A 144179-nucleotide genomic window follows, 5' to 3' on the forward strand; every position below is an offset into this window, starting at 1 on the left:
AATGCTAAATAAAGAGAAACAAATGATCCCTGTTGTCTTTGCTTGATGATTGGTTTGAGTCTTGACAATCCACATTGCTGGCGTTGCATCTTTCAATGGCAGCAATGGCAGGTATCAGTGCTCAAACCTTTTGTGTTTGTTTCCAACAAGTTGCCCACCTCGGGAAACAAAAATGTGTTCTTTTACTTGTCAGATGAACATATGAGACACTTTGACTCTTCAGTGCAGTGTGGAGCCTAACAAAGATCTGTTTTGTGTCCCAGCTGATCAGCAGGAGGAGGAGAGTCTGACGGAGCAGCAGAGGAACATTTTCAGCTACTTGGACTCAGCTCAGCCACTACAGAGGAAACAATGAGCTCAACACAGAAGGTGACAGACAGAGCAGGACCATATGACCAAAGATATTTATCACCATATACATCCGAACATTTGCCATAACGATGTAGCTGACGATAGAATTGACACCAGACAAAATACTTTACAGCTGCACAACTTTATTAAAAACCCATCAATGTATTTTCACTGAAACAAGCAGCTGTTGTTTATGTGCATTAAAGTTATATAAAAATGTAACAGTGCAAATGCAAATTCCTCGCTGACAGTTTAACCAAAAGGCGTTTCCAGTGGAAACTGGCCGACACATCCTGAGCATAACCATGTATAATATCCACTAAACTTCAGAAGAGGTTACACAGTCGTGGCCAAAAGGTTTGAGAATTGCATAAATATTGGAACCTGGAGAAGTTGCTGCTTAAGTTTTTATAATAGCATTTTGCCTGCACTCCAGAATGTTATGAGGAGTGATCAGATGAACTGCATCGTCCTTCTTTGCCATGAAAACGAACTTAATCCCCAAAAAGCCTTACCACTGCATTTCATTGCTGTCATCAAAGGACCTGCTGAGACCATTTCAGTGATCGTCTTCTTAACTCAGGTGAGAATGTTGGCGAGCACGAGGCTGGAGATCATCATGGCTGTATCCCGATTCAGGTTCTGCAGCTTTAAAGTCCTCAAGGGCCGCGTACTCAAAGACCGCTAAGGCCGAAGTGCGAGGCTCGTAGGCTCGTGAAATGGGACGTCTAGCCTCCGTCGCGCTGCCCAGGTTGCCTAGCAACCATGATACTAACAGCTGGAAACGTTTCATACAGCTTTGTTTGACAGAAATGATGGAGAACATATTTAGTTCATTTGTTTCTACATGAGCTCTGTGTGATTTGATGAGTATCTGAGGCTGAGACCACAGGACTGTGAAACATGATTGTTGGGCTTCATTTCTGTGCTGCTGGCTCTTCCTCCTCCTCTTCCTCACACACTGCTGAGTTTGTCCTGGTGGATCATCAGGGCTGCAAAGCCTCACAGATGATGTGCAGCAGTGGCTCCCTCAGTCTGTCCTCACTCTGGACACTTGCAGTCGTCACACATGGAAATCAAATGTGTGATAAGCTGCAGGATTCAAACACAAGTGTAACTTATAAACACATGTTCATACTTTTATTCCACAATCAGAGAGAAAGAAACAGAGAGAGAATGCAGGACAGACAGACAGGTGACAGTCTCAGGTGTACACACTGCTACACAACAGCACCAGAGAAGCAGGATTTAGTGTTTGTGTTATTACGAGTGTAAACAAGAAGAGTTCCAGATGGTGCAGTGGACACATGTGTGACTGCTGTGATTAAAGCATCTTTCTTTCAGCTTAACGAGTGAACCGTCAGCTCGTTCAAACACACGTTAAAGTGCGTTTGGCTCGACACCACCGAACAGAGGCAGCAATATAACACAGCTAACATTAACAGTGCAGTGGATCCTGCTTGTGCCGTGATGTTCAGGACTGCAAACCGAGCAGCATCACTGACTTTCAGCTTGTTGTGTTTGTGGATATATGACTGACTTTAATTATCCACAAAATTATCACATTCTCTGTCAGATGAAGGTCGACTATTGAACGGCGTATATTTTAAAGGCTTTAAAACCAAGTTAACGCTGAAAGTACAAACATCACTAATGTCACATAACTCTGCCGACAAGGCATAGCTATGGCTATGAAATGCTCTTTGTGTATCACTTCTTCATTATGAAAGATGTCATTAATGCACTAGTAATGTCTCATCTGGAGTATTGTTCAATCATTTGGTCAGCAGCTAATAAGACAGATCTTAACAGACTTCAGTTAGTCCAGAATAAGGCGTCCAGATTAGTGTGAAGATGTTCATACTATACTAATATTGATAAAATGCATAATAACCTTTCTTGGCTTCCTGTACAGGCTAAAATATTCTATGGCTTACTTGTAGTTCTAAAGAAAGCAATTCTGTTAAACACACCACATTTATTCTGCTCAGCTGCAGTATCCAGATGAAATACATCATCATATTACACAGTTTTCAACAAGCTGCAATTTAGTAAATGCTCGAGTTAAAAGTAACGTTTTGTAAAACTGTTACATTTAGAGCAACTTTTAAGTGGAATAAGTTGCCTTAAAAAATTAGAGAATTATTCAAAACTTCAATGAACACTTAAAAGCCGATTTACAGAGCTTTTAGTTGTTGTAAATATTGTACGACATGATTTGTTTTTGAAATTTGTGTAATGTGCCTCAATGTTATTGATATTTATCATCAACATTATGAACTTTATTTATAAAGCACTTTAAAACAACCACAGCTGACACAAAGTGCTGTACATTGGAACTGTAAAATAAAATTACATGAGATATAAATGAAACACAAATAAAAGAAGAGTGAAATCATTAAATAACTACTTCAATTAATAAAGAAACTAAGTCTCACTGAGGTTAAAAGCCAAGGAATAAAAGTGGGTTTTAAGACGTGATTTAAAAGTGGACAGTGAAGGGGCCTCTCTAACGTGCATGGGCAAATCATTCCATAACTTTGGAGCCACAATAGAGAAGGCCCCGCCCCCTCTGAGCTTCCTCCTGGATCTCGGTACCTCCAGGAGCAGCTGGTCAGCTGACCTGAGAGACCGACAGGGTGTGTGGAGATGAAGAAGCTCAGAGAGGTAAGGCGGGGCAAGACTGTGAAGGCATTTAAAAACAAACATAAGAATTTTAAAATTAACTCTAAAAGACACAGGCAGCCAGTGCAGAGAGGCTAGCACGGGGGTTATATGCTCTCTTTTTTGAGTCCCTGTTAGGAGTCGTGCAGCCGCATTTTGAACCAGCTGCAGACGTGAGAGCAACGACTCACTGACCCCCACATAAAGTGAGTTACAGTAGTCCAGGCGGGAAGAAATAAAAGCATGGATCACTGTTTCAAGGTGCTGCCTCGAAAGAAAAGATTTTACTCTTGCCAATCGCCTTAAATGATAAAAACCGGACTTCACCACTGCTCTGATTTGGTTGTCCAATTTAAAATCACTATCCAACTTAAAACCAAGGTCAGTAACCACAGATTTAAAATAGACTTCCAGGGATCCTAAAACAACAGGGGAGGACTCACAGGGACCACTGGGTCCAAACACCAACAGCTCTGTTTTCTTTTCATTAAAATTTAAAAAGTTTAGAGCCAACCAAGCTTTAATGTCATCTAGACAAGTCAAGAGAGGTTTTATGGAGATGCCATCCTTGTGTTTTAGTGGCAAATAAAGTTGGCAGTCATCGGCATAACAATGAAATGAGATCCCATGCCTTCTAAGTATAGAACCCAGTGGCCCTAAACTTGAGCCCTGTGGGACGCCGCATGACAGAGGAGCAGAAGACGATTCGTAACCGAGAAGGCTGACAGAGAAATATTATTATTATTATTATTATTGATTGCTTATATTTGAACAATTGTGAAACCTCACTGTGGATGTAAGAGTGAAATTATGTGGATATCTTGAATCCACTTCATTGTGTAATATTTTATGTGAGTATTTGACGGAAGACGAGCAACATCTGTTGTGGAAGCTAACGGGGTTCCTTTAGAATAAACAAACATAGGATTTATTATCACTGAATAATTCTGTATAAATCTATACAAATTATAGAAATATGTAATAGGAAACAACAAAATAATCTAAATTATAAAATAGTGTGTGTGTGTGTGTGTGTGTGTGTGTGTGTGTGTGTGTGTGCATGATTTTAGTGTTTGAACAGTCATGAATTATCTTTAACAGCAGGTTGGATGTAATGTGTTAGAACTACCAGCAGGTGGGGATAAGAGACCTTTAAGGTGTTTGGTGCCACGCTCCACCTTCAGGTTTAAAACTAGTGTTAATGGAGTTTGAAGGTTGAGTTTGTTCCACGACTGCATTTCACTCACTGCCTCTGTTTGTATCTCTGTCACTGCAGGACCAACATGGAGCCAGAAGTCAGCGCTCTCAGGAGGCCGACAAACCTCACAGAAGAAAGGGAGAGAAAAAACACACCTGTGACGAGTGTGGGAAGGGTTTTACTGTGAGGGCTAAACTAAAACGGCATCAGGTCATCCACACTGGAGAGAGACCGTTCAGCTGTGACTTGTGTGGGAAGGGTTTTACTGTGAGGGCTTCACTAAAACAGCATCAGGTCATCCACACTGGAGAGAGACCGTTCAGCTGTGACTTGTGTGGAAAGTCTTTTTCCTTGAAGGGTTACCTAAAACAACACCAACTCATCCACAGTGGAGTTAAAGCGTACAGCTGTGATCAGTGTGGCAGAGCTTTTACTCAAAGTAGCCACTTACAGAAGCATCTGGTTACCCACTCTGGAATTAAGCCATACAGCTGTGACTTGTGTGGGAAGGGTTTTACTGTGAGGGCTTCACTAAAACAGCATCAGGTCATCCACACTGGAGAGAGACCGTTGAGCTGTGACTTGTGTGGAAAGTCTTTTTCCTTGAAGGGTTCCCTAATAAAACACCAGCTCATCCACAGTGGAGTTAAAGCGTACAGCTGTGATCAGTGTGGCAGAGCTTTTACTCACAGTAGCCACTTACAGAGTCATCTAGTTACCCACTCTGGAATTAAGGCATACAGCTGTGACATCTGTGGAAAAACTTTCAGCCAGAGAGGGTACCGAAATGAACACCTACGCATTCACACCAGACATGATGTGTACTGCTGTGAACAGTGTGGCAAACAGTTTACAACAGACGCACAGTTACAACAACACATGTTTACCCACACTGAGGAGAGACCTTATCAATGTGACCTGTGTGAGAAGACTTTTAAAGCTCCACATCACCTGAGAGAACACAAACAGATCCACACCAGAAAGAGACTCTACAAGTGCAGCTACTGTGAGGTATGTATTTATATTGTTATCTTGTCATTTTAGCCTGACTGTTTGGAACAACTCTGCTCATTAAACTGTGTTAACATGTTAGCAATTCTACTGCATGGAAAAGCAGCTCTGAGTGATTATTCAGATTTTCCTTTCAGTTATGATTTTAGTATTACTGTAGTATTATGGTGGTAGTATTGTAGTTATTGCAGCCCAGTAAACTGAGTGTGTTAACTGAAACAGTCAAATGTAGTTGGACGTCTGCAGAGATGCTCTTTATTTCAGGCGACGTTCAGGATACAAATGTTGAAGGACTGACTTACACTGTCTTTGTGTCTTTGTTTAGAAGCAGAGCGACACAGATGGATCCAGTTCTCAACCCTGTCATCACTGTGGTGGTGGGAAAGACTTTCATTGTGACCTCTGTGGAAAAACTTTCAGTCAGCAAAAGACCCTAAAAGTACATCAACGTAGACACACTGGAGACAAACTGAAATACTGCAAAGAATGTGGGAGAAGCTTCACCACACCAAGTGAGTTAAAACGACATGAACTGATTCACAGTGGGGTTAAAAAGCACCTCTGTGATCAGTGTGGGTCATCCTTCACCACTGAAGGTGAGCTTAAATCACACAAACGAGTCCACACAGGAGAGAAACCACACAAGTGCAGACACTGTGACAGAAGCTTCTCACATTCAAGTACTTGTAACAGGCATGAACGTGCACACATGGAAGGAAACTACAGCTGTGACCAGTGTGACAAGAGCTTCAGGAATCTCAGATCATACTCTGCACACAAACGATCCCACGTTACTAATAAACTGTTTCACTGTTACCAATGTGCCCAAACATTCACCTCATTGTCTGCTCTGTGCAAACATCAGCGCGATCACTCAGGGCTGAAATCACTCCCATCACTGGATCACAGTGAATCTGAAGACACAGAAAGATCCTCTGGTTTCTGTGTCAGACTCAAAAAGCTTGAGATCAGGCTCCACAGAGTTCAGATAGAATCATTTAAACTTGTGTTGAACTGAACTGGTTGCTGGGCTGAACTTCTACATAATACAGATCTACATGGGATCTTCTTTTCTGTTGTTTTACTGAGTCAGTTTTGTCCTTTTTTCTCTGTCCTGGTTTTGCTCGTCTGTAAATGATTGAAACTCAGTCAAATAGTTCATTGTTCTCCAGCAAAACGTTTTGGAAACTCATGTTTAACCTTTAAAACTCTGACATGTTTTAGCACACAAGGCGTCATCAGGGAGTTCACTCATGATTGGACCATGAGAACAAAGGTTTTTAGTTCTTTCAAAGAGAGTCTTGGAGATGTTTGATGTTTCTGTTTTTCTGAAACCACCTGAAAGAAAAACTATTTTTCTTGCTTTATGTAGTGTGGAAGTTTTTAATGTTTCTTCATCTGTGATGTTCTTGAATGTGTTCACGTGAAGATGGTACAAATAAACTGTCCTTTCAGCTTTAGCTCCTAATTTATTCATTATTTATGGATGTAGCACAGCAGCCGTCTCTTGATTAACACATGGAGGGCTCGGGATCTGATGGTGTCGTCTCCCTAATTTGCCCACTCAGTAAATCTCACTCATGGCCAAGAAATTGAAATAAACCTTGTTTCCCTGCTGGATAGTGATCCACTGTAACTCTGCTCCTCCTTCCTGTTTAGGATTTCTGTGGCTGAAGTAAAATTCCCTCCATCCATCACTTATCCCAGCTAACCCAAAGTGAAATAAAGTTTTGCTCGTCTTAAAAAAGCATTACAATAATGGGCATTACCAATGCAAACTGAATGATACAGAAGATGAAAGAAGAGACTTTGATCAGTTAATAAAGCTCATGATCTGGATTCATTGTGGCTGCTACACAGATACTTCTGGGTCACTTCTCTCAGTTAGGAACCTTCCTCACCAAACTGACTGTTGGACCACACCCCTGGTTTCATGAGAAAATGTTTCAGCCATGATTTCTCTTCCTGTATTTCAGAGTAAAGACTGAAGTGACAAATGAAAGCATGTTTAAAAAACACAATGTGAGAGAGACGTTGAGGTCCTTAGAAGTTACCCTGGGTTTTTCTGTCACCCTGCTAGATGTTACACTCCTTGTTATTGGACTGATTTCTACTGCTGGACTACTCCTGCGGAGAGTAACAATACTCTTACTAATTAGCTCCCTTTCACACCTTTGGGGATATTTATTTTTGTGTTTGCAGCGCTGTGAGCCAGAACAGTGAGAGAAAAATCTGCAACAGCGACGAGCCAAATGCTTACGTTAGAGGTCTGCATTCCCGCGGCTGTCCCGCAGGAGCCGCGGGACCCGACCAGATTTCTTGCGGCGCGGGAATAAATTTCCAAATAAAATGCGGTAGCGGTCGGTAACTCTGGTGTAATTTGAACGGGAGCGGGCGGTCTGAAAATATAGCGTGCCCGACATTTTTTTGGAACAGCATATCTGTGATTTCCTCATTCTAATTGAGCACTGGTACAGCCAGTGCTCACGCCTGTTACACGCACTGAGCGCATGGATCAGTGCTTTTTGCACGTGCATTTTACTTGCACAGTCTGTGACTCTGTGCGCGCATCACCTGCATCAGAGCGCGCTTTACCAACATGGCAGAGCAAACTGAAGATGCAATTTCCTTGAAGGACGTTCAGCTGGGATTAGACAACGGTCAGTTTACTTTAAGGAAACCCACATCAGGCAAGTCTGATGTATGGGAGTCTTTTTCATGCGTCATAGATGCAAATGGAAAAAAATTACCCTTTGTACAATGCGATAAATGCCTCAAAGTTTTACCCGTTTGCAGTCACAAGACTGGAACCTCAGGTTTAAGGCGGCACTCATGTCCCATCACAAAGGGGCAAACAAAACTGGCATTTACTAAATCTTTGCTGGTGCCAGAGAAGTTTAAAAAAGAAACCAGAGACAAATGTGTTCAGTTTGTTTGCCAAGACATTCGACCGTATGATACCATCTCTGGAAAAGGCTTCACACAGCTGGCCCAACATTTGGTCGACACAGCAGCAAGAATAGGAAAATTCGATGTCTGTGAGATACTACCACACCCCACAACGGTGTCAAGAAATGTTGAAATGAGGGCTCAGAGTCTACGTAAACATGTTGTGGAGGAAATCACTGCAACAATATCGAAGTTTGGATGCGCTGTTACAGCAGACATATGGACAGAAACATATCGAAAAACGTCCTTTTTGTCTGCAACCATCCATTACGTTAATGAGCAATCTGAGCTACATTCAAGAGTGCTTTTTGCTGCCCCTTTTGACCCAAGCACCTCAAAGACAGGTGAAAACATTCGAAGGCACCTGCTGCAGAATCTCAGAGTGTTTGGCATTGATGCGACAGACATGGGCAAAAAGATCATTTTTGTCACAGATCGTGGAGCCAACATGATCAGTGCCTTACGAGAATACACGAGGCTAAACTGCACAGCGCACATACTAAACGTGACTCTCTCCAGTGCGTTTGGTACTGCCATAATCGAAAAGTCTCCAGAGATCGCTAGCCTTCTGACTGATGTTAAAAAGTTGGTTACATATTTCAAACACTCAGGACAGCAGGGCAAGCTTAAAAAGTCACTGAAACAATCCATAGAGACACGATGGAACTCTAACTTTGACATGTTAAATTCTGTCTTGGAACAGTACGAAGACATTGCATCTGTGCTGACTGAGAGCAATAATTATGACAAGATCGGACGCATTAGCATCAGTACTCTTAAGTTACTAGTATCATTCCTAAAACCCTTCAAAGAGGCAACTGACGACTTGGAAACTGATAACACAGCTCCCAGTGCCTCACTTGTTCTTCTGTGGTCTGTGCGATTAATTGAGCACTGTACATCAGCCACAAAAGACCCTCTGCTCTCTGAAATTGCAACCGTCTGTGTAACACGGCTGAAAGAATTACTGTCAGCAGACAGCACTTCATCCCATTCTGTTCACATGCTTTATAAAATAGCAACCTTTCTGACACCAAATCTGCGAGGTCTGAGAATGTTAGATGAAAGAGGGCGACAGAATGTGATACAGGGAGTCAAGGAGATGATCGATGATTTAAAGTTTGATCATGCACATGATGAGGATGTTGAACCAACACCTGCCAAAAGGCCTACTGTTCTTCATAAATTTTCAGATTGGGAGGAAGAGGAAGAATCATGTGGATCAAAATCACTAGATGTTCAGATTCAGGAGTACAGGACCATGAAACTTGAATTATCAAGTCAACAAAACATTTTGCAGTGGTGGAATTCCAACAGTTCCCAGTTCCCTGCCCTGAGCAACCTTGCAAGATTTGTCCTCTGCATCCCGGCAACGAGTGCACCTTCCGAGAGAGCGTTCAGCCTTTGTGGTCGGATTTTGGAGGAGAGACGTTCAGTACTGAAACCCTCATCAGTCAGTGACATTCTTTTCCTGCATGGAAATTTAAAATAATTTGGATTTTTTAAGTAAGTTTCGTTCATTTGATTAATAGTTTATAATTTTGAGATGTCGTTTATTGTTGTATTTATATATGCATATTTTCTTTTGTAGGAGAGACCTTGAATTCGACATTGGGACATTTTTTCGTTAAACTGATAGTTTAAACAACCATTTAATTTCGCAGTGGCCAACTATTTTGTTCTTTTGTTTACAATTTTAAGTGACTTTTTTTTTTTTCGCGACACTTTCCCTACTGTGTTGACAGAAAAATGTTACGTTTGTATTTTACATAAAAATAACAAGTAGGCCACAATGCTGTATTCGTTTTTATTTATTTTATTTTTGCAACACGTTTTCCATGTTAAAAGATAAATGTTGCATGTTGACAGATAAATGCATCTTGTTTAAGAAAAATAAATACAATCATTGCACAACCTGCAGTTTTATCTGTTATCTCTATTTTTTGGTGGTACCCCATTTAAATGTGAGATTTTGGAAACCAGATCTAAATTTAGCGGGAACGGTCGGGTCGGGTAGAAAATTATTCTAAGCGGGCAGCGGGTGAACAAAGACTGAATATACAGCGGGAGCGGTCGGGTGCGGTACAAAACCTTGCGGGAGCGGGCGGGAGCGGGACTAAAAAAACATTCCCGCGCAGACCTCTAGCTTACGTGAATCGCAGCAGCTGCACATGTGCTACGCTGAATTAGAGGATATCTTTGCTCTGGATTTCTATTTCTACTTTTTCATTTCTATATGATTCTTCTTGCATCTAAACAAAGATGATTCAATTTGCTAAATGTTGATGGCTCTTCGTGCTCAGGTGTAAATGAGACGTAATATTTGCTCTTGGTTTGGTTCTCCTGTACAGAACCTTGCAGTACAACAGAAACCTAAAAACATTATTTGTAGTTGTTATTCTTAGTTGTTCTGCTGCCTAAATACCACAGGGTCTGATTATGAAGTTATTGAGCTGCACATACTTTACGACCTGCTTAAGTTCGAGGTCACAGCGTCTGTAGAGCAGCTGGAACATAATGAAGTCTACAAGGTTAAAGTTTTCTCTTCAGTTATTGTTCTTTCTGCTGCTTGGTTTGATGGATCTGAGAGCTTTTGTTTTTATTATTGTTATTATAATTATCATTAATATTTTACTCTCTAGAAGCTTTAAAATAGTGTTTGTGTTTGAAAAAATTGATTTAAGAATTGAACAGAAACATCTGTCCTTCTGAAAATCGCCCAAAGGCACGGAGACAAAGTCAAAGGATGCAACCTGTAACTTTCTCTTCCTTCATGTCAGGACCATCATCCATGATTTATATAAAATGCATATAGCAACAGTAGCACTTTAGTTTGGACTTTATGATTTCTGTAACTGGAAAATATTATTTTGTTTAAAGACAGAAGTGACCGCATAGTTGCAACATCAAAGGGAAATATTAATTAATTAGCATCAAGTATATTTGTTGCTTAAGCGTTTGCACTATAACTTAAGTAGGATTATAACTTTTAAGGAAGGAAAGATTTCAGATATTTAGTTCACTGCTTCAGTTATTTTATATGAAATTAAAACATTTACGTTGGTCAAATATGATGCTCTAAATTAAATAAAAGTTTGAAAATAAATGATGTATTTTTAAATGCTGCAACAAATGTTCACAAAAAGTAACTATAATTAAAACCAGTTAAACAAAATCAAATGTTTGAATCATGCTTAACCAAATGCCAGGCTGGAGAGCTGAACCTAAAGTATACGTAGAAAGATTTCAACATCTGAGCAGTTTTTAATGTTTTTATCACATATAAATGTCACAGCAGTGGGTCCTGGCCCAATGCTTTGTGTTTTTGGTTTTCTTTGACTCTTGTTTTTCTTGCTTTTTGTTCTTCTTATTTATCAGGCGCTCAGTAATCTTAGTTCTCCCTCCCTCAGTGTTCATTTCAGCCTGTGTTTAGTTTCTGTTCCCGTGTCCCACGTTTCATCGTTTCATGTCGAGTCAGCCCTGTCTCTCTGTTTCCTGTGTCTCCCCAGTCAGCCCCGCCTCCCTCGGGCACTCATGTGTGATACAGAGTAATAAACCTGACTACATTTGCTGCACTCTCTTTATTACCTGTTACTTTAAAATTCATACACTAATTATGTCTGCCCATCTCTCTAATGTGAAGGTCAAAGGTCAACATCCCAGTGACATAAGAATAATCCCAAAGGGGCAAAGGCAGCGGTTAATTTAGCACATTTAGCATTAAGGGTACAGCAAGGATATACTTTTACTTATTGTGGCAGGGGTGTGGTCTCTGGCCTGCTGCAGTGGAGGCTGGTGGCGGGACGTTGGACGGCACAGGTGAGGGTGATGGAGCTCATGACTCTCCCCTTTATAGTGACGGAGGAGACTGGCGTGGGGGAAGCGTGTAGTGGAGGAAGCCGAGGAGAGAGCTGGTTTCTGGCTACAAAGACGGCGTCAAACCAGAAAAGATTGCTCGTGGTCAAATAATGTGTAATAATAATGAAATAAATAGGCCATTGGGAAAAACTTGATTTTGAAATAAAGACTGACTTTGAAAAAAAGGACATTTGGATTAAAAACGGCTGGGAATAAATAAAATGCCTCAGGAATAAACTCTGTTATTGTGAAAAATAATGATCATGAAATAATATTTCACAATAATAAGTAAATTTATATAGCAGAATGCAATATATTTCACAATAATGAGCTTCTTTTCAAAATGTGTTCAATTATTTCACAATATCATTCTCACATTACATATCTGTGTCTTATTTATTCACATAGTTATTTATTTCATCATGACTTATTTATTTATTTAATTTTGAACACTTTGGAGTTTCATATGGTTGTAGTGGGCTTGTAATGTAAATGTGGTCTGATTAAATGTGACATTAATGCTGACGCTGCTTAAACCTGATAAAACAGTTCTATTAGTGGGTCTGTGTGATCAGCATCAGTGGGTGAAGCTGAGGCCTTGACTAGTGTTTAACAACACATGAGCCAACATCAGACTCCGAGCGCTACGATGCTAAAGATCAGAAGATCCAGTGTGACATCATCGTTACCTGGCAACAGCAGCCCTCATCTGACTTTATTGGAGGATATTTACACCAGCAACACGGTTTAGTTTGATATGACGGATTAACAACATGCTGTGATATCCAGTTCATCTGTAATAGATACTGGATCTAATCAGTCAGCAGATATTTGATCAGCTTATTTATAATTATACTAGAAACAAATACAACTGTGTTGGTGATTCATGCAAACTTGCATATCAGCCTTTGAAGGTTTTGTAGTATTGAGAACAAAGAGGTTGTGTTAGGGCTGAAAAGCCCGACTTGTTCTCCTCTGCAGGTCATCAAATGCACCACAGAAGTTTGTATTTGCACAGCCTGTGTATGTTTGATGGCTTTATTATTCTCTGTTCAAAGACAGTAAATATGGAAAATGTCTCCTGTAGTATCAGCTTCATTTAAAATGACTGCAGCAGACATTTAGAGAAAATGTGCTGCTGTTTGTCCAACATTTCAACACTGAATGAACCCTGAAAACATGATGGCAGCTGGCAGGTTGGAGTTCACATGAAATATCGGCTGTATGAAGACTGGAAATATAGATGATAAAAACATGCAGCCAAACATTTGTGGACATGGATAAACTATCTGATCCAAAAAGCAGGAAGTGACACAGCTAGAAAGTGTGTAACAGCTGAAGTCAAATGTGATGCAGAGTTGAATCTGCACTTGGATCCATCTATGAAAGGTGTCCACATGTAGGGATCACATGAGTCCTGATATTTGTCAGTCAGCTTGATAACTCCATCTACTGTGGCTACATATACTGGGCTGGTAGCTCCACAGTGTTGGAAAGAAACTATTAAATGTGCAAAGTTTAAAATCAGAGGCTCTTCTAACACAGGAGCCATGTTGAGTTTAGATCACAGCCGACCACCGGCAGTCTGAAATGGAATGAAGCCCATTGACAGCCAGCAGGTCTAAACAGGAACGCACCCATTTGTATGTGTGGCAATGATGTGGCTGCGGCTGACACAGGATTGGTTCAAACTAAACATCAGACACATTTCACAGAGTTCACAAATAAACTCACGTTTTTATTTTTGAAGATGATCATAAAGTAGAATTTATGGTCCAGTAGAAACAGCAGGAGGTTTGAGCCCTTCTGATGGCAAGGCAAGGCAAGTTTATTTGTATAGCACAATTCAACAACAAGGTGATTCAAAGTGCTTTACAGAGACATTAGAAACAAAAACAAATAAAAAGCATGATTTAAAATTGATTAAAACAAGCAAACAAACTAACTAATTAACAAACAAACAAACAAAACAGTATATAAAATCAAAACAGATCAGAACAGTAGATAAAATCAGTAGTTAAATGTAAGTTTTGAAATTTAAGCTTAAAAGTGTGGATTTGGTGCTTTATTCAAATGCAGCTGAGAACAGGTGAGTCTTCAACCTGGATTTAAATAAACTGTGTTTCAGCTGATCTGAGGCTTTCTGGGAGTTTGTTCCAGATATAAGGAGCATAAAAGCTGAATGCAGCTTCTCCGTGTCTGGTTCTGACTCTGGGAACTGATAAAAGACCTGATCCAGATGACCTGAGGGATCTGGAAGGTTCATACTGGGTCAGGAGGTCACTGATGTATTTTGGTCCTAAACCATTCAGAGCTTTATAGACCAGCATCAGAACTTTAAAGTCTATCCTCTGACGGACAGGCAGCCAGTGTAAAGACCTCAGAGCTGGACGGATGTGGTCCACTTTTTTGGTCTTAGTGAGGACTCGAGCAGCAGAGTTCTGAATGAGCTGTAGTTGTCTGACTGATTTTTTTAGGTAGACCTGTAAAGATGCTGTTACAGTAATCAAGCCTACTAAAGATGAATGCATGGACTAGTTTTTCCAGGTCCTGTTGAGACATCAGATCTTTTATCCTTGAAATATTCTTGAGGTGATAGTAAGCTGACTTTGTTATTGTCTTAATGTGTTTTTCTAAGTTTAGGTCTGCATCCATCACTACACCCACATTTCTCGCCTGGTTTGTGGTTTTTAGATGTATAGATTGAAGTTCTCTGGTGACCTGTAATCGTTTTTCTTTGGCGCCAAAGACTATTACCTCAGTTTTGTTTTTGTTTAGCTGGAGAAAATTGTACGGGGCCTTGGTCTCCTGGTGACATTGTGATATATATTTGTGTGTCATCTGCATAGCTATGACAGTTTATTTTGTTGTTGTTTATAATCTGTGCCAGTGGGAGCATGTAAATGTTAAACAGAAAGGGTCCCAAGATGGAACCTTGGGGAACTCCACATGTGATACTTGTCTGCTCAGATGTGAAGTTACCTATTGATACAAAGTATTTCCTGTTTTCTACGTATGTTTTGAACCAGTTTAGTACAGTTCCTGAAAGACCTGTCCAGTTCTCCAGTCGTTTGAGTAATATGTTGTGGTCAACTGTATCAAATGCTGCACTGAGATCCAGTAAAACTAAAACTGACATTTTTCCACTGTCTGTATTCAGACATATGTCATTAAACAGCAGAAACAGGATTTGGAGGAAGATGTTAATAGATTAGAAAGAATTGTACACTGTGAATCAATGCAAGTCTTTCTATATAGACAGATCTGTAATAATCCCTCAGGTAGGTTCCTCTGGGACAGTCACAGATAGAGACACCAATTCTGACATCCTTTGAAAGCCTGACTTTGAATTTTCATCACTCGTCATGCACACAGATGTTAATTCTACATATTCCTGGTACTGAACTCTAAATCAATATGAAGAAAATGCTCCTGCTAATCTGCATCTATGTTGATATCAAATCCTTTTCCAGCACATGGATAAATCTCTATAAATCTTTCAGTCTGATCAGAATGGGCACAGTGTTGTTATTGCAGCTCCCTGATGTTTGAAAAGCTAAATGTCCATTTTAAAGTGCTCGTGTGTAGGATTGTGTTTCCTTCCTTTGTGCAGTTCTTACAGTAAACATGTTTGAATGTTTCCTGTTCCCCTGATGCTTCTTCCTGTTGGATAAAATTGGTTTGAATAACATGTTCTTATAGGTTTTAATGAACTTCAGACTGTGATCCACTTACAAAACTGTCTCATTTTATTGGAACGATCCACATTTGCATCCATTCACGGTACATTTGACATCTGAACACGTTTGTACACATGATGAAAGGACAGATGGTGTTTGTGTGTCCTTCTTAAACTTAGTGTGGATGTTTCATCATGTAGAACTACTTAGAACAAAGTCTTTGGAACATTTGGAGAACACGTTTAGGAAAGTAACATCCTGGTAGAACATTTTCTTAAAGCAAAGCAGAGCTGCAACATGACTGTGAGGATTCAGAAGAATAAAGTCAGAATACTTTATTATTATGAAGATTAAAGTGCACCTTGATGCTGCCGATGAACACACATGTTCTTTGTGAAAGCATGTGTGAGCACAGCTGACATGCACCACACTGACCCCACTCGCCCCATTTCTTCATCCACTTCTTGCTCTTGTGCTTGAAATGAGACGCAGCAAAAGTCAGAGGCTCTAAAATCCACAAAAAGGGGGCTCGTTAGATCAGGATACTGGATGTGATCCATAGAAAACATGGATAATACACCACTTTATTTGAAGCATCTGTAGCACTGCCTCAGTTCTGGATGTTTCCACAGACTCCTCTGTGCACCTAAAGGAAAGGTCAAAGGTCAGCAGCACATGTAGTTGGGACAAGTCTTCAGTCGCACAAACTACACAATCATTTTCCTCCAATGACGACTTTTCACTTGCAGAAATGGTCCTGTGTGATTTCCAGGCTGTGATATAAAAACTAGTTCCTAATGGCAGCGACTCACTCAGTAAACATGTGTTTCCTTCACCAACCTCACACACAGATCCAATAAGATCAGGAAGTGGGCAGTATAGTACAATATGTGTTATTCTGTGCTGCACTGCCCAAACTAAAGATCTGCTGAAGTGTTGGAAATGATCCAGATGTTTATTTTGGACGATACAGCAGAAGATCAGACATGAAAGTGGAGATAACACAGAAGACCTGCAGCAAAGGGTCAGAGGTCAGACTGGGCCCCTGGATTCAACAATGAGCCAATGATCATCAAGCAGTGACTAAAGCAGAGCCCTGACGTTCTGACATTCATCACACAGTCAGAACAAATGTCTGCTGATGACTTCATCTCATGAAACGACTGATAGATGTCAGTTCATTGATCAGCTGAGCTGCTGATCTTCATCGTCACAGAAACATTCAGCTTGTTTCAATCAGTAAATAACTCCCACTACTCCCAGTTTGAACTGTTCCCACTCAAAATGCTGTGAGAACAATGATCATTGTAGAACTTCACAAACATCACGTGTTGTTTTCCACATGTAAGATCAGCAAACACACAGAAACTTCCTGTTGCCACACACGGCCTCTAAAATCTCTTCCACGCTTTCTGTCTGAAGTCCACTCTCTGTGTCGGATCCACAGGAAACAACAAGATCTTATTAACATGGTTTTCAATGTGTCTCCTTCCAAAAAGTCCAACCAATGAACAAATGTGTGTATTTGTGGAGGCCGAACAAAAGCATGACACATTTCTCTGTTTCTATAAACTGGAGTCAAACACAAACATGAAGAGTTTCACTGACAGACTCCAAAATGCCCCCACAGTGGATCAAAGGGAAATCCTACAGTGTGGCCAGAGACTCTTAATGGCTCCAACATCAACACATCCACAATGTTGGATCCAGTTCTGCCTCACAGAGTTACTAAGACACACCCTCTGCCAGCATCACAACAGCTCCACCTGCTCCACCTGCCTCCTCAGCATCTGTACACCTGAAGAGAAAAGAAAGGCTCCAACAGCTCAAATCTACAAAGGATTCATGAAGTTTCATCCAACAATAACATGTTTGCCTTCCACAGTGTGCTGTTAGACACCACTGTACCTCTGCCATTTCAAAAAGAGCAGCTTGGGAACATTTTGGCTCCAAACACTTTGTGTTTAAGTTCTTTGTTTTCTTTGTGAAGCCGACAACATCTGGAGCTTTGTGACTCATAGAAACATCATTTTGTTCTTTAGATGACAGCAGATTGGGACTGAATAATCAATCACTATCAAACCAATAAAGACAAACATGCTGATTTTACAGGAACTTTGTTGGAGAAGCTGCAAAGACATGAAACTGGTGGAGATCCCAAACCAGTTGATAGTGCTGGTTATTCCAAATAAAGCTGTTTCCCTTTGAGATGAAATGACTTTGTGTCCTGATATATAATAAAGATGTTGTTGTTTTTGAGCCCCTGTATTAAAAGTAGTTTAAAGTCAGCTTGAGTTTGATGTCTTTATGTCAAAGCTGCTCATGATGTTGAGCTGCTGATGGAATAAAAACAATATAAAAGCATGTAGTCCAGACTTAAATGCAGCCTGTTGTTAGCTGAGGTCCACACACAGTGTTTGACAGTGTAAAGTGTGTGAAAGGGCTGCTGGTGGAGCTCACTAGGATGAGCAGGTGACCACGAGGTGGAGAGCAGCTGGCCTGGCTTTGACCCGGGCCACGCCCCCTTTCTCTCTGCTTTGCTGTCACTTATCTTCACTGCTCTGTCCAATAAAGCTGAAAAAGGCCCCGAATCAAAGAAATCTGCTGCAGCCTCTGAAATGTCTTCTGTTTCCTTCCCGACGGCTTTTTCACCGTCAGCCCATCAGACAGTCCAGCAGCATTTATGATGATGTCATGATGTTGAAGAGGCTGCTACGGTGGCCTCCCATGACCCCCAGCCTCATCACAGCTGAGATGCAGACATTTGAAAACATTCAGCAGACAACTGAATAACAGTCCAACACAACAGTCTGTGTGCAGACACACACTGACCTTTCATATAGTCAAACACAGCTGGTTGAGTCATTTCTCTGTGAGTCTAAAGTGAATCTAGTATTTGAAAGTCCACTTCCTGTATTTGTTGTTGAAGACTTCTTCAGCTTCTTCTCAAGGACATCAGCTGCTTGTTTGGCAGCAGAGGCAGTTAAGAAGCTTCCTGAAAAACACTGAACAGTGAGTTCACTGTGGCATATGACAGATTCAGCTTTCTGTGTGCAAATGTGTCTGTGTCGACCTTTCAAATGCTGTTGAATCCAAAACAGCAGCGGCTCCTCGGCTGCTCACTTCATGCACTTCTGTCTGTGTGACAGTCCAATGACATCACAGCTGTTTCCAGCCCCAGTGTCTCAGGACTGGACACCTTTAAACATGTCGAGGATCAAACAGCGTCCAGCTAAACACACATGAAACTATCAGAGCTGACAATCATTCCAATAACATCTAATGGTTCATGTATGTAGACACAGGACTACAAGGAAATGGCTCTCAGCATCTGGCTGTGGGAACACATGAGTCCCTGTTTGTGTTCAGATTGTGTGCATGTTTTAGACGTGTGTCACATGTAGAAACACAACAATCCCACAATGACACACAGATGTGTTTGACACAGCTGTGCAGCTGTAAGTTGTTTCTAATGATTCATTGAAGCTCTTCTAACATTCTGGAGACGATCAGTACATGAATCTGTTCAACACGACAACAATTTGACTTCAGTGTGAACGTTTGCATTAAATAACCTTCTTCATCCAGCTGACAGCATCTTCATCCTATGATGTGAACAGTTCCTCCTGTTGATGACAAACCTCTGACAGGATCTGCTTGAGGAGCTTTTTCATGTGCAGCTCTCTGAGCTCAGGGCTGAGCTGCTGTTTCATCTTTAAGAGCTGCTGCCTCCTCGCCGGACTTGTTCTCCTCTTCTTCTCCTAATGACACCATTTCTGCTTCATATTAAATTCAATAAAGATGCTGACATGTATCTGTAGCAGCAACATCATTGAATCTAGAACAACTGGAGCCAAACCAGTGGCTCTGCTGGGATCACTGGTGAGCCAACACTTCCTTGTTGATGCAGATTTCAGGGCTTCCTTTTGCTCCTCCGTTATAACTGTTCTCTCTGCTCAACACATGATGACACAAAGGAATCAGCAGTGACAAAGATGATGCTGAAGAGAAGCACACACTTCACACATATAACAGAGCAGTGCAGTTACACACACCTCTGCTCGACATCAGGCCTCAAACAAAGACACAAAACACTAACTTGACTCTAAACAGAAGAAACGAGCAGCTGTTTCTGTTCTGTGCTTATTTATATTTGACACACATGCTTCTCTTTGTGCAAACACACATCGCACTATAAGGGTAACCTCGCACACAATGATTGGACAGCACAGTGATGATGCTGGGAGATCCTATACGCAGCAACACAGAAACACTGAGAACTTTAAACAATGATGGAAAGTGTTATAAATGACTTGTTGGCCTCTGATCTGTCACAAACAGCTGAAACGTGTCTCTCATGAGTCACATGAAGGTTTTTGACAGAAAGGACAAAAAGTAGCTGCAGTCAGTTTGTGTCATTTTTATATTTATTCATCTGGGAGAAAAATCTGAGGGACATTAAAATGTGTTTTCAACAGAGACAAGAACATGAATATAACAGAACAGGTAAATGAACATGTTTCAAGTAAACAGCTGGACTGATCAGGTCCAAACACAGAGTGATAAACTTGTCAAACAGCTGTCATATCTTTATATAGAAGCTCTTTATAAATGCTGCTCACTGCAGTCTGTTTACTAATAATGTCAAAGTGTTAGAAACACAGAAACATCAGAATGGTCTTTGTTCACAGAAACCTGTCTGGGATCCTTTGTTGTTCTTTTGATGCAGAGTTACATTATAAATATAAAGAGTTATTTCAGAGTCTCATCAGTTTTCCTGCATGTCTTTATTTAACACATCAGCAGGGCTGAAGCTCTCATGTTAAACACACACTGATCTATGGACACGTTCATGTGTTTCTAACAGAACCAGGCTGTTATCAGCCTGCACTAACATTATGTCACACACACTGAATGTAACAGTGACAGTTTACATCATCACACAATCAGCTGTGATTGTTTCACTGTCATCAAACGAGTCAACAGGAAGTAGAATCAATAGAAACCAATCATTTCCTGACAGCATGTCTGATGGAAATAAGTGCAGATTATGTATGAAGTCTAACTGCACACAGTAACTGTGTTACAATAAGGACTTAACAGCGCCCTCTGCTGGAGTGTTTCAGTACTGTGTTAACTACAATACACCACCTCCTCCTCACACCACCTGCTACAGCTCTACTCTTCTATGACTACAGTCATCCACAGCACTGATGTGAGGTCACATGGTTCATATGTAAGGAGCACAGCTGACCTCAGGTCAGTTTAATGACTGTGAGCAGCAGCTGTGTTATTGTCACTGTGACAGGGAGACACTCTCAGACACAGCGCTCATGTCAGCTTGTTCTCATGCAGGAGGATCAGGAGCTCCATGTTTGTCTTTCTGTTTGAATCATGATGTGTTTGTGCCATCAGAGTCTGTCATGAGTACTCAGGGTTTCACAGCAGCTCTTCTGGATGCTGACGAGGACTCCAACCTCATGTTTCACCTCTCTGAGCTTCTGATGTCTGTGAACACTCGTGTTTCTTCTCTGGGCTCATCTGGACAAAAACACCTTTCTGTGTTTGGCTGCAGCCTCATTCTGACTGACAGGAAGTGTGTTATCCATGAGCTGCACTTCTGTGAGGAAGTTTCCTGCTGTGTTTCCTGTCTGTGGACAAACACGAGTGTTCCAGCTGAGGACTTGGTTCCTTCCACCTGTCCATACAGGACATCACGCTGTCTGCAGCTCTGTAAATGCAGCTCCAGGTCCTTCCACGTGCTGCTCTGTATTTGTGCAGTTTGTAGTGTGTCCTGGGAAACGTAGCACACATGGTGTTCTTCTGCTGTTTCCTCCTTTCACTGAGTGTGAAACACTGACGCTGTGCTGTTGTTCACAGAGGGGAGCTGATTCTAGCTGCAGCTGGACTCTGTCATCTAACTGAATGTGTTGGTGCTGATCACGGGGCTCTGAGGGGGGAGCAGCAGGAGGACTCTGGATGCTGACGTCAGTGTATCTGTGGAAGCTCCCACAGCGTGTCTGTCATTCAATATTGTGCTGTATATTGTATCTATGCAAAGATGAACAGACTGTGTGTTCACTGGTCTCTGTGCTGCAGCTCTGATGTCATCATCACTCCCTCCTCCACCCTCAGCAGTCCCAGCATGCTGCTGTGGTGCACCCCACCCTCACTCTACACCTGAGCCACAGACCACACCCTCCACCTCAATATACACCACAGTTTTCTCTGCTGTGGAAATGAGATCAGGAGGAAATCATCATTATTATTATTTAATAAACGCTCACATTAATGTGGGCTTATTTGTTTCATATTAGAAACATTAGTTGAGTGTTTTTAGTATAAAATGGTCAAAGTCCCTCTTTTTGCTCCTCCCCTCACCTGTGGATGGGCGGTGCTGTTACCGTGGTGACAGCTTGGATGTGTTTCAGTCCTGCCTGGTTATCACTGCAGGAATCTTTCACATTTATTACAGGTAATAACTCTGATTTTTCTGTGTATTATGAACCAAATGTATCCTGATACACACAGAGATGGATGAGCAGAGGTTTTTTTTGCAGTTTATGTAGTTACTATGGACTTAATGCATACATATTATTAAAATTAGGGCTATAACAGTTGTATTGATGTATAGCAACTTGAAATGCTCCCACAAATGGCTCCACAGCATGTAAAAATATAACAAAAGCTCTGGCGGACTTGGTTCTGTGGTCAGTCTTAAAGGGTGAAGTTAAACTCTGTAATCTTCACTGTGTCACAGAGTTCAGTGAGTCCCGTTATTCACAGTATCAATCAGATCATCAGAGAACAGCTGATCAGCAATCAGTGGTGCCAACAGCGCCTCCTGTGGTGAGAGGATGCAATAATGCAATGTAGCATTTTTCCACTCAACACTTGCAGTCATGGAAACTGTCTGTTGGATCTGTGTGACGTTGCTTTCTTGGTTAGAGTTCCTCACAAATGTCCAGATGATTCTTCTAATGAGGCGTCGACCATGTTTGCAGCTCTTTGGAAGAAAACGTCGCCCTTTGCCATCCTTACTTTTCTTTGACTTCTTCAAATGCAGCTGAACTCCAGCTGGTATTTTCTTGGACTTTGCAGCTGTTTCTGGTCATCAGTTCATTCCTGCAAACCTCTGAAGCTGAACAACAATGATGCTGCATTGCTGGCTGATCCCAAAAGGTTGATTCTGTTCATCTGGACGTTTTCAGAAACGTTTGCTCACTGATCAGGTGACTTCTTCAGTCTCAGCTGACTGCAGCTTTACAAGCTTACAAACAGCACATTTGCACAATGACTGAAAGCAGCAGCACCTGATATATATGATACTAATATAATACATATACATATATAATCCATACTAATGATGAAGGAACTGAGCTCACAGTCCATTGTTCATTCAGTGAACTACTCAGTTTATTTTGGGCCTCAGAAATGCTCACTCTGTTTGTACATCACTGTCAGCAATAGACTCATTCTGCTGTGTGGACAGGAACACATGTGACATCACTTCCTGTTTGTTTGTGACTGAAGAGGAAGAAGTTTACAAGGAATCATTTAGAAGAGTTTCAAACATCAACTGATTGAATCCATGAATCTGAAAACGTGTTTGTGAGTGAAAGAGACAGACATGTACAGACTGAACTATCTGTTCAACAGTCAGAGTGTTTCTGTAACAGGAGACACTCTTTACACTCCACTCAGCACAGGGACACTGAGCCACCAAGAGACCAGACTGTAAACCCAGGATAAAGAGTTTGAGTGAATGTGGTGTTGAAGGTGTGGAGGTGGATCAGAGTGTCAGAGGAGACTCTGTAGAAGGACAGAGTGCCAGCAGGACAGTCCACATACACTGCTGCTCTGTTAGAGACAGAAGAGGAGGAGGAGGAGGAGGAGGAGGAGATGGATGTTTGTCTGTTATTGTGCCAGACATAACAAGGACCATCATCATAGCAGTACAAACTCCAGGACTGATCATTTCCTCCAAACAAACAGTCACTGCCTCCTTTCCTTCTGATGCTTCTGTAACTCACTGATATACAAACGTCTCCTCTCCACTCGACCTCCCAGTAACAGCGACCAGTCAGACCATTTCTACACAGCAGCTGATAAACATCAAATCTGTCTGGATGATCAGGATATGACTGAACCTCCTCCACATGTGTCACCTTCCTGTTGTTGTCAGACAGTTGGAGCTTTGTGTTCACTGTGTTTGTGTCGATTGTGAGTTGACAGGAATCTGATGGAGAGAACAAACACAATCCAGCTGCAGTTATTGATCCATCATCTGTTCATTGATTGACACTTTGATGATGACTCCTGACATGATGAAGATGGTTGAATGTGTGCTGCTTTGTTTTAATGAATCCCATTAAAAACACACTTACACTTCCTCAGACCTGGTCTCAACCATCGGACTCCAGCAGGCTCCACCCTGAAAGGAGGAGGGGGGTCAGAGCAGCACAGTCAGCATGCACACATGGACATTACATGGCTCTCACACACACACTGTTACACACTGAGCTCAAAGCTCGGCTCCACTGTTTTATTCAAAGAAATCTACATTTATTTATCAGCACATTTAAAAACAGCTTGAGCCAAAGTGCTGCACAGAGTAGAGAGAAAATAGGAAACATACACAGTAATGACTATAAAGACTGGTCAGGATTGAAAGCTACAGAGTACAAATGTGTTTCCAACCGGCTTTTAAAAATGTCCAGTGTTGGTGACGACCTGATGTGAAGGGCGACTGTTCCAGAGTTTGGCTGCAGCCATCGATAAAGCTCACCTCTGTTTTTACGTCTAGTTCTGGTCAGAAGCTGCTTATCTGCAGACCTGAGGGCTCCACTTGGATTCTTTTGTTAAAGAGAGATAAGATGGAGCCAATCCATTCACAGATTTAAAGACAACCAGATCTGGAAGTGGATTCTACCACGTACTGGTAACCAGTGGAAAAAGCTGGTGATGGGTCGTCTAGCACAGACCCACCGCTGGAACCAGACAATTGATGAGGGAGAGAACTGTGACAGCGCCGTTCCTTCACTTGACCTCAGTCGCTCTCGTCTGCTCCCTCGTAACACTGCTCTTTATTGAGCTTACATGAATATGCACAAGTTCATTATGACGTCTTACACAGGTATGAACAAAGAGTACCAGTCTGTGCATAGTGTAGGTTTGTGTTCCAGATGTGACCCTGTGACCCCAAAGCTGGTGCTAAGAGTCCAGCGGTCCCCCTAACAAAGGGCTCTTATACTTAACCAGACACAGAGTAGGTGTCCTCCTACACCAGGGGTCTCAAACTCGCGGCCCGCGGGCCAATTGCGGCCCCTCAGGACGATAGTTTTTGGCCCCACCTTAATATGAGAATGTAATGTTAGTTTGATAATGTATGACACTTTACAGTGTTGTGGGCGGAGCTGAATTAACCCACCAATCAGGGTGGGATATGGATCTCAGGGGACACCAGCCGGGCTTGATGCAAGCAGGGAAACATTTCTCAATGAGTCAAAGTTCCAGCAGCGTTGCCCTGGAGTGTTTCTTTCTTTCCTGTGCCTGGCTGGCTTCCTCCTTTCTATTGGGCAAACGCCGACATTCGCCCCAGCGCGCTGCGTTCACAACACTTCAAAAAAAGTTGTTTTTTTAAGTTGCTGCCCAGCGGGACATTATACGTATATAGATTTATACACACGTCAGTGGGATTTAAAGTTATTTTTCCACAGAGAGAGATCTCATATTAACTCTCACAGTGATGCGTAGGCGGCGGGATAAAAGAAAAGTCATGAACTCAATGCAGCCCAATTTAGTCTGCAGTCACATAGCGACACCTGTTCATCGGCAACAACAGTCCCCGGTAACCCGGACTAATTATAGGGTCGCACCGTAATTTGTGGCTCGATGTTTTTATTTGCATCACTGCGTTTGCATTGCAGCAAACATGAACATTACATATATTTCAATATAATGTAAAAGCAGTCAAAACAACTAACATCAGAAACAGCTGATGTTATTTGTTATATGTCACGGTGTCATTTCCGCTTCTTTCTCCTGTAACAACAGCCCGGCGCCGTGAGCAGTCGCCTTTTTTGCGCTCGCTATCCCTGCACTTTCTACCATCTGCAAACGCCACGGTGTTCGTGTCGTCATGAAAGACATGAACATCGAGCGTAGAAACAAAGGAGACTGCTACCGGCTTTTTATCTGCCGATCGCCGTGCTACGGTTGCAAGAAAAAGAAGCAGAAATGATGTTCTCTACGCGTTGAGACGTTCCCCGTCCGTCGGCTAAACGCTTGATTGAACCTTCAATGCGACAGTGACACCAAGTAGAATTATAAATGTCACATAGCCCCAAACATGTCTTTTTCAAAGCCTGCGGTGATGAGAAAGGTTGGTGATGAGCACCGACAATTTCAGGAAAAGTGGGAAATGCAATATTTCTTTGTTGAGCACAGGGGCACCCCGACCTGTCTTATTTGCACAGAGAAAGTTGCGCTGCACAAGGAATACAATTTGAAACGTCATTACACAACTAGACATGCTGAGCTGGATGCAAAATACCAGGGAGACGAGAGAGCGAACCGGGTTGCCAGTCTTAAAACAGATCTACTGAGGCAGCAAGATTTCTCCAAGAAAGCAACCAAAGAGAATAATGCAGCAGTCGGAGCCACGTGGTTAGTGAGATGATTGCTAAAGCAGGGAAGCCATTCACAGAAGGTGCATTTGTCTAAAAGTGCATATTGCAGGCTGCAAATATAGTCTGTCCGGGAAAGAAAGGTCAGTTTAGCAACATCAGCCTTTCTGCCAACACCGCAGCAGATCGCATTTCTGACCTGTCAAGTGACATTTATGACCAACTGTGTGAGAAAGCCAAATGTTTCAGTGTATACTTAGTCGCTCTTGATGAGACCACAGACATCACCGACACTGCCCAGCTCCCAATGTATGTCCGTGGTGTTGATGACAGTTTTGAAGTGATGGAGGAGCTGCTCACAGTAATTCCAATGCATGGCCAGACCACCGCTCAGCAGATATTTACAAGCTGTGTGATGCCATTGAGAATGTTGGTTTGCCATGGAAGAGGTTTGTTGGAATAACAACAGATGGAGCGCCATCAATGACAGGGAGGAAACATGGACTGGTGGCACAAAACAAACTGGAAGAGGAAGGCGTGGAGGAGGCCATTGCTCTGCACTGCATCATCCATCAGCAGGTCCTTTGCAGCAAATGCCTGAAGTTTGACAATGTGATGTCTATTGTTGTGAAATGCATCAACCAAATCAGATCCAGGGGCTTAAAGCACCGAAGGTTCTGTGCTTTTTTAGAGGAAATGGAGTCAGAATATGGGGATGTGCTCGACTTCACTGAGGTACGTTGGCTCAGCAGGGGAAATGTATTAAAGAGACTTTTTGAGTTGAGAGCAGAAGTGAAGCCTTCATGGAGAAGGATGGAGTTAGTGTTCCTGTGCTAACTGATCCCAAATGGCTCATGGACTCAGCTTTTCTTGTTGATATGACACATGAGCTTAATGTACTGAACAAGACGTTACAAGGCCAGGGGCAACTTGTCAGTGCTGCCTATGACAACGTGAGAGCATTCTTCACAAAACTGGCGCTCTGGAAAGCTCAGCTCTCTCAGACAAACCTTTGCCATTTCCCAGCATGCAAGGCACTCGTGGATGCAGGCACACCATTCAGTGCTGACGAGTATGTTGATGTCATTTTGAGGCTACAGGAGGAATTTGATCACAGATTTGCTGACTTCAAGACACACAGAGCCACCTTTCACATTTTTGCGGACCCCTTCTCCTTTGATGTGCAAGATGCCCCTTCTGTGCTTCAAATGGAGCTCATTGAGCTGCAGTGCAACTCTGAACTCAAAGCAAAGTTCAGGGAGGTGAGTGGAAAAGCAGACAAGCTTGGACAATTTTTGAGAGAATTGAGCCCTAGTGTCCCTCGGCTTTCCCGAATGTTCAAGCGGACCATGTGCCTTTTTGGTAGCACATACTTGTGCCAAAAGCTCTTCTCCACTTTGAACTTCAATAAGTCCAAGTACAGGTCCAGACTTACGGATGATCATCTTCAAGACATACTGAGGGTCGCAACTGCTTCCTCCCTCAGGCCAAATCTGGCTCGGCTATGCGAGAGGAAACGCTGCCAGGTCTCTAGCAGCAAGGAGTAGGCAAGAGAAGCCATGTTCAGAAGAACAGTTCATTTTCTACAGTGTTCCATTCATGTTCAGAAGAAGGTTATAGAACTGTTAATACAGACATTTCAATCTAAATACAGCAGATATAGAAGCCTGAAAGAAAAACACAAGTTCACTGACTAAAAATATCTTATTATTATTTTATTTATGTATTACAGATTGATTTATTTTCTTATTAATTCTTAATTTGTTTATTTATTCTTCATATTTTGTGTTAAAAAAATAAAAATAAAGAGATTTGAGAAGATTGGAAATTTTTAACCATGCCTTTCTTGTGGAAAACCTAATGCGGCCCAGCCTCACCCAGACTCTGCCTGCAGCGGCCCCCAGCTAAATTGAGTTTGAGACCTCTGTCCTACACCATAAATCAGTAAGAGAGGGTACGACCTCTCTCATGGCCCCAAGTGGTGTGTGCATGCCAGAGCACTCTGGAAGGCACACAAAGTCTTTACAGACTACTAAGGATCAAACCTCTATCATTATGCAATCGATTATACAACTCTAAGCATATATGAGTAAATATTTCTAAGCATAAATGACAATCAACAATATAAACCTTACAGCTGGTTTTAATAACAGAATTCATTTGTTTCTCAAATGAGAAAGAGCTATCGAGAAACACTCCTAAATCTTTAGTTCTGAACTTTTCCAGTGGGCCAAGGTCAACATTATTAGATAATGCTAATTCTTTTCCCTTACATTATAACAATGTGAGGAGTTAATGCTAAGTATACTGCCATTAGCGGCTAATTCTAATTAGGGGTGAATAATTATTAGTAGCTAATGCTAATTTGACGTGAATTAGCATTATATTAGTGAGGAGTTAATGCTAAGTAGGCTGCCATTAGTGGCTAATGCTAATTTTAGATGAAAAAGCATTAGCAGCTAATGCTCATATTGTTTTCCTTTGCTTTGTAAGAATGACAGCAGCTAATGATACGAAGTCTACTATTATTAACTATTGTTAATTTAATGTAAATTAGCATTATCCGATAATGGTAACCCTTTTGCCCTGCATTATAACGATGTCAGGAGTTAATGCTAACTAGGCTGCCATTAGGGGCTAACTCTAATTAGGTGAATAATTATTAGCAGCTAATGCTAATATTGTTTTCCCTTCCCTTTTAACAATGTGAGCAGCTAATGCTAATTTGATGTGAATTAGCATTATATTAGTGAAAAGATAATGCTAAGTAAGCTGCCATTTTTAACTAATGCTACTTTGACGTGAATTAGCATTATGTGCTAATACTAATACTGTTTTCCCTTACTTTTTAACAATGTGAGCGGCTAATTCTAAGTATGCTCTTGTAAATAGCTAATTCAAATTTAGTGTGAATTAGCATCATTCAATAATGCTAACACTGTTTTCTCTTACTTATTAAAAATGATAGTAGCTAATACTAATACTCTTTTCCATTGGGTAACAACGATGTGAGGAGTTAATGCTAAGTAGGCTGCTTTTAGAGGTTTATTCTAATTAGGGCTGAATAATTATTAGTAGCTAATGCTAATACCGTTTTCTCTTTCCTTATAACAATATAAGCAGCTAATGCTAATTTGATGTAAATTAGCATTATATTAGTGAGGAGTTAATGCTAAGTAGGCTACCATTAGCAGATAAATCTAATTTGAGGTGAATAAGCATTAGTAGCTTATGCTAATACCCTTTTCTCTTGTGTTATAATGATGTGAGACGTTAATGCTAAACAGGCTTCCATGGGCTACTCCTTTCCCTTGCATTATAAAGATGTGAAGAGTTTATGCTAAGTAAGCTGCCATTAGCAGCTAATGCTAATACTGTTTTCACTTTCTTTATACAACTTGAGCAGCTATTGCTAAGTAGGCCACTTTTCTCTGCTAAGGATTTGTGTGACCATGATGGAAACTCTGATAAGCTAATGCTGCTAAGCTAATGCTGTTTCTGGGCCCTGTTAGAATCAATATTTCATTCTCATTCTGTTGTTTGACAACAATAACAGAAAAATGTGCACTTCAGAACAAATTTATTGTGAATTCAGCTGTGAATGTACAGTTTGTCATTATTTAAGCTTCCATTTCCAAATGTTAGCTGACACTTTATTAGGTACACTGGTATCTATATCAGGTACACCTGTGACCTAAATGTTCCTGCAAACAGACTCCTTGGAGACCCCTACATAAATATCTATGAACTATCCAGCTAGACTAGTGTGTCTGTCCCTGAAAATATTCCTGCATGTGTGATTGTTCATGTGTCATCTGCAGGAAACAAACAGGAAGTGAGTGAAAGACACAGGAAATGTTTCCAGCTCTTCCTCCTCTATCAGATTTTCTCTCCATACCTGAGAGTGTCCAGTCTCCAGCCTGGATCCTTCAGTCCAGCCGACAGCAGCTTCATTCCTGAGGGACCTGGATGATTGTAGCTCAGGTCCAGCTCTCTCAGATGGGAGGGGTTGGAGCTCAGAGCTGAGGCCAGAGAAGTACAGCCTTCCTCTGTGATCAGACAGCCTGACAGACTGCAGACACACAAAACAACAATCTATCTGTCAACAGTTGTTTTCTCTTTGTCACAATAACATCTATCCATCCATTGTAACTTTATTTATAAGTGACAATACCCAACAGACAACAACAGTCATCTGAAGCTGTTTAACAGTGTAAGGTAACCGCCTCCACTGTGAGCAGCACTTGGTGATGGTGGGAAGAAGAACTCCCTTTGACACAAAGATCCTCCCAGTGAAAACAGGCTCCAGGAGGAGCATCTACCATGACTGGTTGCAGGGTGAGGGGAAAGAGAAGAGATGAGCTCAGAGAGACAAGAACAAAACAGAGAGACAAAAGTTAAGGACATGCAGTAGTGACATATAAAAGCATCAGGAGTGAAAAGAGGGGAGAAGAAAGCAGAGCATCATGGGAAGTCCACCAACAGCCTGAGCCTATAGCAGCATAACTCAGGGATGGTTCAGGGTCACCTGATCCAGCTCGAACTATAAGTTTTATCAAAAAGGAAAGTTTGAAGCTGATCTTCAAAGTAGAGAGGGTGTCTGTCTCCTGAACTCAAACTGGGAGCTGCTGCCACACCCAGTCCAACATAGCCAGGCTTTCTTTGCTGCTTTGACAAAACCTCAAATCCCAGTCAGAGATGGTGAGCATCATCACAGTGATGATCATTTCTCTGTAACCCAGGCTTTCTGCTTCAGGATCTGTGCACGCTCACAGAACAAGGAGACCTTTAAACATCATTTCACTAAATGGATGGACTGAGCTCAGCCTACAGATGAACTGGTGCCAGAGATCATAAAGAACATCAAACAGTCAAATTCAACACTTTAATGGAAATATGAGATTAATGCTGCAGACAATCATGAAGCTGCTGAATTCATGAACATCAAGAATGCAGCGAGTGGTAAAATAAAGATTTGACCTCAGTGTGCTCAGTGTTCCTGTCTATTCCTAACATATTCCTAACATGATAGCTGCACTTTAGAGCTCTAAAACTGGAACTGACACATGTTTAAACTCTACATGTTACTCAGTACATTCAGTTCTGACACTCGCCCACAGTCCAACAAAGGAAACATGGAGATCACATCAGTTTGTCACCAAAGTCTAATTTTTAGGGCAACTTAACCTGTTATTATCTCGTTAACTCATTAACTGATTAACGTCAGCAATTATTTTAATCACAGTTTTTAAAATCATGATTATTGTGAAAGTGCTCGCATATAAAAGCCATGGGTCACAGGAGGGATGTTGATCAGTGCTGGCTTGAAATGGGCGTCATTATGCGTCTCAGCCAATGGGAGCATTGAGGGTGGGCCTAATACTACTGCAGCGCTCACATGACCCAGGACAGAAAGAAAGGGGCGGGGACAGAAACATGGAGACAGGTGCAGATCTTTGACATGTTCATTTTAAACTGTTCCAGGAGGCAGTGTTGATACAACTAAAGTTATCTGTTGTTGAAGAAGTCGGTCTGAGGAACGTTCTTAGGATCAACAAATGACGGCATGTATGAGCCTCAAGACGCATCACAAGAAGAACACATGAGCTGTAGAAAAAGGAGAGACTACGAAAGCCACGGCGTTACAACATGAACCAGCTGTTGGTCTCTCTGGACACTACTGGACGTAGCTGTGTAACCATGGTTACCTGGGAGTTACAGAAACGTGCAGAACATGCGATTCATGTTGCACAGCAGTGGGACATTTGAAATAAAGTCAGCACACTCAGTACAGATAGTGCATCAAATATGATGCTGCTGCCAGACGTCTGCCTTTGAACACGTCCCTGCATCGCCCACAACACCAAGGTTGCCATGGCAATCACAGCTGACAGGGACAAAGTGCACAGCTGGAAGCCTGCAGGTATATTTAACATGATGTATTTCTCAGTGTCCTGTCGGTGTGTGAGAGACAAACAGCCTCTGTATGTGTGTGTAAATACAGCATGAATATGTAGAGGACATGTTTGTGGATATAAGTAAATGAAAGCTCTGCGTCATTTGAATCTTCTTGTTTCTGTTGCAGGTCTGTGACTGAACTTCTGGGAGGAGAAACGTTGGTTTCATGCTCTGTGATTCTGTGTTTTGTCATCTCTCTCAGGTGATGGAGAGCTCAGATGATGACCCCGCCTACATGGTCAAATTCAAGTCTACATTCAGAACAGACCTGGAGACACGCAAGAAAAATGCCAACATTGTATATGTGAAAACTGCTGCTGGAGCCAGATTCAAGGAGCTCAAGTGTTTACCCAGATCTTACTGAACTCACTGCAGGAACAGAGGGTTGTTGGAGGGAAACCTGTGGAAGCAACAACATCCGAGCCACCAGAGAAGAAGTTGGCCCTGTTGGTGCTTCATCAGAGTGTGAACAGGAGGAAGACTCAGCTGAGAACAGTGTGGTGGATACAGAGCAGAGCCCACCATCAGTACAGAGGCCTGTCCATTAGAGTGCTGCTCCAACATGCAGCACATGTACTTGGCCACAGCTGCAACATCTGTACCTGTGAAAGCTTCTTCTCTGTTGCTGCTCATATTGTGCAGAAGAAGAGAGTTTCTTTATCATCAGAAAATGTCAATGAGCTTGTGAGTCCTAGCAGCTGGCTCGGTGCAGAGGAGGAAGAACATGTCAAGTCAGAGGAAGATAAATGCAGTTCATGTTGTCAACTCAACCTGGACTGTTGAAAGAGTTTTTCTTTGTCTGGTTTCTGACTGAGATTCTCCAAAGGAAATCCAGCACAAACACACACTTCACACACTCAAAGTCCTGCACAGTAAATGAGCTGATGAGCGTTTGTGCTGCTGCCTGATAACAGAACAATAGTTCTGCTGCTTCCTGTTCTGCAAACACACATTTATAAATGTTCACTTGCTGTTGATCAAAGGTATGTTGGTGGCTCTGGACGCTGAGGGAACTTTGTAAAAAACTAGATCAAATGTTAACGTCCTGGCAGAGGCAAAGAACTTTGATTTGATATTTGATTAGATTCATGTTTCAGCTCAGACTGACAGAAATATTTGAACTGCTGCTGTGTTAAAGGGAACACTGCTGTTAGAAAGCACCTGATCTGTTTCTGCACACTGAATGTTGCACTTCTCATACTGCAGGACTATTAAAATAAGTACACGATGCACTACTTTTGAACTCATGATTGAATGTTGCTGTAACAAAGCCATTAATGTGATTCAAAGTGTTCATGGTTTCCCAGCACAACAAATGATTGCACAAGTGTGACTGATCCACTTTCTAATGTGTGTGTAGCCCACACTGTGTGTCACTGTGTCACAGGTGAGTCTGTGTGTCCAGGTTCTATGAGGACAACAGGATATAGTGACTGAGTCCAGCAGCTTAAAGTCTGACTCCATCCTCCATTTAAATAACTCACAGCAACAACTGAATAGCTTTGCCTTTGTGTAGCTGACACTTCATTTTAATGTCCTTCTATTCTGGTTCATCTGGTCTCAGTTTCTATAAGCACACAGGTTTCATCAGGACTCTATGACCTCAGTGATCTTTGCTGGGCCTTAATGCTCTGAACAAAGCTGCACATCACAAGACTAAATAGAAATGAATCAGTCTTTCATTCTCACTGCTGTTTGACTTCAGCTCTCAATGTCCCACCATAACCCATGGAAAGAATTACTGTCCATCCAGGCTGCTGAACATGAAGCTGAAGAAGGTGGAGTATTGTGAGGGCTGATGGAGATGATGATGAGGAATCCAGGAGCAGTGGGTGGATGGCAGCATCAGCATGAAGGATCAGTGTGAGAACACATCATCATCCACAAAGGAAACCAGTCTGAGTGTCTGACGCTCTTGTTAGAAAGACGCAGTCCCAGCAGTTAGCTTGTCTGCTAGTTAGCTGAGAGCTAACTCACTTGTACATTGAATACCAAACTGTGTAAACCAGGGGTGTCAAACATATGGCCCGTGGGCCAAATCCAGCCCTTGAGATAATTTCATATGTCAAATATTGATGAATTTTCAGGCTTGCTGATAATCAATGTGAGCACGGCTGAGATGTTATTCTGATGAGCAAACCATGTGGCCAAACACTTTAAGAGACAGACTGGGATCATACCATTATGTGAAAGAGGACGGAAATGTCCCATAGACAGCAAGGGTAGTGGTAGAGACCAGTACACAGAGAAATGGGAGCTGTATTGAAATGCAAGCGTGTCAGGAAAGAGTGAAAAGGCAAAATGAGGAGCATCTGGCTGCATTTCAGTGATATTGGAGACCACAAAGCTGAGTGCAACATTTATACAGGAGATATACAGGAGACGCTGAGAGCAGAACTGATAAAATTAGGAGCTGGCTAAAGTGAGACCCATTTTTATTTCCACCCATTTTCCATTGTGGAGGACAAAAGGTTTCAAACTGGTCCAGGTCTTAAACCTCACGTGTTCTTCCTAATAGCAGTAAATGGATAAAAATAAGGCTTTTATGAAAACACTGAATAAAACTTGCTGCCTTCAAAAAGACTAAATGTACAGTTCAGTATTGAATACTACATAAAATAAACTATATATAAAGTGTGTCTGAATGGCAGAGATGCAGAAATATGTGCATGTAGCACAGAGCCACGGCTCAGTGTCTGAATGAGTCTCACAGACCTGAATGTGCTGTTGAAGCCATTTATAATTATAACGTAATTCTTTACTCGTTTGATCTGCTCCTTACCACAAGCGACCAGACGTGGAAGGTTTTGGACTTTTAACTATATTTTCTCAAGTTTTACAACTTTTCTTACTGTTAAAAACCTCGTTATGGCCATTCATGCTGTACAAAGTAATTAGACATGTGTGGTATCTACAGAAACGTCAGAATCTCAGCTAAAAGTTCACAAAACCATCTCAACAACCACCAAACAGCTGAAACAGCAGGTGAACAGATCACACAAAAAAGATGTAAACACAAATCCCCCTGATCATCTGTTTTTTAAACATGAAGCGTCGTTTTGGACGTTCATTTACTGCTGGTTCAGTGAATTTTGGTTGGACAGTGATGAAACCTGCAGCCTCAGAATCTGTGAGAAGTCTGCTTTCAGCACGCAACAGCATTGTTGTGTTGTGTGCTGTGGATCCACCTCTGCAAACTCATCACTGTTTCACCATCATGTTTCTACTTAGAAAATAACAAAGGAAGCAGTTCCCAGGAACTACTTCCTGTCTTGTTAACATAAGAGTACGTTGCCCTTCAAAACACCTCCACTTCTCCTCTTATTAGAGGACTGCCTTATTATTAATCTGCTAATTCTGTCAGTTGATGAAAGAAAAATGCTTGATCTCACCTGAGAGTTTCCAGTGTACAGTGTGGACTCTTCAGTCCTTCAGACAGAAGCTTCACGCCTGAATCCTTCAGGTTGATGTTACTCAGGTCCAGCTGTCTCAGATTAGAGGTCTGAGAGCTGAGACCTGAGGCCAGAGCTTCACAGCTTCTCTCTGACAGGTCACAGTCACTCAGTCTGAAAAATAACAGATAAACAATTACAAAAATAAAACACGTATGTTGAAGTGTAATGAGATACTATTATATTTAGCAATATTTAATCTTGTTTTGTCAGGAAACTGAGCACTGATGCAGAGCAACATGTGGAGAGAATCAGAGGAGAAGAAGTGAAGAGAGAACAGCAGTAAAACAACACTGAATTGTTCAGTGTGCTTTTGATATCAACAGAATGTGTCAAACTTCTTTATTTTGTATTTGTTTTAGTAGAATTGATGATTATCACTTAGATAACAACCACAGGCCAGGTCTAAATTGCACTTTGGTGACAGTTACACCCAGAAATATTTCAGAAACGTGGACAATTTGTGCTCCATTGTATTCAGTATTGAACAAACTGAGTACCGATGACCACTTAATATTTTTGATATTTCATTGGAGTTGTTCCACCTGATCTGTGTTAACTAGAATAAACATTTAAAAGCTAAAGCTATGATCACATATGTACTTACAGAGCTTTGTTGGAGGCTTTGACCACTGACAGCAGCCTCAGAAGAGCCTTTTTAAAGGCTCATGTTCTCACTTAGATCATTTATTTCTACTTACATTTCATTCTGGGAAAAATGGGGATTACTTTGAAAATGGGAACTATTTTCCCCAAAAATCAGCCCTGGATTAGTAAATCACTCCAACATGTTCTCAGGCAGAAGAAGCTGTCTTGTTATGAGGGAGAGAAGAAAAGCAGCTAAAATCAGGTGTAAAAGTAAAGCAGAGGATGAGCTGAATAAAGGACACTCAAGGCTGGCTTGGAAAGGAATGAAGTCCATGGTGGGGATGCAGAACAAGGAGCAAAGATGAATGTGATGCTGAATCAGCAGAAGACTTGGACTCATTGGATTCCAGCTTTTTTTTTTATTGACATTTTAGAATCACTATACAATACCATCAACTTCAGCTATCTTTCAGTACATATATTTTTTTCTTTTTTTCTATATTTAAACAACTAAAATATCCATACAATAAGAATGAAAGAAGAAGAAAAGAAAAAGAAGCAAAACAGGAAACAACAAACAACATAAATAAAAAATACATAAGGAAAAAGAAAAAGGAAAGAAAAATAAATAAATAAATATAGGGAGTGTGTTTTTGTTTCCATTAATGTAACTAATTTTTCCTCTAGTCTTCTAGTAGTTAACAAAGTCAAAATCTAACGCAAAAGCAAAAACTGGCCTGCGTTTTCTAATGTAGTCCATCCATTTCTTCCATCGTGATACAAACAGGTCCCTCTTGTAGTTCACATCTGCTGTCATTTTCTCCATTCTGTAAATGTCCAGTGTGATGTTCATCCACGTGTTCATAGCTGGGCTCTCTGAAGAAAGCCATTTGTTTGTGATGGCTTTTTTGCCTGCTGCCAGTAAAATATTAAACAAGTATTTATCGTTCTTTGTCCATCCTTCTGGCATAAGTCCAAAACGTAGAGTTTTACTTTCCAAAGGTAAATATCTTCCAAATGTCTCTTGTATTGCTGCATGTATTCCCTTCCAATAAGTTTTAATAACATGACAGTCCCAGAAAATATGATAGTGATTTGCATTCGTATTTCCACAATTTCTCCAGCAAGCGGGAGGGTTACCTTCATAGTGAGATTTTTGGTGAGGTGTAATAAAATATCTTCCATCCATCCATCCATTCGCTTATCCTTTTCAGGGTCGCGGGGGGCGCTGGAGCCTATCCCAGCTGTCATAGGGCGAGAGGCGGGGTACACCCTGGACAGTTCGCCAGTCTGTCGCAGGGCTAACACAGGGACAGACAACCATTCACACTCATTCACACATTCACACCTAGTGGCAATTTGGATTATCCAATTAACCTATCCCCACAAGCTGCATGTCTTTGGACGGTGGGAGGAAGCCGGAGTACCCGGAGGGAACCCACGCAAACACGGGGAGAACATGCAAACTCTACACAGAAAGACCCCGGCCTGATGGTGGAATTGAACTCAGGACCTTCTTGCTGTGCAGCAACAGTGCTAACCACTGTGCCACCGTGCTGCATCAGGCATTTCCACCCAAATTCCCGCCAGCTCTGTGAGCTGCTACATTTCCATTGATATGCCCATATTGTTGTCCATTCTTCCTCCTTTATCTCTATTCCTCCCTCCATTTCCCATTTTGTTTTGATATACAAGGTTGAGTGTAATTTCATATTTGTTAATCCTTTATAGAGGTCACCTATAATACCTCTATTTTTATTTGAACTGCCCTTTTAAATACGTCTATCAGCTGTTTACTCAGTTCAGCCTTAGCTTTTATCGTTTTATTGACAAAATGCCTCATCTGTAGACATCTATAAAAATCCTGTGTTTCTAATGAATATTTATCTTTCATTTTATCAAAACTAATTAGTCTGCCTTCCTCCATTACCATACATAAAGCTGTTAATCCTTTATATGTCCAATCTTTGAATCTGGTGTCCAATTTATTTGGAGCAAAATGTGTGTCATGTGCACACCACTTAAGAACTGCTATATCCTCTTCTAGTTTATATTCTTTTATTACTGTTTCCCAAATTTTAAAAGTCAACTTGATCCATGGATTTTCAATAGTTTTTATTAAATTTTGCAAGCTTCTGTCTGCTATAATAGCTTATATGGGGATGGAGGTCAGACTCTCCTCAATAACTTTCCATTGAGCGTCATATGAAGGATTACATCAGCATATCATAGGCCTTAATTGTGCTGCCCAATAATATTCCCTAAGAGAAGGTAAGCCCCACCCCCCTTTTCCTTTGTTAAGTTGTAGGGTTTTAAATCTAATTCGGGGCCTTTTTCCTTGTCATATGTATCTTGACAAAATTTTATCCCATTCATTAAACTGTTTCTGGTTAATTTCTATTGGTAATGTTTGAAATAAATATAATAATTTAGGAAGAATATTAATTTTAATTGAGTCTATTCTCGAATATAAACTTAAATATGGAATTAGATTCCATCTCGCTATATGTTCCTTAATTTTTTTCTGTATTGGTAAATAATTTCGTTCTAATAGTTCTGTAAGATCCTTCGGTATTATGACTCCTAGATATTTAAAGTACTCTGTTTGCCATGCTAATTGATACTTATTTTTAATTTCTTCTGGTGGAATATAGTTGTACTTAAGCAATTGTGTTTTACTCATATTAACCCTATATCCAGATAGTCGACCAAAGTATTCAAATGATTGCATTAATTTAGGTAAAGAGTTTGATGGTTGAACCAAAAATATTAAAATATCATCTGCATAGCAGGCTAATTTATGCTCCTTTTCATGGATATTAATACCTTCTACTTCTTTATTTTGTCTTATATATTGAGCCAATGGTTCCAGATATAACGCAAATGAGCACGCACAGCCCTGCCTTGTTCCTCTTTGCAGCTTAATTGTTCTGTCACCATGTAACCGGGTTCTGTTTAAATAGATTTTCCCTGTGAAAGTTACTCTTTAGTGCCCTCTTCTGGCACGACCTGGTGTAACATGCGCGACTCTGTCTCTGTTCGATGATGTCATAAGAAAGTGCATGTTATTGTTTGGGGAAAAGACTTCTCCTGTTCTCCGGTCCTCTGCTGTAGTGGCAATCGCCTCCCTTAAGATGGTCTTTAAGGGCATTGTCGGTATGTAATTCTGTTCTACCCTTACTAATGAACAAATCTACTTGAAGTAATGTGATTGCAGTGTTTACTTAATAGAAACGTTTGTAAAGAGAGGATTCGCTAACGCTTTTGGCTAAACAAGCAATTTGTGCTGTTATTGTGTATTTGTCCTCATCTGTGATTTCTAAGAGCATTTCATGTTGTTCCTCAGTTTTACCCTACTTCAACTGGCCTAAGTAAAGGGAGTGAAGTCAAACCCTCTTGTCTGCGTGGTCATTTTGAAGAGGAGTTTAGTCTGAATGTCGACTCTAGCAAGGCGTTAGAGGCAGAGGACATTACATTAATACTATTTGATAGGTAGCCATTAATTTTAATCCTTGCCGTAGGGTTATCATAAAGTGCCTGTATTGTCTTAATTATATTTTCGTGAAAGCCAAATGTATACAAGACTCGGTAAAGAAAGTTCCAATTAACTGAATCGAATGATTTTTCTGCATCGATACTGATTACCATTGCTTCTATTTTATTCTTTTGAATATGATTAATAACGTACATTATCTTGTATTTGGCGCTCTCGAATAAAACCTGTTTGATCATTATGAATTAGATTAGGTAAGAACTTTTCTAATCGTCGAGCCATGATAGATGTAAACAGCTTGTAATCTGTATTAAGAACACATATTGGTCTATATGACGCACATTCTAATTTATCCTTGTTTTCTTTTGGGATGGCAGAGATAATTGCTTCTTTCCAGCTAGAAGGTACTTGAGCCTTCTTTAGGATCCAATTCATTGTTAGAAGCATCACTGGTATTAATTCTTCTTTTAGCTCCTTGTACCATTCTGCCGTATATCCATCTGATCCTGGAGATTTATTTATTTTAACTTTACTTATTGCTATTCTTAGTTCCTTTTCTGTTATATCTTCAATCAAAGTTTTATTCTGTTCTTCATTCAGTACTGGTAAATCAAGAGAATCTAAAAAACTGTTAATTTCAACTATATTACTCTCTGTGTTATTAGCATACAGAGTCTTATAAAATGTTTCAAATGCACTCTGAACTTCTATTAGTTTATTTTTTTTATTAGTTTTGTCACTGGATGTTGTTAAATTATAATATTATTTTATGCCATGTTAGACCCCTAATTAAAGATTGTGAATTATTATGTAGTCTTAGTTGGCATTATTCTCCTGAATTAGAAGAAGCTGATAACTATTGCATTAGTTAAACTGATTTGCATTACATTAGACTGCTGATTTATTGTGGATGAATGATATTGTTTTATGATGTTATAAGAAATACTGTTTGCAGAAAGTCATCGCCTTAATTGTCTGATTAGAAGAGAACGGAACATGCTGGAGTTTTCTGGCCCATCTCAGCAGGAGCAGATAAACGGGGGGCCAAGGTCGTAGTTTAGGCGCCGTGTGAGAGAAAAGCATGTGAGAGCACCAGAGGCTATAAGAATTTGATCAATACTCCACCATTTTGAGATCTGATGCTGTCTGCGTACGGTGTCCATCTCCCACGTGTGTGACCATTAAAATTATCGTTTGACTCAACCCGGCCGGACCAGTGTTGTTATTGTGGTTTTTCCTCTTGTCTCCATCCCCAATTTTGAACTCGTAACAATGTTTAATTTTGTGAACTGTATTATCTGCTATTTTCTTTTTTAGTTTCCAGGCTAATACATTCTTTGCTTTTGATCCTCCATCATAATACCTTTGTTTAAGAAACATTAATTTTTTTTTAATTTCATATGTGGTCAAATCATTTATTTCATTTCTTGTTTTCCTAATTTCCTCCAATATATCCTGAGATGTTTTTCTTTCATGCCTTTTCTCTAATTCTTATTTTGTAGCTCTTCAAATTTCTTATTTCTCATCTTTTTCTTATTATTGGATATTGCTATAATTTCCCCTCTCAGGACAGCTTTTAAGGCATCCCACAGTATAGGAGGAGACACCTCACCATTGTCATTAGTTTCCATATAGAAGTGAATCTCTTTTTTAATTTGTCTTTTAAAGTGAGGATCATTCAGTAAGCTTGAATTTAATTTCCAATTATTGAGTTTTGGTTGCACGTTTAAATCAACAGACAGGTATACTGGTGCATGATCGCTTAACTCTATTGCTCCAATTGCACAAGTGCTTATTTTATCTTTATTTTTCCCAAAAGTTATGAAATAATCTATTCTTGTGTATAACGAGTGCGGTGAGGAAAAATAAGTATAATCCCTTTGGTAGGGATGCAAGTCTCTCCATATATCAATTAGTCCCACCTCCTTCATCAATGTATTTATATTCTTAATTAATGTTTTAGTATTCTGTGCTTTTCTATTGGAAATATCTAGCTTTGGTTGTAGATGTATATTTAAATCTCCTCCGCAAATTAGGAAACCTACTGTCTCTGTTACCATCACATCTATAATTTTCTTAAAGAAATAAATATCGCTTCCAGGGGGTGCATATATATTTAACACCGTGACTGGGTTCCCCTCAATGTTTCCCCTTACCAAAATATAACGTCCCTCTTTGTCACTTATCTCGGATATTTTTTCAAAGAGTAATTTGCTTGATAACAGGATAGCCACTCCTCTCCTTCGTCCAGTTTTATAGGAAGAGGAGAAAACTGTTGTATAACCCATTCTTTTCAGTTTTTCATGCTCCTTACAGTCTAGATGGGTTTCCTGTAGATACACTATTTGTACTTGTTCTTTCTTCATTTTAGTTAAATTTTTATTACGTTTAATTGGATTCGACAGGCCATTTACAATATATGATATGATTTTTACCTTATCTTTAAGCATACCCTTACTATTTGAATATTATTAATGTAACAACAACATGTACCATCAGACCACTCCCTAAACATACATAAGCAAACATTAATATTAACATTAAAGCTGTATAAAACAACAGCTACAGAAATAAGCTTTATTTGGTCAAAGAAAAAAAAAAGAAAAAAAAAAAAAGACTTCCAACTGTGGGGTCCCCGATATGACCCTAAGTAAGCCCCGATAAAAGAGGGGGCTTCGAGGGGGGCCTGTCTCACCTCTATGTGAGACAGGGCCTTCCTTAGCCAGCAGGCCAATGTCCATTCTACTAATAGCATAGGTAGCACGTCCGCCTATTTTCAATTTCTGCATTGCCACTTAAGCATATTATTTCGAGATAAGAAGTCTTTACCAGTGTATATGGCTATAGCTTGATTCAAGGTTTGATATCATTGATTTCAATGAAGAGCTTTGTGATTGTAGCAAAGGGCTGGTAGCTCTGAGAGTCCCACTGATGAGGCGTTTGTGAAGGTTCGCAGTTATCTAAAGAGCTTAGAAAAAAAGGCATCTGGACTTCTTTAAGTTTCTTGAAGTCGTTTCGCCTTTCACCTCTCATCCAAGAAGCTTCTTTATTTCTAGGGTCAAATGGTGGAGAGTCCCAGATTAGCCTGTGTACAAACAGACTTCAGCCATATGAGAGTGAGTGTGAGTGAATGAGAGCACACACAGGACACTCTGATCTCTGAATGTGTGTGATGCAGTGAAAAAGAGGATTGTACTGGATATACTGTGACTGACAAACAGAGTTTAAAGACAAAGGTGTTTGGATTAAAATGGATTATGCTAAAGTGAACGTGCTAATGAAATCTGAACTGACTGAAATGTGAAGTGAAGATAATTCAGATGTAAAAGAGAGAAACTGATAATAAGGTGGGGCTGGAGATCAGTGAAGGGCATGTAAACACCTGATTGGTTGACTAGATATCAGATCGACAGTTTCACAGTTTTCCCTGTGGATTATAACTTTAAGAAGATGTAACATTCATCAAGGAATCCTGCTCTCCGGATTATTTCCATGAACACTGAGCTGGAACACATCTACAGTGCTGGAAGTGCCCGTCTCACCACCAACCTCTCTGTGCACATTCACTTTTCAACCCTTTGTGAGACACTAAAGGTGTAAATCTTAGTATTTATCTATGTTAGTGTGAACACCTCTAATAGGTTGGTTTAGTCTTTCCAAGTCATATCTTCCCTTAGATCTGCGGTCCAGGCTCCTAAAATCATCCTAGTTTAACAAGCACTACAATCTAGAGGAGAGCTGCACTAACAGGTGTGACTGATGAGATCTGACCTGCAAGGATACTCATGTTTATGTATATCAGGACAAGCAGGGAAGACCTGGACATCAACTCTGTCAGGCTGCCTGAGTCCTCTCACCCACATCAGCTCAGAACTCTGCATTATCTACTGAGTCAGACTCAGAGGATCAGGGATCAGAAATTCTACAAAGAGTAGAACCAGACTTCCTGTATAGAGGTGTGTGGGCCTACTGATCCACAGTGTCAGCACAACTTTCACATCATAGTCATCTCAGCACAACTAAAACATGTGACTGACCTCAGAGTTTCAAATCGACATCGTGGATTCTCCAGAAGAACACACAGCTGCTTCACTCCTGAATCCTGCAGGTTGTTGTAGGTTCCACTCAGGTCCAGCACTCTGGGATACGAGGGGTTGGACTTCAGCGCTGCTGCCAGATAATCACAGCTGATCTCTGACAAATCACAGTCTTTCAATCTGTAAAAAGAATGAAAGATGTAAGTTTATTAGACAAAGTGTGAGCTTGAAATCATTCAGTGTTTCATCATCTGTTCAGAGCTGAAGAAGGTTCAGAATGTAGAAGTTTAGAAAATGGAAACTCCAAACAGCTGAAGCCAACAGGAAGCAGCTTCAACCAAACAAGAGAAAAAAATGAATTTTTCACATTGAAGTCGTACATTTATCATAAAGTTGTCAAGTTTTGCCGTGTGAAATAACAAAACTGAACAGGAATCCTCAGAGTTGAACCCTCTGCACAGAGGTTCAGGTTCCTCTTCAGGTCCCAAAGTGCAGAACAACAAGGTTTCAAACAGCTTCGTTCCAGCAGCATCAGCCACAGAAATGCAGAGATGATTCTTTGGATCTCTTGGTTGTGTTGTATGATGCTGTGTTTGCATATCTGGTGTCTGTGTTGCTTTGTGAGGACGGATCATTTACTGCAGTTCCAGATAAACAGAGCTGGACCTGAACCTGGTAGCTTCACTTAGAAGACACTTGTGATGGGAACGTCAGGTCAAAAAAGTGCCCCTCCGACAGCCAAACCCATCTGTTCTCTGATTGGATAGTTACATTTGTGATTGGCATGACATTGACCAATCAGATGAAAGGAAGAAAAATAGGGTCAAAATTCGTACTTGTAACTTGCAGGGTTTTTTTGGCTAAGTCCACACACAAATCTTTTTTTACACACACACACAAATCTTTTTTTACACACACACAAATCTTTTTTTACACACACAAACAAATTTTTTTCACGCACACACAAATTCTTTTTTACACATACAAATCCTGATTTACAAGTACAAAATATTTATGACCACATTTTGAGCCCATACAAATGTTCTGCAGACGAGTCCATGCGCTCACAACAAAGCTCAGTGTGGACGACGCTGTGCACGCTCCAATGCTGATTGGTTAGAAAGTGGGCGGGAACAGGGAAGAGAGCGACAGCAGTGTTCAGCACAAACAGGAAGGATCAAAGAAGAAGAACATGACAAGCTCAGATGGAGGCTGCAGTGGACACTTTTCATTGTTTTAACATTCGCTTTCACTTCAGCTTCACCAACATTAGCACAAGCAGAGCAGCCCACTGACTGCGTGGCTGTGACGGCGCCCCCTGGTGACTGTAAACTACTACAACATGTAGACAGCCGTCTGCTGCTCATTTCTTTGCCACCATCACAGGAGCTCTTTATCATGTTCTACACTCTCATTGGTTCTTTGTGTGCTTGTTTTTTAGAACAGTAGTCATTGTGATTGTTCAAAGAAGACAGTCAGCTGTGACTAAATGTAGCTCCTACAGCAGTGATTGGAATAACTACTGAAGCTAATCCAGTATCAAAGCTCAGGAATCAGCAGCTCCCACCTCGTTTTCTTTGAACAACTATTTTTAGCTGCTGTGTTTTTGTGTTTTTGTGGACTTCAGACATCCTGCTGCTCTGGAGAACTGAAGCTCTAAAGGCTTCAGCCTTTATCTCCAAGAAACAAAGCTGATCATGGAGACCCAGCAGGTCAGCTGATCTGTGGACAGCACCAGCATCTTTAAGTAAGTCTGAGAGGTGAGCAGTCTTTGGAAGCCTTTACTGTCTGATAGTCTCAGAGCAGGATTTGGATCATTATTTGGCTTTTCTTCTATTATTATATTTAGTTTCTGCTTCACAGATATTCTCTGAGATGTTCTCTGAAATGTTTCCCACTGTTGGACAAACTTTCACAGTTTCTTCATAAAGGAGATCTCCTGTGCAGTCCATCTGTGATAATATGTTAAACACTGAATTATGATTCATATCTGAATGTACTGACTGTTAATTATTGATGAGAACATAATCAGTAAATATAAATATGTTTGAGTTTGGCTTTGATGAATCAGAATAAAAGTAATAAAATAATGATTTTAGAGACAGGCCGAACTCAGGCCAGCTGACAGCCTGTGTACAAACAGACTTCAGCCATATGAGAGTGAGTGTGAGTGAATGAGAGCACACACAGGACACTCTGATCTCTGAATGTGTGTGACGCAGTGAAAAAGAGGATTGTACTGGATATACTGTGACTGACAAACAGAGTTTAAAGAGAAAGGTGTTTGGATTAAAATGGATTATGCTAAAGTGAACGTGCTAATGAAATCTGAACTGACTGAAATGTGAAGTGAAGGTAATTCAGATGTAAAAGAGAGAAACTGATAATAAGGTTGGGCTGGAGATCAGTGAAGGGCATGTAAACACCTGATTGGTTGACTAGATATCAGATCGACAGTTTCACAGTTTTCCCTGTGGATTATAACTTTAAGAAGATGTAACATTCATCAAGGAATCCTGCTCTCCGGATTATTTCCATGAACACTGAGCTGGAACACATCTACAGTGCTGGAAGTGCCCGTCTCACCACCAACCTCTCTGTGCACATTCACTTTTCAACCCTTTGTGAGACACTAAAGGTGTAAATCTTAGTATTTATCTATGTTAGTTTGAACACCTCTAATAGGTTGGTTTAGTCTTTCCAAGTCATATCTTCCCTTAGATCTGCGGTCCAGGCTCATAAAATCATCCTAGTTTAACAAGCACTACAATCTAGAGGACAGCTGCACTAACAGGTGTGACTGATGAGATCTGACCTGCAAGGATACTCATGTTTATGTGTATCAGGACAAGCAGGGAAGACCTGGGGCCTGTTCTTCGTACGTCGCTTACTACATCCAAGATCAAATGACACATCCAAGACCAAACCATCGCGCTAACCGTGAGCTCGCTAATCCGGTTCCCCGAACACACCTGCTGTTGACGATTAGTACAGCTGGACGCAGTAATGTGACATCACTGGGTGTCGTAAAAGGGGCTACGCATCGATAGTAGAAACATTGATCGGCAACCCGCTGATTGGTCGGCGAAAATGTCGAAGGGGCGTGCTCGGTATTTTCCGGCAGCAGAGCAAGAACTCACGAGTGAGGGATTTCAGGAGTTTCAGAGTTTAATTAAAACGCAAGAGAACACTGCAAAGGCTGCAAAAGCAAGGAGAGAGGGCTGGCAGAAAGTTGCTGACAAATCAAACTCGTAGGTAATTTAATAATAATAATGGATTGGGTTCATATAGCGCTTTCCAAGGCACCCAAAGCGCTTTACGATACCACTATTCATTCACTCCCACATTCACACACTGGTGGAGGCAGCTACGGTTGTAGCCAGGCTGCCATATCGCGCCATCGGCCCCTCTGGCCAACACCAGTAGGCGGTAGGGTAGATCTATCATATGACACTATATTGTCCAATATCATATGGCATTATATTATATTATAATATGTTATATTATATCCCCTTTCACATTAGAGCCACAACAGGACCCACAAGAACATGGGAACAAGTAAAAGTGGAATACAGGAGTATTCTACAGAATGGTAATATTTATCTCTTAGATTGCTTTGCGTCTCTTGGCAAGGTAATACTGGCCTGTAATACTCTGTTAGTTTGTTCATAACAGCAACCAAGAAAAGGGCAGAGGAAAAAAAGACAGGTGGTGGTCCTGCACCCCCTCGTCAACAAGTTGGTTAAGTAAATAATACCCTCACGGGATTATCGATATCTCTCAATGAGCACACTGTCGCGCTGAGCTAAAGGATCCTGTCTATCCCGCAATATACGCTGAATTCTGACAACTCTCCTTATCAATCCTGCACCTTCCACAATGGGTTGGTCGCGTATACGGACAGGACATGGCTGCGACAGGCTTCCCAAATCCACCTTCGCTTTTATAGCCGTGGTCTCTCATCTTGATTACACGAAGTAATTTACAATTACTACTCTGAAATATGAATTACATCTGTAATAATCACATACATGTAAGAGAATGTTAATAGTTCATTTCCCTTTTTTAGGAAATGACCTGTATGTATCTGTGTGACATCAATAAAAGGATCAAGTGCTGCATTATCTTTAGTTACATTGATGTTATTTATTTATGGTGAAACAGTGGTGGAATATCGCTGTTGCTTTCGTATACATGAAGCGGACATACCTGCGTGGCCGCGATCTAATCCTGTTTACATAAAGTAAACCTGCTCCCGAGCAGGTTTACGCTTACGGCTCTGTTGCTATGACAGCAAGTCCCGGATGAGCTTCGGGGAACCGAACGATCCGGGATCACGCGAATTCGTCAACAATCTAATCCAGCTAACTTACTTAGCGAGGTACGAAGAACAGGCCCCTGGACATCAACTCTGTCAGGCTGCCTGAGTCCTCTCACCCACATCAGCTCAGAACTCTGCATTATCTACTGAGTCAGACTCAGAGGATCAGGGATCAGAAGTTCTACAAAGAGTAGAACCAGACTTCCTGTATAGAGGTGTGTGGGCCTACTGATCCACAGTGTCAGCACAACTTTCACATCATATTCATCTCAGCACAACTAAAACATGTGACTGACCTCAGAGTTTCAAATCGACATCGTGGATTCTCCAGAAGAACACACAGCTGCTTCACTCCTGAATCCTGCAGGTTGTTGTAGGTTCCACTCAGGTCCAGCACTCTGGGATACGAGGGGTTGGACTTCAGCGCTGCTGCCAGATAATCACAGCTGATCTCTGACAAATCACAGTCCTTCAATCTGAATAAAAGATGAAAGATGTAAGTTTATTAGACAAAGTGTGAGCTTGAAATCATTCAGTGTTTCATCATCTGTTCAGAGCTGAAGAAGGTTCAGAATGTAGAAGTTTAGAAAATGGAAACTCCAAACAGCTGAAGCCAACAGGAAGCAGCTTCAAACAAACAAGAGAAAAAAATGAATTTTTCACATTGAAGTCGTACATTTATCATAAAGTTGTCAAGTTTTGCCGTGTGAAATAACAAAACTGAACAGGAATCCTCAGAGTTGAACCCTCTGCACAGAGGTTCAGGTTCCTCTTCAGGTCCCAAAGTGCAGAACAACAAGGTTTCAAACAGCTTCGTTCCAGCAGCATCAGCCACAGAAATGCAGAGATGATTCTTTGGATCTCTTGGTTGTGTTGTATGATGCTGTGTTTGCATATCTGGTGTCTGTGTTGCTTTGTGAGGACGGATCATTTACTGCAGCTCCAGATAAACAGAGCTGGACCTGAACCTGGTAGCTTCACTTAGAAGACACTTGTGATGGGAACGTCAGGTCAAAAAAGTGCCCCTCCGACAGCCAAACCCATCTGTTCTCTGATTGGATAGTTACATTTGTGATTGACATGACATTGACCAATCAGATGAAAGGAAGAAAAATAGGGTCAAAATTCGTACTTGTAACTTGCAGGGTTTTTTTTTGCTAAGTCCACACACAAATCTTTTTTACACACACAAATTTTTTTCACGCACACACAAATTCTTTTTACACACACAAATCCTGATTTACAAGTACAAAATATTTATGACCACATTTTGGAGCCCATACAAATGTTCTGCAGACGAGTCCATGCGCTCACAACAAAGCTCAGTGTGGACGACGCTGTGCACGCTCCAATGCTGATTGGTTAGAAAGTGGGCGGGAACAGGGAAGAGAGCGACAGCAGTGTTCAGCACAAACACGAAGGATCAAAGAAGAAGAACATGACAAGCTCAGATGGAGGCTGCAGTGGACACTTTTCATTGTTTTAACATTCGCTTTCACTTCAGCTTCACCAACAACAGCACAAGCAGAGCAGCCCACTGACTGCGTGGCCGTGACGGCGCCCCCTGGTGACTGTAAACCACTACAACATGTAGACGGCCGTCTGCTGCTCATTTCTTTGCCACCATCACAGGAGCTCTTTATCATGTTCTACACTCTCATTGGTTCTTTGTGTGCTTGTTTTTTAGAACAGTAGTCATTGTGATTGTTCAAAGAAGACAGTCAGCTGTGACTAAATGTAGCTCCTACAGCAGTGATTGGAATAACTACTGAAGCTAATCCAGTATCAAAGCTCAGGAATCAGCAGCTCCCACCTCGTTTTCTTTGAACAACTATTTTTAGCTGCTGTGTTTTTGTGTTTTTGTGGACTTCAGACATCCTGCTGCTCTGGAGAACTGAAGCTCTAAAGGCTTCAGCCTTTATCTCCAAGAAACAAAGCTGATCATGGAGACCCAGCAGGTCAGCTGATCTGTGGACAGCACCAGCATCTTTAAGTAAGTCTGAGAGGTGAGCAGTCTTTGGAAGCCTTTACTGTCTGATAGTCTCAGAGCAGGATTTGGATCATTATTTGGCTTTTCTTCTATTATTATGTTTAGTTTCTGCTTCACAGATATTCTCTGAGATGTTCTCTGAAATGTTTCCCACTGTTGGACAAACTTTCACAGTTTCTTCATAAAGGAGATCTCCTGTGCAGTCCATCTGTGATAATATGTTAAACACTGAATTATGATTCATATCTGAATGTACTGACTGTTAATTATTGATGAGAACATAATCAGTAAATATAAATATGTTTGAGTTTGGCTTTGATGAATCAGAATAAAAGTAATAAAATAATGATTTTAGAGACAGGCCGAACTCAGGCCAGCTGACAGCCTGTGTACAAACAGACTTCAGCCATATGAGAGTGAGTGTGAGTGAATGAGAGCACACACAGGACACTCTGATCTCTGAATGTGTGTGACGCAGTGAAAAAGAGGATTGTACTGGATATACTGTGACTGACAAACAGAGTTTAAAGACAAAGGTGTTTGGATTAAAATGGATTATGCTAAAGTGAACGTGCTAATGAAATCTGAACTGACTGAAATGTGAAGTGAAGATAATTCAGATGTAAAAGAGAGAGAAACTGATAATAAGGTTGGGCTGGAGATCAAACACCTGATTGGTTGAGTAGATATCAGATCGACAGTTTCACAGTTTTCCCTGTGGATTATAACTTTAAGAAGATGTAACATTCATCAAGGAATCCTGCTCTCCGGATTATTTCCATGAACACTGAGCTGGAACACATCTACAGTGCTGGAAGTGCCCATCTCACCACCAACCTCTCTGTGCACATTCACTTTTCAACCCTTTGTGAGACACTAAAGGTGTAAATCTGAGTATTTATCTATGTTAGTGTGAACACCTCTAATAGGTTGGTTTAGTCTTTCCAAGTCATAACTTCCCTTAGATCTGCGGTCCAGACTCCTAAAATCATCCTAGTTTTACAAGCACTACAATCTAGAGGAGAGCTGCACTAACAGGTGTGACTGATGAGATCTGACCTGCAAGGATACTCATGTTTATGTGTATCAGGACAAGCAGGGAAGACCTGGACATGAACTCTGTCAGGCTGCCTGAGTCCTCTCACCCACATCAGCTCAGAACTCTGCATTATCTACTGAGTCAGACTCAGAGGATCAGGGATCAGAAGTTCTACAAAGAGTAGAACCAGACTTCCTGTATAGAGGTATGTGGGCCTACTGATCCACAGTGTCAGCACAACTTTCACATCATATTCATCTCAGCACAACTAAAACATGTGACTGACCTCAGCGTTTCAAATCGACATCGTGGATTCTCCAGAAGAACACACAGCTGCTTCACTCCTGAATCCTGCAGGTTGTTGTAGGTTCCACTCAGGTCCAGCACTCTGGGATACGAGGGGTTGGACTTCAGCGCTGCTGCCAGATAATCACAGCTGATCTCTGACAAATCACAGTCCTTCAATCTGAATAAAAAATGAAAGATGTAAGTTTATTAAACAAAGTGTGAGCTTGAAATCATTCAGTGTTTCATCATCTGTTCAGAGCTGAAGAAGGTTCAGAATGTAGAAGTTTAGAAAATGGAAACTCCAAACAGCTGAAGCCAACAGGAAGCAGCTTCAACCAAACAAGAGAAAAAAATGAATTTTTCACATTGAAGTCGTACATTTATCATAAAGTTGTCAAGTTTTGCCGTGTGAAATAACAAAACTGAACAGGAATCCTCAGAGTTGAACCCTCTGCACAGAGGTTCAGGTTCCTCTTCAGGTCCCAAAGTGCAGAACAACAAGGTTTCAAACAGCTTCGTTCCAGCAGCATCAGCCACAGAAATGCAGAGATAATTCTTTGGATCTCTTGGTTGTGTTGTATGATGCTGTGTTTGCATATCTGGTGTCTGTGTTGCTTTGTGAGGACGGATCATTTACTGCAGCTCCAGATAAACAGAGCTGAACCTGAACCTGGTAGCTTCACTTAGAAGACACTTGTGATGGGAACGTCAGGTCAAAAAAGTGCCCCTCCGACAGCCAAACCCATCTGTTCTCTGATTGGTCAATGTCATGATTGACATGACATTGACCAATCAGATGAAAGGAAGAAAAATAGGGTCAAAATTCGTACTTGTAACTTGCAGGTTTTTTTTTGGCTAAGTCCACACACAAATCTTTTTTTACACACACACAAATCTTTTTTACACACATACAAAGTTTTTTTCACGCACACACAAATTCTTTTTTACACACACACAAATCTTTTTTACACACACACACAAATCTTTTTTACACACACAAACAAATTTTTTTCACGCACACACAAATTCTTTTTACACATACAAATCCTGATTTACAAGTACAAAATATTTATGACCACATTTTGAGCCCATACAAATGTTCTGCAGACGAGTCCATGCGCTCACAACAAAGCTCAGTGTGGACGACGCTGTGCACGCTCCAATGCTGATTGGTTAGAAAGTGGGCGGGAACAGGGAAGAGAGCGACAGCAGTGTTCAGCACAAACAGGAAGGATCAAAGAAGAAGAACATGACAAGCTCAGATGGAGGCTGCAGTGGACACTTTTCATTGTTTTAACACTCGCTTTCACTTCAGCTTCACCAACATTAGCACAAGCAGAGCAGCCCACTGACTGCGTGGCCGTGACGGCGCCCCCTGGTGACTGTAAACCACTACAACATGTAGACGGCCGTCTGCTGCTCATTTCTTTGCCACCATCACAGGAGCTCTTTATCATGTTCTACACTCTCATTGGTTCTTTGTGTGCTTGTTTTTTACAACAGTAGTCATTGTGATTGTTCAAAGAAGACAGTCAGCTGTGACTAAATGTAGCTCCTACAGCAGTGATTGGAATAACTACTGAAGCTAATCCAGTATCAAAGCTCAGGAATCAGCAGCTCCCACCTCGTTTTCTTTGAACAACTATTTTTAGCTGCTGTGTTTTTGTGTTTCTGCGGACCTCAGACATCCTGCTGCTCTGGAGAACTGAAGCTCTAAAGCCTTCAGCCTTTATCTCCAAGAAACAAAGCTGATCATGGAGACCCAGCAGGTCAGCTGATCTGTGGACAGCACCAGCATCTTTAAGTAAGTCTGAGAGGTGAGCAGTCTTTGGAAGCCTTTACTGTCTGATAGTCTCAGAGCAGGATTTGGATCATTATTTGGCTTTTCTTCTATTATTATGTTTAGTTTCTGCTTCACAGATATTCTCTGAGATGTTCTCTGAAATGTTTCCCACTGTTGGACAAACTTTCACAGTTTCTTCATAAAGGAGATCTCCTGTGCAGTCCATCTGTGATAATATGTTAAACACTGAATTATGATTCATATCTGAATGTACTGACTGTTAATTATTGATGAGAACATAATCAGTAAATATAAATATGTTTGAGTTTGGCTTTGATGAATCAGAATAAAAGTAATAAAATAATGATTTTAGAGACAGGCCGAACTCAGGCCAGCTGACAGCCTGTGTACAAACAGACTTCAGCCATATGAGAGTGAGTGTGAGTGAATGAGAGCACACACAGGACACTCTGATCTCTGAATGTGTGTGACGCAGTGAAAAAGAGGATTGTACTGGATATACTTTGACTGACAAACAGAGTTTAAAGAGAAAGGTGTTTGGATTAAAATGGATTATGCTAAAGTGAACGTGCTAATGAAATCTGAACTGACTGAAATGTGAAGTGAAGATAATTCAGATGTAAAAGAGAGAGAAACTGATAATAAGGTGGGGCTGGAGATCAGTGAAGGGCATGTAAACACCTGATTGGTTGACTAGATATCAGATCGACAGTTTCCAGATCCAAGATGGCGCCGCGTATGGATGCCCTGGTGCTTCAGTGCGTTACTTCTGTTTTGTTTTTGTGCATTTCTTCTGTGTCTGGGCACTCCTCTGGATATTCTTACACCAGAGAAGAGCTTCTTAACTACAGGACTACAACGCCTGTGGATTTATTCCCAATATTTGTCGCATCTGCGGCAGATTTACTGCAGACTCTGATCAGGAAAGTGAGACGCCGAAAGAGAGGAAAGCGAGCCGGCGCACTCGTGCGTCTGAGGAGACGCGGACTGCGAACTGCTCTTCCTGGGATCTTCCTTTCTAATGTACGCTCACTCGGGAATAAGATTGACGAACTGGCCCTGATGAGAAGCATGAACAGAGACTTTGCCTCCTCCTGTGTCTTATGTTTTATGGAGTCGTGGCTCAGTGAGAACATCCCAGACTGCGCGCTCAAGCTGGAGGGCTTCCATCTGCTGCGCGCGGACCGCCAGGCCTCTCTCTCCGGTAAGAAAAAAGGTGGAGGTGTCTGCTTCTACATCAATAGTGGCTGGTGCACAGATGTAACAGTGATTGCTCAGCACTGCTCTCCCTCTCTGGAATACCTTTTTATTCACTGCAAACCGTTTTATTCTCCGCGGGAGTTTGCTTCATTCATCCTGGCCGCTGTTTACATCCCGCCAGATGCGGATGCGCAGGCAGCTCAGTGCGCACTCGCGGAGCAGACACTGCACATGGAGCGGACATTCCCGGACTCTCTCATCATTGCTCTTGGGGACTTTAACAAAGCCAATCTGAGCCATGAGCTTCCCAAATACAAGCAGTATATTAAATGCCTGACCAGAGAGGAGAGGACATTAGACCACTGTTACAGCACGATCAGCGGGGCCTATCGCGCGGTGCCCCGCACTTCACTCGGACTTTCTGACCACGTCATGATCCACCTAATCCCCGCGTACAGACAGAGGCTGAAGCTCTCCAAACCTGTCGTGAGGACCAAAAAACTGTGGAGCAACGAGGCTGTGGAGGAGCTTCGCACGTGCTTGGAGTCTACAGACTGGGACACAATGAAGGCTGCTTCTAACAGCTTGGACGAGTTTACGGACACTGTCACCTCCTATATCCACTTCTGTGAGGACAGCATTGTGCCATCACGCACCAGGGTGAGTTATAACAATGACAAACCCTGGTTTACTCCTAAACTCAAAAAGCTGTGGCTGGAAAAGAGAAAGGCGTTCAGAAGCGGAGACAGGGACTGCTACAGAGAGGCCAAGTACAGGTTCACTAAAGAAGTGGACATTGCCAAACATCAGCACTCTGAGAAGATGCAGCAGCAGATCTCAGAGAATGACTCGGCCTCTGTGTGGAAAGGTTTTAGGAATATCACCAACTACAAGCCTAAAACCCCCCACTCCACTGATGACTTGCTCTTAGCCAACACCCTTAACGACTTTTACTGCCGTTTTGACGAGCCATCAGGCAGCCTTCACACCTCCAACGGCCCCAACAATAGAGACACTTTGGACACTCATTCCCCCACCTCTCCCCCCTCCATAGAGCCATCACCACCTTCAAACTGTTCACCTACAACACCCCCCTCCTCACCCCACACAAAAGAGGATTTCACACCACCTCCTCCCACCACAACTCTTCATATTCATGAAGCAGGTGTGAGGAAGCAGTTTAGGAGTCTGAATGCTCGGAAAGCTCCTGGCCCAGACGGCGTGTCTCCTGCCACCCTCAGACACTGTGCAAACGAGCTGGCCCCAGTGTTTTCTGGCATTTTCAACTCCTCACTGCAGGCATGTCATGTACCTGCCTGCTTCAAGTCCTCTACCATAATCCCTGTCCCCAAGAAACCTAGGATCACTGGATTAAATGACTACAGACCCGTGGCTCTGACATCTGTGGTCATGAAGTCATTTGAGCGCCTAGTTCTCTCCCATCTCAAGACCCTCACGGCCCCCCTCCTGGACCCCCTGCAGTTTGCATACAGAGCCAACAGGTCTGTAGATGACGCCATCAACATGGCCCTACACTTCATCCTGCAGCATCTGGACTCCCCAGGAACCTACGCCAGGATCCTGTTTGTTGACTTCAGCTCTGCCTTCAACACCATCCTTCCAGACCATCTCCAAGGCAAGCTTTCCCAGATGAATGTGCCTGATCCCATCTGCCGGTGGATCACTGACTTCCTGACGGACAGGAAGCAGCATGTGAGGCTGGGAAAGAATGTCTCGGACTCTCGGACCATCAGCACCGGCTCCCCTCAGGGCTGTGTTCTTTCTCCTCTGCTCTTCTCCCTGTACACCAACTGCTGCACCTCCACCCACCAGTCTGTCAAGCTAATAAAGTTTGCAGATGACACCACCGTTATTGGGCTCATCTCGGACGGGGATGAGTCTGCCTACAGGAGGGAGGTTGAACGTCTGGTGTCCTGGTGCAGCCACAACAACCTGGTGCTGAATGCCCAGAAGACAGTGGAGATTATTGTGGACTTCAGGAAGCACACAGCCCCACTCCCCCCCATCATCCTGACTGACACCCCCATCACCTCTGTGGACTCATTCCGCTTCCTGGGTACCACCATCACCCAGGACCTGAAGTGGGAGCCCACCATCACCTCCGTCATCAAGAAAGCCCAGCAGAGGATGTACTTCCTGAGGCAGCTGAAGAAATTCAACCTGCCAACACGGACGATGATGCAATTCTACACTGCAATCATCGAGTCCATCCTCACCTCCTCCATCACCGTGTGGTACGCTGGAGCCACTATCAGGGACAAACAGAGACTGCAGCGTGTTGTGCGCTCTGCTGAGAAGGTGATTGGCTGCAGACTCCCATCTTTGCAGGACCTGTACACCTCCAGGACACTGCGGCGTGCAGCTCGGATCTCAGCTGACCCTTCTCACCCTGGATACAGTCTGTTTGACCTGCTCCCCTCAGGCACACCAGAACCTCTCGCCATAAGAACAGTTTCTTCCCCTCTGCTGTCGGACTCATGAACAATAACCGTATGACTGTTCCCACCACTAACACATGACCCTACGCTGTGTTCACTGCATCATTCCATGTTTGGCACTGATCACCACCTGCACTCATGTATATATCTTTCTACGTAGCACTTTTAATTCTTATTCTCATGTATATATCTCATGTATATCTCATGCATATATCTTTCTACGTAGCACTTTTAATTCTTATTCTTACTTTTATTTTTTCATGTCTACTTAATCGCAATTTATGACAGTATGTTTGCACTGAAGCACCGCAGCAATTTCCTAATGTTGTAAACCTGCTCAACATTTGGCAAATAAAACCCTTTCTGATTCTGATTCTTCTGATTCACAGTTTTCCCTGTGGATTATAACTTTAAGAAGATGTGACATTCATCAAGGAATCCTGCTCTCCGGATTATTTCCATGAACACTGAGCTGGAACACATCTACAGTGCTGGAAGTGCCCGTCTCACCACCAACCTCTCTGTGCACATTCACTTTTCAACCCTTTGTGAGACACTAAAGGTGTAAATCTGAGTATTTATCTATGTTAGTGCAAACACCTCTAATAGGTTGGTTTAGTCTTTCCAAGTCATAACTTCCCTTAGATCTGCGGTCCAGGCTCCTAAAATCATCCTAGTTTTACAAGCACTACAATCTAGAGGAGAGCTGCACTAACAGGTGTGACTGATGAGATCTGACCTGCAAGGATACTCATGTTTATGTATATCAGGACAAGCAGGGAAGACCTGGACATGAACTCTGTCAGGCTGCCTGAGTCCTCTCACCCACACCAGCTCATCAACTCTAAACAGGAATGAGCAGCTCATTTCAAAATAAAAGGTTGGAATTGTAAAGAAAACAAACAGAGCCTATAAACTGAAACTGATTTCATTTTTTCAGCTGGAACATTTTAGTTGTTCCTTTTTCAATTCATACATAATTATATTTACAGTAAGTCTTATCAATCCCCTTTTCCCTGCCAGTCACCGCCAATGTTCCCTCTAATGTTTCATGTGTCTGAGCGAACACACAAACTCCCTGAGCGTCCCTTGGACCACTGTGAGCAACAGCAGACGTGTGCACTGTGGTCACGCCAGCATCTTATCCATCCAAGTTACATAGTTTATTAAAGTAATCAAATTACAGCATTTACATTTATGTTAGACTACTTTTAATTAACTGCTTTAGCCCACTTACAATGAAAATTAAAAACAACCTTGTTCATGACCTGTAGCATGTTAACACTATTGGAAGTAAAAATAACTTGAACTCCAATTTTGAAAACACAACTTTATTTTTTCTATTTTTATAAAGCTCTGACTTGTATTATGAGTCTGTGGTCTGGGAGAGAGTCTGTAACGCTGTCTGCAAAATACAGGATATAATGACCAATGTTGAGAAATTAATTATATAGTTACTTCTTCAAAAAAGTTACTGAGTTTTGCAAACAACAAAGTTTGTTGCAATAAATACTGAATACTATCGTTGTTATAAACAACGATACTATTCAGGAAGAAAACCAAACATTGCAGATATTTTATCATAACTCTGGTTTTACGTGGCCGATCAACACAATTTAAAAACTTGTATAAAGTCCACACTTTGTCCGTCAACATGCAGCTACCAACCCAAATGGTGAGGTGGTGGTGTCAGGGTTCCTGGGTCGTTGACCCAGTGATTTCAGTTTGTTCATGTTCAGTTTAGTTCGCCACATTAATGTTCTCACTTCCTGTTTTTTCCCGTGTCAGTTTGTCTCCCGTGTCATTAGTCAGATTATGTTCAGCCCTGTTGTTTGTTACGTTGTGATGTGTCATATCGTGTCGTGTTGTGTTATATGTAGTGCCGACGTAGGACAGTTTTTCCAATTTCATTGTACTACTGTACTATGTATGACTGTGCAATGACAATAAAGAGTTATCTATCTTATCTATCTTATCTACTCACCTGTTTCCAATCATTGTCATCATTCAACCTGTGTATTTAAGTTCCTCGGTTTCACCAGTTGTCTGTCGTGTCATTGATGTTGATGTTCATGTCGTCCCTCCGTCTGTATGTTCAGTTAGTCAGCCAGCCATTCTTCCAGTCTTTCAGCCAGCCAGCCAGTCACTCCGTCGTTCCTGCTTTGTTCACTCACCCTCCAATAAATCCTCTTCATTTCTGCACCGTGAGTCCAGCATTTGGGTCATCTCTTCCATGCCTCCACACACAACCTCTGACAGGTGGTTAGTTATTACTGTCGTTTATGATCCCCTACATTCTCCTACATTCAAATATTCTCCAGCTACAATAGTGTTTGTGTTCCTAAAAGGATTTCATGAATGTGTTATTGTTCATGTCACATCTGTATGAAACAAAGAGGAAGTGAGGTTTATCCTTCATGATCACAAACTGTTCCAGCATGTAAACCTGAGATCTGTGTGGAGCAGCTGACCTGTACGATGTGCTCAACACAAACATTATTTACCATCAGTTACTGTGTGACTGAACCACGTGGGTGTATGAAACATCGCTTTCAGTTTTAATAGCACATGGCAACATTCAGACGTGAATCTATACAGTAACACTTTGATTTGTTACAGTGAGGAGACTGTTGAAGGAACGATGAGGGGAAACTGTAACAGCAGCAACAGAAACCAGGAGACAAAGCTGAGGTCTGGGTTCCTCTATGCTACACACAGCCTCCTGCTCCTGGACTTTAGTAAACACATAAATGTCTCCAAGTACACTTACTTCAGAAACTCTATTAAACTCATTACAAGTTTACTTCAGCTTTAAATTACTCACAACATCAGCACACATGAGTAAACAAAGTAACTCACAGCTACTGTTCAAGTTTAGTCATCTTTAATACAAATATACCTCATTATTATGAATCTCACAGCTACCTGCTCATTGAACTGAACAATAATTCTGTTTGACCATTAAAACAAAATATGTGACTGCAATAAAATCTTCACACAGTAATTAAGAATCTCCTAAGCAATCCGAAGATAACGAAAAGTTCACCTGCCAATTCTATAAAGCTTGGTTGTTTAAACAATGATATCATTTAATGATATGTTTGGATCCTGACCTGAGAGTTTCCAGTGTACAATGTGGACTCTGCAGTGCAGCAGACAGAAGCTTCACTCCTGAATCCCGCAGGTCATTGTTACTCAGGTCCAGCTCTTTCAGACTAGAGGACTGGGAGTTGAGAACTGAGGACAGAGCATCACAGCTTCTCTCTGAGAGGTTACAGCCGCTCAGTCTGGAAGAAAACAAACAAACAATTAAATCAGTCAAATAAAACATTTTTAATGCCAGCATGCAATACAATTATTGGTTAACTAAATAGCTTAATTAAAACACAACTATTCTTCTATAGCAGCACTTACTCCTTGTAAGCTCCACCTGCTCCACCATCTGAGTCAGACGACATGAAAACAAACTGTGAATCTAGTAGAAACATGATTGGAAAGCTTCTCAGATCCATTTGTACATTTAGAGCCTGATCCTGAAATATAGCAGCACGGACATTCACAGCAGCAAAGGGTTCTTGCTGATCTGAGCTGGCTTGGCCCTGGCTTATTGAAGATTAAAGAAAGCGGAATCAGCTGTTCAAAACCCCACAAGGCTGCCCGCTGTGACTGAAACAATGGGACGGGTCGTGACTTCTCAAAATGGGCTCATTGAACGCAGCACGGATAAGATCTTGAAGAAGCTCATGGCGGTCATGAGTTCTCAGACTTTGCTCTTTGAGCGCAAAACCGATAACCTCTCGAAGAAGCTCGTGGCTCTCCAACGGGAGATTGAGAGACGAGTGACGGACTGTTAGATCAGCTGTGAAATTGACATGCAGTTGTTCGGACCAAAGAAAGCCACCATCATCTCATGCGGCTAACATACCGGCGCGAGCTGTGGTCTCAAGGCTGGAGCTGAACAAATCTCACCCTGATAACAGACGGTGTTTAGACTGTTCCTTCCCATCCTAAGCATGCTTATCCCCTCCCGGTGCAGACGGTGGGTCGAGGGGACCAGCGCAAATGCTGCAGGCCCGGGTGCGCTGTCTACACCGGCTGTCTCTCACCTTTTACCCATCCCTGCTGCTTGTCATGTGTTTCTATGGCGCATTAAGAGTTTTCATGTGCTCTGCGCTAAGGTCATTTTTTTTGTCTGTTCTCAAACTGATCTCCCTGCTGGAGCTCAGTCTGGGAGGAGTTATTTTTTCTCCTCATCTTTCCTGATGTTGTGCATTTTCTGCTGTTCGGTTCCAGGTCGCTGCTCTAGTGGCTGACCGGCCAGCTACCTAGCCTGACCCGTCTCCCCAATGTGATGTTTGTGTATTGTATGTACGGTTGGAAAGCTCGGTATCGTAATTGCCCCTTGAAAATAAATACAGTGTTCTGAAACTGAATCTGAAAAGATTGCAGAAGACGACTCTGTTCAGTAAATATTACGCTCATGCTGTCAAGAAATACCAAAGGTAGGTAAAACTCTGGTTGTTGCAGCCATCCAGTATGACATGCTTTGTACTGTCCTGCTGCAGTTTGTGACACCTGGTTGATGAGTTGTGAAGGATGATGAAACAAATACTTCACTCAATGTTTGTCTTCTAAACTGGATGTAATTTGGGCAGCCGATAGGTTTTCTTAATATATCCCAGCTGCAAATAGGAACACAACAAATAAATAACTTTACCCACTTGGATCCTTATCATTCAAGATTGTGAAAAGATTCTCTACACAGAGAATACAGGTGATGTTAGATGAGAGAGATGATTTGGAAGATGATGAAGGGGAAGAGTTTTCACAACTTGAGGCCTTTTGTCTTCACTGTATAGGACAGAGAAGACAGGAAGGGAGGGAGAAGTGAGGAGAATAACACACAGGAAATGGTCTTGGGCAGACTCAAACCAGGCCCTGGAGTCACGACTCTAACCTTCAGTACATGGGTCACCTGCTCAGCCAGGTAAGCTACAGCAGTCAGCAGTGTGTGAGTTAATTTGAAGACAATGATGACTATAAGTCAGGTAAAAAAAAAAATACTATCATCAACCAACAAGGGGAAAACATTGAGCTTGAATGGCCAAGCTTTGACCAAGGGTGGCTCACTCCTCGGTCTTCTTGCCCAAGGAGTGAACCACCCTGCATGGCTATCAATGTGGTGCAACCAAGGCCATCATACAGTACAGGCCATCCAAGCTGATTTTAACTTTTCCTCCCAGATACCACCTTAGAAATCATCTAGATTAGGATATGTTGGCTGTTCTTGATCCAATCACAACAAACAGAGAGCTGTTGTGTGTCCAAGGTGAACAGGAAGAATATATACATGCATAAAGTCAATAAAGTCAGAAGGTTTGCTTTAGACTGTGCTGCAGTTTATCATCAAAGACTAACAAACAGGCACCATGCTGCCAACAAATGGCATCAAGTCTGACTTGAGGTTTTTTGTTCTTTTTTTTAAATCAAGATTGAATTTTATAGCAACCACAGCAGAGATGACCAGGGAAGGTGTGCTTGAGGGGATATAGCTACAACAGCTGGTTTCAGACTGAAGATGAACTGAGGTGCTGCACCCAAGTGTGCAGGTTCAGGGAGGGACAAACATCTGCTGCAACCAGATTGGAGTGAGAGGAGAGAGCAGGCCAACAACAACAAAGAAACAACAAACACACTGTGGAAGACCGAAGCAGAGTTTAGTTTAAAGTGGAACTAAGGATGTTTCTCTGGCTGCCAGGATTCACTGAGTAATTCAAATGCTTTCTTTAATGCAGGACCCACCATGCATGTAAAAGCAAGTGTTTCACCAACATTTGTGACTAAAGATAGACCTGCAGTAGAAATGTATCTAGGAGCATGCATGTGAATATAAAGTATCACAACATCAGGCACATGCAGCCTAAGTGTTTAAACAAAGACTGATAACATAACAGCAGCAGTGATGATCAGAGTTCATGGTGAATCCAGCGTCTCGAGTACACCGAGTTCTGGAGGCATCAAAGAGGTTAAAGTTGTATTGGAGAAATCCCAAAACTTTAGGATACAAATTCATAAAAACACAGAAAACCTGGTGAAATAAATTACTGACACAGTTGGATGTTAAAATTCAAATTCAAATTGAATAAAAGTTATAAAAGTAAAGACATGAGTACAAATGTACTCACAGAGCTTTGTTGGAGGCTTTGACCACTGGCAGCAGCCTCAGAAGAGCCTCCTCTGAAGCAGAGTATTTCTGCAGGTCAAACACATCCAGATCTTCTTCTGATGACAGTAAGATGAAGACCAGAGCTGACCACTGAGCAGGAGACAGTTCATCTGTGGAGAGACGTCCTGATCTCAGGGACTGTTGGATCTCCTCCACTAGAGAACAATCATTCAGTTCATTCAGACAGTGGATCAGATTGATGCTTTTCTCTGCAGACAGATTCTCACTGAGCTTCTCCTTGATGTACTGAACTGTTTCCTGATTGGTCTGTGAGCTACTTCCTGTCTGTGTCAGCAGGCCTCGTAGGAGAGTCTGATTGGTCTGCAGTGAAAGACCCAGGAGGAAGCGGAGGAACAAGTCCAGGTGTCCATTTGGACTCTGTAGGGCCTTGTTCACAGCACTCTGGTGGAGAGATTGTAGGTTTGGTTTGTTAAATAGTTTAGACCATGTAGAGGTTGTTTGTTGTTCCATCAGATTGAGTCCAGAGTTGATGAAGGTCCGATGGACATGAAGAGCAGCCAGAAACTCCTGAACACTCAGATGGATGAAGCAGAACACCTTGTCCTGGTACAGTCCTCTCTCCTCTTTAAAGATCTGTGTGAACACTCCTGAGTACACTGAGGCTGCTCTGATATCGATGCCACACTCTGTCAGGTCTGATTCATAGAAGATCAGGTTTCCTTTCTGCAGCTGATCAAAAGCCAGTTTTCCCAGTGACTTAATCATCTTCCTGCTCTCTGGACTCCAGTGTGGATCTGTCTCAGCTCCTCCATCATACTTGACCTTCTTCACTTTGGCCTGAACCACCAGGAAGTGGATGTACATCTCAGTCAGGGTCTTGGGCAGCTGTCCTCCCTCTCTGGTTTTCAGCACATCCTCCAGAACTGTAGCAGTGATCCAGCAGAAGACTGGGATGTGACACATGATGTGGAGGCTTCGAGCTTTCTTGATGTGGGTGATGATCCTGCTGGCCTGCTCCTCATCTCTGAATCTCTTCCTGAAGTACTCCTCCTTCTGTGGGTCAGTGAACCCTCTGACCTCTGTCACCATGCCAACACAGTCAGGAGGGATCTGATTGGCTGCTGCAGGTCGTGTGGTTATCCAGAGGCAAGCAGAGGGAAGCAGTTTCCCCCTGATGAGGTTTATCAGCAGCACATCCACTGAGGTGGACTTTCTAGGGTCAGTTAGGATTGTAGTTTTGTGGAAGTCCAGAGGAAGTCGACACTCATCCAGACCATCAAAGATGAACACAACCTGGAAGTCTTCAAAGCTGCAGATTCCTGCTTCTTTGGTTTCAGTAAAGAAGTGATGAACAAGTCCCACCAAGCTGAACTTTTCCTCTTTCAGCACATTCAGCTCTCTGAAAGTGAATGGAAATATGAACTGGATGTCCTGGTTGGCTTTGTCTTCAGCCCAGTCCAGGCTGTATTTCTGTGTTAAGACTGTTTTCCCAATGCCAGCCACTCCCTTTGTCAGCACTGTTCTGATTGGTTCGTCTCTGCCAGGTGAGGCTTTAAAGATGTCTTCTTGTCTGATGGTTGTTTCTGGTCTGTCTGGTTTCCTGGATGCTGTTTCAATCTGTCTGACCTCATGTTCATCATTGACCTCTGCAGTCCCTCCCTCTGTGATGTAGAGCTCTGTGTAGATCTGATTCAGGAGGGTTGGGTTTCCTGCTTTAGCGATGCCCTCAAACACACACTGGAACTTCGTCTTCAGGGTGGATTTAAGGTTACGATGACAAACTGCAGCTTGAAGCTCTGAATGAGAAGAAAAATAAACACTCAATTCCAAAAAGAACTAATCTTTAAAACATGTTGCTCCATCTTCCATCTCTGGAAAATGTTCATTTATCCAGCAGCTTAAATCTTTAGATAAATCCTCTTACTGCTCTGCAGACGGTCAGCCAGCTCCTCCTGCTTCATTCTCCTGAGGAAGTCCACTGTGATCTTCACAAACGCCTCTCTGCTGCTGCTCCTCTGACTCTCTAAGTATTCTGGGTAATCTGGACTCAGAACCTTCTGGATCTTCTTCAGCTCGTTCTTCACAAAAGTGATGATGTTGTCCTCCAGCAGCTGGAACAGAATATTTATGAATGAGCCAATCAGACTGAAATCATGGAGCCAAACATCAGATCCATGTTGGACACACTGACGATCCACTGGTCTACAAAGAGCAGCATGGAGATGACTGTGAACAGAACAGATGTAACAGTAGTTGTTGTACATGTACAGACCATAAATATGGAGTCCAGCTGTGTTTGATGCTGCTGGGCAGACTGACCACTGGGAACCTCTGAGCTCTGCTGGTCCACTCTGTGGAGGAACCATGAAGGATTAGATCCACACAGGATAAAGATCCAGGAGTTTCTGCTCAAATAACTTCATCTGAATCAAGTCTGTCAAGTTTTAAACTCTCAGATTGTGAACATATCAGTAATTTTCAGTCTGTTTTCATGGACGTCCTTTCAGTGGTGATGTCAGGGATGATTTTGAAGAAGCTCATCAAACTGAACCATCAGCAGATCACTGCTCCAAAACCAGAACATGATCCGAGTCTCCCTCCACCACCAGAACACCAGCTTTACTAACGTGGTAGATCAGTGTAGTACAGATCAATAACTGATGAGTCATTTGATCAAAATCACTGAGTGCTTCACGTCTGACCCTCTGATGCTTCTGTAGACATTTTGCATATTTAATGAATGTCTGACAGTTTTACATTCATTCTATGAACACAGTGGAAATGTTGTGTTATAGTCTCCATGTTGTTTCCAGCATCATAAATTCTTAAGTTCAGAAAATTAGATTCTTTCTTCACAGCTGAAAAACAACAACATTTATTCTCTATTGAAATCTGCATCGTCCACTCCAAAGGTCACAATCTGAAGGTAACATCTGGTTTTGTTCCCTGTGGTTAACTCTGAGCATCAGTATGGTGGGATTTATCCACTACATCCACACCACTGTGGTTCAGTGTTGTCCTGATGGAGTAACAGCAGCCAGTATGATCCAGGCTTTAGCTGCTGGGTCTCTGTGTGACCTCTCAGACTGTTTAACAGATCAGACACAAAGAGAATCAGAGCAGCTCTGTTCTTTAAAGACAAACATGAACCCACTCAGGTCACACTTTCCCCACAGATATGAGCATCACTGTCCTCAAACAGCAAATGACCAAGTCGAACATTTGGATCTTTTCTCTTTCATTGTTTTCTTTTTAATGAATCTTTGTAACAATCTGAGGATGTTTCAGGTCATATTTATCCAGGAAACACAAACATGTAAAGGAGTCATCACAGCTCTCTGACCTCGTTGCTCCAGGTTCACCACTGAAGTCTGGATTTAGCTCTTTGGACCGGTCACTCCTCACAGACGGACAGCTGGACCCTGCAGACTGTGACCTCTGACCTCTGCAGACACAAACATGATTGAAGCAGCTGTGATCACACAGACTGCAGATAATGCAGCTGTTTCCTGTCAGTAACAGTCCTCTTAGATTAGAGTTCAGCTTTTTACAGGAAAACAAATGTCCCTGAATGCAACAGTGAGACACAGTCTGCCTGTGTGGCTGTTATAGCTGCCGTTAGGAGCGCTCATGTGTTTGCAGTTAGACGAGGAGATGTTACCATCATGGACATGTTAACAAATCCTGCAGCATCACGTGGCACAAACACTTTGTGTTCCTGTCTCACACGACGAGCCTTTGTCTAATGCTCTCTGAACACTTTTCTGAAGAGGAGCTGCACAAACCTTTGTTTGCTTTCTAGAGCAGCGTCTCATCCTCACAGAGCACAGCTGGCACACTTGTTACCGTTAGCTTAGCCACCAGGCTAAAGTCAAACTACCCACTGCTAGCAGCTGTTTCTATCATAGTTTAGGATCGAGATGTGTGAGGTCGAAATTTACACCTGTGATTAAAATAAATAGTTAAAAACAGCCAATTGTGTGTCTATAATAATAATGTGTCTTAAACCAGATAAAATGACAGTTACAGCTGAGCCTGTGTGTCCTTGGAGACACTACTGCTACAGAGATGCATTTTAGAAACCGGGAACCATCAAAAGCGTCAGAGAGTTCATCTTACTAACAGCTCACCTCTCTGCAGCAGAGACTTTAAAATCAATGTAGCCATCTTTAGACCGGTCACTCTGTAAGGACACAGAGCTGGGTGGAGGTCCAGGCTGGTTCCTGTGAATAATGATGCAGCAGTGATGTGAGTGCTGAGCTGTGACATGGAGAAGAGTCATGGACAGTTAGAGATGGTCATCTCACCTCTGAGCTTTGGTCTGGCTCTCATGTTCCCCACACAGAGTGCTTTTAGAGGGAGGGACTCCCTCCTCTCTGTCCTCACACTGATCCATGCTGCTCAATTCAGCTCACACACACTTTCTACCTGCAGAGGAAACACAAATCATTCATGTGCACATCAGCTGAAATCCTCCTTTCATCATGTGTGCTGTCCAAATATCAGCTGCTTCTTTCCTGCTTCATCTCAGTGTCAGCTGGATGCAGTCAGACAGCAGTGTGAGGCAGAGGAAGCTGCCATCAGCTGCTCTGCTATCAGTCCACTAGATGGAGCCTGAAGCACACACGATGCATTCACTGACACACACTGATTCACTGTGACTGGAAGCTTCAGTCAGTCCAACACGTGTGAACAACATTTTAAAAATTTCAGCTGATCCAGGATTCAAAGAGGATCAGCAGAGTTAAAGCTTCACACTAATTCTTCCTGCTGAGTTTGCAGAGAACTGCACACACACTGATTCACTGCTAATGAGAAGCTTCTTCCATCCAGTAATTCATCATCCATCAGCTGCTCTGCTATCAGTCCACTAGATGGAGCCTGAAGCACACACGATGCATTCACTGACACACACTGGTTCACTGTGACTGGAAGCTTTAGTCAGTCCAACACGTGTGAACAACATTTTAAACCTTTCAGCTGATCCAGGATTCAAAGAGGATCAGCAGAGTTAAAGCTTCACACTAATTCTTGCTGCTGAGTTTGCAGAGAACTGCACACACACTGATTTACTGTTTGGGAAACTAGAAAAATGTTAGTCTTGAACTGGCTAACAGTTCAAGACAGTTCAAGCAGCTTTTCTTTCCAAGCTCCTTAAACTATGATGACCTGGATGACTGAGAACCTTCACAGGAAAAATGAAACACACTGAACAAAGAATGCAAGACTTTCACAATAAAACAGCAAACAAAGGAACGCAACACTGACACGTGAGCTTGACAGAGGAGTGGAGGAAAGGCAGACGAGAGTGAGCGAGGGAAAGAGGAGAAAAGAGAGACATGACAGGCTGAGGAAATATAGAATGGAGCATCAGGACTCACACAAACACACACAAACACAGACACACACAGAGACACACACAGAGGCACAGAGGGAATCTAATCATCAAGGAACTAAACAGGAAGTATAAGAAACTCAAAGCAGCATAAATAAGACTGTAAATGAACCAGAACATAAACCATAATACAAAACATCACCAAAACCACAAGAAATGCAAAGTACTTGGTCAAAGGGACCCAGAACCATTAAAGTTCTTTTCTTTGCTCTTCAGTGTTTGAGTTCAAACAGACTCCACATTAAACTATGACAGCATCGTCCCTGCTGCTGCTGTCAGACCTGTTATTCACTCACTGCTCGCCAGTGTTTCTAATGAGTTTTACTCATCCATGAGAGTTTAAAGCTTGCACTTACAAGGTCACTACCCATAAAAACGAGTGTGCTTCACTGTCAGAGCTACGGTGATTCAACGAGTAGGTCGAATGACTTGAAATATTTGTTTGATGCTTTGCATTGAGGCGCATTGTTGAATTTGCAGGGACACAATAACCACAGATCAATCAGGGCTCTAGACTAACTTTTTGCCATGGGCGTACCAGTACGCCTAACTTTAAAAAGCTAGGCGTACCGGCACAAAAGTTAGGCGCACACAAATTTTATAATAATTGATATAATATAATGTGTTTTTCTGGATAACCTGTGCTTTTTCAGCATTCAAAGATTGATGACACCGTGTCAGAGCACTGGCTATGAATTTCAGAAGGATCAGGCCTTAACAGAAAAGTTAGCAATAGTTCTTTTCCTATTACAGCTACATCCACGTCTGTCGTGCCTAGGCTGCTCACTAGGGCTGGGTATCATCACTGATTTCTATAATCCATTCGATTCCGGTTTTCAAAGTCCCGATTTGATTCAACTTAGCCTCAGACAGTCAGAAATATTATAATTCTGATCATTTATCAGTACTGACTTCATCAGAATTGTGAACATCACAGCAGATGCCTTTGTGTGAAAGTAACTGAGAATAAAACACAGAAAAACATGAAGGAGATTTTCCTGGTCTGGCTTTTTATAGCAGATAACCTTAAAATATTCTACAATGTTCTGCATATAAAGTTTAAATTTCTTCAGTATTGAACAACAGAAAAAATAGGCTTTCTTGTCCGAGGTCATTTAAGTGAAAAAAAGAAAAAGACAGCAGCCGCAGCGCTGTAAACAACGGTAGACTGGTGGGTAATAAGCGAATGAATAATACAGAAAACAGAGATTGGAGACGGGAAACTGTTCTTGAAGTACAGAGAGAGAGAGAGAGAGAGCTAGCTGTGCATGAAGTGCGATTTTAATAGTCGTGGAAGCAAAACAGCAAAATTCAGCTCAGTGAATTTTGGTTGGAGAGACAAAACCTGCAGCTCAGAATCAGCGCAAAAAGACGTAAACACATCGCGGACCGGACGCATCAGGATCGCTAAGCTCCGACAGCGTGTCCGTCTACGGGCCGTCGGGTGAGAAAGCCGAGAAAGACAAAGTTAATTCTGATGCGTCGGGTCTGTGCTGTGTTTACGTCTTTGTGTGGAGTCCGTGTACCTGCTCTCATTTGCTGTTTGGTTGTTGTTGAAATGGTTTTGTGAGCTTTAATCTGAGAATCTGGCTTTTCTGGCAAAACACAGTTATATTTAAAAGTCGATTCAGGATTTAATGAATCGATATCGCTTTATTCAAGCTACTCACCTCCCACTTCCACCTGCACTTTCAACTGGACCACGGCCAATCAGAGAGGTCCCACCCCTTACTATCTCTGATTGGTTTAGTCCACGATAGGGGCAAAATGTGTGTCTGTTGTTGACCACAGGGAAGGTTGCAGACTTTTTTTTTTGCTACCCGAACAGTTGGTCGCACAGGTGCAACCAAATATTTTTTTTTATTCGCACCACTGAAAGATTTGGTCGCATTTTCGACTAGCAGAATTTAGTTATTCAGCATAATATTTAATCCTTATTATCTCCTCCTCTCACCTCTGTTTACATCTGAAAACAAGAAAATTTAGCCAACAGTTTATTAGCTTTGGTGAAATTATAAACAGGTATCAGCGCGGTCACCTATACTGTGCTTTAATGCTGGAGCAGCAGGAACACCAGTTAATCTGAAATCTCCTTTTCTCTCTAAAAAAAGTGACAGCAGGCTGAGTCAAAGACAGAAACCTTATTTAAACACCAAATATTCACTTTCTGATCCAGGATTCAAAGAGGACGTTGAACTTACTCAGCTTCTTCCAATGAACGTCTTCACTCTGCAGCTCTCTGCTGTCTGGACCAGGTCAGTGTAGAAACAGAGAAAATCCTCTGCTTCTTCTCCGTCAGCAGTCGTCTGTGTCTGCAGACTGCGTCACATTAAACACTTCACACCAGCAAAGAGTCTGAAGCTCACAGGTCAAAGATCAGCTGCTGCACCTTTTGTGATATTAATTTGATCAATAATTAACCTGCAGCAGGTTTCTGCTCCAACTCCAACACACAGAAAACAACCCTGAAAACAAATCAGATGATGTGTGGGTGTGTCTGCAGGCTTCAATAGATGAGCATTAAACACTCAGCAAAGAGGCTGAAGCTCACAGGTCAAAGGTCAGCTGCCACACTGTATATAACAATTCACTTTTGAACAGTAGATTCATTCATTCATTTCATTCATTTATTTGTTCATTTTCAGGCACAACAAATACCTATATTGAACATAAAATACACAAAACAAAAAACAAAAATTTCCTGAAAAAGGAGTGGGACGAAGAAAACTTATTAAATCCCACCCCTATACTCACTCATCAACAAAAAAAACAATAAACTTCCCGCAGCTACGCCCATCATTGCATACAGACCCATCAACAGCACATACAAGCATCTAAGCGGCAGCTCGCAACCAACAATTAGAGTCTTCATAACTGAATACAGAATATATAAATTATAAATTGCATTACCACAAGTAACAGGCAGTAATAACTACAAGTAACAAACACACATACATATACATACATATATATCTACACACACAAGTACACAAGTACACTAAAACCATCATTGAGTATACTGTGACCAGACCAACTGTTTGTAGAGAAATTTAAATCTATGAATATTTTTGCATTGTTTCAATTGTAAACTCAGACTGTTCCAGATTTTCACACCACATACAGACACACAAAAGCCTTTACGGGTTGTTCGAGTTCTGGGTAATTTGAATTCTCCAAAGCCTCTCACATTATAAACCTTTTCTCGAATTTCAAATCTAGTTTGTAAATTTGCCGGTAAAAGTTTAGTAAAAGCTTTATACAAAATTATGGATGTATTGTAATTAACCAGATCCTGGAATTTAAGTAACTTTGCCTGAAGAAAGAATTTGTGAGTATGATCTAGATAACCAGCCTTGTGAATAATACGCAGTGCTCGTTTCTGTACTGTGACTAATGGATTAGTTGTATTTTTATATGTATTTCCCCACACTTCCACACAATATGTAAGATATGGAAGAACCAGGGTACAGTACAGAGTACGAAGTGCATCTTTATCAAGGAATTGTTTCACTTTGTTCAAAACTGCGAGGCTTCTAGAAATTTTGGTTTTTATGTGTCTGACGTGGGGTTTCCATGAAATTTTATTATCAATTACGACTCCCAAAAATTTGTTTTCACTCACATTATCAATTGGTACACCTTCAATGATAATTGGTAATTCTATATTATATTTTAAATTACCAAAAAACATTGCTTTAGTTTTATTTATATTTAATGATAATTTATTTATGTCCATCCATTTTTTTTATTAATTTTAGCTCCCTGTTTACGGTCATTACAAGATCAGTATAATCATCGCTGCTGAAAAATATGTTGGTGTCATCTGCGAACAGTATGAGTTTAAGTACTTGAGAAACATCAAAAATATCATTTATGTATACATTGAAAAGTTTTGGTCCCAACACTGACCCTTGGGGAACACCACATGTAATACCAAGTTTCTCTGAATGGTAATGCCCTATGCTAACATATTGTTCCCGACCTGTTAGGTAACTTTTTAACCAGTTACCAGCTTTCCCTCGAATACCATATCTTTCCAATTTATCCAGTAAAATTGAGTGATTGATTGTGTCGAAGGCCTTTTTGAGATCAACAAAAATACCAACTGCATATTTATTTTTATCCAGTGTATCAGTAATTTCTTCTACTGCCTCAATTATCGCCATTGAAGTGGTTCTTTGCGTTCTGAAACCAAACTGACCAACATTTATTATTTGATGTTTTTCAAGGAATTTTTCTAATCTTGAATTAAAAAGTTTTTCTAGAATTTTTGAGAATTGAGGCAGTAGAGAAATAGGCCTATAATTGGTAAAACTGTGTTTGTCATTACTTTTATATAGTGGTATTACTTTCGCAATTTTCATTTTTTTTGGAAAACAACCGGACTGAAATCTATCTAAAATCCATATCGCGGTATAATTTGAAGCATGTGAGGTAACGATATATATCGCGATATATTCTTTTCTTCTGTATATCGTATTTTCCACACTATAAGGACACCTGGATTGGCTGGAGGACTGTTTACTTAGCCTGATAGGCCGAAGGACACTGTCTCAGCTAAACTATGGACTCTTATAACTCTTATTACACTGATAAGCACTCACTCATCCCCCTCCCTTTCCAACGCCTTCGATGCTTGTGCCCTACCGGGGAAGATAGCAGTCAACTGGACCAGCACAGATGCTGTAGGACCGGATGCGCTGTCTACACCGGCTCTCTCTTACCCTTTACCCGCCCCTGTTGCTTGTCTTGTGTTTCTATGGTGTATTGATAGTCATGTGCTTTTGTGCTGAGGTGTTTTTTCTGTTATCAAACTGTTCTCCCACTAGGAGCTCAGTCTGAGTGGAGTTTTTTTTTCTCCTCCTCTTACCTCATGTAGTGTATTTTCGTTGATTTTCCTATCAGCCTACCTTCTGACATGAGATAGCGCCTCCGCCAACAGGTGTGAACCAACTCAGTCATCTTGGGTCCCTCTGTGCCTTCTGGTATTCCTGCAGTTCTTAAATTATTCCTCCTGGAGTGCCTCAAGAGCTCCACATCTCTCATCTAACTTCTTTACCTCCGTAGACAAACGCTCCACAGTGGCCTGGAGAGTGGCGATGGTGTCAGAGTGGTTTGAGCCACAGTCCTGCAGTTCAGTCAAAGTGTTATCATGCCTGGCCACGTCGCTTTTTATGTCCGAAATTGAGGGCTGGATGCTCTGGTTCAAGGATGATATCTCGCCTCCTATGGTGGTAGAAATCTCTAATATGCAAGTGTCCAGTGCTAGTTAGTTAGTTCTAGTTCTAGTGGTTAGTGGGGCTTTATTTCTCAGATCCCTCTGTGAATAATGTTCACTGAAACTGATCTTTAGTTAATGAACTAGTCAGGATTTACACTAGAGAATGTTTCTGCCATTACATGGCCTGTATTTGTAGAGCGCTTTACTCGTCCCTAAGGACCCCAAAGTGCTTTTTTGCCCAAGGACACAACATGTCCAAGCCGGGGCTCGAACCGGCAACCTTCCGATTACAAGACGAGCTGCCAACTCTTGAGCCACGATCGCCCCACATATTGTTGTCTTTTGTTGCAGACACCAAGTGTTGAGATCCTGTCTCAACCTCCTACATTCTTCCAGCAGGTTACACATTATTTTTTGTATTTGGAATCAAATATATGTGTCAGTTGGGCCTAGTGCAGGGGTCAGCAACCTTTAACACCCAAAGAGCCTTTTGGACCCGGTTTCCACGCAAAGGGTCAGGGTTCGGGAAAACACTGGGAGCCGCAAATACTTTGTGACATCTAAAATGAAGATAACACTGTGTATATTGTTTTTACCTTTATGCTTTGTGTGAACAACTACAGTGTGTTGCTTATGAAATCCATGAAGTGCTACAGAGAAAATTACATTTGATTTATGTAATGAACACATTTTGAGCTCTTAAAGAAATATAACAAAGGAAAGCTGAACTACAATGATCCATGTAGCAAACACAAACTGTTATATCGCCTTTGGGCTTTTGGAGCCTTGACCTGACTTTTAAAAAAAAATTGGAAAAAAGCTCTATGCTGCTACAAAATGAAAAATAGATATTTGCAAAATTCTGCCTAAGTATGTATTTTATGCTGACATAATGTGGATCCAAGATCCATAACTGGCCTACCTGGGGCTGAAAGTCTTCATAAATGCAGGCGCTTCGGCGGCTACACCGGCTTCCACGAGTGTGACGCTTATTTTGAGAAAATAATAGAATATAAATGTATTTTTATATTCCAATATCACAATAATCTTCCAATGTAGAACTACAAGTTAAAAAAGAAGTAACATAAATCAAATCCACTTCAGCTAAATACTTCTCATTTATTTCCATCTTACATGCTGTGACTGCAGCCATTCCCACATCTCTGTGAATGGGACTCATGGACATGGATCAGTGGTTGTTGATCAATGGTCCTGAGAATCTGCATAATTAAGATGAAGGAACGGAGCTCCCAGCCCATCGTTCCTGCAGCTGCTTTCAGTCTTTATGCAAATGTCCTGTTTGTAAGACTGAAACCTGCAGCTGAGACTGAAGACGTCACCTGATGATGACGACACGTTTCTCCCACAAAACGCTGCGTCCAGATGAACAGAAGCAACAGACTCACTTTCCTGGATGATTGAGATGCATCAAGACTTCATTGTGTGTTACTTCTCATTCAGCACAGACACATTATTCCTGTTAGGTCATGTCAGCTGTCACTCAGTACAAGCACAACTGTGAACAACACAAACTTCTCTTCAATGTGTCACAGAAACACTAAGTGTGAGAGCCTGTATGACACACAGGACAGACTGTAAGCTCTGCTGGCTGCACAGCACTTTGTAGCAGTTTTCCAACATGTCCTCCACCCGTGATGTCAGTGGTGGGACCCCAGTCACAGCACTCAGCACCACCTCCTTTAAATGGATTTTATAGCAGTTCCTCCCGTTACTCGGTGCAACGCTTCTTAAATGTGTTTTTGCAGGATAAAACACAGCAGGTGGTGTAGAGAGGACGTCAGCTGACGGAGCAGAGGGAGGCAGACTGTGGATAAATGACAGAGTGAGAGGAGAGCAACCATGACAGAAGCACAGGTGTGGCAGATAGAAGTGGCTTTATAGACACTTATTGTCAGTCCTCGTGCATGCTGTGGAAATAAGTGTCTGTGTCATGAGGTGACATGTGAGCTTATCTTTGGTCAATAAAGCTGAACGACCAGTTTTCACTTTGCTTGTTACGCTTGTTTAGTGACGTCTGGGTTTCTGTGGAGCCCGAATTTTGATGAGTTCTGGTGAAATCATCTGAGATCATCTGAGCATCGGTGAAGAGTCAGCAGAGAAAGTGTGGGACAGAAGTTTGCTTTGGACACATGGACTGAAATCAAAAAGTAACAAACAGGATTTCCAATGGACAGTATGGAGAAGTGAAAGTACACAAAGGCTGTGCTGGAACACGTGTGTTACACTTTTTGACAGCTGAGAACAAAACACAATATTTTGCATCATCTCTGCAGTGTCTCTTCTTTCCTCTGCTGTTGTGCTTTTAGCTCCAAACTGTTTCAAATGGTTTGTCAGCAAGCTGACCTCTGACCTCTGCAGTACTAACTCCTGACCCGTACAAAGAGCGGGCGTTTCTGACCTTTGACCTGCAGCTGTATGTCTCTCAGTCTCAGTTCTTCTCTCCGTCACTGATGGAGCAGGTGTAGTTGCTGCTGACAGTCAGTCGTTTGTTTTCTCAGAGTGAGGCTGAAGTCTGAACTGTTCAGAGCATCAGGTCTCATCAACGTGCGCTGCTGTAACGCCGCTTTGTCCTCTGAGATCACCAGGTATGAAACCTGAGTGCTGACAGAGCAGCATGTTCCCCCTCATTCACCTCCACCACCACAGCCAAGGCATGCTGGGAAACTGAGGACACACAGACGGAGAACTGAAGTGTCTGCTGTGTGTTCATCTCAGAGTCCTCACAGGTGACACATTAGCTCCAGAACACCAAGCCAGGTGTTTGAAGCCTGACAGGGATTCTTCCCATCCAGAGGGAGGATTTAGCTGCACAACAATGAACATTAGTGTGTAGTTTAGAAACACAGACTGTGCCTGCACTGCATCTAGTGAAGAAAAGTGTTACTGCCAGAGAACCAGGCTCCTTTAAAGCAGCTGATATTAAGGTTGAAAAATCAACAATAAGCTGATGTAATCAACGTTTCACAAAATGGTCAGCAGCTAAAATCTGGAGCCGTTCTTTGGTGGTAATTAACAGTTTGTTCTTGTTAGCTAATTATGTCATTAAAGGTAGCAGCAGAAGCCTTGTGTTGAAAGCCCATTCACTCACACATTCACACAGTATGTGTGTCTGTGTTACACTGTGGACATCCCTTCTGTTGGAGCGCCATCTTGTGGCAGGTTTAAGAAATGTTCTTCTTGTAAATCCAAACTGATGCACCTCCATAGCAGACTGTGGAGGCTTTCAGTGACATGAAGACTTGATTTATACTGTCATATTCTCCTGTTACACAAAGCACAGCACGCTGAACATGGATGAACTGAAACTCCCAGCATCTGACTGAGGAAAAGCACAAATCATTCTCACACTGACTCCTGCTTGATTTTAGATTTGCTTTCAAATCCTCACACTTTCATATGAAGCACTAAATGGGCTCCAGACTGTTTATCTCAGCTTCCTGTCAAACACACTGCTGCTCACACCGAGGCTCAGTTTACTCCTCCAGCCTGGCTTAACCTGCTGTCTGTTAAAAACAGTCCCACACTCCTCTGTTTAATCCTTCTGATCAGACTCTTTGATTTTGTATTGTTTTTACCTGAAGTTGTGTTTTTGACATGGTTCTGTCTGTGAAATAAAGCTCACACACACACTGCTACAGTCCTTCATACACTTAGAAACGAAGCTGCTCCTTTCCTCAGTGCTGACACATAAAGAAGAGTTGGTTTTATATCCAACACGTCTCTGTTCCAGAAAACAGCTTCAGCAGCCTCTGAGTCTGAACTTGGAGTTGGTTATAAGCCACAGGCCTGTGTGCACAGCAATGAGGAAATATAATGCAGTAAGTGAAACATGGATGTGTGGAACAGATTATCCCAAAGGTTGATTCTGTTCATCTGGACGTTCTCAGTGAAACATTTGGTCTCTCGGTCAGGTGACTCCTTTAGTCTCAGCTGACTGCAGCTTTCCAAACCTTTGTCACTGGATCACTCACTTCATCTCCAACGTGTCCCTGACACAGACAGCTGGAGCCGTTACAGCAAAATCATTGATCATCGTTTTTAGAACATTAGCTGGTGTTGGTGGGCAGGCTAGCAGTGCTAATTGTTAGCACTAGTTCTGCTGCTCTCCCTTTGTCTCTGTTATTGTTGGTCTTTAGTGAACAATAGAAAGTGTCTTCATGAGACTGTTGCCTAATGTTCAAATGTAGATAACACCACCTGCACCAACCTGTTACACAGCACAACCCTCTGGTGTAGCTTTGGCTGGAGCACATATTGGCAGCTCCAGTGACATCACCACTCCATGGTGACATCATCTCTACAGACTGTGGCTGTTACATATCCTCACCTGGTAATAATAAGACTGTCCTCAGCTGCACACAGCTCCAAGATGAACAAACTGAAGTAAATACAAATTAGAGTTACGATAGGTTGAAATCTTGTAATCAGAGCTAATTCTTAGTGAAACTCTCACAACATCATATCCTGATCCTGGGTTAGTGTCTCGGTCTCAGATCACAACATCAGCACAGGCTTGGCTTGGGTGAGGTATTGAGTGGTTCTTGTCCATGACAGCTGCAGGTACAGTGCCATCAGCCATGCTGCACCACATGTCTGCCCAGGAACATTAGTGTGGCTGAGTCTCATGTAAACATTGTGCTAAAGTGGTGGGAAAGTGGCTGCAAGCTGGCTGCACTGTGTCCAATACTCTCAGTATGATATCCACAAACCTCTGAGTGTCACAGAGTGGGCCTGTGCTCAGCTCACTGTGCCCCATTCAATTCTACTTGCATAGTTTTACAAGTAAAATTAAATATACAAGTTGCTCAATGATAAGTTATTGTAGTAACAACTAAGTCCATGGTTATTATTTGTTAATAGGAGCTTAAAGCTTCTGCACCAATCATGGAGCAGCAGGTTTAGAGCATGTGCTCAGCTCAAAAAACATAAAAACAAAAGTAGATTTAGAAGCTGAACTGAAAACATTTAAAGTGACAGTCAGCACAAATCCAGCTGACATCTCCATCCAACCCAAGTCTTCATTTAAAGTCATTATAACTGTGACACACGTTTGTTACAGTATTAATCCTGCCTGATGCTGCAGGGCCAACATCATGAAACAGGCTCAGCATTTATTTCCATTATGAAACTTTATCATTAAAAACAAACCATTGTTCTGCAGTCGTCCCAGGACTGTCGGTCAAACGTTCTCTCCACATGTTTAAGGCTGAGCTCACTTTATCGTCTGCCTGAAGGAGGGAAGCAGATGTTACTAAACATCACAATAAAACATATGAAATGGGTGCACATGAGGAACGTCTGCACTGTTAAAGCCATGCAAACATCTTCACACATGAAGCAGCAACACCTCTCAGTTTAGCAGCAGCTGGTAAAAGCCACAGTGATCCTGGAGCCTCCCTGAAGGACTCGTTCATCAGTAACTGTCAGGAGGACGATTAAACCTGCTGCACACGTCCTGTAGTTACACACTCGGGAGGAAAGACGACGTCCTCGCTCTGCAACATGATCTGTGTTTCATCCAGGACGCTCAAACACAGATTGGTTTCCAAATATTAGACGCACTGGTTCTTCATGCGTTTCTACCTGAGCACTCAGAGTCATTTCTACAACAGGCCTCCTTCACCTGCTGGTGCCTCTGTTTCTGTGTTTGGCTGTTTCCATCAGTGCCTGATGTTTGTGATCTTTGATCTGTTCTGAAGTCTCTCTTTGTAACACAAATGTTGTTTGGCTTCTTTTGCAAACAAGGCAAAAGAACTTTAATGGATTCATTTGCTGATCTTACTGTTCTGATGCAAAGCCGTCCTTTCAACGCTTTAGAAAGAAAACCAAACAATGTTTTTAAAACTTTCCCAAAATGTAAAAGCTATTAAAACCATAAACTTCTGCTCCTTGATCATGTGATTCTTCTTCTAGACTGTCTGTAATTGTTATTGCTGATTGTCAATAAAGTTGTTTTTTATAAGTCATGTTGTAAAGGAAGCTTGTGGCGAGGGAGGAGGGGCGACTAAAAGCAGGTTCATATAGTGGGAAAGTCCTCAGGTCATGTGAGGATATTTACTGATGCGTCAACACTGTCAGATAAAAGAACGGCTGCTGCATTTGTTCTCCCACAAATAAGTTTGGTGATGAGTAAAAGAATTACAGATGATGTGGCAGTTTATACTGGGAGCTGGTAGTGATGTTACTGGCTTGAACTGGGTGGAGGACGCACTAATATGGAGGTATGTGGTTTGCTGGGACTCTAGCAGCGTGCTAGTGAGCACAGGTGATATGTCTTCAGACTCTAGGCAACATATTGTTTTTGATATACTTCATTTACTGTATAGAATCAAACACAGAGGGATAGAAGTGGATTTCTTATGGCTCCCTGTGAATATCGGTGTTGATGCAATGAACAGGACGATGAGTTTAAAAAGGTGCAGCAAGAAGAAGTCGTGCAGGTTTGACTATAAAATACAGTGAAAGTGAGGTGAAGAGTATAATGAAGGTAAAGATGAAGGACGAGTGGCAGGCACACTGGGACAGAGACGGGAAAGGCAGATATTATTATACAGAAAACAGTCGTGTAGAAGAAGCTGCAGCAGAGACCAGGATGGAATCTGGAGAGTCAGAGTTGGTCACACAGGCTTGAATAGCACACTTAAAAAGGTAAACATGACACAGGAAGTGTGACTTCTGTGGACCAGAGGAGACGTTTGACGGGTTGTTAGCGTCGTCAGGATGCTGGATGGAAACGCTGTGCCTGATAGGATGATTACAGGCTGGACTTTGTCTTCCTGTTACAGATGGATCCAGGCCCTGGATGACTGCTGGACACACATGACCCACACTAGGCTGCCTTCATCCATCCTTTCCTCCTTCACTGAGACTCAGAGTCAGCATGTATGTATTTATCAGTGATTTGAATCCTTTCATTGCAGAGTGAAGTTAAAGTAGACGTGTGAACACACTAATAAACACAAAGGGACACAACTACTACTCCATGATGTAAAGCTGAAGTATTACACAGCTTTATGAACCTCCTGTTATCCTGGTAGACGAGTACAGCAATAAATCTTTTACTTGAACATCTTCTGGCTCCAATAAGCTTTGAAATGTGACCATGAAGTTAGAGACACACTGACTGAAACCCACAGCTGTGACTGTGGATCACATCCACACACAGTGTAGCTGCTGTCTATGTGTGAGCCTTTGCACTGCTGCTCGCAGCACCGTTATATCACTCAGCGCTCGCTGCTGTTATTGAATCCACTTTTTACTGTCCGTGCAATCAAGCTCCTCTGCAGAGCTAGAAAATATCTTCGAACCAGTTTATGTGTTAGGGGATCCTTTGCAGTTGTGACTGTTGCCTCTGTTTTTGTCCTTTGGTTCCTGGGAGCCTTTTACATTTCCATCAGCAACAAATATCTGAACAGGCTTTATTGTAGGAAATACAGGATTAAATAGTTGTCATTATTTATTAGATGTTGTTAAAGATGATCAGATGCTTGTTTAGTTTAATGCTGTGGCTTCAGTCAGCATCACTGTGCTGTATAGTTTTATTTTTCTGATCCTTCTGTTAAAGTTGCTGAATAAAAGCTGGTTGGTCTGCACCTCACCTCTGCCTCGAGCCTCCTTCTTTAAAGCAGCAGAGGCTCTTCATTCAGGTATCACAGCTCGAGTTGTTCTGCAGGAGACCCAGAGTACTGTCCTTGGTCCATAATGACATTAACTTTGATTCATGTCAACATGAAGCCTGAACGTCTGTGATGAACACACTATCAGCATCACTGACATGTTTCATCATTTAAAAACACTTCCTGTCACTGTGGTGGTTACAGTGACATCATGCAGTTTGTGCTTTGACCTCCAGAGGGCGACAAATCAGCACAGACAGAGAGCTCCATTCAAACTTTGCTGCCATCAGGAATAATTCTTCAAATATAATCATCAGTGTTTGAGCAGCTATGATATCAGGGACAATCTAGACATGTGTGACAATACTGAACATGTCACATGACACACCTCAAACATCATGTGATCCACTCTCAGTCTGCACTTTCAGTCATGACTTCATGAATTTATGATCAGTTTACTCCTGAAATATTCAAATGCTGCAGGGTGAAGAACAACAAAGTGCTGACACATGTTTGTGTTTCAAACAAGAAAACCAGCAGAAATAAATCATCTTTGGACAACATGACAGAGATTAGTGAGTTTCCAACTTGCACTTGAATGCAGCACAGACAGATTCTGATGTTCGTGGTTGTAAACGTGTCCTCAAACGCCGCTCTGACTCTTTCCTTCCTGCTCAAAGTTCCTCTTTTCTGAACTTGGTGTTTGTGCCTGACGCTGATCGTCTCCGTGTGGAGCTCCGTGTGAAGGTAACGTTAGCAGTGTGTAATGTTTCCTGGCTAACATCAGCTGTGTGCAGCTCAGTTCCAGCACAAATCTGCCGCTCCATAGTTCACGGTAACGGACTCATGAGGTCGACCGTTAAACGCTCTCCCGCCATTTTGTCTGTGTGCGCGGATGTGTACGTTTTTGTTACCACTGTCATCTCATCAATAGCCTATTTGTAAAAGATCTCTGTTCATAGTTTAGTTGGATTTTAAAACTCTGTAGTTGGACAGTTTTATTTTGGACTGATGCTAAAATTCTTGCTGATTGTTTCTGTCGAGGTTTTGTACTTGACATCCGCCATTTTGGATGTGATAAGCTGTAGAGAGTGCGTCCAAAAAGAGAAACCAGAAAGAGAACCTGTTTTATTAATAACCTCTTGCAAATAGAAGAATATGAAAAAAACAACAACAAATAGGATAAAACCTTTAAATTACTTGAATTTTTAAAATCACCATCATCTGTTAACACAAATTTGATCATTTCAAATTTTTGTTTTCATTTTCTCTTCCCAGTTACTTCTTTCTCATTCTCTTCATTCTCCTTGTCACCTTACGTCTCACTCCTTAACTGAAGTTATAGTTCTAACATAAGAAGTCCCACCAACGTCCTTTATTTAATCTCTGTGTTGTCACAGTTATTATCATCAGATCAGACATGAGACCCAGACAACAACATAAGTTTACAAGCTAACATCATGTCAGCTAACATTAGACGATAGCATCATAAACTTTAAATTACTTTGCCTCTGATCAACAGTTTGATTACATTCTCACATCACAGGTTTATTTGCTAAGTGTGAGTCCGCCCACATTAGATCCACTTTTCAGCAGGTGGAATAATTTGTAGTATATAGGTAATACATCAACAATGCTGCCGTGGCTGAGTTAGGAATATTTATAATGTCATTTCCAAAACTTGCATATGATCTGCAATTTGTAGCAGATCTACTGACTGTCACAGAGCAGCTGGAGCAGTCTCGAATGCAGGTCAGTCCACTGCTGCCCCCTGTGGCCAAGTGCCATAGCTACTGCTGGATGAACTCGTGACACATCTGCACCTGTTTCTATGAACACATTGAGTCTGAGTGGCTGCACTTACACTGGTGCATTCAACATATTGAAAGATGGCAGCAATGTGGATTGTCAAGACTCAAACCAACCATTGAGCAAAGACAGCAGCATCACTTGTTTCTGTTTGTTATACAGCCAGATTTACTCGTGACACACATGTGCAGCTGCTTTATCACCTATTCTGAATTTGTTTCAAGCACAATACATTTGTTACACATGTTGGGATATTGTGTTTGTTATAAATGTTATATACCTGTGTGGTATGTGACTTGTGTTGCCATGACGCCAGGTCTCTCTTGGAAATGAGATTTTTAATCTCAATGAGATTTTTTTTTACCTGGATAAGTAAAGGACTAATTTGTAACTTTCAGTGTTTTCCGGTCTTCCAAAAGAAAAAAAACCTTCAACTACATGACATGCAGTTGTGTATTTGTTTTCACCTTATCATACACTTGAAGTTTTACAAATCACCACTTCTTTAGTGAATATCATTTCAGTCTCAGACAATCTCGTTTCTCTTACAGAGGTTGAATGCACCTTCTGCGGATGGCGGTACCACACAGTGTGCGTGGACTTCCCCTGCACAGAAGGCAACTACAAATGCTGTGAATGCTAAATAAAGAGAAACAAATGATCCCTGTTGTCTTTGCTTGATGATTGGTTTGAGTCTTGACAATCCACATTGCTGGCGTTGCATCTTTCAATGCCAGCAATGGCAGGTATCAGTGCTCAAACCTTTTGTGTTTGTTTCCAACAAGTTGCCCACCTCGGGAAACAAAAATGTGTTCTTTTACTTGTCAGATGAACATATGAGCCACTTTGACTCTTCAGTGCAGTGTGGAGCCTAACAAAGATCTGTTTTGTGTCCCAGCTGATCAGCAGGAGGAGGAGAGTCTGACGGAGCAGCAGAGGAACATTTTCAGCTACTTGGACTCAGCTCAGCCACTACAGAGGAAACAATGAGCTCAACACAGAAGGTGACAGACAGAGCAGGACCATATGACCAAAGATATTTATCACCATATACATTTGAACATTTGCCATAACCATGTAGCTGACGATAGAATTGACAGCAGACAAAATACTTTACAGCTGCACAACTTTATTAAAAACCCATCAATGTATTTTCACTGAAACAAGCAGCTGTTGTTTATGTGCATTAAAGTTATATAAAAATGTAACAGTGCAAATGCAAATTCCTCGCTGACAGTTTAACCAAAAGGCGTTTCCAGTGGAAACTGGCCGACACATCCTGAGCATAACCATGTATAATATCCACTAAACTTCAGAAGAGGTTATACAGTCGTGGCCAAAAGGTTTGAGAATTGCATAAATATTGGAACCTGGAGAAGTTGCTGCTTAAGTTTTTATAATAGCATTTTGCCTGCACTCCAGAATGTTATGAGGAGTGATCAGATGAACTGCATCGTCCTTCTTTGCCATGAAAACGAACTTAATCCCCAAAAAGCCTTACCACTGCATTTCATTGCTGTCATCAAAGGACCTGCTGAGACCATTTCAGTGATCGTCTTCTTAACTCAGGTGAGAATGTTGGCGAGCACGAGGCTGGAGATCATCATGGCTGTATCCCGATTCAGGTTCTGCAGCTTTAAAGTCCTCAAGGGCCGCGTACTCAAAGACCGCTAAGGCCGAAGTGCGAGGCTCGTAGGCTCGTGAAATGGGACGTCTAGCCTCCGTCGCGCTGCCCAGGTTGCCTAGCAACCATGATACTAACAGCTGGAAACGTTTCATACAGCTTTGTTTGACAGAAATGAAGGAGAACATATTTAGTTCATTTGTTTCTACATGAGCTCTGTGTGATTTGATGAGTATCTGAGGCTGAGACCACAGGACTGTGAAACATGATTGTTGGGCTTCATTTCTGTGCTGAACAGTCGTTTAAGATTAGCTGTAAATAACAATTAGCTGATGTTGTTCATGAGACTAAAGTCATCTCACTGTGGTAATGTAAATATAATATGGCCAATATTATAGTTATTATATTAATCACTTCACTCACAGACAAGTATCTGTGACAGTGTGTATACAGATGTATCATATATGAGACAAATATTGTTTATTTAATATGTTGGTACTAAATTTGGCTCAATGCTTACATATATGTGTAAAAAGCAAATGTAGGAGCTGTGATAACTGTGTCTGATAGAATGAAGAGTAGACTGATATATGAAATATTCCTTTATTGGGTGAGAAAATCAGACCATGTCATAACTGCTGTAAGTCACACAGAATAGATATCAGAGCCTTAAACAGGCTGACTTCTGCTAAATGGGTCAAACTGGGCAGAAAGTCTACAAACACATAATATCCTTATAGAATATGATGTAACACTATAGATCAACTTACCTCAGAATATATTAAATTCAATTTTATTTATAAGGTTATAGGTTTTATAGGTTTTATGGAGATGCCATCCTTGTGTTTTAGTGGCAAATAAATTTGGCAGTCATCGGCATAACAATGAAATGAGATCCCATGCCTTCTAAGGATAGAACCCAGAGGCAATAGATACAGTGAAAAGAGCAGTGGCCCTAAAATTGAGCCCTGTGGGACGCTGCATGACAGAGAAGCAGAAGACGATTCGTAACCGAGAAGGCTGACAGAGAAATATTATTATTATTATTATTGATTGCTTATATTTGAACAATTGTGAAACCTCACTGTGGATGTAAGAGTGAAATTATGTGGATATCTTGAATCCACTTTATTGTGTAATATTTTATGTGAGTATTTGACGGAAGACGAGCAACATCTGTTGTGGAAGCTAACGGGGTTCCTTTAGAATAAACAAACATAGGATTTATTATCACTGAATAATTCTGTATAAATCTATACAAATTATAGAAATATGTAATAGGAAACAACAAAATAATCTAAATTATAAAATAGTGTGTGTGTGTGTGTGTGTGTGTGTGTGTGTGTGTGTGTGTGTGTGTGTGTGTGTGTGTGTACAATCAGGAGGGATGGGCATGATTTTAGTGTTTGAACAGTCATGAATTATCTTTAACAGCAGGTTGGATGTAATGTGTTAGAACTACCAGCAGGTGGGGATAAGAGACCTTTAAGGTGTTTGGTGCCACGCTCCACCTTCAGGTTTAAAACTAGTGTTAATGGAGTTTGAAGGTTGAGTTTGTTCCACGACTGCATTTCACTCACTGCCTCTGTTTGTATCTCTGTCACTGCAGGACCAACATGGAGCCAGAAGTCAGCGCTCTCAGGAGGCCGACAAACCTCACAGAAGAAAGGGAGAGACAAAACACACCTGTGACGAGTGTGGGAAGGGTTTTACTGTGAGGGCTTCACTAAAACAGCATCAGGTCATCCACACTGGAGAGAGACCGTTCAGCTGTGACTTGTGTGGAAAGTCTTTTTCCTGGAAGCGTTGCCTAAAAACACACCAACTCATCCACAGTGGAGTTAAAAAGTACAGCTGTGATCAGTGTGGCAGAGCTTTTACTCAAAGTAGCCACTTACAGAGGCATCTAGTTACCCACTCTGGAATTAAGGCATACAGCTGTGATCAGTGTGGCAGAGCTTTTACTCACAGTGGCAGCTTACAGAAGCATCTAGTTACCCACTCTGGAATTAAGGCATACAGCTGTGATGAGTGTGGGATGGAGTTTACTCTGAAGGCTTCACTAAAACATCATCAGGTCATCCACACTGGAGAGAGACCGTTCAGCTGTGACTTGTGTGGAAAGTCTTTTTCCTGGAAGCGTTGCTTAAAACAACACCAACTCATCCACAGTGGAGTTAAAAAGTACAGCTGTGATCAGTGTGGCAGAGCTTTTACTCACAGTAGCCACTTACAGAGGCATCAAGTTACCCACTCTGGAATTAAGGCATACAGCTGTGATCAGTGTGGCAGAGCTTTTACTCACAGTAGTAGCTTACAGAGTCATCTAGTTACCCACTCTGGAATTAAGGCATACAGCTGTGACGAGTGTGGGATGGAGTTTACTCTGAAGGCTTCACTAAAACATCATCAGGTCATCCACACTGGAGAGAGACCGTTCAGCTGTGACTTGTGTGGAAAGTCTTTTTCCTTGAAGCGTTCCCTAAAACAACACCAACTCATCCACAGTGGAGTTAAAGCGTACAGCTGTGATCAGTGTGGCAGAGCTTTTACTCGCAGTAGCAGCTTACAGAGTCATCTAGTTACCCACTCTGGAATTAAGCCATACAGCTGTGACATCTGTGGAAAAACTTTCAGCCAGAGAGGGAACCGAAATAAACACCTACGCATTCACACCAGACATGATGTGTACTGCTGTGAACAGTGTGGCAAACAGTTTACAACAGACGCACACTTACAACGACACATGTTTACCCACACTGAGGAGAGACCTTATCAATGTGACCTGTGTGAGAAGACTTTTAAAGCTCCACATCACCTGAGACAACACCAACAGATCCACACCAGAAAGAGACTCTACAAGTGCAGCTACTGTGAGGTATGTATTTATATTGTTATCTTGTCATTTTAGCCTGACTGTTTGGAACAACTCTGCTCATTAAACTGTGTTAGCATGTTAGCAATTCTACTGCATGGAAAAGCAGCTCTGAGTGATTATTCAGATTTTCCTTTCAGTTATGATTTTAGTATTACTGTAGTATTATGGTGGTAGTATTGTAGTTATTGCAGCCCAGTAAACTGAGTGTGTTAACTGAAACAGTCAAATGTAGTTGGACGTCTGCAGAGATGCTCTTTATTTCAGGCGACGTTCAGGATACAAATGTTGAAGGACTGACTTACACTGTCTTTGTGTCTTTGTTTAGAAGCAGAGCGACACAGATGGATCCAGTTCTCAACCCTGTCATCACTGTGGTGGTGGGAAAGACTTTCATTGTGACCTCTGTGGAAAAACTTTCAGTCGGCAAAAGACCCTAAAAGTACATCAACGTAGACACACTGGAGACAAACTGAAATACTGCAAAGAATGTGGGAGAAGCTTCACCACACCAAGTGAGTTAAAACGACATGAACTGATTCACAGTGGGGTTAAAAAGCACCTCTGTGATCAGTGTGGGTCATCCTTCACCACTGAAAGTCAGCTTAAATCACACAAAGGAGTCCACACAGGAGAGAAACCACACAAGTGCAGACACTGTGAGAGAAGCTTCTCACATTCAGGTAATCGTAACATTCATGAACGTGCACACATGGAAGGAAACTACAGCTGTGACCAGTGTGACAAGAGCTTCAGGAATCTCAGTTCATACTCTGAACACAAACGATCCCACGTTACTAAGAAACTGTTTCACTGTTACCAATGTGCCCAAACATTCACCTCATTGTCTGCTCTGTGCAAACATCAGCGCGATCACTCAGGGCTGAAATCACTCCCATCACTGGATCACAGTGAATCTGAAGTCACAGAAAGATCCTCTGGTTTCAGTGTCAGACTCAAAAAGCTTGAGATCAGGCTCCACAGAGTTCAGATAGAATCATTTAAACTTGTGTTGAACTGAACTGGTTGCTGGGCTGAACTTCTACATAATACAGATCTACATGGGATCTTCTTTTCTGTTGTTTTACTGAGTCAGTTTTGTCCTTTTTTCTCTGTCCTGGTTTTGCTCGTCTGTAAATGATTGAAACTCAGTCAAATAGTTCATTGTTCTCCAGCAAAACGTTTTGGAAACTCATGTTTAACCTTTAAAACTCTGACATGTTTTAGCACACAAGGCTTCATCGGGGAGTTCACTCATGATTGGACCATGAGAACAAAGGTTTTTAGTTCTTTCAAAGAGAGTCTTGGAGATGTTTGATGTTTCTGTTTTTCTCAAACCACCTGAAAGAAAAACTATTTTTCTTGCTTTATGTAGTGTGGAAGTTTTTAATGTTTCTTCATCTGTGATGTTCTTGAATGTGTTCACGTGAAGATGGTACAAATAAACTGTCCTTTCAGCTTTAGCTCCTAATTTATTCATTATTTATGGATGTAGCACAGCAGCCGTCTCTTGATTAACACATGGAGGGCTCGGGATCTGATGGTGTCGTCTCCCTAATTTGCCCACTCAGTAAATCTCACTCATGGCCAAGAAATTGAAATAAACCTTGTTTCCCTGCTGGATAGTGATCCACTGTAACTCTGCTCCTCCTTCCTGTTTAGGATTTCTGTGGCTGAAGTAAAATTCCCTCCATCCATCACTTATCCCAGCTAACCCAAAGTGAAATAAAGTTTTGCTCGTCTTAAAAAAGCATTACAATAATGGGCATTACCAATGCAAACTGAATGATACAGAAGATGAAAGAAGAGACTTTGATCAGTTAATAAAGCTCATGATCTGGATTCATTGTGGCTGCTACACAGATACTTCTGGGTCACTTCTCTCAGTTAGGAACCTTCCTCACCAAACTGACTGTTGGACCACACCCCTGGTTTCATGAGAAATTGTTTCAGCCATGATTTCTCTTCCTGTATTTCAGAGTAAAGACTGAAGTGACAAATGGAAGCATGTTTAAAAACACAATGTGAGAGAGACGTTGAGGTCCTTAGAAGTTACCCTGGGTTTTTCTGTCACCCTGCTAGATGTTACACACCTTGTTATTGGACCGATTTCTACTGCTGGACTACTCCTGCGGAGAGTAACAATACTCTTACTAATTAGCTCCCTTTCACAGCTTTGGGGATATTTATTTTTGTGTTTGCAGCGCTGTGAGCCAGAACAGCGAGAGAAAAATCTGCAACAGCGACGAGCCGAATGCTTACGTGAATCGCAGCAGCTGCACATGTGCTACGCTGAATTAGAGGATATCTTTGCTCTGGATTTCTATTTCTACTTTTTCATTTCTATATGATTCTTCTTGCATCTAAACAAAGATGATTCAATTTGCTAAATGTTGATGGCTCTTCGTGCTCAGGTGTAAATGAGACGTAATATTTGCTCTTGGTTTGGTTCTCCTGTACAGAACCTTGCAGTACAACAGAAACCTAAAAACATTATTTGTAGTTGTTATTCTTAGTTGTTCTGCTGCCTAAATACCACAGGGTCTGATTATGAAGTTATTGAGCTGCACATACTTTACGACCTGCTTAAGTTCGAGGTCACAGCGTCTGTAGAGCAGCTGGAACATAATGAAGTCTACAAGGTTAAAGTTTTCTCTTCAGTTATTGTTCTTTCTGCTGCTTGGTTTGATGGATCTGAGAGCTTTTGTTTTTATTATTGTTATTATAATTATCATTAATATTTTACTCTCTAGAAGCTTTAAAATAGTGTTTGTGTTTGAAAAAATTGATTTAAGAATTGAACAGAAACATCTGTCCTTCTGAAAATCGCCCAAAGGCACGGAGACAAAGTCAAAGGATGCAACCTGTAACTTTCTCTTCCTTCATGTCAGGACCATCATCCATGATTTATATAAAATGCATATAGCAACAGTAGCACTTTAGTTTGGACTTTATGATTTCTGTAACTGGAAAATATTATTTTGTTTAAAGACAGAAGAGACCGCATAGTTGCAACATCAAAGGGAAATATTAATTAATTAGCATCAAGTATATTTGTTGCTTAAGCGTTTGCACTATAACTTAAGTAGGATTATAACTTTTAAGGAAGGAAAGATTTCAGATATTTAATTCACTGCTTCAGTTATTTTATATGAAATTAAAACATTTACGTTGGTCAAACATGATGCTCTAAATCAAGTAAAAGTTTGAAAATAAATGATGTATTTTTAAATGCTGCAACAAATGTTCACAAAAAGTAACTATAATTAAAACCAGTTAAACAAAATCAAATGTTTGAATCATGCTTAACCAAATGCCAGGCTGGAGAGCTGAACCTAAAGTATACGTAGAAAGATTTCAACATCTGAGCAGTTTTTAATGTTTTTATCACATATAAATGTCACAGCAGTGGGTCCTGGCCCAATGCTTTGTGTTTTTGGTTTTCTTTGACTCTTGTTTTTCTTGGTTTTTGTTCTTCTTATTTATCAGGCTCTCAGTAATCTTAGTTCTCCCTCCCTCAGTGTTCATTTCAGCCTGTGTTTAGTTTCTGTTCCCGTGTCCCACGTTTCATCGTTTCATGTCGAGTCAGCCCTGTCTCTCTGTTTCCTGTGTCTCCCCAGTCAGCCCCGCCTCCCTCGGGCACTCATGTGTGATACAGAGTAATAAACCTGACTACATTTGCTACACTCTCTTTATTACCTGTTACTTTAAAATTCATACACTAATTATGTCTGCCCATCTCTCTAATGTGAAGGTCAAAGGTCAACATCCCAGTGACATAAGAATAATCCCAAAGGGGCAAAGGCAGCGGTTAATTTAGCACATTTAGCATTAAGGGTACAGCAACGATATACTTTTACTTATTGTGGCAGGGGTGTGGTCTCTGGCCTGCTGCAGTGGAGGCTGGTGGCGGGACATTGGACGGCACAGGTGAGGGTGATGGAGCTCATGACTCTCCCCTTTATAGTGACAGAGGAGACTGGCGTGGGGGAAGCGTGTAGTGGAGGAAGCCGAGGAGAGAGCTGGTTTCTGGCTACAAAGACGGCGTCAAACCAGAAAAGATTGCTCGTGGTCAAATGTCAAAGGAGCTTGCAAAGAAAAGCGTCTGGACTTCTTTAAGTTACTTGAAGACGTTTCACCTCTCATCCGAGAAGCTTCTTCAGTTCTAAGGTCAAATGGTGGAGAGTCCCAGATATAAACCTAGTGGGAGTGACCCCCCACAGAGGGACAAAAGGACCCCCTGATGATCCTCTAATCGCCTGAGCCAAGGTGTGAAACTGGGTGTGGGTCCCAATCAGCCAGAGTTTCGGGTGGGTTCATTGTGAAACCTGGCCCCACCTTATCATGCGAATTCCTGAGATCAGATGGCCCAGGATGTGAGTGGACGTTAAGGCGTCTGGGAAGGATCTCAAAACTGGATTATAGATGGCAGAGAGTTGGTGTCGTAAACCCCGCCTCTGTTCAAAGATGGTCGCTCACAGTGGACATAGATGGCTTCTTTCACTCCTCTTTCAAACCATCTGTCCTCTCTGTCCAAAATGTGAACATTGGCATCCTCAAAGAGTGTCCTTTATCCTTAAGATGCAGATGGACTGCTGAGTCTTGTCATGTGGAGGTGGCTCTTCTATGTTGTGCCATGCGCTTGTGAAGTGGCTGTTTGGTCTCTCCAATGTAGAGGTCTGGGCATTCTTCGCTGCACTGTACAGCATACACCACGTTGTTAAGTCTGTGTTTTGGCGTTTTATCTTTCGGGTGAACCAGTTTCTGTCTGAGCGTGTTGCTGGGTCTGAAATGCACCAGGATGTCATGCTTGGAGAAAACTCTCCTGAGTTTTTCTGATACTCCGGCTACATAGGGGATGACAATGTTGTTACGTCTGTCCTTCTTATCCTCCCTCGCTGGTGTCTGATCTTCTTTTCTGTGCCTCTTTGCTGACTTTAAAGTCAGCAAAGAGGCTCCTTTGACTACGATGACCTGGATGACTGAGAACCTTCACAGACACTTGTGGTCAAATAATGTGTCAATCACCTGTGAATCAAACTGTGTGTGGCTCAGTTCATGTCACAGTGTTGTTTAGTATATCTTCACTTGTCTCACTCTCCTTCTGTTCTGTCCATCAGGACGATCCTCAGCGCTTACACAGATCCTCCATCGATGTTGTAACTGTTGGCATGATGACATTGTATATAATTTGGATTATTTCTTTATCTTGTCAAGATCTATGTCATGATTGTAAATTGTTTAAGCTGTACATTACTGTTTGTTTTTTGTAGTCAACGTTTTGGTGCTTTGTGCTTTTATTTTGAAAGTCAAGTTCGCTTACAAGTTGCGCTAGAATAAAGGTTTTTAGTGGTTTTATTATAAAGGTTTTGTTATTATATAATAATGATAATAATAATATCAATAACATTGAGGCACATTGTGTGGAGGAGGTTCAGTCATATCCTGATCATCCTGACAGATTTGATGGTTTTTATCCTCACCTGCTGTGTAGAAATGGTCTGACTGGTCGCTGTTACTGGGAGGTCGAGTGGAGAGGAAGCGTTTATATATCAGTGAGTTACAGAAGCATCAGAAGGAAAGGAGGCAGTGATGACTGTGTGTTTGGAAACAATGATCAGTCCTGGAGTCTGAGCTGCTCTGATGATGGTCCTCGTTATAAGAGATAAGATAAGATAAGATAGAACTTTATTAATCCCTCGGGTGGGTTCCTCTGGGAAATTCGATTTCCAAAAAAGCACAGCACCGACAGAAGTTACAGAGTTATACACACACACATATATATAAATACAGAGACCATATAAATAAAATATACGAAGGGGATAAATAGAATAAATAGGAATAAAAATAAAAATACAAGTGAATTGCACATTTCAAGTATTGAGTCTATTGCACCGTTGACTATTTACAAAAGTATTGCACAAGGTATTGTACAGTGAGGTGAAGAGGCACTACAGCTTAGTTGTTCCCTCCTTTGTCCTCCTGTTTCCCCTCCCTCTCCCCTCCAGAGAGGAGTTAAACAGTCTGATGGCGTGTGGGACAAAGGAGTTTTTAAGTCTGTTAGTTCTTGTCTTTGGGAGAAGCAACCTGTCACTGAACAGACTCTTCTGGTTGTTAATGGCCGTGTGCAGAGGATGCCTGGCATTGTCCATAATGTCCATCAGTTTCTTTAATGTCCTTTTCTCTGCCACTGTCACCAGAGTGTCCAGCTTCATGCCGACCACAGAGCTAGCCCTCCTGATCAGTTTCTCCTGCCTGGATGAGTCCTCCTTTGCTGTGCTGCTCCCCCAGCACACCACAGCATAGAAAAGTACTCCAGCAACCACCGACTGGTAAAACATCCTCAGGAGCTTCCTGCAGATGTTAAAAGACCTCAGCCTCCTGAGGAAGTACAGTCGGCTTTGGGCTTTTTTATACAGGTGCTCTGTGTTGCATGACCAGTCCAGTTTATTGTCCACCCACAGCCCGAGGTACTTGTACTTGTTGACCACCTCCACCTCCTCCCCCTCTATCTGAACCGGCAGTGGACCTGCTCTAGACCTCCCGAAGTCCACAACCAGTTCCTTAGTCTTTGAGGTGTTGAGTTGCAGGTGGTTTGTGTGACTCCATGCGACAAAGTTCCTCACCAGACTTCTGTACTCCTCTTCCTGATCATCCCAGATACACCCCATGATGGCTGTGTCGTCTGCAAACTTCTGAATGTGGCATAATTCAGAGTTGTAGCAGAAGTCAGAGGTGTACAGGGTGAAGAGAAGAGGGGACAGCACAGTTCCCTGTGGTGCTCCTGTGCTGCTGACCACTGTGTCAGACGTGATGTCCTTCAGCCTGACGTACTGTGGTCTGTCGGTGAGGTACTCGGAGATCCAAGCCACCAGGCAGGGGTCCACCTCCATCCTGTTCAGTTTTTCTTGAAGCATACAGGGCCGGATGGTATTAAAGGCACTGGAAAAGTCAAGAAACAGGATCCTGACCGTGCCTTTTCCCCCATCCAGGTGTGAGTGGGCTCTGTGTAGGAGGTACAGGATGGCATCCTCCACTCCGACACCCGCCTTGTATGCAAACTGTAGTGGGTCCTGGGCATGTTGTACCTGTGGTCGGAGGAGGTTGAGGAAGAGCCGCTCTAGAGTCTTCATAAGATGTGACGTCAGTGCCACCGGTCGGAAGTCATTCAGCTCATTGGGCCGGTTCTTTTTGGGGACCGGGACGATGCAGGATGTCTTCCATAGGGCGGGCACTCTCCCCAGTCGCAGACTAAGGTTGAAGACTCGTTGTAGCGGCTCCCCAAGTTCAGCAGCACACGCCTTTAGCATCCTAGGACACACCTTGTCTGGGCCTGCTGCCTTTCTGGGGCGAAGCTTCCTCAGTTGTCTCCTGACCTGATCCACTGTGACACTGGGAGATGTTTGGGAAGAGGGGAGGGGGGGAGATGTCTTGCTGCTGAGAGAGGGATTGGAGGAGGGGGGTGTCATGGTGTCAGGAAGGGGGGGAAGCGAGGGAGGTAGGAGAGTGGGGATTGGACTCTGTAGTGAAGGTGAGGGTGGGGGGGTTGTGGGCTGGTCAAACCTGTTGAAGAAGTTGTTGAGTTCGTTTGCCTTCTCCACAGTCCCCCCCACTGTGCTTTTCTTGGTGTTGTGGCCTGTGATGGTTTTCACACCATTCCAGACCTCCCTCATATTGTTCCTCTCCAACTTCTGCTCCACCTTCCTCCTGTAGGTGTCCTTTGCTTCCCTCAGGCAGCGTTTCACCTCCCGCTGTGCTGCCTTCATCTCCTCCTTCACTTTGCTCCTGAAAGCCTTCTTCTTCATGTTGAGGACAGCTTTGACTTCCTGTGTTACCCACAGTTTGTTATTAGGATAACACCGTACCGTCTTAGCAGGGGCGACCGTGTCCACACAAAAGTTGAGGTAGTCTGTAAGACAGTGTGTCGCCCCCTCTATGTCCTCACCATGTGGGCTCAGGAGCACATCCCAGTCTGTGGTGTCATAACAGTCCCTCAGAGCATCCTCCTTTTCTGGGGTCCATCTCCGGATGGAGCGCGTTGTGACAGGCTGCCTTTGGACGAGGGGTGTGTATTGTGGCTGTAGGTAAACCAGGTTGTGGTCTGACTTCCCTAGTGGGGCGAGGGGGGTGGCTCTGTATGCATCTCTCACATTAGCATACAGTAGGTCAATTGTCCTGTTGCTTCTTGTGGGACAATTCACAAACTGGTGAAAAGCAGCCAGAGTAGAGTCCAGTGTGGCATGGTTAAAGTCTCCAGATATAATAATGAAAGCCTCGGGGTTTTGTGTCTGAAGTCTTGCTGTGACTGTGTGTATTTTCTCACAGGCAGCTGTTGCGTCGGCCCTCGGAGGGATGTAAACACACACACAGATCACATGACTGAACTCCCGAGGTAGATAATATGGCCGCAAGCTAACAGCTAGCAGCTCCAGGTCCGGACGGCATACCGAAACTTTAACGGAGACGTGTCCAGGGTTACAGTATCTGTTGTTAACGTAGACAATGAGTCCCCCACCTCTGCTTTTTCCGCTGGTCTGCGTGTCCCTATCGGCTCTCACGGGTGTGAAACCGCATAGGTCTACGTTAGCCTGCGGCGTTAGTTCGGTTAGCCACGTCTCCGTGAAGATAAACAAGCTGCACTCACGGTATAGTCTGTGGTTGTTCAGAGCGCACAGTTCGTCAATCTTATTCTGTAACGAGTTCACGTTGCCCATGATCACTGTCGGGATTGATGGTTTGAATCGCCTCCGGTGATCCGCTCTCCTCGCTCCAGCTTTGCAGCCTCTGTAGCTCCTCTTTAGCTCGGCCGGGATGTTGTGTCGCATGCCGGTCTGTCCCTTTGTTTTTAGTGCCAGCAGCTCCGCTCTCGAATAGATGAAGGAACTGGTTCCAGAAGTTTTAAAAAGTGCATTATCCATCTTGTATCGCTATATCTAAGAGGTATAAGTAGAGGAAGGTGAAAAAAAAGTTTGAAAAGCCTAGTCTAAAAAGTTAAAGTTAACAAAAAGGTGCGGTGTTGCAGAGCTACTTGGAAAGGCTGCCGTCACTCCAGCGCCATCTTGTCTGTCACAATAACAGACAAACATCCATCTCCTCCTCCTCCTCCTCCTCCTCTGTCTCTAACAGAGCAGCAGTGTATGTGGACTGTCCTGCTGGCACTCTGTCCTTCTACAGAGTCTCCTCTGACACTCTGATCCACCTCCACACCTTCAACACCACATTCACTCAAACTCTTTATCCTGGGTTTAGACTCTGGTCTCGTGGTGCCTCAGTGTCCCTGTGCTGAGTGGAGTGTAAAGAGTGTCTCCTGTTACAGAAACACTCTGACTGTTGAACAGATAGTTCAGTCTGTACATGTCTGTCTCTTTCACTCACAAACACGTTTTCAGATTCATGGATTCAATCAGTTGATGTTTGAAACTCTTCTAAATGATTCCTTGTAAACTTCTTCCTCTTCAGTCACAAACAAACAGGAAGTGATGTCACATGTGTTCCTGTCCACACAGCAGAATGAGTCTATTGCTGACAGTGATGTACAAACAGAGTGAGCATTTCTGAGGCCCAAAATAAACTGAGTAGTTCACTGAATGAACAATGGACTGTGAGCTCAGTTCCTTCATCATTAGTATGGATTATATATGTATATGTATTATATTAGTATCATATATATCAGGTGCTGCTGCTTTCAGTCATTGTGCAAATGTGCTGTTTGTAAGCTTGTAAAGCTGCAGTCAGCTGAGACTGAAGAAGTCACCTGATCAGTGAGCAAACGTTTCTGAAAAGGTCCAGATGAACAGAATCAACCTTTTGGGATCAGCCAGCAATGCAGCATCATTGTTGTTCAGCTTCAGAGGTTTGCAGGAATGAACTGATGACCAGAAACAGCTGCAAAGTCCAAGAAAATACCAGCTGGAGTTCAGCTGCATTTGAAGAAGTCAAAGAAAAGTAAGGATGGCAAAGGGCGACGTTTTCTTCCAAAGAGCTGCAAACATGGTCGACGCCTCATTAGAAGAATCATCTGGACATTTGTGAGGAACTCTAACCAAGAAAGCAACGTCACACAGATCCAACAGACAGTTTCCATGACTGCAAGTGTTGAGTGGAAAAATGCTACATTGCATTATTGCATCCTCTCACCACAGGAGGCGCTGTTGGCACCACTGATTGCTGATCAGCTGTTCTCTGATGATCTGATTGATACTGTGAATAACGGGACTCACTGAACTCTGTGACACAGTGAAGATTACAGAGTTGAACTTCAACATCTGACTGACGTCACACAGACAGAAGGATGAACCAGTGAGGCACAGAACACAGTTACTGGAGATACTGGATCAGCTCCATGTGAACCTCTGATGGAGAAGCTGCTGAGCCAGAGAAACATCAGGACATGACAGCAGCTGCACTTATCTAACAACATGTAGCAGAGCTGATCTATGTTAGAGGATCTATCACAGCAGCTGAAGCCAAAGTCCAACACTGGATACCAGCTGAGCCTGTGCTGAGTGTAGTGTTACAGGAAAAGGGCAGAAACACTGGTAGCTCCCAGTGATGCTGACTGGGGCACAGAGCTGAATGATGCAGCATCAGGACACTGTTTCAGTCTGACTGACAGAGAAACCTGTAGCTGTATCTACATGTGAGGCAGAGGCCACACAAGCAGCTTTCTATGTTTCACAGTGACTGAGATCTTCAGTGGGGGTGGACATGCTCCTGTACAGACCTCTGAGGAGAACCAAGGTGCAGTCAAAGAGTCCAGTCTGTCCTCACAGATGTGAACATGTGCTTTCATCAGGTCTGCTGTCAGCTAGCAGGCTCACATCAGAATCACTGTTCCTGAAAAACACAGTCTGTGTGACATCATCAGTCAGCTGATGGTCCCAGATCTGAATGGTTTCTGTCTCTACTGAGGAAGTCAGAGAATATCACTGAGGTGTGGATCAGGTCTGAGTGAGCTGTGGAGGGACAGCTTTAAACAGTCCACAGGTCTCACGTCCTGCTCAGTCTGGTAGCAGATACCTCGTATTGTTCCAGATGTGCTGACATCAGCAGCAGCACAGCTGTGTGATACCATGAATCTCAGTTATTGATCCAACACACAGTAAATACAAAGATCAGGATTTCTGGGAGTAATCATTATGAGTCTGAATACATGATCACTGAATGTTAGTCTCCACAATAATAAGCTAACACAAGCAAACACAGCTTTCAGCTCTTATTTTGAAACTGGCTTATTTAGAGAGCTGTGATGTGAGCGTGCCTGGCTCTGAGGCACTTGGGTCAGCCTCTGTTGTTTAGAAGTGTTACAGACTGTGAATGACACAGACCTGTCAGTTTCCATGTTTGTCTGTAACACAGCTCAGGGCTCCATGCTGAACGCATCCATCCAGTGTTATTGATCCAGGACTGATACCAGCATTGGGATCAATACTACAACACACAATCACATGTGTCCACGTGATGCAGTTTGAAGAGCAATCAGATGTCTCTGTATGAGGAGGCGGGGTCACAGGAGGTTCACAGAAACTCTGCAGCAGCATCATCAGCTCACATGGAAACTTTGATGATTCACTTCTGTGGTGTTTTTACAGAAACACGTCACAAAATTAGCTCCACCTGTTTTGTGAGCTTCGAGTTTCTTGTCTTCATCCTGGATTCTTGTGTTGCTGTTTTTACACACAGCAGATATTTCCTGGTTGCTTCCTTGATGACCACATGAAGCTTTCTGAAGCTTGGATTGAAAACGCTTCATTACTCAAAGCTTTCCAACACAGGCCTCTGTGCTGCCATCTGGTGGACAAACATGTGAAGTGCAGCGTGAAGCTACAAATGAAACTGCTTCAGCTACGTTTATATATAACATACTATAACCTATATAATGTGGAGATCAGGGAAATTATTTTGTTGCTACTGTTAATAATCATCATCATTACCATTGCATTAATAATATAATCTACAGCATTGATATTGCATTCAGATGTTGAAACATTTTGGTACCCAATTAGCCTTTACTACAGGTGCAGTTATAACCACTTTAAACTGTTGAGTTGAATCTATGATCTTAAATGCTTTTGAATGCTTGTTATAATCTTAAGTGTGTATGGGCTGATTCTGTTGATTCTGAGTCCACTCTGTGCAAAGTCTTGACAGGAAACTGCAGGTTTGCAGAGCGTGCTTTTGCAAAAGTGAAACTAAAAGCAGAGTGTAAGTGCAGCTGATTCTGAGGAGCTGTTTGGATGATGCTATTTGAATAACCAGGTTGTTCATTATTATCTTTTATACTTTTATATTCTTTTATTAAGCTTCTAGTAGAGGTTCTTGATTAAAACATTTATTCAATATACTACATATATAGTTTTAGTAAACTGCTGACACATTTGAGAGTGGCCTCTGTTTGACTGCGAGCGTTAGTAGGTGAGAGGTGACACAGAGTGCCAAGTGAGGTCGTGACACACACACATAGTAGATACATTCAGTTATAGGTGAGAGGTTAATCATGTTTGCTTGCAACTGCGAGCGTGCAGAAGTGGTATCTTACTGCAGAGCATGGTCTGTGGTTTTGGAGAAGCGGCAGTCAAAAGGTTGACAGGAAACATCTGCCATGAAGATAGAGATAATGTTCTTTTCAAACTGTGTTAAAAGTCATTGTGGTTTTGATTTGACGTATGTATGTATGTATCTGTGTGACGTTGAAGGGGCGTCATTAAATTCAAACCCCGATGGTATAAAATATCTGTTTATGCTTTGATTAGTCGGAGATCAGCGCTGTCTGCGTACGGCGCTGGTCCCCCCACGCCTGTGTTCATTAAAATCAATTGTTTGACCAAGCTCTTCTGGACCTGGTTGTTTGTACTCTCCTTCCTCAATATTTGAACCTTAACAATAACTATATGTATAGTGTGTTATGTAGGTGTTAGAGCTGGGGGTAGAACTGCTGATGGCCTGGTTGTTATTTATGTTCCCCATGGTTCACCAGCTCTCACACAACATCAGCACCAATGATCCACGTCCTCATAAACCTCTGAATCAGGTCCTGAAGCAGTGACGTCCTGAGTGAAGACCTCACTGATCACATGACTCTGGTCACCTGGACTCAGTGTTTCTGAAGCAGTGTGCTGGGTTTTTAAAAATCCGTGGCTGCTGCCTGATGTTGGGCCCACAGAGGAAGACGACTCACTCGCTCTTCTTCACTTCCTCCTTAAACATGTGGAAGGAGAGCAAAGTGCTGCCAGACTCTTATTTCTGACAGGAACAGAAGAAACCACAGCAAACTGGTCCAGTTCTTCATCTTCATCACAATCTGTTTATTTCTGATGGTGTCTTCAGTCTGAGGTTTGAAGTTTCCATGTCTGTGTGATGTGTGGTGTGAAGGCTGCTGGTTAAACTGGGACTCACTGTTTAAAGCACTGAGTGCTCATAGAGAGATGCTCCATGAGTCCCAGTACAGACTACAAACATGGTGGAAACTTAGCTTTGATATCCACACACTCTGCACGTCTGTGAGGAACTGTGATGAAGATGTGCAGAGATCTGTGTCCAAACAGGAGAAAGACTGTAAAGACTCTGTGCTTCTAACAGCCTCTGTTAACATATGTGAGGCTGTTTGTTGTTGTTGCCATGGAGCTTTTCACTGTTTGGGTCAGCAGGTCATGTGATCAGGTTTGTTCTGCTGGACGATGGTTCAGTGTCAGGTTTGTTTGCATTCATCAATAAATATCTAAATAAATCAAAGACTCCATGTTTGTTCTTTCATCATGTGACCTCTGCTCATCCATCTCTGTGTGTATCAGGATACATTTGGTTCATAATACACAGAAAAATCAGAGTTATTACCTGTAATAAATGTGAAAGATTCCTGCAGTGATAACCAGGCAGGACTGAAACACATCCAAGCTGTCACCACGGTAACAGCACCGCCCATCCACAGGTGAGGGGAGGAGCAAAAAGAGGGACTTTGACCATTTTATACTAAAAACACTCAACTAATGTTTCTAATATGAAACAAATAAGCCCACATTAATGTGAGCGTTTCTTAAATAATAATAATGATGATTTCCTCCTGATCTCATTTCCACAGCAGAGAAAACTGTGGTGTATATTGAGGTGGAGGGTGTGGTCTGTGGCTCAGGTGTAGAGTGAGGGTGGGGTGCACCACAGCAGCATGCTGGGACTGCTGAGGGTGGAGGAGGGAGTGATGATGACATCAGAGCTGCAGCACAGAGACCAGTGAACACACAGTCTGTTCATCTTTGCATAGATACAATATACAGCACAATATTGAATGACAGACACGCTGTGGGAGCTTCCACAGATACACTGACGTCAGCATCCAGAGTCCTCCTGCTGCTCCCCCCTCAGAGCCCCGTGATCAGCACCAACACATTCAGTTAGATGACAGAGTCCAGCTGCAGCTAGAATCAGCTCCCCTCTGTGAACAACAGCACAGCGTCAGTGTTTCACACTCAGTGAAAGGAGGAAACAGCAGAAGAACACCATGTGTGCTACGTTTCCCAGGACACACTACAAACTGCACAAATACAGAGCAGCACGTGGAAGGACCTGGAGCTGCATTTACAGAGCTGCAGACAGCGTGATGTCCTGTATGGACAGGTGGAAGGAACCAAGTCCTCAGCTGGAACACTCGTGTTTGTCCACAGACAGGAAACACAGCAGGAAACTTCCTCACAGAAGTGCAGCTCATGGATAACACACTTCCTGTCAGTCAGAATGAGGCTGCAGCCAAACACAGAAAGGTGTTTTTGTCCAGATGAGCCCAGAGAAGAAACACGAGTGTTCACAGACATCAGAAGCTCAGAGAGGTGAAACATGAGGTTGGAGTCCTCGTCAGCATCCAGAAGAGCTGCTGTGAAACCCTGAGTACTCATGACAGACTCTGATGGCACAAACACATCATGATTCAAACAGAAAGACAAACATGGAGCTCCTGATCCTCCTGCATGAGAACAAGCTGACATGAGCGCTGTGTCTGAGAGTGTCTCCCTGTCACAGTGACAATAACACAGCTGCTGCTCACAGTCATTAAACTGACCTGAGGTCAGCTGTGCTCCTTACATATGAACCATGTGACCTCACATCAGTGCTGTGGATGACTGTAGTCATAGAAGAGTAGAGCTGTAGCAGGTGGTGTGAGGAGGAGGTGGTGTATTCTAGTTAACGCAGTACTGAAACACTCCAGCAGAGGGCGCTGTTAAGTCCTTATTGTAACACAGTTACTGTGTGCAGTTAGACTTCATACATAATCTGCACTTATTTCCATCAGACATGCTGTCAGTAAATGATTGGTTTCTATTGATTCTACTTCCTGTTGACTCGTTTGATGACAGTGAAACAATCACAGCTGATTGTGTGATGATGTAAACTGTCACTGTTACATTCAGTGTGTGTGACATAATGTTAGTGCAGGCTGATAACAGCCTGGTTCTGTTAGAAACACATGAACGTGTCCATAGATCAGTGTGTGTTTAACATGAGAGCTTCAGCCCTGCTGATGTGTTAAATAAAGACATGCAGGAAAACTGATGAGACTCTGAAATAACTCTTTATATTTATAATGTAACTCTGCATCAAAAGAACAACAAAGGATCCCAGACAGGTTTCTGTGAACAAAGACCATTCTGATGTTTCTGTGTTTCTAACACTTTGACATTATTAGTAAACAGACTGCAGTGAGCAGCATTTATAAAGAGCTTCTATATAAAGATATGACAGCTGTTTGACAAGTTTATCACTCTGTGTTTGGACCTGATCAGTCCAGCTGTTTACTTGAAACATGTTCATTTACCTGTTCTGTTATATTCATGTTCTTGTCTCTGTTGAAAACACATTTTAATGTCCCTCAGATTTTTCTCCCAGATGAATAAATATAAAAATGACACAAACTGACTGCAGCTACTTTTTGTCCTTTCTGTCAAAAACCTTCATGTGACTCATGAGAGACACGTTTCAGCTGTTTGTGACAGATCAGAGGCCAACAAGTCATTTATAACACTTTCCATCATTGTTTAAAGTTCTCAGTGTTTCTGTGTTGCTGCGTATAGGATCTCCCAGCATCATCACTGTGCTGTCCAATCATTGTGTGCGAGGTTACCCTTATAGTGCGATGTGTGTTTGCACAAAGAGAAGCATGTGTGTCAAATATAAATAAGCACAGAACAGAAACAGCTGCTCGTTTCTTCTGTTTAGAGTCAAGTTAGTGTTTTGTGTCTTTGTTTGAGGCCTGATGTCGAGCAGAGGTGTGTGTAACTGCACTGCTCTGTTATATGTGTGAAGTGTGTGCTTCTCTTCAGCATCATCTTTGTCACTGCTGATTCCTTTGTGTCATCATGTGTTGAGAAGAGAGAACAGTTATAACGGAGGAGCAAAAGGAAGCCCTGAAATCTGCATCAACAAGGAAGTGTTGGCTCACCAGTGATCCCAGCAGAGCCACTGGTTTGGCTCCAGTTGTTCTAGATTCAATGATGTTGTTGCTACAGATACATGTCAGCATCTTTATTGTAGTAAAGTCTTGTAATGTGAAGATAGAAACAAGGCAGCAAACAGCTCCATGATCTGATCTTAATGATGTTGTTTTTATTCCTGTCTGTCAGAACTGGATTGGAAACTATCAAAGGTCTAAAAACAGCCTCGACCCTCCCACAGAGCAAACTTTACACACGTCATCTTTCAGCTACAATCTTTGTTGCAGGGATCTTCTGCCAAACAAGGCTGAGAGAAGATTTCTTACAGCTGTCATGTTGATGCTGTTTCAATCTTTGGACAAACACACTCATATATTAGGGCTGATATCAGGGCTGCACAAGTTCTTTGTGTTTGTGATCATGAATAACAGAAGTGTGCCTGTTGAAGATCATGTTTCTACATTATTATATGTCCTGTTATTGTTCTGTGTTATATTCAGCTTTCAGCATCCTTTCCCAGCCCCCTGTTACACCATCCATACAAAGCCAATCTGACTGTGAGCCAATGTGTTTGTTTGTGTTGGATCAATAGATTTGACAGACTCGGTTCATCCAGAGGGAAACAGTCCAAATTCAGATCTAATGAAATGATGGAGGCTGTTTCCTACCACGGTGCTGATGTGTGACTAACAAGGCTCATGGTCTCCAGCAGACAAGCGCCTGGAATGAGGTGAGCTGAGTGTTGCTTTGGTGGGTCTCTGCCCAAGTCATGCATCAGGATTCATGTTGGCAATAGTTCATATCTCTGTTCTTCAGCCTTCATCACAAAGCTGTGAAGGAAAAACAAACATCTAACAGGATCTGATGGATGCAAAGTTCACTGAGCTCTTTGTCATTTACAAACTTGTCCAACCAACAAGAGCACAGATGAAAAACACAGTGACAGTTACAGGATTTTGCCATATATGAGCATAGATGACTTTCATATAGATTTTCAATGCAGGCTTTTGGTGAGCCGCTGGGTTCTGTCTAATAATCATCTCAGCATTTTACAAAGAACAGCTCTTTATTAGCTCTGCATTTATTGTTATTGGACATGAAACAAGGAAGCTGTTTCTCATTGGATGTTAGTTTCATGTTCATCAGGATCATTTTCTAAAGAGCTGATATTGAGACCATTTACTGCACTGGCTGCACATCCTGTCTACATTTCTCTGTATGTGCTGTGTTTAGACTCACAGAGAAATGACTCAACCAGCTGTGTTTGACTATATGAAAGGTCAGTGTGTGTCTGCACACAGACTGTTGTGTTGGACTGTTATTCAGTTGTCTGCTGAATGGTTTCAAATGTCTGCATCTCAGCTGTGATGAGGCTGGGGGTCATGGGAGGCCACCGTAGCAGCCTCTTCAACATCATGACATCATCATAAATGCTGCTGGACTGTCTGATGGGCTGACGGTGAAAAAGCCGTCGGGAAGGAAACAGAAGACATTTCAGAGGCTGCAGCAGATTTCTTTGATTCGGGGCCTTTTTCAGCTTTATTGGACAGAGCAGTGAAGATAAGTGACAGCAAAGCAGAGAGAAAGGGGGCGTGGCCCGGGTCAAAGCCAGGCCAGCTGCTCTCCACCTCGTGGTCACCTGCTCATCCTAGTGAGCTCCACCAGCAGCCCTTTCACACACTTTACACTGTCAAACACTGTGTGTGGACCTCAGCTAACAACAGGCTGCATTTAAGTCTGGACTACATGCTTTTATATTGTTTTTATTCCATCAGCAGCTCAACATCATGAGCAGCTTTGACATAAAGACATCAAACTCAAGCTGACTTTAAACTACTTTTAATACAGGGGCTCAAAAACAACAACATCTTTATTATATATCAGGACACAAAGTCATTTCATCTCAAAGGGAAACAGCTTTATTTGGAATAACCAGCACTATCAACTGGTTTGGGATCTCCACCAGTTTCATGTCTTTGCAGCTTCTCCAACAAAGTTCCTGTAAAATCAGCATGTTTGTCTTTATTGGTTTGATAGTGATTGATTATTCAGTCCCAATCTGCTGTCATCGAAAGAACAAAATGATGTTTCTATGAGTCACAAAGCTCCAGATGTTGTCGGCTTCACAAAGAAAACAAAGAACTTAAACACAAAGTGTTTGGAGCCAAAATGTTCCCAAGCTGCTCTTTTTGAAATGGCAGAGGTACAGTGGTGTCTAACAGCACACTGTGGAAGGCAAACATGTTATTGTTGGATGAAACTTCATGAATCCTTTGTAGATTTGAGCTGTTGGAGCCTTTCTTTTCTCTTCAGGTGTACAGATGCTGAGGAGGCAGGTGAAGCAGGTGGAGCTGTTGTGATGCTGCAGAGGGTGTGTCTTAGTAACTCTGTGAGGCAGAACTGGATCCAACATTGTGGATGTGTTGATGTTGGAGCCATTAAGAGTCTCTGGCCACACTGTAGGATTTCCCTTTGATCCACTGTGGGGGCATTTTGGAGTCTGTCAGTGAAACTCTTCATGTTTGTGTTTGACTCCAGTTTATAGAAACAGAGAAATGTGTCATGCTTTTGTTCGGCCTCCACAAATACACACATTTGTTCATTGGTTGGACTTTTTGGAAGGAGACACATTGAAAACCATGTTAATAAGATCTTGTTGTTTCCTGTGGATCCGACACAGAGAGTGGACTTCAGACAGAAAGCGTGGAAGAGATTTTAGAGGCCGTGTGTGGCAACAGGAAGTTTCTGTGTGTTTGCTGATCTTACATGTGGAAAACAACACGTGATGTTTGTGAAGTTCTACAATTGATTGATTGATTGAATCTTTATTTTGAACATGTTGAAAAAGTATAAAAAAAAATAGAATTAAAAGAGACAGATGAACAAAGCAAACAAAAGGAAAACGAGCAACCACAACTCCAAATAACGTCCATGTTCAAAAAGGAGCAGGAAGAAGCATAAGCTTATTTAATCCCACCCCTTTTCCACTATCTAGTATCAATAGACTACAGAAATACCTCCTTGTAATTACATTATATGTTATGTGTAATTTTTTTTTTTTTTTTTTTTTAATATATACACATATATGTTTCTATCTATCCATACCTACGTATATACACACATACGCACATATACACATTTTCAATAACCCCATTAACACCTGAAGGATACACAACCTACAATTTTATATATATTTAATATATATATATATATATATATATATATATATACATATACACATACACATATATATATATACATACATACATATACACATACATATATACCCATACCAACAAACCCGTGCATGCGCACACACATGAAAATATTAGACAAGAACACCCTATCAAATCTCTACCTTTTCCCTGTACCCTGTAAAAACCATATCCTTAAACCGCTTTTTAAACTGCGCCATGCTTGGACATTGCTTCATATCTTTACTTATCTTCACTCCACACACAGAGATGCAAAAACTTTTTAATGTTGTACGGATACGAGGATGTTTTAAATTTAATTCCCCCCTCAAATTGTATCCCCGTTCCCTTTTAGAAAACATTTTTAGAATATTGTCAGGAAGCAGGTTATTTATTGCTTTATATATAATTTGTGCAGTGAGAAAATGAACCAGATCTGTGAATTTTAGAATTTTTGATTTTAAGAATAGTGGATTTGTATGATCTCTGTAACCAGTTTTATGGATTATCCTTATGGCCCTTTTTTGTAATATAAAGATTGATGATAGCGAACATTTGTAAGTATTGCCCCAAACCTCTGCACAGTAATTCAAATACGGTGCAATCAGGGAACAATAGAGAATGTGGAGTGATTTGTGGTCCAGAATGTGTTTTACTTTACTCAAGATTGAGACACTTCTTGAAATTTTGTTATGTATATGATTTATATGAGACTTCCAGTTTAATTTATCATCTATAATCACACCAAGAAACTTATGTTCAAGTACTCTTTCAATTTCCACACCATCTACATGAATCTGCACTTGTGCATTTCTAAGGGAATTCCCAAATAAGATAATTTTAGTTTTACTTAGATTTAGCGATAGTTTGTTCCTGTTAAACCATTTTTTAATTTTGCACATTTCTGAAGTAATTGTATCCAGCAGCTCCTTTAGATTCCACCCAGAACAAAAAATATTTGTGTCATCTGCAAATAATACTAATTTTAATATATCAGATGCCTTACAAATATCATTTATATAAATAATAAATAATTTTGGACCCAGTACAGAGCCTTGTGGAACACCACAAGCAATGTCCAAGCATGATGAGGAATGGACACCCAGCTTCACAAATTGTTTCCGGTCACTTAAATAATTTTTCACCCATTGCAGTACAACCCCCCTAATCCCATACCGTTCCAGTTTATTAATTAATATGTCATGATTGATTGTGTCGAATGCTTTCTTGAGATCCAGAAATACTCCAGCTGCATACTGTTTCTGATCTATAGCATTCGTAATCTCCTCAATTGATTCGATTAATGCCAGAGATGTTGATCTTTTTGATCTGAATCCATATTGACTGTCAGAGAGTAATTTATATTTATCTAAGAATTTGTCTAATCGTTTATTAAACAGGTTTTCTAGGATTTTGGAGAATTGTGGTAGTAAAGAAACAGGCCTGTAATTTGTGAAGTGGCGTCTATCCCCGGTTTTATACAGCGGCACAACTTTAGCTATTTTCATTTTGTTTGGCACTTTTCCCGTCTGAAATGATAAGTTGCAAATATATGTTAGAGGTCCTACAATTCCTTCAATGACCTTCTTGACGATTTTCATGTCAATATCATTACAATCAGTAGATGTTTTATATTTACACATGTGTACAATGTCAATTATTTCTTTTTCCTCCACTGATGTGAGGAACATTGAGTTAGGGTTCCTATCAATCAGGTTTTCACTACAGTCTACTGATGGCAGTGACTCAGGAATTTGTTCTGCCAGTTTTGGTCCAATATTTACAAAATAATGATTAAAGCTGTTGACCTTATCAGCAGTGTTTTCCATAATATTGCCATTATCGATAAAGTATTGTGGATAACTTTGTTGTCCAGAATTATTTTTAATGATACCGTTTAAAACATCCCATATTCCCTTCATATTATGTTTATTGTTGTTCAATATTTTACTATAATACTCCTTTCTACATACACGTATAATATTGGTCAACTTATTTTTGTATTTTTTATATTTATTTTCAGCATCTTTTGTTCTTTGTTTTAGGTATTCCCTATAGAGTGTATTTTTCTTTTTACATGCATTTTGTAAACCCTTAGTGATCCATGGTCTATCTGAATATTTGTGCTTTCTGTTGTATTTTATTGTTGGACAGTTTTTATCGTACAACTCCATGAATATTCTTAAAAATATGCCATATGCAATATCAATATCAGCTTCTTTGTACACCTTGTCCCAGTCCTGATTTAATAGATCGTTCTTAAATGCAGTCATAGTTTCTTCTGTCCTTACACGTCTGTATCTCAGTTGTTCTTCATGCTGATTTTTCTTATAATTAGTGTCATAAACTGCAAAAACTGGTAGGTGATCACTGATGTCATTAATTAATATTCCGCTCACAATGTTGTTTTCCATATTGTTAGTGAAAATATTGTCAAGTAAGGTGGCACAATGTGGTGTAATTCTGCTAGGCCTGGTTATTTTAGGATGTAAACTCAAACTGTACATAGTGTTTAGGAATTTATCGGTCATTTTATGCTTTTTTGGATTCAACAGGTCAATATTAAAATCACCACAGATAAACATAACTTTTTGATTTGTTTTAGAGAATATTTCCTCTATGAAGTCATTAAATACTTGAATACTAGAGCCAGGTGTTCTATATATACAGCTAATTATTACATTTTTTTCTTTTTCCTTATAAATTTCAATTGTTATACATTCTAGTAAATTATCAATTACAGTTGTCATACTTTCTACCACCTTGTAATTTAGGTTTTTATCCACATACACAGCTACTCCCCCTCCACTCTTGTTCCTTCTATTTACAAAATTCACTTCATATCCCTCCAGTCCAAAGTCCATTCCTTTCTCCGCATTGATCCATGTTTCAGAAATGGCAATAATTCCAAATGGATTTGTCAACTCATTTAGATATTCCTTTATATTGTTGAAGTTGGCATACAGACTTCTGCTATTAAAATGGATTATTGATAATTTATTTTCCGTGTTGATGGTGTGCTTAAACTGTTCATCAGTGAAGTAGCAGCAGTTACTGCTGATGTTGTAGAAGAAATTATTTTCCGGGTCTATATCCTTTTCTAAGTCTAGAACATTATGGTCTGTGTATCGAAATGTTCTCAGTTCCAGATTATCATAAAGAGAATTCCAATGAGTCATGTTGATATTGTTGCCGGATGCAGATGAAGTTCTTTTGGACTGTGCCATGTGTTGTGTTGTGTGTCACGTCACATGTGTATTCATACCTCCAGAGTAAGTTGACCTCAGTATTTGTCCAGCTCTTCCATATTTCTGATGACCAACACTTTGGCTTGTTCCGGTGTTCCATTGAGTTTAATGAATACTTTGCAGTTGGTGGTCCATGTATTTTGAATTTTTCCCTGTTTCTTCAAGTAACGTGCTTTCCTGGCAATGTCCGCATTTCTTTTTATCAGATGTTCGTTCATGAAGACATCGGATCCTTTCAGTTTCCTTCCTTGTTTTAACAGTGCTGTTTTCTGTTTTCTGTTTGCAAATCTCACAATGATGGCTGGTTTGTTACTGTCATTTTTTCGGGGTAGAGGGTGGCAAGCCTCAATGTTGTTATAATCCACTTCCACACCTTTGGACCGTAGAAAGGTAACCACTTGATGCTCCGTGGAGTTGACATCTTCCTCTCCTGGCCCTCCTACATTGTCAGTGGCGACCGCCCGGGCGTATGACCGGGGTTTGATGCGAAGCCCCGTGATGATAACATCGTTCATCCGGGTGTACTGCTCCAAATCCGCCACTCTGTTCTCCAGGTACGCCAGCCGCCGATCCTTCTCGGCGTTCTGGATGTGGAGAGCCTTAACTTCCTCGACCAGGTCCAGGATGGCTTTCTGCTGCAGTTTGACAGTAGAAATCTCCTCTGTCATAAACTCCAGCGACTTCTTAATATCGTCTCCTTCCTCGGCTGACAGAACTTTTTTCGGGCCCATGCTGAGAGACGCTCTCGTAGCTTTGCCGTGACGACCGGCTGATCATTGTTCTCACAGCATTTTGAGTGGGAACAGTTCAAACTGGGAGTAGTGGGAGTTATTTACTGATTGAAACAAGCTGAATGTTTCTGTGACGATGAAGATCAGCAGCTCAGCTGATCAATGAACTGACATCTATCAGTCGTTTCATGAGATGAAGTCATCAGCAGACATTTGTTCTGACTGTGTGATGAATGTCAGAAGGTCAGGGCTCTGCTTTAGTCACTGCTTGATGATCATTGGCTCATTGTTGAATCCAGGGCCCAGTCTGACCTCTGACCTTTGCTGCAGGTCTTCTGTGTTATCTCCACTTTCATGTCTGATCTTCTACTTGTAGTCCTGTGTCTACATATACAGTGGCTTTCAAAAGTATTCGGCCCCCTTGAACTTTCCCACATTTTGTCACATTACAGCCACAAACATGAATCAATGTTATTGGACTTCCAGGTGAAAGACCAACACAAAGTGGTGCACACGTGAGAAGTGGAACGAAAATCATACATGATTCCAAACATTTTTTACAAATAAATAACTGCAAAGTGGGGTGTGCGTAATTATTCACCCCCCTGAGTCAACACTTTGTAGAACCACCTTTTGCTGCAGTTCCAGCTGCCAGTCTTTTAGGGTCTGTCTCTGCCAGCTTTGCACATCTACAGACTGAAATCTTTGCCCATTCTTCTTTGCAAAACAGCTCCAGCTCAGTCAGATTAGATGGACAGCGTTTGTGAACAGCAGAAATTGAAATTGCAGTGAAGTCAGCTAGAAACTTACAGTGACGTGGACATCATGCAAAGACTGCCAGACTCTGTAATACTGCAAATGATCAGTGACTCAGGTTAACACTAAACTTTAAACGGCACCTCTGTGTCTCTGTGTGCTGAACATCTAGGATTGAGTCAGGCTGCATCAGCTGAAGCTGTTATTTGTATATATCAGTATTTTTTTATTCAGGTGTGGGGAAAATACGTAAGACTGCAGTGAAGCGATGCACCAGATGAATCCCTGGCCAAAGGTATCGTACTCAAATCAGACTACTGATCCAGCCACATCAGCGTTTTGTGAGGTCTGTTTAAAGTAGACTAAAAGTGAACTGCAGGTTCCTGAGAGGTGGACTGTGAGCACAGAAACACATGTTCATACATACAGCTGCAGCAAACTTACATTAATTTTAAATAGATTTGTTACTCTGATGTCTGTCTCTGTGTTAGTCCTCTGACAGACTGGTGACCTGTCCAGGTGTGCTCTACCTACTACTGGGACAGGTTCCAGCCTCTGTAATAGAAATGTTCTGTTATTCTCATTTAAAGTGTTTAAGTGCTTATGCATATGCTTAGTTGTGACACTGTTACTGTTCAGTGAAAGTTGCTAAAACTAGATGAACTTACTTCAGCAGTTTGAGAAAACAACTCCCTTTACAGGTGCTGATAAGGCCAAGGGCACAAAACAGCACAACCATTGATGCGTTAGGTTTCATAGCGAGACACGTGAAGTGTGGTAGGATCAGTTTGTAACTTCCTCCCTCTTCCTTGGAAGGCGTAAAGGAGGAGGAGCACGACCTCTGTGGCAGCGCTGACATGACTGAACTGTGATGTTTGATGTGTGTTGGCGCAGTAATAAATAGCTTGATCACAGCTCTTTCTGTGTTGCAGACTTTATTTAAAAAATTCCACGAACCCCCCCACTGTGAACCTGAATTGAATATTCAGAAGACATTTGTTTAAATAGTTCTACAAATCTGAGCTGTTGGTGTGTCCTTGGATTGTGTGGTAATAATATTAGAGCCTGCAATCTTTCTTACTGGATCTCTACTATGAGTCATGTTACCTGAGATTAGTTCTATGTTTACCTGTCAGCCTGGACGAATGTGCTGTGTGAAGAATGTAAATGACATCAGATCTGAACTGCTTACATCTAAGGAGCCTGTTCATATTTAATTGTAATATGAACCAATGATTTTCTGATTGATTGCTGATATATACAGTGGGGCAAAAAAGTATTTAGTCAGCCACCGATTGTCATCATTTTAGGTGGGGGAACTTGCACAGAGGTCAGTAATTTGCACCAGAGGTACACTTCAACTGTGAGAGACAGAATGTGAAAGAAAAATCCATGAATCCACATGGTAGGATTTGTAAAGAATTTATTGGTAAATCAGGGTGGAAAATAAGTATTTGGTCAATAACAAAAATACAACTCAATACTTTGTAACATAACCTTTGTTGGCAATAACAGAGGTCAAACGTTTACTATAGGTCTTTACCAGGTTTGCACACACAGTAGCTGGTATTTTGGCCCATTCCTCCATGCAGATCTTCTCGAGAGCAGTGATGTTTTGGGGCTGTCGCCGAGCAACACGGACTTTCAACTCCCACCACAGATTTTCTATGGGGTTGAGGTCTGGAGACTGGCTAGGCCACTCCAGGACGTTCAAATGCTTCTTACGGAGCCACTCCTTTGTTGCCCGGGCGGTGTGTTTTGGATCATTGTCATGTTGGAAGACCCAGCCTCGTTTCATCTTCAAAGTTCTCACTGATGGAAGGAGGTTTTGGCTCAAAATCTCACGATACATGGCCCCATTCATTCTGTCCTTAACACGGATCAGTCGTCCTGTCCCCTTGGCAGAAAAACAGCCCCATAGCATGATGTTTCCACCCCCATGCTTCACAGTAGGTATGGTGTTCTTGGGATGCAACTCAGTATTCTTCTTCCTCCAAACACGACGAGTTGAGTTTATACCAAAAAGTTCTACTTTGGTTTCATCTGACCACATGACATTCTCCCAATCCTCTGCTGTATCATCCATGTGCTCTCTGGCAAACTTCAGACGGGCCTGGACATGCACTGGCTTCAGCAGCGGAACACGTCTGGCACTGCGGGATTTGATTCCCTGCCGTTGTAGTGTGTTACTGATGGTGACCTTTGTTACTTTGGTCCCAGCTCTCTGCAGGTCATTCACCAGGTCCCCCCGTGTGGTTCTGGGATCTTTGCTCACCGTTCTCATGATCATTTTGACCCCACGGGATGAGATCTTGCGTGGAGCCCCAGATCGAGGGAGATTATCAGTGGTCTTGTATGTCTTCCATTTTCTGATGATTGCTCCCACAGTTGATTTTTTCACACCAAGCTGCTTGCCTATTGTAGATTCACTCTTCCCAGTCTGGTGCAGGTCTACAATACTTTTCCTGGTGTCCTTCGAAAGCTCTTTGGTCTTGGCCATGGCGGAGTTTGGAGTCTGACTGTTTGAGGCTGTGGACAGGTGTCTTTTATACAGATGATGAGTTCAAACAGGTGCCATTCATACAGGTAACGAGTGGGGGACAGAAAAGCTTCTTACAGAAGACGTTACAGGTCTGTGAGAGCCAGAGATTTTCCTTGTTTGAGGTGACCAAATACTTATTTTCCACCCTGATTTACGGATAAATTCTTTACAAATCCTACCATGTGGATTCATGGATTCTTTTTTTTCACATTCTGTCTCTCACAGTTGAAGTGTACCTCTGGTGCAAATTACTGACCTCTGTCATCATTTTAAGTGGGGGAACTTGCACAATCGGTGGCTGACTAAATACTTTTTTGCCCCACTGTGTATATATATATATATATATATATATATATATATATATATATATATATATATATATATATATATATATATATATTTTTTTTTTTTTTTTTTTTTTTTTTACATACATAGTTTTTTGTTGCCTTATGGTTCCAAGCGCTGTCACCAATCTTTGCATTTTGTTATTATCTCATGACACTTGTTTAATCAGCTACCATCTCTCCTGTGGACTTTTTAATGTCTACAGTCTCAGACCAACACAGCCCTGCCCTTCCCATATTAGATTCTTGATGAATGTGTGTTGTTGTTATTCAGCCTGGTTCAATGTGCCCCTTTTTAACTTTGAGCACCCGCCCCTTTAAACCTCTCTGCACAGCCCTGCACTGAACTCACTATCTTCTCCCTCTAACAGCCTCCACATGTTCTCACTGTAATTTCCCCTCATGAATGAATTTATGCTGCACTAATGTGAATGTTTGCAGGGAAATCAAACGCATTTCACACGCAGTACTCGAGCTGACTTACCTTTGTTTGAATGACGACTTGTACGCGCTGACTCCACAGATAAGGTACGAAAATATATCAGGCTACGTCTTCAGGGTTTCTACTCCACGGCCGTATTTCATACGGGTCCACATTTCCACTGCACGCTATTTTCTGCAAGTACCGCCGCTTCGCCTCTGGACGCAATCGGTCTCTATACAGTCCGTTCTCTTTTGAGCTGCTTTTAAGCATCTTGTAATCGTCGTTCCAACACAGTGTGTTTGTTTTGATTCGTAGACCTCGAAAATGGTGCCGCGCTCCCACAATGCATTGCGGCGTGACGTCAACTCCAAAGCCCTATAGAACATGTTCTTTTTCATTGTCAAAATTATCAGGAATAAAGAAGAAAACTGATTCAAAACCTGTGGAACCTGCCAAAAAACAAGTTTTACTGCAAAGGATTTCTAGATGTGAAGGTTTTGTGGCTTTTTTCAGTTTCTAAAACAAACTCATTTGTACAGAAGGATATGAGGATGTATATGTCCGGTGGTGGGTTTTTTTCTTCTTGCTTTAATGTATTCATTTATCTCTTCACTTAATCTTTCTTTATGTTTTTTTTTTTTTGATTTGGCATGAGCGATTTCCGGTCCTCACTCCAAGCCAGTTGGTGGCGGTAATGCACCACATGTTCTATCACAGCTGCGTCCGAGAGGACAGGAAACGTCTGTATGCATCTGCAAACCAGGTAACTACACTCAGCTGAGCCTCTCTGCTAGTCGTTATTAGTTGGAGGGTTTTGCGTCACTTTCTCTCGGCTTGATAAAGGGCTGTATAGAAATCTCTGGTACGTAACACGTAACGTCATTTTTAGGGAGCGTCGCAGAGAAGTCAGGCTGTTTCTTTGTTTTTGTCGAGTTTTGATTGAAGACATGTTTCCAGTCCGTTTTTTACTCGTTTGTTTTTTCATTAATAACTTTACATTATCACAGAGAACAAGAAGGCGCTTTGTTTGTCACATTCACCTTATGTCTGTGAAGGTTCTCAGTCATCCAGGTCATCGTAGTCAAAGGAGCTTGCAAAGAAAAGCGTCTGGACTTCTTTAAGTTACTTGAAGACGTTTCACCTCTCATCCGAGAAGCTTCTTCAGTTCTAAGGTCAAATGGTGGAGAGTCCCAGATATAAACCTAGTGGGAGTTTCCCCCCACAGAGGGACAAAAGGACCCCTGATGATCCTCTAATCACCTGAGCCAAGGTGGGAAACTGGGTGTGGGCCCCAATCAGCCAGAGTTTCGGGTGTGTTCATTGTGAAACCTGGCCCCACCTTATCATGTGATTTCCTGAGGTCAGATGGCCCAGGATGTGAGTGGGCGTTAAGGCGTCTGGGAAGGATCTCAAAACTGGATTATAGATGGCAGAGAGTTGGTGTCGTAAACCCCGCCTCTGTTCAAAGATGGTCGCTCACAGTGGACATAGATGCTTCTTTCACTCCTCTTTCAAACCATCTGTCCTCTCTGTCCAAAATGTGAACATTAGCATCCTCGAAAGAGTGTCCTTTATCCTTAAGATGCAGATGGACTGCTGAGTCTTGTCCTGTGGAGGTGGCTCTTCTATGTTGTGCCATGCGCTTGTGAAGTGGCAGCCACTTGGCAGCCACAGTGATAAATGGCTGAGATGGCTGCAGCTGTACGTGTGAGGTACCTACATATTTCAAGATGAATTTGCAGAGATGTCATGTTTGGTGCTTACAGACATCACACTGCATTTTGTGATTTCGAAGCTATTGTTGTGATATTTCGGAGCTTCCCATGATCACCGTGACAGTCATTCATTTTAACATAACCTTTCTATTCCTTTCAGGGATCCTCATTTTTTTGGTGAGGAAGATCAGCAGCTGTGTCGACAGGTAACGGCATGCTTTTCTGTTAGTACTGTAGACCTTGGTCTGGTGCTCTTTTTTAGTTTAACACAGTATTTTCATTTGCCGAAGTGTAAAAAGCTTGTTCCAGGAGAAACAAACTTTAGTGAGTTCTGCAAAATGATTCCCACCATTGCACACTCTGTCAGCCTCCAGTGTGCCCTTTTTTTGTCCTTTAACTGAAGAAAGTCGGTATCAGAACATATGAGATAAGTGAGATCCTCATTTTGCCTGCTTATTTCAAGATACAACATTTTCACAAACTGCTGTAGGATAACCTTGCTATTTGTCTTTTCCAACACTTCTACATTCATCCATATTTCCTTGTCTGCTTCTTTCCAGGTGAAAAGTACCTGAAATGGGTGAAAGATTTTGTTTCCAAAAACAAAAGCATGTGCGTTCACCTGAAGAAGCCAAGTGGTGCTGACCTGTGGATAGAAGAGCTTGAGAACACCAAATACAACGGGGATGATGATGAAGTTAACGCCTGGGGAAAATTCTACCTTCCCGAGATTGTAAAAATGCAGGTTATTGGTGTGGTAAAGGGCACCTCATGTCCATGTGACGAGCTTGTGCTGATGACGTGTGAGGACAAAAAGCTGTACGGCTATGACGGAGAGGAGCTGCATCTGGTGGCTTCCAGTTTCCTGGAACTATGTGACAAAACGATAGAGTATCCAGCATCCAAGCGCTACTACAATGGAGAGGCCTTCAAAGATATGGTGAGAAGTTAGACTGCTAAGAATAAGACTGGGGATGCCTAGTGTTAGAGATCAATCACCTGAGCTTTTCTTTGTATTGTTGTGTGTTCTGTTTAGACTGAGGAGGACTGGAAAAAAGTTAAGATGAGTGATGTGGGGAGGAAACTGCAGGAAGAACATAAAAAGCTGGTAAATGAAACCCAGTCAGCGTTCGTAAGCCTCATATCATAGGTGGGTATTGGAGCTGAGTATCATCACTGATTTCTAGAACCTGTTCAATTCCAATTCACAAGGTCCCAATTAGATTCCATTTAATTCTTACTCAGAGAGTCAGAAACATTATAATTCTGATCATTTATCAGTACTGACACTTGTGAAACTTCATCAGAGGTGTGAGCATCACAGCAGATGCTTTTGTGTCAAAGTAACTGAGGATAAAACACAAAACCATGAAGCAGATTTTCCTGGCCTAGCTTTTTACAGTAGATAACCTTAAAAATATTATTCTGCAGTAGAACAAAAGCAGACGAGAACCACGACTCAACAAATGTACATTGGCTGATGCTGCTGAAGTGATTCAGAGGTTTTAATAAGAGGTTTTAATAGAGACACAGCAGAGCATTTTGCAGTTTCACTTAATTTGAAAAAAATAAATACAATTTGGTATTGAACAGCAGAAATGAGGCTGTCTTGTCAGAAGTCATTAAAAAAAATGGCTGTAAACAACGGTAGACTGCTTCATAACAAGCAAGCGAATAATGCCAAAAACAGAGATTTGAGATGGGAAACGGTGTTCTTAAAGTACACTGAGAGAGGCAGAGAGCTGTGCTGTGTTGTTTTTCTGTGTGTGTTTTAATGGTGGTGGAAGCAAACCAGCAAAAGTAAGAGGGAATTCATGACAATGTTTATGTCAAGCGAAATGTGTCTTCTTTTGCTGCTGGTTTGGTTAGAGAGAGACAAAACGTGCAGCTTCAGGATCTGAGCAGCTTTCAGCACCAACGGCATCACAGCTCAGACTTGGATTCAGGATTAAGCCCTTTATGTTTGACTGTAGTGATTGTAGCTCTGTCCTTGTTATTAATCGCTTTAGTCAAACACAGCTATTGTTTGCTGGGATGTGTATATCCTTGACAGTTTGTATCTCAGAGTTATCAAAGACACTGTGGATAATCATCAAGAGATTGTTGTCCTCTTAATAATGACCTATTTGATTGTTTGTTTTTTCTTCTTCTTACAGATTCTGTTATTTGGCCAAAAGAGAGCTTCACAATTCTTGGCTTCACCTGTGGTAGAAAAATGACTAAAGTTATGCAACACTCTCTAAAATTAAAGCTATGCAACGCTTTAACATGAATGGCGAAGGAGTGCATCTCTTTCACTGTCTCTTCCTGTCCTCTTCTCAGTCTTTGTTGTGGCACCTCTGCTATGTGTTATAGAAAGCACTTGGAATCATGTTCAATACAAAAACACCAAACTCGTGGGATTGCCCTAGCAAGCAGTTGGTAAAAACTAATTAAAACTGATATATATCAGCTTCACTTTCTAGCTGCAAAAGCACGTTTCTGCAAAAGCATGCAGTTTCCTGTCAGCACTTTTTGGCACAGAGTGTACTCAGAGTTAGGCCTTTCTTATATAAAGCAATATAATCAGCATATAAACATTTAAGATGATAAATTTAAAGCTCAACAGTAACTGCTATAAATATTATAACTACACATGTAGTGCTTTTGCTTAAGTAAATTATAGTTGGGATCATAATAAGAAAACATGTGTTCTTGTTGTTTTTATTTTCTGTGTACCCTGGGTACAGACCAGTATGAAAATGGGATTCTTCCCAATAAATGCTGTCTGATAATGCTTCATATTGCATTAAACACTAGATATGTAAGCAAACAAACAAAAACCCATAGAAGCCAGTTTTAATTATTAAATGTGACAATTACATGGAGATGGAAAGTAAACATGCTTATACACGTCTCTGTGATTACAGAAAATCCACACAGATGCTGTCAGAGCAGAGAATCTTTGATTTATCAGAATGATGAATGCAAATGATTTCATGAAATCTCACTCTTGTTCTGGGTTGTAAAATTCACCTGTCCAGTTAAACCGAATCCTTTGCAACACGGTTCTAAGAACCCTACCAACCTCATCCTCAGCTCTCTGCCTGTTGTCCTTTTCAGCTGAGTATTCATCCACATGTGTTTCAACTTCTCTCTCATTTTCAAGCAAATTGCTCAGGCTCTCAGCTTCAGCACAGTTACCATATGGCCACTCTCTGAGGTCTTCTGTGTTCAAGCCAAACAAATTCTTACATGATCTGCAAGGCTTCATTCTGGCACCATCACGGAGACAAAAAGCCTCACACCTGATATTTCCAGGTACTTCAATTGTTCCATCAAAGTAATCTTTCTGGACTGTGTTTGGATAATAGGTCATCACCGCACCAGATACATATTTATGCCATTTGCTAAGACAGGAGGCAGCAATCATAATTTTCCCAGCGTTAGGACCTTTGGTGGACATGGAGACTCCGCAGTACCTTTCTGATTTGTTGGTTTGGGATTTTTGAGAAATGCAGATGGTGGACGAGACGAAAGCTGTTTTTTTATTATTCTCTTCTAAGTCCAAGTCTGTGAGGAGATCTTGCAGACTCTGCTTTATTTGCTCTTCATTCTCTGAGTTATTTTGCAGGACGATCTGAAAACAGTTACAGATCTGGTCAAAGTGTTGCACCTGATTATATAGTTGTTTTTCATAGAAAGTTGATCAACATGTTTGTTTCGCTGCTTGACTTATTTAACTATGCAGGACCATTGGATGCTTTTGATTTAGACATTTTAAGATAGGGGGTGAAACAAGTCACAAAAATCTATTTAATTTTAAATCAATAAGCAAAAATCCATCTTTGTTCTCACTAATTTATAATTAAATTTGCTAATTGACCTTTTTTTTTCTATTTTGCTATGCCGGGCTGTCAAAACACGCTGAATTTAGAGTCTTTGAGCTTAACAGATCCAGCAGCTACACAGTGACAGCATCATATACGCCTTGAAGACTGTAAGCATCTCCAATAATGAGTCTGTTAGACATTATTTAGAACTAACAAATTCTGAAGCAAGTCTCCAGCTCTCCTGCAGTCTCTGTGTTTGGTGGAGAAGTATAGCTAGAAGCATATGTTGAAGTATAAGGTACAGTATGGATTTTCTTTGGATTTCTCAGTAAAAAAGCACTTTGCATTATACTTTCCTAAAAACTGGAAGTTTGTCAGATTGACTGACAATGTGAGAAGAGTTATCTTACCATGTCGAGCACACAGGAGAAGGGACTTCGCCTGGGAAGCTGAGTCGAATACAACTTTAAAGGCCTGGGATATCTTCTCATTAAAGAACCCAAAACAAAAGGATTAGGGAAGATTTCTTCTGGAGAAAAGGGGATGTTGTTGATTTTGCCCAGAAACAACATGCTGTGAAGGATCTGTTGAGTGAAAACATATTTGCTTATTGTTAGTAGTGATAAACAGGACTGTCTTAAAAGTGTCAAAGGTAACACACCTCATCCACCAAGTGTTGACTTCCCGGAGTCATGTAAGAGCCCCGAACCATCCTCTTGGTAATCTTGTAGGCATTAGTTTTGAACCTCCTTTGAGAAATTGTTGTCTTCTACAATGATAATGATCGAGCAGTTAGGGATTTAAAGACACAGGAGATCTGATAACTTTGGCTACAGCAGAGTCTGCAGACATACCTATTTTGCTCTTGGTCGGCCTATTTTAAACATGAGAGAAAACATAGTTAGTGAAATGTTGATAACATACAATGACTATCATTGGTGGCTGAAAAGATGCCAGGTAACAAGTGAAAAGCTGCTACTTACCATCGCCACAGTCTAAGAATGAAACAGGAAACACTGAGCGAGTTGCCTCCATCTTAAAGCTGTTGATCATGTGATTTAAAGGAAAGCCACACCCAGCTCTTTCCTGGAATTTTACTCGACTGTAGAAAACTGCTCCATTTGCCCCGCCCACCCATGATCTTTAATATCTGCCAAAAACAACCTTTTGGTTGTCAGTAACCAGCCGATCGTTTTCGCGATTAAAAAATGACTTTTTGCGGCGGCGTTCCCACCGCGAGCAGAACTCCGGCTCAAAAACCGCTGTTTTTGAACACTTTTATTTACTTAAGCATTTTAATGGGCTTACTTTGAAACAAAGTGCGATTGAATGATTATTGTTATGTGTTGCCTTGAATTCGGCTATGCTGTCTGTTAGACAGCTGTTTTCCTTTATTGTTGTTTTTGTATTGTTTGTAGCGAACGCTACTGGACTGTATAGATTAAGCTACGTAGCCAAGATAATTAATAATTTAACTGTTGTACATTGGTTGATGATGATTTGCATTGTTACATAGGCTTGCAGAAAAATATATTTGTTTACCGGTAAACTGAATCGAACTTGATGTGCTAATGGACGTTTTTCTGACCTACAGGTCAGGTTTTGTTCCCTCCCTTTGAATTAATCTTCTTCATATTGAAGTGGCGAGCCGGTAGGACCATTCTTTGTTTCCCCTCTTTCCCCCACTTAGCCGTCTTTGGATTACGGACATATTTCCCCATTTGTATGAAGCTGGACTCTAAGGAGGAATACCTTAAAAGCGAACTTTAAAAAGAAGAGGACCAAAAAGGACTTTTGCACAGAAAGATCACAGCATTGATTTATTATTTAATTGTGGGCATTTATGTTGTGTGTTGTGTTAATTATTTTGTTCCATTTCCCCTTTCCTCCATTTATTCAATATATTTTTGGTACAAGATATTGCAGTCTTTGGTCTCATCATTCACACCATCTAGGCTCCATAAAGAACTATTTCTTCTGCGCGTCAGTCAGTAAACTCATCCATTGAAATAAACTAGTCCTTAAATAACTTTGAGTTACACAGTGGCAAATGTAATAGAGAAAGACACAGGGCCACCTGAAATCTGTCGTCCTATCTGATTCAAAACCAACATGTAGGAGAATCTGGAATCTTTGATTTTGAGTTAAAAATAAAATATGGGTAAAATGCAGAAATGTTTTTACTAACATGTACTAACAGAGACTTGGAGGAGAGAGACCTAATGTTTAATAATCCACATTTCACTGTTTTACTCTTTGGTTCAGATGTGGATACTGTATTGTTCTTTCTTTGTGATTGTTTATGTTTAAGTTGTTTGTTGCTGGTTTTTAGTTTGTTTTTTGTCTGTTTGGAAGCTGACACAGTCTCTATGGAGATGGGTTTTTGGGGGGTAGCAGGAGGAGAGAAGCTGCAGAGAGGCGTGTAAGACTGCAACTCTGCTTCCTGGTCCCAACTCTGGATAGTCATATTTTGGGGGGTTTAATAAACTACTACTGCATGATGTAAAGCTGAAGTATGACACAGCTTTATGAACCTCCTGTTATCCTGGTAGACGAGTACAGCAATAAATCTTTTACTTGAACATCTTCTGGCTCCAATAAGCTTTGAAATGTGACCATGAAGTCAGAGACACACTGACTGAAACCCACAGCTGTGACTGTGGATCACATCCACACACAGTGTAGCTGCTGTCTCTGTGTGAGGTCTGTGTATATATGTACATATTTATGCTTATATTCATGTTCTCTTATTCCCCTTTATTTGATATCCTAATTCTGTGCTGTGTAAAAGTTTGTCGGTGTTCTGCTGCTACAAACTGGATTTCCTGGAGGATAAACATGAGGGATTCATAAAGTTCTATCTCTCTGTTAAAATCCCCCAAAATAAATGAAATGTGAATTTCAGGCAGACGTGTTTTTAAAAGAGTCTCTTTAATGGAAAAATGTGTTTTTAAAACCAGCCAATAGGAGCGTCTGTGGATATCAGCTGAGGCTGAACTCAGGAACACCATCACATATAAATACACAGAATTAAATCACTAGATAAAAGACGTCATTAAATAAGGATCAAATCAACATGTCAGAGGTCAAAGGTCAGAAGAGGTGTGGTTAAACACTGGCAGTGCAGTGACCTAATGCAGTTTGGTTACCGCCACGGGAAAAGCCCCGCCCCCTCTGAGCCTCCGCTGTGTCCTCAGCACATCCAGGAGCAGCAGGTCAGAGGGGGCGGGGCCATGTCAGGACTTATTTTAAGTAAAATTTAAAGTGGAGCGACGGCAGGAGTCACACAGCAGTAACCAGCTCTGTCTGCCAGGGTCAAAGGTCAAACAAGTCCTGCAGCTGACCCACACACAGACTTACACTGATCCACAGAGAGTGATGAATCCACACATCACTCGGCTGGAGGAAGCTGGGTTTTGTTAGATTATAATATTATTTTATGCCATGTTATACCCCTAATTAAAGATTGTGAATTATTATGTAGTTTTAGTTTGCATTATTCTCCTGAATTAGAAGAAGCTGATAACTATTGCATTAGTTAAACTGATGTGCATTATATTAAACTGCTGATTTATTGTGAATGAATGATATTGTTTTATGATGCATTATACTGCTGAGTTATAAGAAATGCTGTTTGCAGAAAGTCATCGCCTTATTTGTCTGATTAGAAGAGAACATGCTGGAGTTTTCTGCCCCATCTCAGCAGGAGCAGATAAACAGGGAGCCAAGGTCGTAGCTTAGACGCTGTGTGAGAGAAAGCATGTGAATGTTTAGGCTTTTATGATAAGGTGGAGGCACCAGAGGCTATAAGAGTTTGAGCAATACTCCACCATTTTGAGATCAGAGGCTGTCTGCATCAGTGTCCATCTCCCACGTGTGTGATCATTAAAATCATCGTTTGACTCAACCCGACCGGACCAGTGTTGTTATTGTGGTTTTTCTCTTGTCTCCATCCCCAATATTTTGAACTCGTAACATTTTCCACACCGTCCAATCAGAAACTAGTGTTGACGCTGAGACCCGTCTCTGTAACAGGAAGTCCATGAACAGGCAGACCCTCTGCAGCAGGCTGACCTGTGACCTCTGAGACAGAGGGAGGAGTTTGTGTCAGCAGGGGGCGCTGCAGCATCGCCTGAGAGCTTTAAGAACAACAGCAATAAACAGGAAGTGAAAGTCACACTTCTGTTGGTGTGCGTCATCAGCAGACCCCACCCTCTGCAGGAAGCTGAGATAAGAAGCAGCCAATCACAGAGCAGAGAGCATGTGACTTCCTGTTCCTGCTGTTACTGTGACAACAGCTCCTGGGACAGAGAGCAGCTTTCTAAAGAGGAAAGATGCTGCTGTCACCCCCGGATGTCATGTGACCCACCTGATGTACCGATTTAAGACTGTAAGAACAATAATAACAACATGTTTTAGTCAGGTGATCCATGCAGAGCAGATCCATGTGACCAAACACAGCTGGATCACATGTTTCCTCTCCTGGAAACAGAAAGCCTTCATGTATAAAGGCTCATGTACCCACTGAGCCCTGCTCTCAGATCTGTGAGGCTTTAACAAACAACAGTTTAAAGTCATGTTTAGCATCTTCTGTCAGTGTGGAAGGTCACACACTTTCCTGAGTGTTGAACCCTGAACTACTAGCTGTTCATGTCAGCCTGGACATAAATACAGACCTGCCTGCTGTCATAGACCCCAGCACTCACATGTTACTTATAAGTGACTCATATGTATGCATGTATATATTGTGTATATTGTGCTATTTCTTACTTAGTGTGTTGTGTCTTTGTTCCTGTTTGTGCTGCAGCACTGTAACCTAAATAATTTCCCCTGGGGATCAAAAAAGTCTTCTGATTGTGATTAAATGAAACCAGTCAGAGCAGAGGACGGTGATGTAAGGAATGGGATTTTAATCAGCCAGTCTCCTTTAACTCTCAGCATCACAAAGTAATGTGGTAACATCTGGACTGATGTGTTTACTGTCAGCTAGTTTAAATGCTGTAGGCTGCAGCCGCTGCTCTAACACTATAACTGTAACAGGGCTCAGTGCTGCTTCTAACAGTCTGAGCTGCTTCAGGCTTTATTTGTGAGGAGCACAGCAGCTTACAAACACGTGGCTGGGCCTGGACCCAAAGGAGTGTTTGTTAAAGCCTGCAGTGAATCCAGCAGCAGAATGATGGAAATGCAACACAGCAATGATGAAGAGGAGCAGCATTAAAGCCAAAGTCCAGTTCATACAGTTAGGTCCATAAATCAAATAAGGGAAAATAAAATGTTGTTGGATGCACCTGTCTGCACCCTTAATGCTCTCTGGTCGCTATGGTAACGCGTAAACATTTCTTTCAAAATAAGACACACGACTACAACACGGGAAAAGACCCAGGGAAACGAAGTTAACGATAAAAACCCTGAAAACCATTGTTGGATTTATATTTTATCATTGTCATTGTTATTGGGGAATATCTAACCATATATGCTCAGAGGTGTAGAACCAATTGTGTAATGATAGTAGTCTTTAAAGACTTTGTGTGACTCCAGAGCGTTCTGGCATTCACACCCACGTCCTGGGATCATGGGAGAGGTGCTACCTTCTTATTGTTTTGTGGTAGGATGTCTGTTTTAGTCTAAGTGCCTTTTGTTTAGATGAACTGCTGGACTTCCAGACCAGCAGGTTTAGGGAAGTCGTTTATGGGGTCACACTCTGACTCCACACACACACACACACACACACACACACACACACACACACACACACACACACACACCTACATAACATACAGACTGGTACCTTTGTTCACGTGTATGTTAATGAACCTATGTATATTCATGTAACCTCAATAAAAGAGCAGTGTTACGAGGGAACGGACGAGAGCGACTGTGGTCAAGCGAAGGAACGGCATTGGTCCAGTTCTCTCCCGTGCACGAGAAACAAAGAACTACTCGTGTCTTGGGTGAACCCATTGTGAGATCTAGCCCCACGCTATCATGTGATTTCCTGTGATCAAATGTCCCAGGATGTGAGTGGGCGTTAAGACGTCCATGTCCCTCTTCAAGCAACTTAAAGAAGTCCAGACGCTTTTCTTTCCAAGCTCCTTCAACAACATCATTCATAGAACAGCTTCCAGCTTCTTTTGCTCGGCTACAGTTTGGATGGATTTGCATTTAAAGATGCAACAAGAAAAAATGGTTAGGGTCAGGAGGTCAAAGGTCAGAGCTCCTGTGGGTCTGAGGGCGGCCTCACGCTGGAGAAGGATGAAGGAGTCTGACCTGAGCCAGTGTTTGACATGAACACATCAGCACTGCTGTCAGTGAGCCTAACGACAGCCGTTAGCATCATTTCAGTGTTTCAGTCATAAAAACACTTCCTGTCTCTGTGGTGGTTACAGTGACATCATGCAGTTTGTGCTTTGACCTCCAGAGGGCGACAAATCAGCACAGACAGAGAGCTCCATTCAAACTTTGCTGCCATCAGGAATAATTCTTCAAATATAATCATCAGTGTTTGAGCAGTTATGATATCAGGGACAATCTAGACATGTGTGACAATACTGAACATGTCACATGACACACCTCAAACATCATGTGATCCACTCTCAGTCTGCACTTTCATTCATGACTTCAACAGGTTGAAATGAGCTTTGAAGAAACATCAGGTCAGTGCTGAAACATTTAAACGCTGCAGGAAGAACAACAACAAAGTGATGACGGATGTTTGTGCTTCAAACAGGAAAACCAGCAGAAATAAATCACAGCCTGCCAGAGGTTTGGAGTTTCCCAGGTGCAACTGAACGCAGCACAGTGTCCCGATGCTCCTTATTGTCCGCAAACGTCTCTTTGGGTGTTTCCTTCCTGCTCAAAGTTTACTTTCACTTCCTGAACTTCGTGGAGTGGAGCTTGTTGTTGGTGTGAAGAAACTGTAAGTTTGCTTTGTTTCCTCCTTTAACAGTTTGTCTTTAGGAACTTTACTGTTTGTTCAGCTCGTGTTTGATTTCTTCACACAACAAACTGTGTGTGTTTGTATTTCCGGTCTCTCCATTAAAGTCAGTGTGTAATGTTTCCTGGCTAACATCAGCTGTGTGCAGCTTAGTTCAGCACAAATCTGCCGCTCCATAGTTCACGGTAACGGACTCACAGCTGGACCAACGAGGCCGAGTGTGTCCGCCACTCTGAGCTACGTTCGTGTTTGTGTACTTGTAGTTTGTACTTTGAGTTCACTCAGAGCCCACAGAGGACGCAGCGTACGTGATGACGTCACAGCCCTTTACCTCCTTTACTGTCACTGTGATTAATATTTACACACGAGACACCTGCAGAGCTCTGACGCTAAGCTAGCACACAGCATGCTAACACTAAGCTAACGCTAAGCTAAAGCTAAGCTAACACTAAGCTAACACTAAGAGTTCTTACAGACACGAGTTAAAAAGCTGCTTTTAGTGTGTGATCAGAGTCCAGGACTGAGAGCAGCAGCAGAGCTGATGGATGATGAATTACTGGATGGAAGAAGCTTCTCATTAGCAGTGAATCAGTGTGTGTGCAGTTCTCTGCAAACTCAGCAGGAAGAATTAGTGTGAAGCTTTAACTCTGCTGATCCTCTTTGAATCCTGGATCAGCTGAAATGTTTAAAATGTTGTTCACACGTGTTGGACTGACTGAAGCTTCCAGTCACAGTGAATCAGTGTGTGTCAGTGAATGCATCGTGTGTGCTTCAGGCTCCATCTAGTGGACTGATAGCAGAGCAGCTGATGGCAGCTTCCTCTGCCTCACACTGCTGTCTGACTGCATCCAGCTGACACTGAGATGAAGCAGGAAAGAAGCAGCTGATATTTGGACAGCACACATGATGAAAGGAGGATTTCAGCTGATGTGCACATGAATGATTTGTGTTTCCTCTGCAGGTAGAAAGTGTGTGTGAGCTGAATTGAGCAGCATGGATCAGTGTGAGGACAGAGAGGAGGGAGTCCCTCCCTCTAAAAGCACTCTGTGTGGGGAACATGAGAGTCAGACCAAAGCTCAGAGGTGAGATGACCATCTCTAACTGTCCATGACTCTTCTCCATGTCACAGCTCAGCACTCACATCACTGCTGCATCATTATTCACAGGGACCAGCCTGGACCTCCACCCAGCTCTGTGTCCTTACAGAGTGACGGGTCTAAAGATCTTCCCATTGATTTTAAAGTGCAGCCTGCGTCTGCTGCAGAGAGGTGAGCTGTTAGCAACATGAACTCTTTGATTAAACTGCTCGATGTTGTTGGATGTAAACTACAAACACGTCGTTCCCTCAGTCCCATTTAAACTGTCTTTTAAAACAAGCCTTTGGTTTCTAAACAACTGAAAACCCACTTCAGCAAACAGGAAGTGATCAGAGCGTCCGTCCACTTCCTGTCAGGCCCTGCAAACATTTCATATTGAAGAAAAGTAGCTGACATCTCACATTTTTACTCCACCACATTCAACCATTTTGACATTTTACAGCATGAAACTCTTGTCACATGACTCCTGTTATGTTATAGAGTCATGTGACCACCAGGGAGGGATTTGTATGGATGAAACACATTCAAATCAATCTGATTCATCAATGGAAACATTTTTGGTGTAAATGCAGCAACACTGAAAACGCTGAAGATAAAAACACAACAGATGAAATATGAACAAATCGAGGCTTTGAATACACGTGTGTGTGTTTGAGACACAGAGATAAATGGATTGTGTGTCTGTCCTATTGCTGCGTGAGGGTTTTATTGTAGATTTTGTGCGTGTACACTTTTGACCACGAAGGTGTTGAAAGGGCGTAAAACAGTTGGAGGCACAAGAGTGAACACTAGTGCTGTCAGTAGATTAAAAATGACTAATTAATGACACAATCTTCTGTCATTAATCCTGATTAATCACAATTACTTGATCAATAGCTGCAGTTACATTTTTCCAACTTTATATTTAAGCCTGTAACAGACGTTTACACCATATAATGAAGTCAATGCAGAATAAACACAAAGAATGTTAAACGCTTCAATTCAAAGAGACTTTGAATAGTTTTCAGTCTTTAACTCAGCTTCTCTGCTGTAAATACAACTTTGTAACAAACATATATACTAAAAGCTAAGTGTGCACTAATATATAATCATATATAATCTATATTACTGCTGTTAATGAAAATGTTTAATCAGACTCATCACAGGGTTACTGTGGATTCATTTGGATTAATCACCATTTAACATCATTTTTAATGTAAACGAATCAAATTTCATTTCATGAGCAAACAGACTCGAGAGAAAAGGGCAAATTTACACACTTAACATGTTTATTGAACATGTAAACATTGATTAACCTCCTGAATGAGCCGACCCCCCCAGGGACAGTCCTGCATGCTAATGATGGGCTCTGCTCTGTACCTGCAGGATTCTGTCAGCCACAAACTCCTCAGCTGATCCTGAATCTGAGCCCATCTGTCAAACCATCATTTTCTTCACAGGTCTGTGGAGGTGGCACTGATCCTGCAGCAGTCTAACACTCTCTGTCACTCTTCTTCAAGTCTTTGACACGAGGAACCAAAACTATGTTATTAACAACACTAACAGGTCTGCAGTTTGTCCACTTGGCAGTTGTGTCATCAGTGCTTTGCATTGTTGGGATATTTTAAGCTGGAAGTGCTTCGGTGAAAAGAAAATTCCTTCTGTCACGATGTGCAGAATCCTTCATGTTGGTCGGCTGGTCCGTCTTGTTATTTTTTTAATGCTCAAACTTTCCATCGAGAGGTCAGTGTGTGTTTGTCATCTTCCATATTGAGCTGATTGGTTCAGCTGCCGTCACTAACAGATGTGCTGCACATCTGCACGTGTGCAAAGGTAACTCTACTTGGACAAACTGCTCGAAGTGCGTTGATAGAAACATTTCAGGGATTTTGAGTCGTTCTGCTCTCCAGATGTGTCGTGTTAAAGGTTTTTATCATGTTAATCATGATAACAGATGAACCCCTAACCCTACATGTTAATTTTGACAGCACTGGTAACTCCTTTTTAATGTTCTTCTGTCAGATCATTGATTAGACTCGACTCCAAATACGAGACTCGGAAAACTCAAATGAAAACTCAAATCAAAGCAATGAGAAAAGGACTTCTTATGTTAGAATGAAAACATGTGGAAGTGGTCAGGTTTCAAACACTCGATGAATCTACTGCACAGTTACATTCAGGGACCTTTGGCCTCCTGAGAGCATTAGTTGATGGTTCATCACAGTTTTCTCAAAGTTTCCTCTGAGCTTCTGCAGCATCATCACTTCCATCACTGATGAAAGAAAGTTCATAGAAAACAGAAAATATATCTTCAGAATCTGAGAGTCTAAAACTTGACAGACTTGATTCAGATGAAGTTATTTGAGCAGAAACTCCTGGATCGTTATCCTGTGTTGATCTAATCCTTCATGGTTCCTCCACAGAGTGGACCAGCAGAGCTCAGAGGTTCCCAGTGGTCAGTCTGCCCAGCAGCATCAAACACAGCTGGACTCCATATTTATGGTCTGTACATGTACAACAACTACTTTATTATTAATAATAATGCATTTATTTATAGGTCCCTTTCAGAACACCAAGGACTCTGTGGACTAAATGACCAAAAGAAACAAACTTTGAAATCAGACGGTGCAAATGTGATCACAGGGAAACGTTTTAAACATCGAGGCTTTAAACAGAAACCAAAGTGAAACAGTTTGTAGTCGAGATCAGTGGGAATGAAGCTGAATAACTGTTTCTTCAATAACTTTGAGCTCTTAAAAAAGAAAAACTAGCTGAAAGTCTGGCTGCTCTTATGAAAAGTACAGAGAAATTATGGGTCGCTCAACACTTGTGCACAATATAAGAGTTTAAATAAATCTAAAGAATAACTCAAAATCCTACAATCATACTGAGAAAATCATCTACAGCTAACTATCCAAGTGGATTTGTTTAAGACAGCTCCATCTGCTGGTGGCCCTCTGCAGGTGCATGAAAGGGGCGTGTTTATAGTGAAAGTAGTAGAGAAAGTAAACCCCACGGGAAGGAGGGAGGACTCTCAGCAGCTTCCAGCTCATATTCAGACATTTGACTTCTCACTGAAAGCAGCAAGTTTGAGTGTCTGTACCTTAGTTAGAAGAGATAACATGTCAGTAGTAATTAGAGTTGATTGAGCAATGCTGTCCTTATAATGTAGTTTATGATTTTTATGGACAAGTCCAGTTTTTCTGTAGAGCCTCTCAAGTTGGTGACAGCAGCAGTGGAAGTTCACGTGTGAACCAGAGCAGCAAATCAGGTCCAAATGTGTTGTTCACAGTGAGTGGGATCATCATTGGCTGCTATGTTAACCTCCTGCAGCAGGATGTCTTTGGTCAGAGAATGGATAGATCACTAAGTCATTGTTGAGTTTAGGGAGACAGTAGACAGTTGGAGGAGGTTCAGCCAGTTGACACACAGTAGATAAAATAACTGAAGGCAGGAGCAGACACCTGTATGACTTTCCACCTCTCACATAGATTATTGTCCCTGGGCAGCGCCACAGGGCTGGTAGATGTAAACAAAGCTGGAGGAGAGGATTGATTCATCTGAGAAAAGTCACAGAGTTGTGTCTTGATGCTCAATCATCCAGGTACGTAAATCCCAAAAAGCTTGATTCTGTTCATCTGGATGTTTTCAGTGGGAGAAACGTTTCATCATCATCAGGTGACTTCTTCAGTCTCAGCTGACTGCAGGTTTCAATCTCATAAACAGGACATTTGTATGACTGAAACCAGCCCACTGAAGGAACAATGGGCTGGGAGGTCAGTTCATTGATCATTGGTACGCATATTGTCAGGACCATTGATCAATGGTTGTTGATCAATGGTCATGAGTCCAGTTCACAGAGAGCTGGGGAATGGCTGCAATCACAGCATGTAAGATGGTGACAGTTGTACCCTTAGGCCCCTCCTCCATTCAGAGATGGTCTTTCCTTTTCACATAAATGGCCTCCTTGACTCCGCCCTCAAACCAGCGTTCACATTTCCTCAGGACCTTCTTGATGTGAAGTTCTTCTGCTTCCCTGGCTGCTGTGTCTGTGGGGATGGTGTTTGTTCTGTGTTGTAGCGTCCTGATTACGCCCAGTTTGTGCTCCAGTGGATGATGAGAGTCAAACCTTAAATACTGATCTGTATGTGTAAACAGAGTGAACCTTTAAGACCAGTTGTCTGTACGATCAACTCAGTCACCTGAAACATCTCCAAGTTTCTGGCTTTGATCATCAACCCGTTGGTAGTTCAGCTCTGAACACCAGTGAAATGTTTCTCCCACTGAAATCGCTGCATTCATATGAACAGCATCAACGTTTTGGGATCATGGAGTTGTGGACAAAGTCTCAGTTAATCAGATAAAGTCAAACCTATAATTGGTAAAGAGTTCGTGGATGATATGCCCCTTGATGGTAAAGAAGTGGATGTTGTGTGGACTAAAGTTCAGAGTGGTGGGTCATTCATAAATATTCTGTTCCAGCTGCTGGAGGACAACATCATCACTTTTGTGAAGAACGAGCTGAAGAAGATCCAGAAGGCTCTGAATCCAAATAAGCCCCAGTGCTTGGAGTTTCAGAGGGAGGATGATGAGCAGAGGAGAAACAGCAGAGAGGCATTTGTGAAGATCACAGTGGACTTCCTGAGGAGAATGAAGCAGGAGGAGCTGGCTGACCGTCTGCAGAGACGTAAGAGGATTTATCTAAAGATTTAAGCTGCTGGATAAATGAGACACTTGTGACACCAGTGTGTTCAGTCATTTCTCAGTGGGTCAGAAATTGTCATCAGCATTTTGTAAAATATGATTGTTAAAGTTGTATTTTTATTATTATTATTCAGAACTTCCAGCTGCTGTTTGTCATCGTAAACTTAAGTCTAAGCTGAAGGAGAAGTTCCAGTGTGTGTTTGAGGGCATCGCTAAAGCAGGAAACCCAACCCTCCTGAATCAGATCTACACAGAGCTCTACATCACAGAGGGAGGGACTGCAGAGGTCAATGATGAACATGAGGTCAGACAGATTGAAACAGCATCCAGGAAACCACACAGACCAGAAACAACCATCAGACAAGAAGACATCTTTAAAGCCTCACCTGGAAGAGATGAACCAATCAGAACAGTGCTGACAAAGGGAGTGGCTGGCATTGGGAAAACAGTCTTAACACAGAAATACAGCCTGGACTGGGCTGAAGACAAAGCCAACCAGGACATCCAGTTCATATTTCCATTCACTTTCAGAGAGCTGAATGTGCTGAAATAGGAAAAGTTCAGCTTGGTGGGACTTGTTCATCACTTCTTTACTGAAACCAAAGAAGCAGGAATCTGCAGCTTTGAAGACTTCCAGGTTGTGTTCATCTTTGATGGTCTGGATGAGTGTCGACTTCCTCTGGACTTCCACAAAACTACAATCCTAACTGACCCTAGAAAGTCCACCTCAGTGGATGTGCTGCTGATAAACCTCATCAGGGGGAAACTGCTTCCCTCTGCTCGCCTCTGGATAACCACACGACCTGCAGCAGCCAATCAGATCCCTCCTGTCTGTGTTGGCATGGTGACAGAGGTCAGAGGGTTCACTGACCCACAGAAGGAGGAGTACTTCAGGAAGAGATTCAGAGATGAGGAGCAGGCCAGCAGGATCATCTCCCACATCAAGACATCACGAAGCCTCCACATCATGTGTCACATCCCAGTCTTCTGCTGGATCACTGCTACAGTTCTGGAGGATGTGCTGGAAACCAGAGAGGGAGGACAGCTGCCCAAGACCCTGACTGAGATGTACATCCACTTCCTGGTGGTTCAGGCCAAAGTGAAGAAGGTCAAGTATGATGGAGGAGCTGAGACAGATCCACACTGGAGTCCAGAGAGCAGGAAGATGATGGAGTCACTGGGAAAACTGGCTTTTGATCAGCTGCAGAAAGGAAACCTGATCTTCTATGAATCAGACCTGACAGAGTGTGGCATCGATATCAGAGCAGCCTCAGTGTACTCAGGAGTGTTCACACAGATCTTTAAAGAGGAGAGAGGACTGTACCAGGACAAGGTGTTCTGCTTCATCCATCTGAGTGTTCAGGAGTTTCTGGCTGCTCTTCATGTCCATCTGACCTTCATCAACTCTGGACTCAATCTGCTGGAAGAACAACAAACAACCTCCCAGAAGTCTGAAACAGGAGAATCTGCAGAGAAACACTTCTACCAGAGTGCTGTGAACAAGGCCTTAGAGAGTCCAAATGGACACCTGGACTTGTTCCTCCGCTTCCTCCTGGGTCTTTCACTGCAGACCAATCAGGCTCTCCTACGAGGTCTGCTGACACAGACAGGAAGTAGCTCACAGACCAATAAGAAAACAGTCCAGTACATCAAGGAGAAGCTCAGTAAGAATCTGTCTGCAGAGAAAAGCATCAATCTGTTCCACTGTCTGAATGAACTGAATGATCGTTCTCTAGTGGAGGAGATCCAACAGTCCCTGAGATCAGGAAGTCTCTCCACAGATGAACTGTCTCCTGCTCAGTGGTCAGCTCTGGTCTTCATCTTACTGTCATCAGAAGAAGATCTGGATGTGTTTGACCTGAAGAAATACTCTGCTTCAGAGAAGGCTCTTCTGAGGCTGCTGCCAGTGGTCAAAGCCTCCAACAAAGCTCTGTAAGTAAACATGAACTCATCGCTTCATTCTTAAAATCATGGGAAATAAATCAGAGGTGCTCAGTTCAAAGAACACTACCACTTTAGAAAAATTAAAAAATAGTCACTAAAATAGTCATGATACTTTAAATATTTCTCTCCAGCAGGACATGTCAGCATTTCTGAAATATTTTTGTCTTCAACTCGAATCAAAGCACAATCCAGATCCAGTCTATAAGAACATGAGCTCTGATCCTTCAGCCCCTCTGACAGGTTTATTATCCTCAAGTTGTTCACTTGTCTCCAACAACCAGGAGTCTAGCTCTGTTTTTTAAAGCAAATACTTGAGCTACCAGACTGCACCTACATCGTTTTCAGATGTTCTTATTTTAAGGTCTGGTTTGTGTCTCATCTTTATTGCAATCCCCCATGTCTCTCTGTTTTTCAAATATAAATCTGTTACCTCGGTGTGGCCAGAACAACATGGTGAACCCAAAATACAGACAAAGGTGAAGGAACTGAATATTACTAGACGTGAAGGCTTTATTTACACACAGGAACTTGACACTTGGAATTTTTTAACATGAACTGTGAACTATGGCGGAAGTCAAGCACTTGAAGCTGTGAGCATGAAGTGGGCTCTGTGGTAGGTTTCCGGAAATGGGTCTTGGTTGATGGTAATCTGAGTCACTGTAACAGAGGTAGAGCAGCATCAGAAAGATCACTGGTGGAGGTTACAGTAAGTGAACGAGGTTATCTTCAATGTCTTATTTGGGGTTTCTGTAGCTCAGGAGGTAAAGCTGGTCTGATCTGACCTACTGATCAGAAGGTTGGTGGTTCGATCCCTGGCTCCTCCAGTCTGCATGTCAAGTATCCTTGGGCAAGATACTAACCCCAACTTGCTCTCCGATGCATCCATCAGAGTATGAATGTGCGTGAATGTACTTAGAAAGCACTAAGTTCAGATAAAGTGTTTGTGAGAATGGGTGTGATTGGGTGGATGTGGCATGTTGTATAGAGCGCTTTGAGTACTCCGGGAGAGTAGAAAAACGCTATATAAGAATCAGTCCATTTACCATTTACTTGTCAGCAGTCGGAAAGCAACTTGGGGAAGGCAGGTGGTGAGGTCTGGGTGAGTACTTGTTAGCTTTGAATCCAGGCAAAGTGGTCCAGTAAGTCTAAGAGACGAAAGGCATTAATGTGGCTGTGAGTGAATCAAGAAGACCAGCATCCAGGAAAACGTGACTGAACTGCAAGGGTGAGTAGATGATCCGAGGATTAGGAGGTTAGCAGAGTTATTGGGAGTGCTGATGTTATATTCAGCCTAGTAGATTACTGTCAGGTGTGGACAATGGACAGGCTGACCAGGCTTCACCCAAAGGCAGAAACCAGAGTCAAGCATTCTCTTTCACTTGGCATCATTTACCTCTCCCTTCTCCAATTTCTGATGTGTCCACCTTTGCAATGATAACTGTGATCAGGGTGAACCAAAAAGGTGCCGTGGTGAACAGATACTTAAGTTTGGTGAATGCAGTTTCAGCTTTGGGGGACCAGATGCATGCTGAGACTTGAGTGGTGCAGCTACCTGACTATAGTTGAAAATGAACAGTCTATAAAAATTTGCTATTCCCAAAACCCATTGGAGATGCTTCTTGAATCTACAATGGGTACAAGGGGTAGGCCACTCTGTTAAAGCTTTCACATTTGCCAGATCCGTCTTCACCTGCCCCCGTGCCAAAATGTAACTGAAAAAAGTTATTGATGAGGAATGGAATTCACACTTTTTTGCTTTGACATAAGGTTTATTCTCCAGCAAACGTTGGAAAAATAGCATGGACATGAGACTGATGTTCCTCGCAGGTTTTGGGAAAAATGAGGATATCATCCAGATACACCAATACGAACCTGTCAAGGAAGTCCCGGAGGACATCGTTAACTAATCTTGAAACATTGCGGGAGCATTAGTTAACCCAGGCGGCATGACCAAATACTCGTAGTCCCCCAATGGCATGTTTAAAACGGTCTTCCACTTGTCTCCCTGATTGATCTGGAAAAAGTGGTAAGCGTTGCGGATGTGGGGTTTTGTAAACCCAGTGGCACTGTGAAATGGCCTGAAAGCAGAGCTAATGAGGTAATAGGTACTTATTCTTGATGGTAATATCACTGAGGCCCCTGAAGTAAATGCATGGCCAGAGAGAGCCATCCTTTTTCCCCACAAAAAAGAAGTTCCAACTTGAGATGACAATCGTTGGATTATGCCTGCACCGAGGGATTCCTTAATGTACTTTTCCATAGCCGCACACTCAGGTCTAAGCAGGTTATACAGCCAGCTAGAAGGCCGGGTGGAGCCAGAGAGTAGTTCTATGGTGCTGTCCTGTGGTTTGTGAGGTGGCAGTGAAAGCGCTTTACTTTTGCTAAATACTTCCTGAAGATCATGACATTTGGTGGGGACAGAGGAGAGATCTAAAACAGTCTCAGTGTTGGTTGATGGTTCGACAGGTTCCGGTGGACGGGCAGAAACAAGGCAATTTGAATGACAGAACAGACTCTAACTGATTACCCTCTGACCTGACCAGTCTAAGTGGGGGTTATGTAATTCTAGCCAAGGAAACCCGAGTATGAGTGGTTTGTGAGGTGCATGAAAAGCAAAAAAGGTAAGTGTTTTCTTGTGATTGCCAGGGGTGACAGGCTCTGTGCGCTGAGTTATGCGAGGGGACACTCGGTTATTTAATGACTTAGTGGGAATGGGTGGATTAAGGGGGCATAGAGGGATGTTTAACTGTCTCGCTAACTCAGACTCCATGAGGTTCTAATTGAACAAGAGCCTGAAAGGTCTGGTTAACTAGAACAGAGAGTTGGAGTTGCAATCTGGGTTTTTATGTTTGTGTGAGTATCCTCCACCCTTATCCCTGAACTTTCCAGTGGGCAGACCCTGGTGTGGAATCGAAAACAGACAGGTTCATCACGAGAAGCAAGCTGATCTTTCATGGTTTGATTTAATGACTGAAAAACATACAGCGGACGGTGGTTAGCACTGTTGCCGCACAGCAAGAAGGTCCTGAGCAAAAGTCTTTACAAACTCAACCAGGAAATCATCATGCGAGCAGAAAGAAAGAGGATGAGCAGATAGGTAAGCAAGAGAAACCCGCCAGCGTCCCAGGTTTCCAGAGAAGGTTCAGGTTCTAGGTACCTGAAATGGGATGTAATTCAATTCAATTCAATTTTATTTATATAGCGCCAAATCACAACAGTCACCTCAATGCGCTTTATATTGTACAGTAGATCGTACAGTAATAGATACAGAGAAAAACCCAACAATCATATGACCCCCTATGAGCAAACACTTTGGCGACAGTGGGAAGGAAAAACTCCCTTTTAACAGGAAGAAATTTTTGGTGTCAAAGTCAAAGCACAGATCCACCCAGTCTCTGTATTTCAGCTTATTTCCTTTATACACACATTTAACAGGAACAGTTTCAGACAGCTAGTGTTTACCTGACATTACCTGCGTACCTCACAGTTTGCAGGTAATGGGCATAATAATTACTGAACAGAGACATCCTGCTGTGAACTTTGTTGCTGTGGATCTAAAATGTAAAAATACATCTGAGAAGATTTCTAATCATGATTTTATGAGCCCCCAAAGTTTGATTCTGTTCATCTGGACGTAGCGCTCTCAGCGGGAGAAACATTTTGTCACTCATCAAGATGACTTCTTCAGGCTCAGCTGACTGCAGCTTTCCCCAATCTTATAAAAAGTACATCTGCATAATGACTCAAACCTAATGGTCAAGGAACTGACCTCCCAGCCTTATTGTTCCTTCAGTGGGCTGGTTTCAGTCATTATGCAAATGTACTTTTTATAGGGTTGGAAACCAGAAGTCAGCTGAGACTGACGAAGTCACCTGGATGAGTGACGAAATGTTTCTCCCACTGAAAGCGCTACGTCCAGATGAACAGAATCAACTTTTGGGATTTACTAACCTGGATGATTGAGCATGGATCAAGACGGGTTTTTATGAGGTATACAGTTTCTTATAATTTCTAAACCAGAAGGTTGAGGAGATGGAGCTCATGATAACTGGCTACTGCCCTTCAGCGTGCTTTATGAAATCATCCAATCAAAATAAAGTTAGGGAGAGCGGGGCTTTAAAGGGGAATGAGCCAAAGCAGCTTTTAGACAGAAAATGAAACGAGAGTCCAGGATGTGATACATTATTTATAACTACATTTACAGTAATCACACATATTAGAATTAATAAAGTGACCAGCAGTACTGTAGTAAGTCTAATACTGCAGTATTACACACATATTAGAATTAATAAAGTGACCAGCAGTACTGTAGTAAGTGTAATACTGCAGTACTCACAGGCCTGTGCCAGCAGACACTGAACTACTGTCACTAAATCAACCTGGTCTTCACTGGTTTCCATTTACATACATTGGAATAATTGTGTTTAATTTGAAATATTTTTCTTCTGTTACACTTAAATTCTTGAACATTTTTTTTATTTAATTGTGCATTGTAGTGTACTCATTTGTACACATTTGATTACTTAGATTCAACATATAAAGAGATTTTATTTGATAATAAATATTATTGTTTTGTTGTTCTTGTTATTTTTTTCAGGCTGAGCAGCTGTAACCTGTCAGAGAAAGTCTGTACAGATTTGTTGTCAGTGGTCAGCTCCCAGTCCTGTAGTCTGAGAGAGCTGGACTTGAGTACCGACAGCCTGGAGGCTTCAGCAGTAAAGCTTCTGTCTGCTGCAGTGGAGAGTCCACACGCCAAACTGAATATTCTGAGGTCTGACCGATTTGTATTCTTTTTTCTTTTGTTTGTTTGTTTTGTTTTGTTTTTAACTGAGAAAATAAATCCAGCAATTTAAACAGTAGAGGTAAACTTGATCAATTTACTGTTGTTTCGTACCACATCTGCTCAGCATAAAACAACAAGGATTCTTAAAATATAAGATTAGTTATTGCACCCTGATTACACTTTAACATCAGTCTTTGTTCATGTTTTCATTTTCAGACTCAACGTCTGTGAACTTCTAGCGGAAAACTGTGAAGCTGTGTCCTCAATGCTCAGCTCTCAGTCCTCTACTCTGACAGAGCTGGACCTGAGTATCAAAAATGTGCAGGATTCAGGAGTGAAGATTCTGTCTGCTGGACTACAAAGTTTAAAGTGTAAACTAAATACTCTGAGGTCAGATCAATTGACATTTTGTTTTTTTTAAATGAACCAATTAAACATTTTATTCAAGGCTTCCGGTTCCGGCGCTCGTGGGGATGGACACCTAGTACGAGAGCTCTCGACTGAAACTTATTAAAACTGCCCCAAGTAAATTAATACACTATCTAAGTGCACATAAAGAGGAAAAAGGGGTTTAAATGATGTCCAGAAAGAACAAAATAGCTAAGAAGTTAACGTTTGAAAACGTGGAAGATGGCAATGTGCAGCTAACAGAAGGGGCTAACGTTAGCCCCTATAGGGCTAGCCGAGGCCACTCTCCCACTCCTAGCCGCGAGGATTCTGGGACAGAAGATGAGGTTGACCCAGCAAGTTTGACGCTGATACTGAAAGAACTGAGAGGCGTTGGGAAAGAGGTGAAAGAATTTCGAAAAGACACGAAAGCGCAACTGGTGGAAATAAGGGGTGAGTTGGATAAAGCCAATGCGCGGCTTAATGATGTGGAAACCAGGGTTGCAGAACACAAAGATAAGCTCCAGAACACAGACGAGATTTTGTCTGAGATACTAACAATGCAATTCAATGTTATTTATATAGCGCCAAATCACAACAAAAGTCACCTCAAGGCACTTCATAGATACAGAGAAAAACCCAACAATCACATGACCCCCTATGAACAAGCACTTTGGCGACAGTGGGAAGGAAAAACTCCCTTTTAACAGAAAGAAACCTCTGGCAGAACCAGGCTCAGGGAGGGGCGGGGCCATTTGCTGTGATTGGTTGGAGTGAGAGAAGGAAGACAGGATAAAGACATGCTGTGGAAGAGAGACAGAGGTTAATAACAGATATGATTTAATGCAGAGAGGTCTGTTAACACATAGTGAGTGAGAAAGGTGACTGGAAAGGAAAAACTCAATGCATCATGGGAATCCCCGGCAGCCTACGTCTATTGCAGCATAACTAAGGGAGGATTCAGGGTCACCTGGCCCAGCCCTAACTATATGCTTTAGCAAAAAGGAAAGTTTGAAGCTGATCTTCAAAGTAGAGAGGGCGTCTGTCTCCTGAACTCAAACTGGGAGCTGCTTCCACACCCAGTCCAACATAGCCAGGCTTTCTTTGCTGCTTTGACAAAACCTCAAATCCCAGTCAGAGATGATGAGCATCATCACAGTGATGATCATTTCTCTATTAACCCAGGCTTTCTGCTTCAGGATCTGTGCACGCTCAGAAAACAAGGAGACCTTTAAACATAATTTCACTAAATGGATGGATTGAGCTCAGCCTACAGATGAACTGGTGCCAGAGATCATAAAGAACATCAAACAGTCAAATTCAACACTTTTAATGGAAATATGAGATTAATCTTAAAAGTAGAGATAGTGTCTGTCTCCTGAATCCAAACTGGAAGCTGGTTCCACAGAAGAGGGGCCTGAAAACTGAAGGCTCTGCCTCCCATTCTACTTTCAAATACTCTAGGAACAACAAGTAGGCCTGCAGTGTGAGAGCGAAGTGCTCTAATGGGGTGATATGGTACTACAAGGTCATTAAGATAAGATTGGGCCTGATTATTTAAGATCTTGTATGTGAGGAGCAGGATTTTGAATTCAATTCTGGATTTAACAGGAAGCCAATGAAGGGAAGCCAATACAGGAGAAATCTGCTCTCTCTTTCTAGTCCCTGTCAGGACTCTTGCTGCAGCATTTTGGATTAACTGAAGGCTTTTCAGGGAGTTTTTTGGACATCCTGATAATAATGAATTACAATAGTCCAGCCTGGAAGTAATAAATGCATGAACTAGTTTTTCAGCGTCACTCTGAGACAGGATATTTCTAACTTTAGAGATGTTGCGCAAATGGAAGAAAGCATGCAGGAAAAGTTTCAAACAAAACTAACATCACTGGAGGCTTACTCGAGGAGGGAGTCGCTCAGACTGTACAGGGTGCCGGAGGGAGAAGAATCGGGAGCTCCATCTATGGCCCACTTTGTGGAGAAGCTACTCCGGGAGAATCTCGCCATCCCACCATCAACACCGTTACAAATTCAGAGAGCACACAGAGCGTTATCATTACTCCCTCCGGACGGCTCCCAACCCAGATCGATCCTGGTAAAATTCCTGTGCTTCACGGTTAAAGAAGAAGTGCTGAGGCTCGCTTGGCAAAAGAAAGGTTTTATGCTGAATTCCAGCAAGATCAACCTCGACCACGATTACCCCCCTGAGATCATGGCTATGAGGAAGGAGTATGCAGAGGCACGAAAGGTCCTAAAAGAGAAGAATGTACGGTTTAGGACCCTCTACTCAGCGCGCCTTAAGGTTTTTTTCGAAGAAGGAGTGAAAACCTACAACACGGTGGAGGAGGCAACGGCTGACCTGGCGAGTCGGGGCCTGCCGGTAAAGGTGATTACACCACCGGCAACCCCCAGAGAAAAACTACAAAGATGCCCGCTGTGGCGGGGAGTTGGTGGTCGGCGTCCGCGTCAGATCCGAGGAGCTGCGGGATATAGAGAGAAGCTGCAAGTATACAGACGTGAAGAGAACGAATTTAATGTTATGTATTAGCTATGGACAACATGGTGAAATATGGTTACTGTCGAGCTAAAATGGGTGGGGCTTCTCGTGCTGTGAGTGACGTCGCAGTGGAAAGCCCCCTAACTCAGGGGGTAATAAGGGGTTTCCCTTCAAGTTGTGAGGGTGTCAGTGGAAGTGCTCCACTGTCAGAAGCCAGCTTAGGAGCTTTCAAGCTCCAGTTATGTTCAAATGTTTTCAGTTCATTCCTAACTTTTTTCACTTGTTACTGTTTTAAGAGGGGGTTGCCTGCTGCTATTGAGTTTATGCGCTGTGGTAACTTAATATATCTTTATGGGAAGTGAGTCAGTGAAAGTAATCTCTTTTAATGTTAACGGGGTTCTGAACGTGATTAAGATGAATAAGATACTGTCCAAACTAAGGAAGGAGAAGGCCCAGATTGCATTACTTCAGGAGACACACATGAACCAAGTAGATCACTTGAGATTGAAAAGAAAGGGTTTTAAATATGTATTCTCCTCTTCCGTTAAGTCCAAACACAAGAGGGGTGTGGCTACACTTATCTCTGGTACACTTAACTATGAACATATCTAAGAACTCTGTGACGAGGAAGGCAGATTGGTTAGAATAACAGAATGGATAGAGGGGTCTGAAATCACAATTTTAAATGTTTATGCTCCCCCCGGGAGCGATTGGCTATTCTATAGGAATAGGTTTGATTTATTGGTGGATTCTCAGGGGATAGTTGTCTGTGGAGGGGATTTTAACTTTAGACTTGACCCTAAACTAGACTCCTCCTCCCCAACCAACCAGGTAACAGCACTTACTAGAAAAGTCAATTCCTATATGGTAGAGATGGGGATAATAGATGTATGGAGGGACCGCTACGCATCTACCAGAAATTTCACTCATTACTCTGGTTCCTTTAAAGTGTATGCA

General features: G+C 42.0%; 4 protein-coding genes and 3 long non-coding RNA genes across 7 annotated transcripts in view; 3 read left to right on the forward strand and 4 right to left on the reverse strand.

Moving 5' to 3' along the window:
- Window positions 1-22253: 22253 nt before the first annotated feature.
- On the reverse strand, window positions 22254-43917 carry LOC146679470 (neoverrucotoxin subunit alpha-like). The gene is made up of 5 exons (XM_085450200.1): window positions 43868-43917; window positions 35690-35863; window positions 30238-30411; window positions 24099-24145; window positions 22254-23950 (listed from the first exon to the last, which is right to left on the reverse strand). Exons 3-5 carry the CDS (start codon window positions 30291-30293, stop codon window positions 23412-23414), a joined length of 642 nt encoding a protein of 213 aa, XP_085306326.1. The 5' UTR covers window positions 30294-30411; window positions 35690-35863; window positions 43868-43917; the 3' UTR covers window positions 22254-23411.
- Window positions 43293-64925, reverse strand: LOC146679471 (NACHT, LRR and PYD domains-containing protein 12-like). Its single transcript, XM_085450380.1, has 6 exons — window positions 63154-64925; window positions 60082-60255; window positions 51504-51683; window positions 48485-48664; window positions 43868-44047; window positions 43293-43383 (listed from the first exon to the last, which is right to left on the reverse strand). The coding sequence occupies exons 1-6, from the start codon at window positions 64242-64244 to the stop codon at window positions 43293-43295; spliced, it is 1896 nt and encodes a 631-aa protein (XP_085306506.1). The 5' UTR covers window positions 64245-64925.
- A 2366-nt stretch (window positions 64926-67291) lies between these two features.
- LOC146679472 (uncharacterized) lies at window positions 67292-70892 on the reverse strand. Its single transcript, XR_014918526.1, has 3 exons — window positions 70752-70892; window positions 67463-67583; window positions 67292-67378 (listed from the first exon to the last, which is right to left on the reverse strand). It is a non-coding gene; the product is annotated as an uncharacterized LOC146679472 (long non-coding RNA).
- A 49017-nt stretch (window positions 70893-119909) lies between these two features.
- Window positions 119910-122320, reverse strand: LOC146679473 (uncharacterized). The gene is made up of 4 exons (XM_085450197.1): window positions 121755-122320; window positions 121562-121669; window positions 121311-121484; window positions 119910-120707 (listed from the first exon to the last, which is right to left on the reverse strand). The coding sequence occupies exons 2-4, from the start codon at window positions 121610-121612 to the stop codon at window positions 120075-120077; spliced, it is 858 nt and encodes a 285-aa protein (XP_085306323.1). The 5' UTR covers window positions 121613-121669; window positions 121755-122320; the 3' UTR covers window positions 119910-120074.
- On the forward strand, window positions 120330-122818 carry LOC146679474 (uncharacterized). Its single transcript, XR_014918529.1, has 2 exons — window positions 120330-120388; window positions 122495-122818. It is a non-coding gene; the product is annotated as an uncharacterized LOC146679474 (long non-coding RNA).
- A 4853-nt stretch (window positions 122819-127671) lies between these two features.
- LOC146679475 (uncharacterized) lies at window positions 127672-129092 on the forward strand. The gene is made up of 3 exons (XR_014918528.1): window positions 127672-127816; window positions 128796-128916; window positions 129001-129092. It is a non-coding gene; the product is annotated as an uncharacterized LOC146679475 (long non-coding RNA).
- Window positions 129093-133785: 4693 nt separating this feature from the next.
- The window catches only part of LOC146679476 (uncharacterized), a 35444-nt gene continuing 25050 nt past the window's right edge, over window positions 133786-144179 (forward strand). The window contains exons 1-3 of the mRNA XM_085450205.1: window positions 133786-135546; window positions 140156-140329; window positions 140558-140731. Of these exons, the coding sequence (XP_085306331.1) occupies window positions 134456-135546; window positions 140156-140329; window positions 140558-140731 (1439 nt within the window). The 5' untranslated portion in view covers window positions 133786-134455. The remainder of the gene's footprint in view (window positions 135547-140155; window positions 140330-140557; window positions 140732-144179) is intronic.

This window comes from Copadichromis virginalis, unplaced genomic scaffold, assembly GCF_057382275.1.
Source record: "Copadichromis virginalis isolate Kocher_CV1m ecotype Utaka unplaced genomic scaffold, C_Virginalis_male_GT1.1 unmapped_scaffold_1, whole genome shotgun sequence".
In the NCBI taxonomy this organism is placed as follows: domain Eukaryota; kingdom Metazoa; phylum Chordata; class Actinopteri; order Cichliformes; family Cichlidae; genus Copadichromis; species Copadichromis virginalis.

Bases quoted from the DNA above. Each gene is read 5' to 3' on its own strand.
- LOC146679473 (XM_085450197.1), bottom strand. From the start codon at position 121,612: ATGGTTCGGGGCTCTTACATGACTCCGGGAAGTCAACACTTGGTGGAT. The intron at 121,485-121,561 runs GTGTGTTACCTT...TTCACTCAACAG, and splicing joins GTCAACACTTGGTGGATGAG to ATCCTTCACAGCATGTTGTT. The intron at 120,708-121,310 runs GTAAGATAACTC...AACTGTTTTCAG, and splicing joins TCTCCTGTGTGCTCGACATG to ATCGTCCTGCAAAATAACTC.
- LOC146679471 (XM_085450380.1), bottom strand. From the start codon at position 64,244: ATGGTGACAGAGGTCAGAGGGTTCACTGACCCACAGAAGGAGGAGTAC. The intron at 51,684-60,081 runs GTCAGGATCCAA...TTTTTTATTCAG, and splicing joins TGTACACTGGAAACTCTCAG to ATTGAAGGACTGTGATTTGT. The intron at 48,665-51,503 runs GTCAGTCACATG...TCTTTTATTCAG, and splicing joins TGTCGATTTGAAACGCTGAG to ATTGAAGGACTGTGATTTGT.
- LOC146679470 (XM_085450200.1), bottom strand. From the start codon at position 30,293: ATGAAGCTGCTGTCGGCTGGACTGAAGGATCCAGGCTGGAGACTGGAC. The intron at 24,146-30,237 runs GTATGGAGAGAA...TCCTCCTTTCAG, and splicing joins TGGAGACTGGACACTCTCAG to GGTGGAGCCTGCTGGAGTCC. The intron at 23,951-24,098 runs GTAAGTGTGTTT...TCTCTCCATCAG, and splicing joins GAGACCAGGTCTGAGGAAGT to ATTCCTGTCAACTCACAATC.